Source organism: Acomys russatus, chromosome 28 (genome assembly GCF_903995435.1).
Source record: "Acomys russatus chromosome 28, mAcoRus1.1, whole genome shotgun sequence".
NCBI classification, from domain to species: domain Eukaryota; kingdom Metazoa; phylum Chordata; class Mammalia; order Rodentia; family Muridae; genus Acomys; species Acomys russatus.
The window spans coordinates 18,575,810-18,719,988 of record NC_067164.1 but is presented as its reverse complement, the minus strand read 5'-3'; the positions used below and the strand labels follow the sequence as shown (position 1 = coordinate 18,719,988).

General features: G+C 47.2%; 1 protein-coding gene and 1 pseudogene across 1 annotated transcript; one reads left to right on the top strand and one right to left on the bottom strand.

The window, feature by feature from the left end:
* Nucleotides 1-25,539: 25,539 nt before the first annotated feature.
* On the bottom strand, nucleotides 25,540-142,581 carry Shroom3 (shroom family member 3). Its single transcript, XM_051170884.1, has 10 exons — nucleotides 142,420-142,581; nucleotides 74,656-74,787; nucleotides 60,501-60,632; nucleotides 50,962-54,151; nucleotides 45,584-45,657; nucleotides 41,631-42,524; nucleotides 39,423-39,917; nucleotides 36,491-36,644; nucleotides 27,923-28,195; nucleotides 25,540-25,916 (listed from the first exon to the last, which is right to left on the bottom strand). The coding sequence occupies exons 1-10, from the start codon at nucleotides 142,494-142,496 to the stop codon at nucleotides 25,548-25,550; spliced, it is 5,790 nt and encodes a 1,929-aa protein (XP_051026841.1). The 5' UTR covers nucleotides 142,497-142,581; the 3' UTR covers nucleotides 25,540-25,547.
* On the top strand, nucleotides 117,508-118,470 carry LOC127211057 (synaptonemal complex protein 3-like; annotated as a pseudogene).
* Nucleotides 142,582-144,179: the final 1,598 nt, after the last annotated feature.

The following is a 144,179-nucleotide window of genomic DNA, read 5'->3' as shown; positions in this document are numbered from 1 at the left end:
TCACACAGCCCAAATAGTCACTGGTGCTCCACATGTTGTTTCCAAACAACACAAACACCACCACACTTTTATTAACTCAAAAACAGCTTTAAGTCACCCGATGAGGTGGTGGATACTTGTAATCCCAGCACTCAGGGAGACAGAGGCAGGTGGATCTCTGTAAGTTCGAGGCCAGCCTGGTCTAGAAAGTGAGTCCTGGACAGCCAAAGCTACACAAAGAAACCCTGTCTCGAAAAACCAAAAACGAGACCAAACAAACAAACAGCTTTAAAAGTGGTCAAATGTTGTGGGGGTGCAAAATCAGCCATGGCTGTAAGAGCAAAACAAGCCTACCTCTTCATCAGGGACCTGGCTAAGGTGGCATGCCGTCCTGGTTCTCTGTGGGAACTTACGAGATCTGAGCTAGGGGCGGTAGCCTTTACCTGAGACACCAACACTCAGGGGGGCTGAGTCAGGAAGATCAAGGGTTCAGAGGTAGCCTGGAGCACATAGTAAGACTTTCTCTCAAAACACAGACAGGGAAAGGGTATATGATGTATGGGTTCATATTTTTGAGCATAGGAAGGGGTTGACACCATGTGGTCATTCTGCCTTACCCCTCAATTTTGTTGAAAGCCAGATAAGAAACAAGATGTCATGAGGTTCTTCCTTCCTTCCTTCTCTTTTTTAAAAGATTTATTATTATTATTATTATTATTATTATTATTATTATTATTATTATTATTATTATTAATGCAGTGTTCTGCCTGCATGTACACTTGCACACCAGAAGAGGACATCAGATCCCATTTTAGATAGTTGTGAGCCACCATGTGGTTGCTGGGAATTGAACTGAGGACCTTTGGAAGAGCAGCCTGTGCTCTTAACCTCTGAGCCACCTCTCCAGCCCCCAGTCATGAGGTTCTTTAAGGGGCAGTGGACAGGAGAGGATCATAGCTGGACTTCCGACAACATCTCTGGTCAATAGTCCAATTACATTCCAAATGTGCATCAAGAAATAATTTTGCCCGTGTGACCTTGGTGACCTGCTGTTTTCTTCTTGTCTCTGTGACAGAACCCCAGACAGAGCAGCTTAAGGGAGAAAGACTTTGTTTGGGTTCACAGTTTGAAAAGGTGCAGTCCATGGTGGTGGAGAAAGCCATGGGGCTGAGGAAAAGATGGCTGGGCAGGCCAGGAAGCTAAGAGAGCTGGACAGGGCGCTGAGCTAGAACCCTCAAGGGCCAGCCCCTCGCAATCCACTTCCTCTAGCTATGTCCCACCTCCTTAAAGGCTCCACAGCCTCCCAAACAAATGCCACAAGCTGGAAACCAAGCACTCGAACATGACCGTCATTCAAATCATAGCAGGGCATTTTTTCAGTTAATTAGAATTATTAGTATTTATCTATGTGCTGTGTGTTTGTGGCGGGGAGATGCGTGCATGTTTCCTTGTGCTTATGAAGGCTGGAGGACATCCTCAGATGTCTTCCTCCAGAGTGACATCCACTTCCTTTGAGACAGGGTCTCTCATTGGCCTGGAGCTCATGGATTAGGCTAGACTGGATGACCAGAGAGCCCTGGGGACCCTCCTGTTTCTGCCTCGCCAGCATCAGGACTACTTAAGCTTTTAAAATGTAGATTCTGGGTCTTTATTTCAGGTCTTTCTGTTCCTGAGGCAGGCACTTTACTGACTGAGCAATCCACGTTTTTCAACTTTAAAAAAAAAAAAAATCAATTTCAGAAACTTAGCAAATGGTAGTGAGTGACCTGAGATGTCCTGGCCTTGAAAAGCTTCTGGTGTGTGGGCTCCTCACAAGGCAGTTCTTCCCTCTCTCCCTTGTAAGACAGTTGCAGGAGCAGGCCCTATATGGAGCCCAGGGGAGCAGTGCCATGATTAGACTGAGAAGACATTGGGTCAGATGGTTGGAGAGGCAGAGAGGGAACAGGGCCAGAAAAGGATGAAAGCAGAAGTGGGGTGGACACCTGAAGGCAGGCACATGAGAAAGGGAGGGGAGAGAGTTCTTTGGGGCCACAGAAAGAAATCTGGACTTTGATTTTTTTAAAAGATGTATTTATTTTATTTATTGCATATGAGTGCTTTATCTGCAGAAGAGGGTGTCAGATCACATTATAGATGGTTGTGAGCCACCGTGTGGTTGCTGGGAATTGAACTCAGGACCTTTGGAAGAGCAGATGGCACTCTTAACCACTGAGCCACCTCTCCAGCCCTGGACTTTGATTTAAATAGTCCACTTTGAGGGGGTGGGGGTGGGAGTCAGAAAATTAAAACGCACAAAAAACCAGGTTCTTGATGGCTAAAAATTTAAATCTGGCAAGCAGATTCCAAGGTGCCTTCTGCAGCGATTTAGAAGTACAGCAGGACTTGTGAGTGAGTGAGAACACATGGCTGTCTCTTACAGAAAATCCTGAAACCCAAGGCTTGCATCTGCCCCAGCCCTCCCTCAGCTCCTGTTGGCAGCCCTTTGAAACCCCAAAGCAGGCTTCCCACTACCCGACTGCTCTGCTTTGCCACAGTGGAGTGGGTCTCCTCTTCCCTGTGTTTATAGGGGTGGGGGTAGGGGACTGTTGGCCACTGACTCAGGAAGGCAGGAGGAGCAGAAGGTGAGGTGCCAGGGCTAGGAAGGCCAGGAACATGACGGAGAAAGACTAACTCAACTTCAGGGAGCTAGTTCAACTTTATTTGGGGAGAACAAAGGCTATATAGTCCTTGAGGAGTGGGGGAGGGGGCTCCCAGCATAGGTGTACATAATTGGTTGGAACTAGGCACTTCAAGGATGCTTGATTTGCACTTGGCAGCACCCTCCTATCATATGAAAGGGACCACAGTACCTAATGATCCTATAGGTGCAGGGAGGAGAGAGCTAGCAGGGATCTGTGTCAAGGGCCATATATCAAATGCCTAAAGATGCTCTCCAGATGAGGTCAGGCTGTGGAGAGGGAGTCCTTCATCTAGTGCCAAGGACTGCAACCCCAAACAGCAGGGTCCTTCCAAAACAGTGGGATGAAGCAGGATCTAACATCTCCCACTAGGTTCGCTGACCCAAGAAGCAAGGCCAGGAAGAATTGCTGACTGAGTTCTCCTTCCCTCCCAAGAAGCCCAGGGCACCACAGAGCTGCAGGGTCCTGGAGAGAGGGTGTGGCCTTTGTGCACAGTGCAAAATCAGCCTGGTGCTTGAAATGTCTCTTCAGACTGCCTGGCCTTGGGACTTCTCCAGGATGGGGGTGGGGTGGGGCGGTGGGGGTGGGAGGGAAGGCTGGATGCCCAGAGACTGTTGAGTGACAGCCCTGAGAAGAGCCACCCTGGGAAGCTGGGGGAGCCCCATGAACTCATCCCTTCAGGCAGGTTAAGTGAGCAGTAACCCTGTGACCCCAAAGGGACATCACAGCGGAAGACCACAGAGTGGCACAATATGTGATTGGGATGATTTCCTCTGAGTCTGAGGCACCCCAGTTGGTGTAAGAGAGGTGTGGGGGCTGGGGGCAGGGATCGCAGCGAATTCAGCAAATGCATCAGAAATTGCATTCCACAGACATTTAAAAAGGAGTGGTTTTGTTGCAGCTCGTGGGTATAATTACCAATAGTCTTTCTAAACTATTTTTGACTCTCACTGCCTAATTGCTTTGATTGGTTTTGGTTTCCTAGACATCTTTGTAACACCTAAGCATGTGTTCCTCGTGGCAGGAGGGAGCAGAACACTGGGCCTGCTGCAGTCTGAGTTCATGGAACAAACTGCATCCTTTTGATGTTTTATGTGTGAAGGAAGCCACATCGAAATGTGGATACAGTGTGGACTTCTAAGGTTTTCCTAAGTACCAAAGGCAGGAACCACGAAAGTCTAGTGGCTTGGGATGGGTTATGTTCTTGGCCAACCATCTTTTTTTGTTTTTATCTTTTGAAACAGGGTTTCTCTGTGTAGCCCTGGCTAGCCACGAACTCAGAGATACGCCTGCCTTTGCCTCCTGAGTGCTGCGGTTAAAGTTGGGTGCCACCACATCTGGCTTATTTTTAATTTTTAAAAATGTTTTTCCAGGGGCTGGAGAGATGGCTCAGAGGTTAAGGGCACCACTTGCTCTTCCCGAGGTCCTGAGTTCAATTCCCAGCAACCACATGGTGGCTCACAACCATCTACAGTGAGATCTGGTGCCCTCTTCTGTCATGCAGGGGTACATGCAGGCAAAACAATGCATACATAATAAATAAATATATATATATTTAAAAGTTTTTCCAAGTCAGGTCTTTCTTGTTATATATCCCTGGCTAGTCTAGTACTCATTTTGTAGCCCAGGCTGGCCAGCTGGCCTGGTACTCACTTTGTAGCCCAGGCTGACCACCAACCTGTGGCCATCTTTTTATCTCACCTTCCTGAAGCTGGGGATTACAATCATGTATCGCCACGCCCAGCTTTTGCCAACATTATTCATTATCTATGATTTTGTATGTATGTGTATGTGCCACAGCCCCTGGGTGAAGGTTAAAAGACAACTTTCAGGGTCAGGTCTCACCCTCCACCACGGGTCTTGAGGCTCAAACTCAGGTTGTACAGGCTTGGATGCAAGTGGCTGACCGAGCCATCTCAGCAGCCCCTGGCTGACTGCTGTTAAAGCGTTTTGGTTCTAGCTCATGGTAGAGAGATCGGAAAGTAGGGAGATGGTTTGTAAGAAACATCTTAGGGGCACTCAGAGGAAGGATAGCAGGCTACCAAGAAGAGACTTGATACCCTATGAGCATATACAGGGGGAGGAAGTCGCCCTCAGTCACAGTCATAAGGGAGGGGAGTAATGGGAAAATGGGAGGGAGAGAGGAATGGGAGGATACAAGGGATGGGATAACAATTGAAGTGTAATATGAATAAATTAATAAAATATATTAAAAAATAAATAAATTCACTTACAATAAAAAAAAAAAGAAAGAAAGAAAAGAAACATCTTAGGGCTTAGTAATCCTTCTTGCTTTCTGTACCCATGGCTGCCTCCTTGCCAGAACTATTTTTGTCCCTCCTCTCCTTATGTCCTCTTTCAACATGGCTCAGATTAGAGGCAGGCAGTGAGGCACGCGGGTAAAGTATCTAAACTGGGATTCCATAAGCACCCGGAATTTCCGGTACTTTTCTGGAGACCTCACTCGCTGTGGTTTAAGTAGACTTAGTTCTCTCAGCTGCAGGATTTGCACATGTATAGGAGAAAATGGAGGGAAGGTTTAAGAGGGCAACAAAGCTGAGAGCTTGAATGGTGGTTTTGCTCTTTCAGCTCCTGAGAGTGGGCTAATAGGCAGGAGAAGGGTTCAAAACCTGCAAGGATTGGCTGTAGGCTGTGGGAGGGGACCTGAGGAGACTAAAAAATGGAGGAGTCAAATGGCTTCGAGTAGACATCCAGAGCAGACCATCGCCATAGTTTGTCAGTGCCACCAACGTGATTCCCTTTGGTTGTCTCTAAGGGCATAGTCAGAGGACCCAGGTTCAGTCTAGCCAGCAGGGACCAGGCCAGCAGGCGGGGACTACGACGAGGCAAGTGTACTGGTTAGTTTTTGTCAACTTGACACAAACTGGAGTCACCTTGTGGTGGTTTGAATAAGAATGGTCCCCATAGGCTCATAATTGAATGCTTGGTCCACCAGGGAGTGGCGCTATTTCAGAGGGCTGGGAGGTGCGGGCTTGTTGGCGGAAGTGTGTCACCGGGGGTGGAGCTTTGAGGTTTCTTTCCAAGCCCCGAGCGTTTCTCTCTCCCCGCTGCCTGTAGATGCAGATGTAGAACTCTCCACGACTTCCCCAGCACCATGCCTGCCTGTGTACTTACATGTTCCTGCCAACGATTGAAAATGGACTCAAAGCTGGGCGGGGTGGCACACGCCTTTAATCCCAGCACTCTGGCCGAGGCTGGCGGATCGCTGTGAGTTCGAGGCCAGGCTGGTCTACAAAGCGAGTACAGGACAGCCAAGGCTAACTCAGAGAGACCCTGTCTCGAAAAAACAAAAACCAAAAACCAAACAACAACAACAAAAAAAAAGTAGACTAAACCTCTGACACTGTAAGCTGGCCCCAACTAAATGGTGTCTCTTCACAGCACCAGAACACTAAGACACGCCTGGAGAGGGGGAACCATCAAATCAGGAACTATCTCTACCAGATTGGCCTGTGATACGCAAGTCTGGGGAACATTTTCTCAATTGATGATTGATGTGGGAGGGTCCAGCTCACTGTGGGTGGTGCTACCCCTGGGCAGGTGGTCCTGGGTTGTGAAAGCAAGCAGGCTGACTTAAGCCCTAAGAGAGCAAGCCAGGAAGCAGCGTTCTTTTCCTGGTTTCTGCTTCAGCGCTTGCCCGCCCGCCCGCCCTCCCGACTGCAGGCTCCTGCCTCGAGTTCCTGGCTCTCTTCAATGACAGACAGCGACCTGTAAGCCAAACAGACCCTTTTCCTCCTCAGGTTGCTTTTGATCAGTGCTTACCACAGCGGCAGAGAAGCAGACGAGGACAGTACGTGACACACTCATAGGGCTGTGTGCCCCAAGCACATGTGCCTTTGGGAACGGAGTTACCAGGGTGGTGGCTACAAACGCAACCCCTTTTTAAACAGTCCTGGGGATGGGGTAGGGGGCAGAGGAGGTTCAGGGTGGCCGTCAGGTTTTCATGTTTATTATTGCTGTTAAGTTTTCGGAGGCTCTGGGCACCCAGAGGAGGGCAGAGCCAATTGTGTGTGTTGCTCATGGCTCTGTTACCCCCACCTGGGATAACTGAACAAGAGCTGTGACAGCCCCACTGCCTAGATGCTGCCCATAGGCACACACATGCTCTTTTCGCTTAGCGTGGGATGCATTCTGATAACCTCACTAGAAGCTGAAGATGTTATCAATAAAAAATGTAGTCCATTTATTTAGAAGCCAGGCACAGTGGTGCTCTCCTGGATGTCCTGACTATTTGGCTAGTCAGATCTTTTAGGGCTGGGAGTTCAGGGCAGTGTGGGCTGCACCTAACCTGCCGAACATACTTTAGTGTCATAGGGCACTGCCAAGTGCTGACTATTTCTCTTGTGTTTGTGTATGGCTGCCTCGGAGAGTGCTGCACTGTGTATTACCAGTCCAGGGAAAGGTGCAGCTTCTACTAAGTGCAAATTGTACCATCATAAAGCCAAGAAGAAGCCAATCAGGGACCATCGATCGTTGAATATACAAAATCACCTGCTCTTCAATCTAAGCTTGTGAGTTATTTGTGCCCATTTCACAGGTGGCCTAACTAAGGCACAGGATACTGGTAACTCGAGGTCTGAGTGGACTGTTTGGTTACAAACCTATGTTGTAAACAGATGAGGCATTTTGAAATGGGGGTGAAATGGGATAATGCAAGGGGAGGGAGTCTAAAGACTTCAGAGATGGGGAGTGTCTCACTTGGGACTTATGGGATTGTTAGGAACTCTGGGTGGGGCATAGGGTGCCTCTGCTTTTATTTGCATGTAGTTGAGAGCATGGCTTCCTTGGAGTCTGGCTGGTGTTTTGATCACCACGGCTCAAGGTGTGGGTGCAACCACCGGAGATTCTAGAAGTTTAGCTGTGTCAATCTTTTCCACTGGCCTCATGAAGCAGAGGCTGTGTGCGGACACAGAGGGGCCACGGTGGTCTATCTTTTTATAGAATCATATTTGGGAGTGGGCAGAGACAGGAATGCACACTGGGCAAGCACATGAAGAATGGATTTGATTAGGCACAGCTTGCCCAAGTGTGTTCAACTACTGCAGGATGGGTCAGCAGGTGAAGGCACTTGTAGCTAAGTCTGACCACCTGAGTTTGATTACCCAGGATTCAACAGTAGGTAGGAACTCACCCCTGCAAGTTGCCCTTTTGACTTCAGCGTGCACTCTCACACAGATAAGTACATGAGAAAACACACATTAAACACACGTATGTGATAGATGGATGGACATATATATAGATAGAGGTGGATAGATCATCACGGTGTCGAGTAGGGTAAAGCCATGTCAAGGACTCCGAGGCCTTTGAACCATGGGAAACTCGCAAAGCCATTGAGCCCAGGCTCAAGAGAAACACCAAAGCTTTCTTTGGGAGTCTGAATCCAAGTGTTTATGAATGATTAATGAGTCCGAGCAAAGACCAGGACTGCAGCCTCCTCCTCCCACCTGCCCACAAGGGAGACTGCTCATCTACAGAGACCTCTTCCCGGAGGAGCTAACCCCGCCCTCTGTGCTTTACATAAGAAACGTAAAGTGTTTCAGGTTGTGGCAGGCTAGGAAACTCCCACCTTGCTGTCTTTTTTTCGTTTACTCCCCACCCCCTAGACAGGGTTCCGGACTCAGTCCTGAGCATGGCAGCCAGTGTTTTTGGGTTTTAGGCATTGTTGTGGGGTTGACTCACAGTACTTTAACTTTCCCTTTCCTTGATGATTAACTGTGGTGAGCGCTCATTCTGTTGATGACTCCCCGTTTGCGTTTCTGCTTTCATGAAGTGTTTACTCAAAGGCCAATTTGAAAGACTGCCTGTGGCGCAAGCCTTTAATCCCAGCCCTAGGGAGGCAGAGGCAGGTGGATCGCTGTGTGTTCAAGGCCAGCCTGGTCTGCAAGGAGTCCAGGACAGCATCAGCCAAGGCTATACAAAGAAACGCTGTCTCAAAAAACAAACAAACAAACAAAAAACAAAACAAAAGACAAAAGGAAGAAAGACTCCTTGTCTCAACTGTTAGAGACAATTCTTGTTATATATGTAACATGAATGTTTTCTCCAATTGATGGTCTGTCTTGTCAGTATTTTAATGTTAGCTATGATGAGCAGAAGTTTTAAATTTTGGTGAAAGTTAATATTTGTTTTCTGTAGCCAGTTTATACAAGCCTTTCTCTTCCTGAGTCACAAACACATTTGCTCATGTTTCCCACTGGAGCACCATATGACTACAGCGTTTATGTTTGTATCTATGATTCATCCAAAATGACTTTGGTGGTGAATTAAGGACCAGATTTACTTCTTCTCCATATGGACATTGTTTTTATAGCTTTATTTATAAATCAAACCTTTCCTCCTGGTTAATTGCTTTTGATGCCCTTTTGGAAAGCAAGTGAGTATTTAAGTACCAGCTTATTTTTGAGTTCTTGTCTGTTTTATAAATCTATATCAAAAGCTTTGGGAACAGAGTATTTACTGCGTGAGTAATTGTTGGCGCTCTCAGATGAGATGGAAGCTGCAAAGCTGCTCTCTTGGGTCTAGGCCCTGTTCCTTTCACAGGGCGCGTGTGGTATCCAGCCCTGGTACCCACTGCTTCTTGGCCTTGACTCTCCACTTGTTGGTTCTCTTGTGATTGACAGGGAAGCCATGGGCAGACTTCTGAAGGTGGCACAATGTGGCATCTTAGCAGAGTGCATTCCAAATGCTGACAGTCCCTCGACATCCTGCTTCTGCAGTGAGAACAAGGGACAACAAAACCCATTTGTTGATCTTTAAACAGTAGGAAACTATGGGAGGGGCTTGCTAGGCCAGAGATAACCACTGAGCTATCCCCAGCCCTACATGGTCACTGAACTCATTCATTCACTGGGGGGGGGGGGGGGGGGGGGAAACACAGCATGTGTGTGCAATGGCATGTGTGTGCAATAGCATGTGTGTGGAGGTCAGAGAACAACTTGCAGCAGTTGGTTCTCTCTCTTACATGGTGGATTCTGGGGATTGACCCCGAGTGGTCAGGCCTGGCCATGATCAGTTTTACTCATGGATCAATCTTGCTGACTCTGTTCTGTTCTTTTGAGCTGGGGCCTTACTAAGTATCTCAGGCTGGCCTTGAACTGCAGTCCTCCTGCCTCAGACTCCCAGGTACTGGGATCACAGCCAGGTGCCACCAGGAGAGTTGCCTCCTTTGGTTGGTAAGCATAGTGTTATGTGTCATTTAGGTCAAGGTGGTTGGTCTAGTTCAAACCCTGTGTGTCCTTATTGAAATTTTGGCTGTTTTGTTTTTGGTCTAGTTTTTCTGTAAATTGGTGAAAGAGAAAGATTAAGATTATGGAATTTTGTTGCCCTTTTAAAAATTGTGCATGTTTTCAGTATTTAAATCAGTACATATACATGAGTTTCTGGTGAAGTAATACTTCCATCATTATGAAATATCTACTTTATGCTAATATTTTTAATCTGGAAGTTTATTTTTTCTAATATTATCATATTCCTTCCAGTGTTTTTTCCCCAAGACAGGGTTTTTCTGTGCAGCCTTGACTATCCCGAAGCTCACTCTATAGACCAAGCTGGCCTTAAACTCACAGAGATCCACCTGCCTCTGCCTCCCGAGTGCTGGGATTAAAGGCATGCGCCACCACCTGACATCTCTCCAGTCTTTTACTTGTTGACAGCATAGTTTATCTTTGCTCATTTAATTACTTTCAATCTATTAGCGTATACATGCGTATTTGAACACATCATTAAAAAAAACTAGAGTTAGGTCTTGCCTCTTAATTTATTCAGAAAAGCTATAATTAAAATGTAGTGCAATGAGATCAGGACTGTGGTTCTGTTGGCAGAGTGCTTGCCTAGCAGGCATGAAGCTCTGTTGTGAAGTCTGTACATATAGACCAGGCTTGGTGGCCCACACCTGTAATCCCAGCACTCAGCAGATGTCTAAAGACACTAAGGACAATGCTTAGCAACCAACCTGGGGCACGCCAGGCCCTGACTCAAATAAAATTTTTTAAGGCTATAGAGATGCCTCAGAAGTTAAAAAGCACTTGCAGCTCTTACAGAGGACCGAGATTCAATTCTCAGCACCCACATAGATGGTAGTTCAGGCATCTCTAGATCTGAGGGATCTGGCGCCCTCTCCTGGCCTCCTGGAAGCAGCACACTTCTATACATGTGGACAAGACACTGAGGCCAATACTTTTTTTTTTTCTAATTTAGAGTAGTTATTCATTTACAAGGTTAGATTTAGGACTGCTGTGTGGCTTCTGTCTGTCCCCTCTGTTTTCCATTCTCTAGTGTCACTTTTTTCTTTGGGATTGTTGAATGTAATTTTTTTCATTTGTGTACTGTATTTTTTACTTTTATAAATTTTCTTTTTAAAAAAATTTTTATTAATTTATTCTTGTTATATCTCAATGGTTATCCCATCCCTTGTATCCTCCCATTCTTCCCTCCCTCCCATTTTCCCCTTATTCCCCTCCCCTATGACTGTTCCTGAGGGGGATTTCCTCCCCCTGTATATGCTCATAGGGTATCAAGTCTCTTCTTGGTAGCCTGCTATCCTTCCTCTGAGTGCCACCAGGTCTCCCCATCCAGGGGACATGGTCAAATATGAGGCACCAGAGTTTGTGTGAAAGTCATACCCCAAGCCGGGCGTGGTGGCGCATGCCTTTAATCCCAGCACTCGGGAGGCAGAAGCAGGCGATCGCTGTAAGTTCGAGGCCAGCCTGGTCTACAAAGTAAGTTCAGGATGGCCAAGGCTACACAGAGAAACCCTGTCTCGAAAAACAAAACCAAGACAAAAAAAAAAAAAAAAAGAAAGAAAGAAAAAAGAAAGTCATACTCCACTCTCCACTCAACTGTGGAGAATGTTCTGTCCATTGGCAAGATCTGGGTAGGGGTTTAAAGTTTACCGCCTATATTGTCCTTGGCTGGTGCCTTAGTTTGAGCGGGACCCCTGGGCCCAAATCTGCCTATCATAATGTTCTACTTGTAGGTTTCTAGGACCCTCTGGATCCTTCTACTTTGCTATTCTCCCATGCTTCTCTCATCTAGAGTCCCAATAGGATGTCCTCCCCTCTGTCCCAGTTTCCTGGTAAGTGAAAGCTTTCATAATTGAGAAATGGGGCTTAGAACTAAACAGAGAATTCTCAACAGAGGAGTATCAAATGGCTGAGAAACACTTAAAGAAATGCTCAACCTCCTTAGTCATCAGGGAAATACAAATCAAAACAACTCTGAGATTCCATCTTACACCCATCAGAATGGCTAAGATCAAAAATTCAAGCGACACCACATGCTGGTAAGGACGTGGAGAGAGAGGAACACTCCTTCATTGCTGGTGGGAATGCAAACTAGTACAGCCACTTTGGAAATCTATCTGGTGCTATCTCAGAAAACTGGGAATAGGGCTTCCTCAAGACTCAGCTATTCCACTCCTTGGAATATACCCAGAAGATGCTCCAGCACACAAGAAGAAAATTTGCTCAACCATGTTCATAGCAGCCTTATTCATAATAGCCAGAACATGGAAACAGCCTAAGTGTCCCTCAGCAGAAGAATGGATAAAGAAACTGTGGCACATATACACTATGGAATACTACTCAGCTATTAAAAACAAGGAATTCCCGAAATTTGTGGATAAATGGATTGAGCTAGAAATGATCATAATGAGTGAGTTAACCCAGAAGCAGAAAGACTCAAATGGTATATACTCACTTATATCTGCAGACTTTTATAAATTTTCATGTTTCGCTTGCATCATTGTTTCTCTGGAGTTGTTTCTAGCTTTTCACCCATTTTGGGCTCTCATTCTGGCCCTTTGTCTTTGTTCCTTATAGAGCACACTTAAGGCAGCTGCCTTCAAGTTTTCTGGTGCTAATTCCAACTTCTGAGCTGCCCCCGAGTTAGCCTGTGCTAGTTGCTTTTCCTTTGAGATTGGAGTTCACATTCCTGCTGCTTCCTGGGCCAGGCAAGTTTGTAATTTGGTGCACATGAGAGTATTATAGCCTGGAGGTTTTGAGCTCTGCTGTGTATTTCTTGGGAGGTACTTCAGGAGAAACTGTGGGGTGCTTTTCTCAAGGTGGTGGAAATATCGTACAAGCCCATGAAGTTCTGGCTCCGTCACATCTCAACAGTCATTCCTTAGGCAACAGCTCAAAGCTCAGTTCAGTTATGATCTATATTTTCTATATTTTTCTAAAAGTTGTATTATTGTGTGTATGCATGATAGGTGTGGGAATTCATGCCATGGCTGTTGTGTGTAAGACAGAAGACAAGCCTGGCACGGTGGCGCACGCCTTTAATCCTAACACTCAGGAGGCAGAGGCAGGCGGATCTATGTGAGTTCGAGTCCAGCCTGGTTTACAAAGTGAGTCCAGGACAGCCAGGGCTACAGAGAGAACTCATATCTTCAAAAACAAACAAGCAGAAAGACAGAAGACAACTGTATGGAGTCAGTTTCTTTCTTCCATTTGGCCCGAGTTTGGGAACTGAGCTTTGGTTAACCAGGTTTGCATGGCATATGCTCTTCTGGCTGAGCCGTCTCATCAGCCCAGACATTTTGAGATGGCCTTCCCTGCAGAGTGCCCTGAAAATGCACTGTTTTGGGTTTAGTCAGAAATCTGGGCAGAGCTTATGATTCACTTCTTTAGCTGTCTGTCAGGCCTCCATGGTGTCTAACTGCCCTCTACTTCTTCAGGCAGGAGAATGATGGGTTTTCTGGCTGATTGTAAGCTGCCTCACAAGGTGCTGACTATATCCTGCCCCCAGGACACAAGTTGTTTTTTTGGTTTTCTCTTTTCTTTCTTTCTTCCTTCCTTTCTTTCTTTTATTTTTTATTTTTTTGGTTTTTCGAGACAGAGTCTCTCTTGATTGTCCTGGACTTGCTTTGTAGACCAGGCTGGCCTCAAACTCACAGTGATCCGCCTACCTCTGCCTCCCAAGTGCTGGAATTAAAGGCGTGTACCACTACCGCCCAGCCTCCTCTTCCTCCTCCTCCTCCTCCTTTAGATTTATTTATTTACTTATTATGCCTGCATGTACACCTGCGTGACAGAAGAGGGCATCAGATCACATTATAGATGGTTGTGAGCCACCGTGTGGTTGCTGGGAGTTGAACTCAGGACCTCTGGAAGAGCAGTCAGTGCTCTTAACCTCTGAGCCATCTCTCCAGCCCTTTTAGTTTTCTTTTTCAATTTCCTGTTTTCCTTTTTTTTTTTTTTTTTTTCGAGACAGGGTTTCTCTGTGTAGCCTTGGCCATTCTGGACTCACTTTGTAGACCAGGCTGGCCTCGAACTCACAGAGATCCGCCTGCCTCTGCCTCCCGAGTGCTGGGATTAAAGGCGTGCGCCACCACGCCCGGCTCCCTGTTTTGTTTTCATGTGTCTATACGTTTGCTTGCGTGTATGTCTGCGCACCACATGTATGTAGTGCCCATGGAGGCCAGAAGAGGGCGTTGGATCCTCTGGGATTGAAGTAAGGATGCTTGTGATTGGCTGTGGGGGTTCTAAGAACCAAAGCTACTGAAAGAGCAACCAGTGCGCTTAACTACAGAACTATGCCTCCAGCCCTAGGACACAAGCTTTTTCAGATCAAAAATACCACCTGAAATCCTTTGTCCTTCCTTGTTCTTTTCTCTTTCAAACGGTATGTGTTTGTTTTGCACAGAGTTTATAGTTGGTACCCTGGGAGGGAGGGAGTGAACACTCGCCCATGCTGTTACTGTGCCATGTTACTTCCCACACAGTTTTAACTGCACATGTGTTCATCTACCCACAGGAGACATTTTCCAAGTCTGGTCATATGCCTGAGCCAGTTAAAAGTGGTGTGTGGAACTTAGGCTGCGTGCTGTTGCTCTTTTTCTTTTTTCAGACATGGTCGTATGTAGCCCAGGCCAGTCTCCCGCCTTCTGTGAAGCTGAGGATGAAAATCCTTCTGCCTCCAACTCCTGTGTGCTGGGACAACAGACATGTGCCACCATGTTTGCTTTGCATGGTACTGAGGGACAGGGCCTCATGCTTGCTAGACAAGCCTCCTACCAAGTGAGCTATACCTCTCCTCTCTGAAGTCCACATCCTTTTTAAAAATTCTTTTGAGATTTTTATTTTATATGTATTAGTGTTTTAAGTGCAGGTATGTCTGTGTAATATCTCTCTGTATCTGTCTCTGTCTCTTTTTGTCTCTCTGTCTCTCTCTTCTGTCTGTCTGTCTGTCTCTCTCTCTCTCTGTGTGTGTGTGTGTGTATGTATGTGTGTGTGTTGCCCTCAGAGGCCAGAAGACATCATCAGATTCCCTGAGACTGGAGTTATAGATGGTTGTTATCTACCATGTGGGTGCTGGGAATTGAACCGGGTCCTCCGGAAGAGCAGCCAGTGTTCTTAAACATTGAGCTGCCTCTCCAGCTCCTGGGCTTCCCATTTTAAAAAGGAATTTGCTTTCTCTTTTTCTTCTCTTGCGTCTTTAGGCATAAGGGATGGCAGAGTGAGAGAAAGAACCACAAACCCCCACAGTATCCTGAAACAGAGGTACCCCTTCTCCTGAATGCCCACAGACATCTTGGTGGTTGTGAGAGACAACTTCCTGTCTTATTTCAGCTGATATGCTTTTTATTTGTTAGAAGAGCATAATAAAGTCCAATGAAATACTGTGAAGTCCACCTCCAGGCTCTCCAGTGAATAGATGGAGGAAAAAGCCCTCCCCGGGCCTGTGTGGAAAGGAAGAAGAATTGCTGCCAGGATTAGATTCATGAGCAAGGCTGTAATTACAAATGACAAACAAAAAAACCCCCCAAAAACCAAAACAACAACAACGACAAAAACAAAACAAAACAAAACAAAACAAATGACAAACAAGGGAAAACCCTTGTATTTATTGAATATGTGTTTTAAAGGAAGCCTCCATAAGAAAATAAAGATGCAGCTGGTCATGGTGGTGCATGGCTTTAATCCCAGCATTCAGGGAGGCAGCCTGAGTTCTGCCAGCCTGGTCTACAAAGTGAGTCTTGGACAGCCAGGGCTACACAGAGAAACCGTGTCTCGAAAAACCAAAACCAAACCCAAACCAAAACCAAAACCCCCAAAACAAGAAGAAAGAAAGAGGAAATGGACAAATGAGCCTTTTCCCCTAGGCTGGATGAAAAGTGAGTGGTCATAAGGAAGATGGTTGAGCTTAACGTCTAAGAAGGCTACAGTGGCGGGAGTTCAGCCAGGCCCGCTTGTCTGGGGTCTCCTCCATGTCCCTGCAGTTTCTTCTTCGTCGTCGTCGTCGTCTTCTTCTTCGTCTTCTTCTTCATCGCTTTCTTCTTCTTCTTTTTCTTCTTCTTCTTCTTCTTCTTCTTCTTCTTCTTCCTCTTCTTCCTCTTCCTCTTCTTCCCCTTCCTCTTCCTCTTCCTCCTCCTCCTCTCTCTGTAGACCAGGCTGGCCTTGAACTCACAGAGATCTGTCTATCTCTTCCTCCCTGAGTGCTGGGAGTACAGGCATGCACCGCCATGCCCAGTGTCTTTGCATCTTCTAAGGTCAGGACACTCCTTCCCTCTGGGTTTGAGGGCAGCATCTTTCTCATCGAAGGTGTCAGGGCTGAAGGAGGGGAGGACGCCCTTCTGAGGTCTTGTGATCTTCAGAGAAGGCAAGGGAAGTGAGGGAACTCTTGCACAGCTGTTTTCCCAGAGCCTTCAGGATGAAACATTTACTGTGCCAAGAAGCCAAGCCTTGGGTAAATGTTTTGAACACATCAAGTGGGATGACTACCTCCCAAAGATGCAGAAACTCTCTCATTCCAGAAAGTTCCCTTTTGTTCAATTCAGTAGGGAGCTTTCCACCCCACCATTTTTCTTTCTTTCTTTCAGTTTTTCTTTTTCTTTTTGAGAAGGGATTTTTCTTGGCTGTCCTGGACTGCTTTGTAGACAAAAGCTGGCCCCAAACTCATAAAGATCTGCCTGCCTCTGCCTCCCAAATGCTAGGAATAAAGGCATGCTCCACACCTTTCTTTTTATTTCTTCCTCCTCCTCTTCTTCTTCCTCTTCCTCTTCTCTTCCTCTTCTTCTTCCTCCTCTTCTTCCTCTTCCTCCTCTTCCTCTTCTTCTTCCTCTTCTTCCTCTTCCTCTTCCTCCTCTTCTTCTCTTCCTCCTCCTCCTCCTCCTCCTCCTCCTCCTCCTTCCTACTGTGGTTGGCTTTTACGAAGACTTTTGTCTGGTTTTCCGAGCATTAGAACTTAGGCCATCCTGCTTTAAACATATTTACATTAGCAAGGTCAAAATCCTCTAACACATAAACCCTTCTGCTAAGTGGTGATCCTATGATCAGAGTGTGGTTGCTGTGGCAGGTCATTGCCCCTGCCCAGCATCTTGCAAGGATAGCAGTGAGCTGGGAAAGAGACCAGAGTTCAAAGTACAGGTTCTACTGACTGCAAAAAGTCAAGCCATTAAGTTGGGAGCGCCGTGCATCCATTTCTCTGCGATAACTACCTAAAAGTGCAGTTGCTAAGTCATAAGGCAAATAACGTTTCATTTTTCTAACAAACTGCCAGGCAGTTCTTTTGACTGGCTCAGATGCTCACCTGCAACACAGAACCCCAGCCCCTCTGCCTACTCCCAAAGCTGATATTGGTTACTGCAGTACATAAAACAGGGTCTCACTGGGATTCAAATGTTTGCCTCCCTCATCACTCAAAGGGTGGCCCACCTTAACATACTTGGCTGCTCTTTGCTCCCTTTGAGAAATGGCTAGTTTGGTTTTTGTTTTGTTTTGTTGTTGTTGTTGTTTTGTCTGAGCTCTTAAAATTATTTTCTTTTCATTGCTGGTTTGTATCCATTAGTAACATAAAGTGCAGCTTTTGTGCATTTACTTGTGATGTACAGGACAGGGTTCAGCCCACTCTGCCCAGACAAAGCACCTTGGCATTTGAGGACAGAAGCAGGAGGCTCACTCTGGCTTTCTCTTGGCGTTCTCCCTTGAAGCAGGCCCTGCAACCGTGCTCTGACCCTCTTGTGAAGTACGTCACAGGGCAAGGTGACCTCAGACAGGCCCCCCCACCCCCCCACCTACCGTCCGCTTCAGCCTCCTGGGTTCTGGAATTACAAGCAGGAGCTGCCATACTTGGCTTTTTAAAAAATCTTTTCCATAACAGCAGATCTAGCCAGACTAACAAATTAGGAAATACCTCATTGTGATGTGAATTTCTGTTTTCACTCAGTGTGTGTGTGTGTGTGTGTGTGTGTGTGTGTGTGTATGTGTATGTGTGTGACTGTGTGGCTGTGTATTTGTGCTTTGTATATGTGTGTGAAGGTGCAAGTGTGTGCTGTATGTATGTATGTATGTATGTATGTGTGTGTGTGTGTGACTGTGTATGTATGCTTTGTATGTGTGTGTGCAGGTGTAAGTGTGCTCTGTGTGTGTGTGTGTGTGTGTGTGTGTGTACACCTAAGGTTGATGTTGGATGTCTTTCTCCAGTGTTCTTTAATTTAGTTACCAAGTTACCTTACTCCTTTTGGTAAACCTGTGTCTTGGCTGATGCGACTAGTCTATCTAGGCGGCTTGCCTGGTGAGAGAGGCCTGTCTCTGTTGAACGTCACACATGCTCAGTTTTTTTTTATTAAGATCTATTTATTTCTTATTTAATATAGTATTATGACTACATCTGTGCCTGTAGGCCAGAAAAGGACACCAGATCTCATTATAGATGGTTGTGAGCCACCAGGTGGTTGCTGGGAATTGAATTCAGGACCTTTGGAGGAATAGCCAGTGCTCTTAACCTCTGAGCTGTCTCTCCAGCCCCCTGTGCCCCCCCACCCCATACTCAGCTTTTATATGGGTGCTGGGATCTGAAATCCAGACCTTACGTTTGCACACAGACACTTTAATAACCAAGACATCTTGCTGGCCATATGCATATGCAATTTTAAAAGTCGAGCATTTTAATGTCTGTTGGCCATTTTTATGTCTTCTTTTGTGAAATGTCTATTCAAGGCCATCACCAGTTTTGAACAGAGCTGTTTGCTTTCTTGTAATTGAGTTAGTTGGGGCGTCCTTGTTTGTCTAGTATATGATCTGTAGCTCTCTTCTCCTAACCTTGGGTTGTCTCTTGGCTCTGACCATTTCGCATAGTGGGCAGCTTTGCAGCCCATACAGCCCATCGCCTAGTTCTGTTTCCATGGTTTGATTTGGAGTCTTGTCTAAGAAATCACTCCCGCACCTGTGCCATGGAGCTTCTCCTCTACCTTTTCCTAGTGGTTGGTTTTTGAGCTTTAGGTGTATGTTTTAAGTTTTCAGCCACTTCAAGTTGAGTCTCCTCTACCGCATGGGGTAAGGGTCGTCCAAGTGTGACGATCCAGCTCTCTCACCGGCAGTACTTATTGGCAACACTGACCCTCCCCATCTCTGTCATCTTTGGTCATTTGTGCTTTTCTGTTTGTATTTTGTGTCTTCTTCCTTTAGCCTGAAGAACTCAGTTTTGTTTCTTCCTTACGGAGGCCTCGTAGTGACACTGCATCTCGGCTTTTCTTACAGGAGCCCTTCTCTGTGTTGAACTAACATTTGCAAAGCGCCTATTTCTAATTTGCCTTTATTTTATTATTATTATTTTTTTTATTTTTGAGGGCTGTAATTTCAAATGTGTGTCACCATGCCTGGCTTACAATTTCCTTTTAAATACTATTACATCTTCAATAGTTAGCATTCAAAACAGGAAATGTACAGTAGGATGTGTGGGCAAGATTCAGGGAATAGGATTTGAAAAGAAACCAAAGTGGGGGGAAAATGGAAAAAAAAACAATTTGTTGTTCTCAACGTGAAAATAAATACCTTTTTAAGGGTTTTAACCATTCAAGGCAGGAATGAATGAATGCAAAATTTCTTGAGTTTTAAGTAATGACATGAAAACCTGGCCAGTGGTATGGAACACAAAAACAGCCAACAGCACAGGTCATGAAGAGCCTCCAGGCATACTATAGCAAGCTTCTAGACAGAAAATCACAGCCATCTGGAGGACAAATGAACAAGATGACTGGTATAGAAATGAAACAGAGAAAAGTGCACAGAGAGATACACGCACGCTTGCACGTGCAAGTGTGTACACACACACCTCAGTCAGGTGAGAGACAAAGAGCAACAGATACATAATTTAATACTTGAAATAGACCCCGGTCTAACTCTGTCGACTTAAGGACTTTGAATACCACAGATTATATCGGGTTCATCTGGAAGAAACAGACAGAAAATTGCTTTTTCTGTGTGACCCTCGTTCCTTCAAGAAACATGGTGTCTGCTTGATAATGCCTTTTTATATTCCTTATCATCTGGGAAAGGGCTCTTCTGGATTAACAGGTGCACAGCTGTGAGACGTCAGAAGATAATGCCAAGTAATACAGGGAACTATGCTTGTGCCTCTCAGCTTCAAATAGACGTCCTCACGACTCGCTCCTTCAGGTGAGCGCGATATCCGGCTTTCTCAGTAGAGGGCGCTAGAGCAGTGAGCTAGGAGGACTGCAGGTACTCCCGCTGATAAAATGGATCCACAGTCCAGTAAACCGGTGACAATGGGAGGCGTGGTTAAGCTGAACCATGTCTCACCTAACATCGAGCATCTAACTCAGCCTACCTTCATCATGCTCAGAACACTTAATTAGCCTGTCCTTGGGTAAAACCCGTCTAACACAACCCCTATTGTGAGCCTTCGTGTGGTTTATTGAATGCTATGCCAAAGGCAAGAAGCAGAATAGTTGTGTGACTACACTTTTGAACCATTATAAGGCCAGAAAAGTTATCAACTGTGAACTGCTTTGTAAGCTGGTGCTATCTGGGCCTCTGCCTACCAGGCCAGTGCAGTGGCTATGAGGACATTTGATGGAGTTCTCAGCTATATCCCATAATGTGGGCTTTTCCCCAGCCACCCTGTAGCATCAGCCTAATAGCTCGGCTTTGTGGCTGCTACCGGCCTGAGCTCTGAAAGATTCTTCTTGCCTGAAATCCAGTGAACTCCGCTGAGAAGCCTGCTTTTCCGTGGACTTTGTTGTCTGTGCTGGTGGCTGTATTTGTCTGCACTATGGTGGGTGGTTTCCTGCCCCTCCTGGGAAGTACTACAGGGGTCTAGCTCATGCAAATCACCTCCTAGGTCTGTCTTTCCTTGGGTAGTCTCAGTTCCCTCACCCTAAGATTTATTTATTTATATATTGGGTGCTCTCAGGCCAGAAGAGGGCATCGGATCTCACAGATGGTTATGAGCCGCCATGTGGTTGCTGGGAATTGAACTCAGACCCTCTCGAAGAGCAGCCAGTGCTCTTAGCCTTTGAGCCAGCTCTCCAGGCCCGGGCAGTCTCAGTTTCAGGGTGCTTACATACTTTCCTAGTATCCCATCGTCATCTATTCCCATTACTTAGTGTGCCCTTTTGCTACCTTTCATCTTTCAGCCAGTTGGTTTACACGGCATGCTGATGTCTCGATACACAGCTGCCTCCCATTTATAGGGAGGCATTTATAAAGCGCAGCACCAGTGAGTCAGTTTCTCACTGGGTTTTTTTTTCTGCTTTGTTTTGATTGTAGGGGGTAGGGTGGCCCTGAAACTGGGTTGGTCTCTCACTTCACAAAGGAAAACGCACACACCCTTCGTGGTGTGAGACTTGAGAGGAAGCAAGCATCCTAAGGTTTCCTGCTGAAGGGGTCAATGGTCATCCGTTCCCGTGGAGGCAGCACTTCAAACTACTGAGTGTGCGACAGTGAGGTTCCATCTGGCCCACAGTCTTTGTTTAAATGTAAAACAGCCCCCAGAGAAGGGAGGATGGAGAGCAGGGGGCCTTGTCATCACTCGGGCTTACCCCAGAGCAGAAGGCAGTAACAGTAACTTGACTAGTGAGGCTGACTGAGTCAATATGCCGTGGCTTTGGACTTCTGTGATTTTTACTTTTAAAATCTTTTAAAATCGGAGATTTCACAAGTTCATGGTAGCCTTGTGATCCTAACAATAGAAACTGTACAAGTGACCATAGCAGTGGCTCTTGCACACCAGAATAGCCAGAGACAGTATTAAAGCCCAGGTCCTAACCTAGCCTGGTGTCAGCAAGTGGCAGTTTTAAGGAGCATCCCAGGGGCTTCTGATGCAGGTGGTATCTTGACCATACTTTTGAGAAACTATGAGTTGGAATTAAATGAGTTCTTGTTTTTAAAAAGAAGTAAGATTTTATTTAAAATCAAATATATATATATTTCATACATCCCTTTATGGTATGATTTTTTTTTCTCTTTTGAGACAGGGTTTCTCTGTGTAGCCTTGGCTGTCCTGGACTCACTTTGTAGAGATCCGCCCGCCTCTGCCTCCCAGAGTGCTGGAATTACCAGTGTGTGACACTGTGCTGGGTGAAAATGGCTATCATTTTATCTGATGCTTCACTGGAGAGTTAAGGCAGTTGTATATTCTTTGCCACTGAATTCTGTGTGGCAAGTTCCTCATGTTCCCTGATTATTTTAGACCTGCTGGAAATGAAGTGTTTTCACAAGAGTCCCTTTTCTCTCTAGTAGTAAGATGAATAAACCTGTTTCTCCAAAAAAAGGGAAAAAAAAAAATCTGAATTAGCAAGCTAAAGCTAAGTCGTATGAAGGAAAGTAAAAGTAAAATTAGAGAGAAATGAATTTGGAAGCACAAGGATAAAAGCCTAGTGTTTTCCTAAGTACCCAGAAAAAACAAACCCAGTCATTTCATGAAAAGGTACTTCTGCTTGGACAGGGGCTCCCAAGGTCCCATTCCTAGCTGAGGAGCTGTTAGCTATTGATGGTGGCTAGAGGGGGGCGAGGGGTAGGAAAGAGTCATTTTTGAGGACGTGGCCAGTGGTAGGTTGCCCCACCCCCATGCACATGTGGGGAGCACTAATTGGATTCAGTGGATTGTAATTACAATGAAAAAATGACATGGAAGTTGTGAGAGGTTGACTTGAGAGGGTCCAGGAAGAGTTGGGGGTGGGGTGGGGTGGGGTGGGAGGATAAGATTAAAAGATCTATTAAGTACACTTGTAGCATTCATGGCATGTGTGTGCCTCCTCCCTCACTCTTTGGGGTGAAGCAGCTACCAGGGGAGGCTGAGTCACCAGCTTGTAGGGGCAGGCAGGACCTTCCCAGGTGACCTCCTGACTTGGTCACAGGAAACATTCTTTCCCGGGACTTCCCAGGTTTTGGGTGCATTCTCAGGTGGCTGCAATGCTGCCACACCCAATGTGAGCAGTGTCTCTCTGAAGTCACTCCCGTGAACGCTCGCTCAGTGATCCGTGTGTTCTGAAGCCCCGAGTGAAGGCGTGGCTGTGATCGCTCCTTCACTGTTCTCAGCAGAAGACCCTGATAGGGGAAGGAGGCCTCTACAGTAAATGGTTTTGGTTTGGTTTGGTTTTTAAACAGTGAGAAAAGAATGAGAGACGGGGAAGGATGAAAACACAGGTCTTTCTAGCTGGAGGCATTTAGTAGTTTCTTCAAAGCATTGGGGTCAAATCCAGTATCCATGAAGACCACATCCATGCAAGAATCAGATTTCAATGACCCGCTGGGTACCTCACTCATCAGGGGAAGGACAGTGACTGTAGCAACACAACAGATGCAATGCTTGTGTGTGTCTAAAGCTGTGGCATAACGTAGCGTCCCTTGTCACTTTACTGTGTAGTCACTTTGTCTTGCATGGCTAAATCAGAAAAGTCACCAAGAATGTGTGTTGATTGGCCCCAGTCACCCTGATGCGTTTGTACTTGAACGTGGCCAGAGGACAATCTTAGGCATCCTTTCTCAGGCCCCATCCACCCTGTGTTTTGGGGCAAGGGCTCTCACTGGCTTGGAACTAACCAAATGAGCTAGGCTGGCAGGCCATCCAGCAAGCAAGCCCCAGGGATGTGCTTGCCCCCGCCTCCGAACTGCTGAGTTACAAGCGCCCCCTCCTATGTCCTGTAGGTTTTATGTAGGTTTTGATGCCTGACCTTCTGCCTGCAAGGCAAGCACTTTTTCTTACGTTTATTTACTGCATGTGTGAGGGCGGAGAGCACCACAGCTTCTGTGCAGAGGTCGGGAGTTAATGCAGGAGCTGGTTTTGTTTCTACTGTGCAGATTCCAGGGGCAGAACTCAAGGCTGTCAGTCTTGGCAGCAAGCACCTTTACCTGCTGAACCAGCTCACTATCCTTGAATAATTTTAAGCACTGTTGTGTCCCTAGGAGCCCCAGAATTCCTCCAAGGCATTTTACCAAGAACATCTGTAGACATTTGCTGAGAAGGACAATTACTCAGAGGTGTCTGGACTGGCCCACACCTAACAAAATGTCAGTTGTGTGTTCTATGGTAAGTTCAAAATAACCTTGTAGCGCAGTGTGTGGCTGCCGACGCTCCCTGGCTGCCAAGTCCTGATGGCCCGACTGAATGAAGAGAAAGCACTTGAACATAACCCTGGGGAAGATGCTGGCCTGCCTGGATCGGTGCACTTGCACAGTGTATAAGCTCCACTGAACAAAGCAATAGCTTTGGCTGACTGCTGGCAAGAAACATTTGGGTGGCCTCTACATTAACAAGCAGAAACAGTTTGTGGTGTGTCGCCTGCCCACAACATGAGGCCAAGGCCTTCTCCAGGGGCTAGACACAGCCTGGCTCCTGGCCCATAATGCCATTCTCCTCCTGGTTTGAATAGACTCACACCTTGGGCCACAGAACCCCTTGTACGCTGTCATTAAAATAGGACAAATAGAAATCAGTTCTTGTAATCAGCAGGTTTGACATTAAGGAAAACCACCTTAAAAAAATATCTTAAAAATCCTGATTATGTAGCTTAGTAAGTGTATTTAGCTCAAGTCCTGTATGGGATGGCAGCATGAAATTGGTTTTGAAGTGTCTTAGACTCTGGACTGACTTACTTACAGGTTTGAGAACTGTCAATAAACTGGCGAAGATGACAGGCAGCCGAGAAGTCATCACTGACTGAGCCGCCAGAGGCGCCCTCCTGGGGAAAGTGTTTGATGAAGGATAAATGTGGTAAGATCTGAGCGCCATGGGAACTGGGAGCTCTCATCCAGTTCAGCACAAGTTTAGAATGGCCACTGGTCTTTATAAACATCGAAGGCTGGAGAGATGACTGGGTGGGTAAAAGTGCTTGTTGCACAAGCCTAAAGACCCAGGTTCGAGCCTCAGAACCCACATAAAGTTGTTGCCTAACGTCTACACACACACTATGGCACTGACACCCAGCAACACATCATAGACACACCAGCATGTCTATACACAAATACATACACACAAAATAGATTAAAAATCAGATGAGAACAGAAGAAGAGGCTCACAAAAATCTCCATATTCAATTTGACTATCTTTGGAATTCTTCATTAAGGTTTTCACAAAATACAAAGCTCAAACGTAACTGTCTACATCCACCACAAAATAGAATCAAATAAGTGGCTAGCACACGGACATAGTGATCTTTTTCATTTTTAAAAATATAAATAACAAAAATGTCCAACATTTTACAGTTTCCTTAGCGTGTGTCTTTTTAAGGCTTCGTGTTGCAGACTGGTCCTTCGACCCCTGTCATCACGGGGCGCTGCCCACCAGCGAGGAAGGCCGCTGTGGCTACATTCCTGAGGGTGGCACATGCTTATCAACGCCGCTCCAGCCCGTGGAAACCTGCACACCACATACCCATCGGGCTGCAGTGTCATTAGCTTCCCTTCTACTGCACAGTAAAGACAGAGCGTGGAAGGTTCCGGCAGCATGCAAGCTCCAAGAAGACCAACGTGAGAGGCAAGATGGGGATTCCTAGACACAATCTCTCTGTCTCCCTTTTAACCAGGAAGCCCCCAGTAACCCCCAGTTCCAACTGCAGTCTGCAGCGAAACACTTTCCAGGTTAAATAGTGTCGACAGTGGTGTCTTTCGGTTGGGGTCTTTCGGGTTAAAGGGGAGAGGTCAACGTTGGGAAGATGCCACTGATTGCAGAGCCGCCCCCAGGAGCCACAGGGCTGGTGAGGGCTGCGGGCAGGGAGATGGCCCCTGCCTTGGGCCTGAAGTCCGAGGGAAGTGACTCCAGCAGACACTTGACCTGCTCCTGGCCCAGCTTGATTTTGTCATCCAGCTTCCGCTGCTCGATGAGGAGTGTGGACTTCATCTTCACAAAGTGCTGGTAGTCCTGCAGCTGCTCGGCCGACAGGTAGCTGGCCAGGATATCCAGCACCACACGCTCCCGCCGGTCCAGGTTGTCCTTGAGCTCCCGAGCATCCTCGTGCTGCCCGGCCAGAACCTTCCTCTTCTCGGTCAGAGAACTCTGTGGGGGGGGGGGGGGGGGGGGGGGGGGGGAAACAAGCATTTGAGTCGGGAAGCATATGGGCCAGGATCCTGCATGCAAACCCGTGCTGCCCTCAACAGTGCTAAGGGTGTGTGTGTGCGCGCGCACATGCGCGTATTTAAGTTTATTATCCTTATGTCAAACATCGTGTGGTGGTTAAACGGCTGTGCTAACCTTACCTTTTCAGGCCTACACTTACAGAGTCCACCCTCAACGTCTCCAGGGTATGTTGTATCCCCTGGGGATGCGTTAGATCAATTCTCAGCTACCTTCTCCACCTACTGGTTAGAGCTGGAGAGATGGCGCAGTGGTTAGAGCGCCAGCTGTCCTTCCCCAATCACCTGGGTTGGAGTCCCAGCACCCACGTGGCAGTGACAATAACCTCTAGCTCCACTACCAGGACATCCCATGCCTGCTTCTGGCCTCTTCAGGCAATGTCCTCATGTGGTCACACACATATACACACAGGCAAAATACCCATATGTTATAAAAGAAAAATAAGTGAGCTTAAAAAGTGTTTTAACCCCCTGTAGGCAGGGCCCTGAAATCTGTGTTTTAACAGGACTTGCCAGTGATTCTTTAAAACAATAACAACTGTACAAGTTTTGAGGACCCCTCCATCCACAACAATGAAAATATATTTCTGATCTCTAAAGAAATCACCCCCCCTCCCCTCCCAGGTTTCTTCTTGGGCCTCTAACCACGAATAAAGTTCTACTGGACAAAGATGCTGATGACATGTTTCTTACAGCGGCTCCCCTCTTTGAAACTATTCCATAATAAGCCCTTTGTAAAAATTGTCAGTTAAGCTGTTTTTCAGACGTTGCAGGCCAAAATGACTGAGAAAATGTAAAGTGGAATTCAGTCATGAAGTCCAGGGACTGAGTACCCCTCAGTACAAATTACCTTATCTAGGATTATCTGATGCTCATGTGACTCCGCCTCAAATTCTGTAATCTAGCCTGTCCGATCTTTTTGAGACAGGCTCTCACTCACTATGTAGCCCTGGCTGGCCTGGAACTTGCCTTCTAGGCCATGCTGAACTTGAATTCAGCGATCTGCCTGCCTCCGTCTCCCCAAGGGATTAAAGGCGTATGCTACCACCATGCCCAGCTGGCTCCCAAGACTTCTTCTAATAATAACGCCTCGGAACAGTAGAAGGACAAAAAGGTGAATTCTGCCAACATCTCCTTCTCACAGGTTCTTTCCCCTGATCAGAAAAAGGCCCAATGCAGTCTGGAGCCCTGAATTAATGAGCAAGCCGCATCTGACTGACCCACCTTAGGAAAACCTGAGGCCACATGCTGAGCTCCGATTCTTAAGGGTATCAAATCCTCGCACATTTCTCATGAGTGTCTCAGACAAGACGCTGAGATTCTGAAGGCCTGGGGGCCATTCCTCTCCTACCCACTACCGGCCGCTGCATACCAACACGCTGGACTTGGCACCAACTGGGTCACCTTTCCTCTTCTCTACTGTTACTTTTCGTTTCTTAAAGAGCCCGACTGCTAATGCTGGTGCAACATGCTAAAGATTTGGGACACTGCACCCGGTGCATGCTGCACACTAAAACCCGGTGTCTGTCACATCGGTGCTGTCCTTCCAGGTGGAGGATAGCAGAGTCATGCCAAGGCACCCTCCATGGCCTGGGCCTTTCTTGCGGATTCCCTGGAGCTGCTCATCCCTGCTGTTCCATGGTTCTTGTCTTGCTTAGCAGTCTGTCTAGCGTGCTTGTCCATCTGTCTCTTAAGTGGCTAATACTATATTTTTACCTCTTTGAGGAGGCAAGGGAGGAGGAGGCAAGGGAGGAGGAGAAAGCCTTGGGTCCTGTGCATCTACTTTCCTGAGTGCTCTTTTAGCCCTCACGTCAGCATCGCATCTTGTACGGAAGATGCTCTCTCAGCTCCACAGTGACTGTCACCTGTGTCTAATGGCGCCTGCCTCTATGGACACGGGCTCAGAGGGCAACCCGCAAAGCCACATACCCTTTCTTCTTTACTTGCGTCTTCACCAAGGCCACTGAGGACGTTCTCCACGCGGGCCAGGCGTCCAGACAGGGACAGCAGCAGGTTGACAACCTTGTCCAAGTCCCCTATGAACATCTTGTACTTGTCAAACTCGTTGGGTTTGCAGAGCTTGCTGATCAGGGCTTCCACCTCTTCCCCCAGTGCGTTGTTCAACTTGATGTCCATGAGCAGACTCCCCTTTGCTTCCTGGAGGGTCTCGAGCTTGTGGGTGAGGCTTCCTATGAGCTCGGCCTGGAACAACAGGAGAGACGCATAGCGAAGATGAGCCGGAGCTGTGAGGTAAGGTGCACAGACACCTGCTAGCCCCACTTGGCCTTCAAGACTCAGCTAAAAGTGCCTTTGCTCTATGAGGACTGATGATTTAAATCAGAACTTTCTTTTTAACCTTTCCCTGAATATCTACAACTGCCATCCTTTGGTCCCGTTCAGTGTTCACCGGCCAACACCTAATTACACATAACCTTGTCGTACAGTTCTGTCTTTCTAACCGGGTTGTTAATCTCTCTCTCAAAGTCCTTTCATTCTTATTGGGTGCCATCCCACGAGCAAGAAGACAGGAGCAGGGCGAACATCTTTCACAAGCAGAAGCCACGAAAGGGGCATAAAGAGACTCGCCCATGGTCTGAGAGCCGAGCTGAGTAACAGCTGACCTGATACCGTGCACAATCACTATGTGCTCTATGCCATATGGGCAAGTCTGTCTTGTTCAGTTTCCCAGTAACAGATAACGGTTCTACCACATACAGCAGGGGAGGGTGAGAGTTGGTGAGGTGTCCACCTAAGGCACACACCCCACACTGATGCCAGAACTTTATTGGCAAGTCAGCCAGTTTTGCCTGGCTTTGTTTAACTAAATCTGGATCTAGTTGCCACGGCTATGTAATCTAAGCCCCTAATTATAAATTTCCATACTTACAAGGATATGTTTGTGTTGTGTCATTTTGTATGTGTTGCTGTTGTTTCTTACAATCTCTGGGGGGGGGGTCTTATTATATAGCCCAAGTTTGCTTGGAAGAGATTATGTAGACAACACTGGCTAGGAACGTACAGCAATTCTCCTGCCTCTGCCTGGTGAGTGCTGGGATTAGAGGCATGTAACACTATGCCCAGTCTTGGAGATGGGGAAGGCAAAGAGGAGGGAAAATCACTACGACTGTTCTGCTCTGGACCCCGTCATGGTCAGGGAAGCATCTGTACAACCTGCCACCTGAAAGCAAAAACTTCACTGGTTCTTTCTTTCTTTTCTTTTTTAAAGATGTATTTATTGGCCAGGCATGGTGGTGCATGCCTTTAATCCCAGCACTCGGGAGGCAGAGGCAGGTGGATCCCTGTGAGTTCAAGGACAGCCTGGTCTACAAAGCCAGGGCTACACAAAGAACCCTGTCTTGAAAAACAAAAACAAAGGATTTATTTATTATATATACAGTGCTCTGCCTGCATGTATGCCAGAAGAGGGCCCCAGATCTCATATAGATGGCTGTGAGCCATCATGTGGCTGCTGGGAATTGAACTCAGGGCCTTTGGAAGAGCAGCCAGTGCGCTTAACCATTGAGCCATCTCTCCAGCCCATTTAGCTGGTTCTTTGGTATCAGCAGGTTCACATATCCTTGAAATGTCCACACTCTGGCTTGAAAAGTGACATCCTGTTGTTTCAACTTTCCTAATCCCGATGGCTACAGGCAGCTAAACGGACACCTGCTGCCCTTCAGTGGAAAAGCTGTCCAGTGTTTAAGCATTTCACTTCTCAACCAAAGACTGAGCCCAGGGTAGCACCAGTGGGAGGGAATATTATTGAATTTAATTATTTAAATCAAATAAATTAGGTTAATTATTTAACTTAATTATTTAATTTTCTCTACTACCCCACCCCCAAAAGCACCTCTCACTGGCAGCCTCCATGGCAGCAGACACGACTACAAAATTGCCCGCTAGTGCTGAGCTCGGGTAAGTTCGTATGAAGAGAAGAGGGGCAGGCAGACGACACTGAGGTGGGAAACAGCACACACTGTCAGGTGGTCCAGGGCTTCCCTGCCAAATCCTATTACTGCACGAGGATGGCTGTTGTCACTGAGATGTCAGCCCTGGGGTTTTTAACCTTGTAGGTACAGCTGCCAGGATGGGCACTCTGAACCCTAACCCTAACCCTTAGCCAGGCATGACGGTAAACTCCTGGCACTTCGAGGAAGAAGGAACGGACGGCTATAAATTCAAGGCCTGGTCTGTATGGTGAGTTCCAGGACAGCCATGGTTACACACAGCAAGACCTTCTCTCAGAAAACCCAGGGTAGTCAAGATAGCCCAGCAGGTGGGGGTGCTTGTCACCAAGCAGAATACCCTGGACCCCCCTCCCCCATTCTTCTGCTAGGCTGCAAGGTATGCGGCTCTGGAGTCACGGTCCAAGTCTAGACCCTTCTGTCCTTCTGTCCAGACCAAGCTCTGGTTTCCTAAAGCACAGGTGCTGGGCAGAGCTGCAAGCACACAGCACGGAAGGCTGCACACACGCTGTATTTCATGGTACAGTGTACTGAGCCTGAACTACTGAGCAGGCACCTCAGTGACTCCTGCCTCACCATTACGTATGTGGATGGAATGCTTTAAAAAGAAAAATTCCACCAAATTTTTAATTATGGAGATTGGAGATTTGGGTTTGTGGATATTGGGGGTGGGGGTTCCTAAGCAACTGAAGGCAAAGGGAAATCTGGCTTGCTATAACTATTTCTTTGCCAGGAAGATCTTTGAACAAAAATCTGACTTCAATAGAATTCACTTAGGACAGGAAAAGGGAGAAGGGAAGAATTTTTAAAAATTCTTTACACATGTACCTGCTTGTCTCTGTGCACTGTGTGTATACAGGTGCCTTTGAAGGCAGATGGGAGAGTCGGCTCCCCAAGAGCTGGAGTTACTTCCGGGTGTGAGCCAGTCACGATGGGCACAGGGACCTGGACCCAGGTCCTCTGCAAGAGCATCAAGTGCTCTTAACCCCAGCCACCTCCTCAGCTTCACGAGAGAGAGATTTTTAATAACACACCAGTCTCTCGGGGGTGGGGGGCTACTTACCTTGTAAACCACTGCCATTTCCACACTTAGCTCCTCATCTTGACAGACCGTTAGCTCAGACTGCATGGGGTGCTATTTATAGGGGTGGTTCTTCTAAACATAGCCCAGCACATCCTCCCTCCCATCTCACCATCTGCACACGAGACATCCTGCTAGGCTTTTCCCTCCCTCGGCACTAGGTGAACACAGACTGAGTCAGAGACTGGCTCTGACGTGGTCACCATCAGGCAGCCCCCTGACCTGTGCCAGCACCTACCCACAGTAATGGGATAGCACCACCTGCCTAACGCTGGCAGTCATGTCTTCTTCACTGAGCTCTTGCTCCGTGCCAGGCAGAAGTAGTGTATCTAACTGAACTGCTGCTTCGACAGCCCGCTATCACCCCAGCTGCACTGGTAGGCACGGTGAGCTGGACGAAGGGTACGGAACACGCCCCAGCCCGTGCAGTGAGTGTGGCACAGCCAGGCTTAAACCTGGGTGTCTGGCTCCAGTTAATGCTTTAAAATGCCTCATAGGAACGTTACAAGGCTCAGATGAAATAAAGCCTGTACGTGCACACTGGAAAGCAAACCTATTCACACGCTGTGTGTTCTGTGTATCTTCTGAAGAAAGTCCAGCACCGTTTGAAGGAGATGCCCGGCCTCAAAGGCAGACCCAGCTTCCCCACGGCAGCGCTGCCTGCCTCTGGCTTTGAGGCTGGTGCCTGCAACACTCCCCGAAAAACATCATCACAGAAACAGTTGGATTCTGTTGGCTGTTTTCATCTCAAGAAAAATTCAGCACTCTTGGCCAAGAGGCCGGGGACAGAGCGGAAGTCAGGTGTCTGCCTAAACGTGGTGTACCATTTCTGCCTTACAGGCTTGTTTCTTTGTAAATACAAGTTCCAGGACACCGAGATTAACTGCTGTCTTCAACCAAGCTTTAGAGAAGTCGGGGCAGTTTCAGGTAGTAACGAGACCAAAGCTCCATCCCACCCCATGTGACCTGATGAAAGCGAGGCACGGTAGTGTCAAACATTCCAGCACACTTGCCGCCAAGAATCCTTGCCCATCTCTCCTCCAGGCTTGTGACTATAGAGTGTCACCATATCTATCTGATATGGTCCCCTGGTGTCAGTTAAGGTCTGGTAAGAAGAGGAGAGCAACTGATCTGTAAGGTCAACCATCTTCCCAGAAGCTGCCCCAGCTTTCCCATCAGTCTGTCGGCAGCCTGGAACTGGTGCCCCCAACTGCCCCCCTCCCGCAACTCTTTCACACAGCTCTTAAACTGCTCCCTGGATGTCATATCCTACTTATGCGTTATGGCTGCTCTTTTTCTCCCCCTCCCACCCAACTCTAGACACAGCTGCCAGAGGGACTTTTCTGACATGACATGCCAACCTGTGCTGCCTTCTGCTGAGCCCTGAGGGTGACCTCTGGTGTAGGGCTAGGATGTCACACCCCGCTGCAGCTTCCCTCTTCCTCCTGTTATAATTAAAGCCCGAGGTTCTAAAGGCATTGTGAGATGTCAGCTTTGGCAGCAGACCGAGAGCACTGCACACCAACAACCCACATGGGGAGCATTTTCTGTCCTCCCCCCCCCCAGAGCAAACTGAGAAAAGCTTGTTTGTAGAGCCTGAGAAGGAGGCTTAAGGGAGCTGATGCGAGGAACCTATATGTGTTCTCTCCCCCCCGCCCCAGCTTTGTCTCCAAAGTGGCTCCACCTAGGGAGACTCACCACATAATGGTGACACAGGCACCCCAGAAACCTTCCTGGGAGCTGGAGGAAGGAACCCTGTCATCTAGACTGTGGAGACCCTACTACACTGTGGAGACCCTACTACACTGTGGAGACCCTACTACAGTTCCTTTTCTTTAAGAAACTACAACTGCATCAGCTGCTAGAGGTGAGAACACTTTCTAGCCGGAGGACTAAGAAATGGGTCCCTGGGGGCTGGAGAGATGGCTCAGAGGTTAAGAGCACTGACTGCTCTTCCGGAGGTCCTAAGTTCAATTCCCAGCAACCGCATGGTGGCTCACAGCCACCTATAATGTGATCTGGTGCCCCCTTCTGCCTGCAGGTGTACATGCAGGCAGAACACTATACATAATAATAAATAAATAAATCTTAAGAATAGGGCCCCTGGGAGCCAAAGACTGTGGGAGACCACTGGAGAGAAGGGAGCTGGGCCATATGATGCCTAAACTCCGCACGGAGTCTCACCGTTAAGCTGCACATGTAGGGAGAAACATTAAGGGTATAGCAGAGGGTCTGAGAACTGCATTGTGCCAGAAATGCTGCTCAAGGCCCAAACCAAAGCCAGAGGGGCACAGTGGGGACAGATCGCATTACCTCACAAAGGCTCTCAAATGGCTGGGTGGTGATGGCGCACTCCTGTTCACTCCTGTAATCCCAGCACTTGGGAGGCAGAGGTAGGTGGATCTTTACAAGTTCGAGGCCAGACAGTTTTACAAATCAAGTTCCAGGACAGCCAGGTCTATTCCACAGAGAAACCCTGTCTGGAAAAACAACAGCAACAACAAAAGGTTCTGCAAATGGAAGGGTGTTGGAGCTACTACCCAAAGGTGAAACAGAACTTCTGGTCTGGGCCTACAGTTATGAGGCCTGACTCAATCAACCTTCTACAGAGGACTGTGGCAGGATCCAGGGGCTCAGCTCACAGCACAGAATAAAATACAGTTACTCACGATATAAAGGACCAGAGAAGCAAGTCACAGATGCTAGACATGAGATAACCCAGACAGCATGATCACAGTCTTTGAAATGTTTTTGTAAGCCTTCTTCATGGTAAGAGCAAACACTCTCGAAGATGTGGGCAATGAAGAAACTAAAAATGGAAAGTTTAGAACTGAAACTTAAGAAAGACAAAAAAATAGCAGAACTGAGATAGGAAAGTGAACCTCATCGAGGTCAGACCAACCAAAATTAACCAATCTGAAAGGAAAAAAGTAAACAGAGCCTCAGGGATTTGTGGAGCGGCAGGAAAAGCTGTACAACATTGTATCACGGGGCTCCTAAGACAGGACTGATTATGTGTGAGATAGCTGAAGCATAAAAATGTTTTTAAATATAGTGGTTGGAAATACCCCAGCGGTGGTAAAAGGTATCTATCCACAGACTGGAGAAGCTCAGTGCACACACACCACGTGCTGAACGAAGGGACGCAAGAAGCCTCCACGGAGGAAGATCACATGTAAACGCTTGGAAATAGCTTCTCAGTAGCAGCAAAATAAATAAATAAATAGATAGATAGATAGATAAATAAATAAATAAGAAGCGACAACACGTCTACACACACGATGAAAGAATGATAAACCCAGACTTCTTATCCAGTGGGAATCCGCCTTCAGGGACGACAATGTCCTGGAGACACACAGATGGAACCATGACACAGCAGATCTAGTCTGCAGGGAACGCTGAAGGAACTTTTCTCAGGACGAGAGGGAGAAAGGCCAGGGGTGGGGGGTGGGGGGACCTGGAACTCCACAAGTGAAGTTCTGCAGCAGAAATGGAAGGTAGCCAGCGGAGGAGAAGCACCTGCTGACAGGCCCGCCAGCCACAGCAGCGCTCGGAGAGCAGTGCAGAATAGTTTTGAATGCTGCTGCGGTTCGTTTCACCGCGCAAGGTGCCAATACAGGTAGTGGTGGAATTCTGCATAACAAAAGAATAGGGCCCCACACAAAGCCCTATGTCCACACGTGAGCCCTAGCTGCCTAGTGCTATTTCCTGTGAGGATGAGTGAACCCTCTAAGTAATAAAGAGCGATTAAAACATAAAAGGAGGAGCTGGAGAGAGGGCTCAGTGGTTAAGAGCACGTGTGCCTCTTGCAGAGGATCGGGGGTCCATTTCTAGGACCCACTTGATGACTCAACCACCTGCAGCTCCAGTTCCAGAGGATCTGACACCCCCTTCTGACCTACACGGGCACCATGCGGGCAAAGCACCAATACAAACAAATTAATAAATCTTAAAAAAAAAAAAAACAAAAAAACTGAAGGAGCCAGGTGGGGGTGGCGCACGCCTTTGATCTCAGCACTTGGGAGGCAGAGGCTGGTGGATTGCTATGAGTTTGAGGCCAGCCTGGTCTACAAAGCGACAGTCAAGGCTACACGGAGAAACCGTGCCTTGAAAAACAAAAACAAAAACAACAAACAAAAACTGAAGGAGAAAAAGTAAGATGTACTTTGCCTCTTTGCTGCTGTAACGCAGAGATGTCTGCATGCAGTACAACAGGACAAAGTAAAGCGTCCAGTTAGAGAAAGGATGGTGGAGATCTGGCACCTTCTCCATGGCAGAGGCAAGTCCTCTGACTTCTGACCACACTGCTGACCACAGGGACACACCAGGAGCCGGTCAACAAAGCAGGGATCTGAACGAGAAGCCTTGGGTTCCTGGAATGGCTGTTACAGCATGCACCCTGAGTCCACAGCACTGAAGCAGGTAGGAAAATAAAAAATCTTCTGATGGGGTGTCTCTAACGCTCTCCCTGCTTCGTGTGTGTGTGTGTGTGTGTGTGTGTGTGTGTGTGTGTGTGTGTGTTTGTCCGTGTCCTGGTTTCATCCCCCGCATTAGGAAGAGGGCCTGAGGCGCGTACTGTAGATAGAATCACACATTTGCAGGTTCCTCCTGGCGTCAATGCCGCACGGGGGCGCACTTCCCCTGTGAATGAAGCAAGCTGCACAGGCCCTTTCGCAGAAGGCATGCCTGGGATCTATGGAGGGCTGCAGGCAAAAGGGGGAGGACGTTCCACCCTGCAGACACAGCCCAGCCCAGACCTCCATGGCATGCGAGGGAGGCTGTGGCAACCGCGTGGTCATTTTAAGAACTTTGACATTTTAAATTTTCTGTAGGAGTACCAAGTGCTAAAGACTACATCTCAACCCCCCCCCCACTCCCCATCCCCCCACCCGTGCTTTAAAAGCTCTTCTCTAAGGAGCTGCAAGGGCTGGGGGGAGGGGGGAGGGGGAGGGGTGTGTGAGTCAGTCTTACCTTTTCCTAGCGTTGTCCTGACAGCTGCTTCTTTCCCTGAGCTAAGTTTTAAGGGTCTCTAGTTTGCCTCTTGACATAATCTACAACCAGCTGCTGAGAACAGTGTCAGAATTCCTGGGCTGCGTTGGGTCGGGAACAACCCCCCCCCCCCGCCCCGGGGCCAGTTCCAGCCGTGACACTCACCCTCTCTAAGCTTTCTTTCATCATTTGCAAAATGAGAATGACGGTGACTTCTTTTTTGTTTTGTTTTGTTTTGTTTTTCTAGACAGGGTTACCCTTGGCTGTCCTGGACTCGCTTTCTAGAATAGGCTGGCCTCGAACTCACAGCAATCTGCCTGCCTCTGCCTCCCAAGTGTTGGGATTAAAGGCGTGCGCGGCCACGGCCCCCCTCCTGCCCCCATCCCTCAGGAGCTGGTCACGTGTTCATTACAAGGCCCTCACTTCCTCTGGAGGAGAGCAGAACGGGCGCCCTCACTCTACCTTTTTCTCATTGACGTCCTCCTGCTCCTCCTCCTCCTCAGGCGTCATCTCCGGCATGTCTTTGATTTTGTTAAGCAGCTCCGCCTTGGCAGCAGACACACTGTAGTAGGCAGGGCAGCTCACTAGCGCGCCCACTGCTTCCTTGTCATCGCTCCTGAAACACACAGCACAAGGTCAGAGCAGCTTTTCACCATCTGGTCATTGAGAAGTGTGCAAAAAGTTGTACCTAATTTTTTTCCCCCAGAGATGATGACTAATGAACAGATCATTTACTGGTGAATGATTATGTGCTAGGCCCCCAAAAGCCAGATGGACCTAGGATGGAAGGCTCCCACAAAGACGATGCTGGAGATGGGTGTGGGAATCGGGCTACAAGCCATTTAGCTTCCCTTCTGATTCTTCTTTCATGATAAAGATTCTGACTCCTTATTTCACAGGGAGACTGTGTGGCGGCGACGGGAATGAACATCTGGCCAGGGTGCTGCACAATCCCAGACACAGGATGCAGACATAATCTCCTCCTTGCTCAGCCATAATTTTTCTTTCATTTTGTTTTTTGGAGACAGGGTTTCTCTGTGTAATAGCCCTGGCTGTCCTGGACTCACTTTGTAGACCAGGCTGGCCTCGAACTCACAGTGATTTGCCCGCCTCTGCCTCGTAAGTGCTGGGATTAAAGGTGTGCGTCACCACGCCCAGCCTCATAATCTTTCTGATGCTTGGATACATACATTACATCTTAAGCGAGCCTGATACTGGTATAAGTCAGTGGGATCTGGAGGTTGCTGGTTTGTTAACAGTGAACTAACACAAAACTTAGTCATTAGCCACATACGGAGGTTGAAGCAGGAGGACTAAGAATTTGCAACCAGCCAAGACTATGCCATCTCAAGGGGCGGGGGAGGCAAAGGGAGAAGAGAAAATTAAAGGAAAAGAAAGAAAAATCTACCTACTAGTAGATCATAGTGGGGGAAGGGTGGGACTCAGGGTTGTCCAAAGAAACCTAGGAATTGAGAACATGGCATCTCATGCTATTTATTTTACAATAATGGAGTTGTTTTCTTAGTCTGTTTCATTTTAGTGAGGAGCTGGGGTGGAACCCGGGCCCTCACAGGTGCTCAGCAAGTGTTCTACCAATGAAACGTCAACCTTGGCCCTCACAGGTGCTCAGCAAGTGTTCTACCAATGAGACAACAACCTTGGCAGGGATTAGAGTTCAGAGATGCCTGACACATGCATGATTCATGGATCTGGGGGAGAAATTTCACCTCTTTGATCATGTGGTATTACTTAACTCTGACCCTGTGGTTTTACTCAAGAATACAGAAACCCGCACACAGACATCTTCACTCATTTCCTTTAGGCAGAGTATCTGCGTGTAACCCAGTTGATGAGAAGATTGGAAAAAGCCTTCGGATACATGCGTTTCTGTGAGCTTCTATCCAGTGTTCCTGCCCAAATTAGGCTGCTCGGGAATCTAGCTAACCTCTTGGTGCTGCTACTTGTTGAGTCTTGCCACAACAGGACCATGCTTACTTTCGCCAGAAGAGGGCGCATGCCTCCCTTCTGAAACCCTCAAGAAGGGCTCAGCCATCAGGATCGGCTCACCGCCAAATTCAAGGGAGGGAATATAAATTCTCAAAGGTGGTGTTTTTCTAAGGATAAGCAGTGAAATGACTTTGGTCTCTGTGCAGCGAGTAGCCAGATAACAGCATGACCATTTACAGGCACCAGGGAGAGCTGCATAGCACTCCCCCCTGGGCTCTGATGGTGTCCGGTGGACTGCCCTGTACCCTGTACGGTGCAGGTCTTACTCTGAGTAAGTCACCGCACCTAAGGTAGCCTGGACGCCCCAAATCTGAACCGAAGAGACAGACAAGGCGACTGTGAGGCCCTGAACCAGAACAGCTCTGAGAACACAGGGCTCAGATCCCAAACACTGTACACAGCTCTTTTCTCCCTCCCACCCAGATAAAACAGAGTGCCTGCTGCTGGTTCAGTTGGGACTCAGCTGGAAGCTTCTAAGCTGCAAACCCGTATTTGGGTTTGTATTCTGTCTGGAAGCTACTTACTGCTGGGTCCCAGCCTGTCAATATGCGTGGTTTTCACTGGAAATTAAGAAGGAAACACAACCCACTCTAAATCTGGCTCCTAATCCTTTAGTGACATCAAGTGTGTAAGAAAACGTCAGAATACCTCAGGAAGGCCACGAGTAGGAAACACGCCGCTCAGTTCTCCCACCGTGGCAGAGGGCTGAGGAGCCTCCCAAGCAGAGGCTAAGCGGCCCAGGGCATTCAGGGCAGCAGGCCCCACTGGGACTTTAATTTTAGGTTGTGAGCAAATGTTCACCTCAGTGCCTCAGAGTGCACATCCTGCACAGTGACTATTCATTTCTCTACGCCCCTCTCCCTTTCATAAAGCCTTGTCCACTTTGCTCTTGTAGTCACCTCAGACATGCCTACATCTCCTTGCTCCCTTCTCAGCGCTAACCCTAGGGGAGGTCCCCGAAAGTGTGACTATGACAGGACAGGCAATCGCGCACTTGCTGGGTTAGGGACATTGTATAATTACTATGAGAGCAGGGAGTCAGGGTTCGAACCCTAGAGCGTCCATTCACACATTCTATGGCCTGGGTGGACCCAGGCATTAACTCTGGGCTCCTCTGTTTCAGGGGGAGCTGGCAGTTCTCTCAGAGGCGCCTGTGAAGAGGAGGTATAGTAATGCTCACACAAAGATGCGTGACACGTGGGAAGGGAGCAACGGGCACTAATGACAATGGTTCCTACTGCTCTGGCTTTTGCTGTTGGGCGTTTGTCCTACGTCCTACTCCTCAGAGTCCCTGCTCCAAGGCTGGGATGGAATGCCGTTCTTGGTTAGGGGTCTGAGGTAGTGGGAGCACATCAGAGACATACACAGGGTGCTACAGGGCACTTACGTCTTGGCTTCACATCCGGAATGTCTGGCGGTCATTTCTAAGGCTTTCTTCTTTATGCCGCTTTCCTTCCCCAGTTTAGAATCTCCGGGGAACAGACCCTCCATCAGATCCATTGTTGTCTTCATTCTGGAGTCTGGATCCAGAATGTCGGCCAGGGATTTGTCTTGGTGGATGATTTCCTTGGCAAGAGCCTCTGTCCGGATATCTTCTGAGGTCTTCTGGGGCCCGGCATGGATTTTCTTCCCTGGATCCTGAGTTCTGCCGACTGGCTCAGGGTCGAGGTTTCGGGCCTGGCAGGGAGAGGGCTGCTCGCCAAGAGCACTGGTAGGCAGAGGCTGAGCATTCTCGCTGCAGGGTGAGTTGGACTTGGCTTCCAAACCTTTGGCCAGGGTTTGGGGTGGTGTCGCAGGCATTCCCTGACTGCCTTCGTGATGGGCTGCTCCAGACGTGTGCCCTTTGCTTGTGGCTGTCACCCTGGGAAGTCTGCAGGAAGTGCTGAGGGAGGAAAAGAGAGATGGCTAAGGGAAGAGATGATGAGGCTGAAGATGAGGGCACAGGAGATGCGAGGGAGACACTCTCCTCAGGGCTATAGCTCCCCAAATCAGGAGTGGCATGAGGAGACACCTCTACGGTACTCTGTCTAGGTCACGGGGCTCTCAAGGGTCTTCCCCTGAGCCCAGGGCTGGTCCTTAGATACCTTTACTAGGAGTTCAGTTTTGACAAATGTTGCTGTTGTTCCCCAGGGCTTTCGGGAAGGCACAGGTGGGCAGAAAACTGCGGTGGTGAGTGACCTATCTTTGTTGGACTCAGAAGATGCTACCCCACAGAAGTTGTTTTTGGTTTTGAGACAGGGTCTCTCTACATAGCCCTGGCTATCCTGGAACTCAGAGATCCACCTGCCTCTGCCTCCTGGGTGCTGGGATTAAAGGCATGGACCACTATGCCCAGTCCCACAGAGTATTTTTCTTTCTTTCTCTTTAAAATTTTGTTTCTTTTCGGTTTTTGTTTTGTTTTGTTTTGTTTTGTTTTCCGAGACAGGGTTTCTCTGTGATGTCTTGGCTGCCCTAGACTCACTTTGTAGACCAGGCTGGCCTTGAACTCACAGCAATCTGCCTGCCTCTGCCTCCCTAGTGCTGGGATTAAAGGCATGTGCCATCACGCCTGGCTCTTTCTTTCTTTAAACATGTATTTATTTGTTATGTATATAGTGCACCAGATCTCTCTATAGATGGTTGTGAGTCACCATGTGGTTGTTGGGAATTGAACTCAGGACCTTTGGAGTGCTCTTAATCTCTGAGCTGTCTTTCCAGCCTAAGTTTTTTCTTTCTTTCTTTTTAAAGTAACAATTATTTTAATTTTATATACATTTATTTGGAGGAGTGCTGTGCCACAGTATGTGTGTGAGTCAGAGGATTGGTTCTCGCCTGCTACCACGTGGGTTCTGGGGATCAAGCTCAGGGCATCAGGGTTGAAGGCAAGCCACCTCACCGTCTGAGCCATCCTGCTGGACCCCGGACAGAGATCTGTTATGAGCAATCGTCATGAGCAAAGACTGTTGGGAAATGCTTGTTCCTCATTAGCCTGGCTTAACATCACCGGCTGTTAGCTCTGTCCTGGACCTCTGTGGACAGGTGACCCTCGAAGCTCAGCTTCCTCTTTGCGATGCTGCCTCGAGGCTGGGTGTATGTGCGTGCGTGTATGTATGTATGTAGCACAGCCTCCAACTAGGTAGGGAAACCTAATTTGGGGCTCAGTATCAGGAGACAAGAGGAGCTAGGCCTTGGCTCCTTAAATTCTCACTTCTCTGTAAGTCTCTGTATGGTTCCCCTTCAAAGCAAACAAATGAACAACCTCATAAGTTTAGCCTGTATAAAGAATCTCCCCTGGGGATGGCAAGATGGCTCAGAGGCTAAGAGCATTGTCTGTTCTTCCAAAGGTCCTGAGTTCAATTCCCATCAACCACATGGTGACTCACAGCCATCTATAATGAGATCTGGTGCCCTCTCCTGACATTCATACAAACATACAAACAGGTGGGCAGAATGTGTACTGTACAAATTAAAAAATAAAATAAAATAAAATAAAATATCAGGCTCGCCCATGGGCAACAGAGGGATGCCCGGGGACCCTGGCTGTGGACATGCATGCGTGAAGGATCACCACTTCCCGTCAGCCAGAGGCTTACCGCGGTGGCAGCTGCTCACTCACCTGCTGCCAGGTTCCATGTACGCCTCGCTGTCCAGCAGCGCCTCACACACGGCTTGGGGAGGAGGTGGCGGGAAGTCGTCTGAACCGTTTGCCAGGTTTTCCTCGCTCGGTGGAGGAGGCGGAGGTGGAGGCGGGGGAAGAGTCTCACACATGGAGCTTGAAGTAACCTTGGGGTGCGAGTCCTTCATGAACACTTCGTCCTCATAGTCCCCGCGGGGTGGCGGGGAGGTCTGTAGGGCGGACTCTGATATCCGGAGAGAGATCCTTCCTGGAGTGTCTGGGTCAGAAGTGCTGCATGAGCTTGGAAGACTCTGATGGCTTCTATAGTGCTTCCGGTTTGCGATCTCGGGCGACAAGGCGTCCTCAGAAAGGCCGTCCTCTCTGACTGCGTGGGCCCACTTCACCCAGGGTGGAGGGGGGCGCTGAGGCAGGGATGCCCTCTTCCACATCCCTTCTTCTAACCCGTGCTCCGGGCTGCTGACCTCATGGTATCTCGGGCTCGGGGGCTGGGTCAGGCTATGGCCGTTGTATCTGTGAGTCACTGCAGAGGCAGGGGACGGGAGAGGCTGTCGTCCGGTCTGACCGCTCCTTTCAGTCGGCTGACCAACGGCAAGCTGTGAACAGTAACTGGAGGGGACAGGTGATGGCTGAGCGGAGCTGAGTGGGGCCACAGAGGCAGCTCTGGCATCTGGGAAGTGGCCCTGAGTTCCTGCCGGAAGTGGCCTAGAGCAAGGCGTTCTAAGCTGCTTTGGATGGTGGTCTGGGGCTCCGGAACATTCAGTAGGAACTGAGGAACCCACAGTGGCGTTGAAGCCCAAGTCATTCCAGCAAGGGGTAGGATGGTGGAGGGGCAATGCCTGCTCTTTTTGGCCTCTGTCTGAGCAACTGAGAGACCTGGAAGAGGGAACAGATACCAGGATCGTAGAAAGGGCAAAAATTAAGCGGCAGAAACACAGATGAGGACCCTCACCCCAGAGAAGCCGAATACTCTTCCGGAAGTAAGGAAGTGCCCAAGGGCAGGGTCATACACCTCCCTCCCTCACAGCCCCACCCCTGCCTCCTGCCATGACACACATGTAAGGTGTCTTCTGAGGACACAAAGAAAAACAAGTAACTCATTCCTTCAGCTCCTTTTTGGATTACTTTGGGGATCAGCTCTGGGCTCTGGGTTTCGAGAAAGCCTGATGCCTCGTCTGCTTAGGCGTTTGTGTGGCTGCTGAGCTGAACGAACGTTCGATGTTATGCATTCTCTGTTCTCTAAGTCTCGTAGTGTTTCCACTTAAGACCAAAAAAAAAAAAAGGGGGGGGGGGGCTGGAGTGATAGCTCAGAGGTTAAGAGCACTAACTGCTCTTCCAGAAGTCCTGAGTTCAATTCCCAGCAACCACATGGTGGCTTACAACCATCTATAATGTGATCTGATGCCCTCTTCTGGCGTGCAGGTGTGCAGGCAGAGCACTGTACATAATAATAAAATAAATATAATATAATATAAAAAATAAAATAATATCAAATAAAAAAATAAATGAACAAATAGAGGGAGGTGTCACTAAGGAGCTAATTTAGTTACCTCTGCAGGGGACTGACTGTAAGTAAGTACCTACACGGTGCCTTAGGAAACCCAACAACCAACTCCTGATAGCTTTGCTACTGAAAGCAGAGAGAGAGGGACAGACAGACAGACAGACAGACAGACAGACAGACACACACACACACACACACACACACACACACACACACACACACACAGAGCGGGGAGGGAGGAGAGAGACGCAGAGAATAAAGGGTCTATAGTACTGCTAGCCTGGGCCGGTGATGTGACAGTTCACGTATGGATTAAAAAGACAAGGTCTGGCAATCCTGTGTCTGAATTCTGTTATCTGCAGTTCCCCAGCTGGCCTGGGAAGGGAACCTGGAGAGCAGATGAGACCTTTCACTCCACCGACTGGAGGCTTGGGATGGAGATGTGACTCTCTTCCCCCGTCCCCGCAGCAGCTCACCACGAAACCATTAAGCGGCATGTGGAGGGAGGGCCGCAGAGAAATCACAGCCATGTGCGTGCTCTTATTTTTGCTAGATGCAGAGGGCTGAGTGAAGAACCTCCCTCCGCATCACAGACTCCTTCACTGAGTCGGCTCTACATTATGGGCTATTCTGCTGAGTTCAGAGGCAAGGCCCCCTGGGGATGCTTTTTACTTCGAGGTCATGCATTTTGGCGTTCCCAGAGCCTAGCTCATGTTTGACGAAAGAAGGTGCTTCTCCTGGCCAGCTGCTCTCCGGGCTGGAGGACAGGAGCTATTTTAAACTCAGCATTTTAGCTGGATGTGCTAGGCACACCTGTGATGCCAGCACTATGAAGGCCGAGGCTGCCCTGAGAGCTCCAGAGAGACTTGGTCTATCTAGCAAATTCCTAGACTACAGGGTGAGAATCTTCCTCAGAACAAGCAAACAAAACCAACCAACCAAATAATACTCAGTGTGCTCTAGGAGCCAATTAGAATTTGCTGTTTTCATGACTCATTCAGGGGCCTGGATTTGCTTAATATATGTATGTCTAGAGGCTTTTAAAGGGAGCATCACTAAACACAAGATAATATGGCACCCAGTAAGGAGCCAGTCTAATGCTTAGATGATCTCCATATGGACACCAAATCCCTATGAAAGCCGGATTTAAGCTAAATGCTTCATTTGGTTCAGCGCCTTCTTAGTGACTGTTTTTCTGTTTTTCCGGGAACAGTTTTAGGGTAAAAACAAAACAAAGCAATCTTACTCAAGTCTCTCTTATTGTGGAGTGCTGACAGGTGCCCCAGGAATCCAAATGTTCAGTGAAAGACTGACTTCCATTTAAATTATGCGTGTATGTGTCCGGGTGTCGTGTATATGTGCATGTGAGTGAGTGCAGCTGCCTGACAAAGCCAGGGGCGGAGGTGGGGGATCTCCTGGAGCTGGAATTACAGGCAATTAATTTTGAGCTGCCCAGCTTGCTCTCTATACCAGGAGCCGCAGCCCCAGTAGCACTGCGCCCTCTTGCCCTCTTCAGCTCTGTCAATAAATAAAATCTGTGAACAACCTTCTCACACTTTGAAAAAGGCTTTTTTAAAATTGTGATTAAGAACCTTTACACAAAATTTTATCTTCAGCATCTGGTGGTGGTAGTGACCGGGTCAGGTGTTGCTCCATGATCCAGGCTGCCCTCTAGTGCTTAGCCTCCCAAGTGCTGGGAGTGGTCCAGGCACGCACCACTGCACACAGCATCCTATGTGTTCAAGTGCGCAGCTCCACCCTGTTATTTGTGTGATGTGGGTGTAGCTCCATCATAGCATCCTTGCTTGGTGTGCAAAAAGGCTCTGGTTTGCTTCTCAGCACTGGAGGGGAAAAAAGTGCTCCTTGTTGTGAATCAAATCTCTAGAATGTTTTACATTTGCAAAACTGAAGCCTACTTACATATCCATGCAAAAACTCTCCACTTCCCCAGTCTCCCGCCCCTGGGTACTTACCAGTCTACTTTGTATTCTAAGAGTTTGAATGCCTCATGAATGTAGACGCATACAGTATGAATCTTTTCGTCTTATTTTATTTAGTTAATATCTTCAAGGTTCATATTTGATAGGATTTCTTCTTTTTAAGGCTGGACAATAACCCCACTGTATTCGCCATGTTCTGTTTGTGCAGCATTCCCTGAGGGGGACTCGAGTCCTGGACCACTTCCGACTACTGTCAACAGTGACCAGCGCTGCATGCCTTTCTCAGACTCTGCTTTCGGTTCTTTGAGGTTTACACTCAGGAGTGCTACACTGGAGCATATCCTTGCTCCGTTTTCATTGCTTTCAGGAGCCTCCATGCTGTTTTCTAGACTGCCACCATTGTACATTCCCAGTGTGCAAGGTTCTGACTTCTCACCTTTGCCAACACTCGCTTTTTTTTTCCCCCTCGATTGCCACATATGCATACATACCTACAGCCAGGGCCAGCCAAGCAACATGGATCCTTCACAAAACCAAAGCCACTGTCTTCCCTCGGGAGCACATCCTTGAAGTACAAGAAAGGGGCAACATTACACAGGTGTTTAAATTCACCAGGAGGGTGCAGGTAGGGAGGAGAAGCAACAGCTGCATTCTGCAGACCTGCTATGGTCAGGCGCCATGGCGACATTCTTCAGGGCTTTCCCGTTTAGCACCCCCAAAGCCCCAGGAAGTACTACTAACTCTGGTGAGGAGAGAACCCCAAGATCAGAAGTGGCAGTCAACATCAGGACTTCCTTCGTTTCTGCAAGGTAGCTGCCCACACAAGAATGTTTGTCGAATGTTTGTCAAGTAAGAGAAATCTGGTAAGGCTAATACTGGAGATCACAGTCACTGGAATACTTAAGTGTGATGAAAAAGATATTCAACAGGTCAAGCTTTTGAAAAGGCAACGGGAAAAATTGAAATACGACAGGAAATGTTCTAATTCTGCAAACTTTCAGGTGTTCTGAAAAGGAATCTAGTTTGTGATCAGGGACAGTAAATTCTCCTAAGTCTCACCCTTATGTGTTATCAGTGACCCTGGGGGCCGTTTCAGGGTAGTTTTTGTTTTCACTATGGGTAGATATTAGTCTCCTGAAAGGGTTCATACTGTACCGCTGATGGTGTAAAATCTGTCCCATGCGATCTGGTCATGATGAAGAGGACACTGTTGCCACGGACGACAACATAATCAGTTTTCCATTATTTACAGTAATGGGACACAGGTAAGAATGAAAATTCATACATAATCTGGACCTAATTTTAGTAACTTATCCACTATTTACTCTTTCTAATGAGATAACTGCTTTTTACTTCCTTCTTCATGTTTTCACCTGGGTGGAAGAGGAACTAATAAGCAATAAAGACTCATATGTTGACGGCTGGGAAATAACAAGTGGACCAGTGCTCAGCTGGCCCCTAGAACGCACATAAATGCTGGTGGTCATGGGGGCCCGCCTGAAATCCTAGCACTCAGAAGCCAGAGACAGAGGGTCCCCTGAGCGAGGTGGCTAGCTAATTAAGATATACTAGTGAGCTGTGGGTTCAACTGAGAGACCCTGTCTTACTACCACCACCCCACAAAAAAAGAAAGGTTCTCAGTGTCAACCTCGGGCCTCCATACATGCACACACACATACGCGTGTCCCTGCAAACATATGCACGTGTAAACAGGACAGGACAGTCGAAGGCTGGGTGGAGATGTAGTTCAACGGTAGAATGTTTGCCTAGCACACGTGAGGCCCTAGATTCAATTCTCAGTTCTGTCTCTCCCCTCCACTGCTGCTCCCCAAAAGTCAAAAGTGATCACAGGCAGAAACAGCAAATGCCCAGACGTTATTAATTTCACCTTTTCCTCATTAGGTATAGCACTGTGTGGCAGACACCTTGCTAAGTTACCTTGCATAGGATGGCATTCCGTTGAAACATGCGTGCATGCATGCATGTGTAAGTACATGGGTACATATATGATCAAGTACGTGACTGCAGCTCGGAAACAGTGCCTACAGCTAAACCAACGAAGGGAGTAGGATTCAAGCCAGAATCTCTTCAAAGCCCAAGACCTTTCTGTGGAATTAATTTCTTTCTTTCTTAAAGATTTACTTACTTACTTATTATGTATACAGTGTTTGCCTGCATGTATGCCAGAAGAGGGCACCAGATCTCACTGTAGACGGTTGTGAGCCACCATGTGGCTGCTGGGAATTGAACTCAGGACCTTTAGAAGAGCAGCCAGTGCTCTTAACCACTGAGCCATCTCTCCCGCCCTTCTCTCTATGGAATTTCGATGGGCTAAATGCAGCTGGTGGATGCCACGTTTAATCACCTGAAGATGCACTGACTCACTGCAGGGAAGCCCCTGCTTTCAGGAACCCCACAGTTCTATAGGTCTTGCCCCACCGCCCTTTCCTGTTGACAAGAATGGGCCAGTTTTTTGCCAATAGTTAACTGGCCACAGCCTAGGACCCATCTGTGCTCCTGACACTTTAAATGTGTTGTCATGTCCATTTATATCCTTTGTATTTCAGTATGTAGATGGAGCTAACCTTTTGCATTCATGTGATCTGGCCCTGGAAATGATATTTGTGTGAGTATGCATTTAAAAAGGCGTGGGAGTTAAACTCCGTAATCAGCTATTGAGAGAATTTATCAAATTTCCTGTTAATCAAGATACCCCCTCCTCATCTCTACTCCCACCTTTCACTCCCAAATCACTGGGCCTTGGACATGCCAAGGCATTTTTGAACGGAAGGAAAATGTCTTCTCAACCTAGTAGAAACCCAAGGAGGATATTTCTCCTGTGTGTTTTCACTTTTAAAACTATTTGACTTTCTATAAACTGGTACATTAGAGCAACGTAGAAAAGAGCAGTGGTTGTAGGAGAAATACCAGGCATAGACATAAACTAACTAGGTAAGCATCCAACGTATTTTTGATAGTTATTTCAAAACCGACTTAAAGAGGTAGGAACATCCCTGTGAGTTCAACCAAACAAGCAAATGATCTGACCCAACCCTCAGCTCTGGCATACTTGACACCATAACCTGATGTACAGAAAATCCTAATCCTGACTCTCCTCCAGGGGTTCCAAGTTTAACCGCTCTATGACTAACAAAGTACAAAAACTGCAATAGGTGTCTATTTTAGGGTGTTGGAGTCCAGGATCGACTAAGATGAATTCGGAATCCACATGAAAGAAATTAGCTATTTACATGTAAGTATAACTGATAAACACTAAGATGAAGTCAGTTTACCACCTGTTATTTTCAGACGTAGGATGTTTAATTCTTGCCACCTTCTTTCTGCCCATGCCAGCCTCTGGTTATTCAAGGAAACAGCATGGTATAATGACTTAAGACCAGAGCAGGCTACAAGGTCTCAAACGTTATTCTCCACTACTTTGGGCAGATTGTGTACACTTTCTAGACACTAGTTACCTCCCCTTCACATAACAGTTACAGTACCAACCTCACTGTAGACAAAGAGTAATTTAGTCATTGGCACATAGCAAAAACTTGATTGGTGTTGGCTGTTTGCAATTTGACAATTCGCAGGAAATTGATTCTGGTAATTATGTTTTAAGTTGGAATGGCTGCTTACTGCCAGGTGCTACAAATGGCCTACTGGCTGTAGGTACCCACAGACTCAAGCCTACATCCAACATCACCGCGTGGGCCACTAATTTCCCCAGCAACGTACCAAGTGTCATGCCATCCCTAACATTCACTTGTTCTGCAACTACACTCTTCAAAAGAAGAAAGGGGGCGGGGGGGGGGGAGTGCGGAAATGGGTGCTGCCTGTTTTGGAGAGAATGCCAAGATAGTGAGGGAGAAGCGCTGTCAAGTTTTGGAGTAGCTCTCAGGCTATCTGTAGTTCATGGCGGCCTCCTGCAGTCACGATCTCAGGCCTCCAAGTTATCAGGCATTATAAACAGGGGAGCTGATTTTCATGATGACTTGTTTTAGGGAAATTGCCTGACAGAATTGAGGAGGCACTCCTAGCACAGTTCTTCCCCACATTGCCAGAAATGAACTCCATAAAATTTTCATTTTAACCCAGTCTGTACAAGGCTACTTACCTTGTTTTAGTTTCAATAAACTAAAACTGAAGCTAGGAAAAATTTTTCTTTATTAACTAAATCTCTACAAAAACCTTAGGTAACGGGAGAGTTCTTTAAATTTGAATTCCAAAAACTAAAAAGTTAAATATATAGTTCTAAAATTCATAATTCACCTTGACTCCATAACCCAAGTATTTATACAGTAGGAATAATTTTGCACACCCCACCCTCCTGCACACGCTGATTTTCTATTGCCAAGATATCACACTCTGAGGCCCCTTGTTTTGTTTTAACCACAAATAAGGTAAAAGATGAAGAGCAGGCATGAGGTTAACCCACGGGCATCTCTCTAGTCAGGCCAGGACTAGCTGCTGGGCGCAGAAGGCAGCTCAAGAATGTCTCCGAGCATGTGGGAAGCCGAATACTTCCTGACTGTTTCCTCTGGCTTCATAGTCCCTGACTAAATAACAAGTACGTGTGGCAATTTAAGTCCCCAGGAAAAGAGCACCTAAATGTCATCTGTGTTCAGTTACGTTTCCAAAAACTGTTTCTCACACAACGCAGAATCTTTTTGTTTTGTTTTGTTTTGTTTTTCGAGACAGGGTTTCTCTGTGCAGCCTTGGTTATCCTGGACTCGCTTTATAAACTAGGCTGGCCTCGAACTCACAGCGATCCGCCTACCTCTGCCTCCTAAAAGTTGAGATTAAAGGCGTGCGCCACCACACCCGGCCAATGCAGAGTCTTCATTTGGGATTGAAAGAAACCTCACCACTTTCCCAAAGCAAAACAAAAAGCCCACTCCAACTCTAGTTCCCCAGTGGCCAGCTTAGGAAATATCTAGGGAGCAAAGCAAAGAATTAGTCATCGAACCAATCCCCAAGACAGAGTGACGGCATTTAACAGGAGACTGGTCTTTTGCCTATGTTTTTCTTTTTTTTTCCTTTTTACCTTGAGACAGAGTCTTTCTACATAGCCCCGGCTATGTTAGAACTCACTATGTACATCAGGATGGCCTTGAACTCACAAAGATGGGCCTGGAATTTAAAGCAGACCACCCACCCACCCCCCCATTCTTAAAAGAAAAAACAACCAAAAAACATATTTACAGTACTGGGAGAGAAGAGGAAACTGCTTGGAGTTCTATGTAGTAAACTACTGCTGTACAAACTAGCCGAAGCATCTTGGACTAGTGATTTTAAGTGAGCCGCAGGGAAGAGAGCAGTACTGCAGGCTGTGGTTTGCCTCTGTGGGAGTTACTCTGGGGAGTGAGTAGTCCTAGATACCTCAGGGAGAAACCACCTGGGAGAAGACAGCATATTTCCCCTGGGAGACGGGATATCCCTAAAACCTTACACACACACACACACACACACACACACACACACACACACACACCACCACCACCACCACCACCACCACCAGACCTAGTGGCCAAGGTTTATTTCAACTAGTTGGAATTCTGAGAACGAAGGACTGAAAGTGAAAAGTTCAAGGCCAGCCTAGACAATTTAATGAGATCCGATGTCAAAAGAAAAATTAGAAGGGGCTGGGTATTTGCTTGGCATGTACAGAACCCCGTGTTCAACTGCCAGTACCCCAAACAACCATAAAACTATATCTTTGTATGGAAACCAGCTAAGGTTGGGAGGGAAAATTGCAGAAAACAAACAACAAACAAGGTTACTTTCCTATGTTTAAAGGGGGAAACACTGTACCAAGTATAGAGGTTAGGAGAGTACTAGGCCAGCTGGCTTGGTTGCACCCACCTACCTGGCCTTTCTTGTCTGAGGTGGGAGACGACCTGGACCTCACATGCACAGGGACTGCCAGGGTATCAGAGCGCTCCAGCAGATCCTCGGCCGACTTGGACTTCCCTGCCTTCGCGGCCACCATGCCCCAGGAGGGTGGCCCGCTAGGGGTCCTGTCTATTCTCTGGACACCCCTAGGTCCACCGGTGGCTCCGCTGGGCAGCTGCCTGGAGACCTGAGGGTCCCAGCGTCGTCGCTCCCCGACAAGGTGTCCGCTGGCGAAGGAGCTGCTGCGATCTCGGGGCACTTGCGGGGCATCTGCAGTGGACAGGTTGGGGTGCTCCTTGCGGGGCAGCGCCTCGGGCTCCCGCAGTGAGCTCAGGCTAGAGGCGGAGGCCAGGCTAGGTCCTTCATTGGCCGCGGGGCCGGCCTGGAGGTAGGCGCTTTGTGCCCGCTCGCGCAGCCCGGGCTCCTGGGGGCAGGCGGCGGAGGCTGGCCGCTTGCCGGTCTTGCGCTGGATGTAGTCGGCCAGGGCGCTCTGCTGGAACTGCTTCAGCTCGGGGCCCGACAGGCTGAGCGTGGAGCAGGCCTTGCTGTCGCGCTCGAAGATGCGGCGCCGGTCGGCCACGGTGCTCTCCGAGAAACGCAGCGGCGCGGGTCTCGGGGAATCGCAAGGCGCAGGTTCGGCCTCCTCTGAGACCCCCACTTCGTTCATTTTCTCCGGCTCAGAGTAGGAGCGTTTCTTCTGCTCGGGCGTGAGCCGCCGGCGTGCACCTCTGCGGGCAGCCTGGGGCGCAGGCTGGGTCCCTGCAGCTGGGGTCACGCTGTGTCGCTCCCGAGGGGTGTGCGGGGAGGACGAGGGAGCTGCGGCCTCGGGGCTCCGCATGCCCATGTGGGCAGAGGCGGGTCGCGGGCGCCAGGGCCTCGAAGTTGCGGGGGTGCCCGGCTCCAGGTCCCGGCGACGAAACGAGGTGGCCCCCAGGACGCGGGACTGGGCATCTTTGATGCTGTTTCTGTAGGCACGGCTGAAGGGCACGTCCAGCAGTGGCGACTCGGGGGTGCTGGGCCTGTCCTCGGACCACGAGGCTTCTCTCTCTGCCTCACTGAACAGCTGGAAGGTGCTCTGGCTGCGCAGTAGGCGGCCATCGGGCCTCGGGGGCTCGCTGCCTCGGACAGGAGGCGGCCCATGGCCATCCGCGGCAGCCCTCCACAGCTGCTGGCCGCACTGCTGCCAGGAAACCTCTTCTCCCTCGTTCTTGAGGTTCTGTTCCCCATTGCGCAGGTGCTCAGTGGACTCAGAGAAGTGGATGCTGCTGGGTTTTGGATCCTCAAAGTCACTGTTGGAAGTGCTGGGAGTCGGGCCAGTCCTACTGGACCTATAGTTAGGGCCGTAAGCGGAACTGCCCACACTCGGAAGTCTGTGGCGCCCTTGCTCTCGCTCTTCTATCTTGGAAACCTTCTCCAGCACAGAGCAGTGGGGTTTCCTGTACTGCAGGGCAGAGGCGCTGCTGGCACTGAGCCTCCTCTGGCCTGGACCGGATGTGTGCTGCAGCTGCGGGTCTGGTGGCTCTTCATACCTTGAGTCTGCACCATGCAAAGATGCTGCAACGTTCCTTCTCCCCTCGGGCCTTGGACAGGAAACAGACCTGTCCAGGCAGCCCCTGCTGTCGGGCCCTGCTTTCCTTCCAGGGTCCTCCACCTTGGTGCTGAGGGCATAGGTGGACCTGCCACCGGGATAAACCTCCTGGGCTTCTCCTCCTAGATCTATGCTGCTTTGTCTTTTTAGACTCTCTGGGATATTCTGGAGCGACGAGAAGGCCGACTTGGTCCTGCCAAAGTTGCCTGACAGGCTCTGGCCATGACCTTCCCTCTCCGGTTTCTGCCTGAGGTTGGCATTTTGATCTTCCTGCAAGTCTCCCTCCCAGGGCTGAGGGAGCCTGGAAGGCCTCCCGTCATCACCCACGCGCAAGGCCTGGGCCTGAGGGGCTGAGGCGCTGTGATGATTAGAACACAGTCTGCTGCCATGGGCGTTCTTTCTCTCTCCGGGATAAGGGCTGTTACCTTGGGGAGGTGTGACATGTCTCCTCAGGGAGGAATCCTCATTTTCAGGCACTGAAGAAAAATGGACTTTGTAGGGGACATATTTGGCCGTGGGTTCTGGCTTTCTCTCCACCTGGGTCACTGAGTCGTGTTCGAGGGGCTGACAGAAGGCGAACCCGGGCCTGCTAGCTTCACTTTGATTCCCATTCTCATCCAAGGCAGCCATCTTGTTACAGGCTCCCTGAGCAGCTGAGTAGCCACTCTCTTTGACCAGCGCAGGATAGACTGTACCATTACTACCTACAGAGGGCTGGGGCACCTGGGCAAAGCGAGGCTCTGCAGAAGGTACCGGATAGATGCCAGTGGGCAGCAGGGGTTGGCCAGGCTGCGTCTTCTGAGTATAATTATGCTTAGGTTTCACTGGGGGGCTGTTCTCTGGGCTGCTCTCTGGGACGGGATGCAGCTGCTCCTCCATGAATGGGGTTTTCAGGGGGCCTGAGGAGTTTGTCAGGGGCCGGCAGAACCTTTTCTGATCAAGGCTGGACCAGGAGCTGGGACGATCACGGTGCCGGAAGGCCGCAAAACTGTCACTCCGAGTGGGGGGCATGGGTGCGCCCACCTTGTGAGGCAGGTTGTCAGTGGCAGTCTCCAAGGGACTGGCGCACTCCTGCATCCAAGATGGGGATGGCGTTCCCTTGCCCCGAGGAACGCTGTGCCATTTAGCACAGCCCTGGCTACCTGCTGACGCGTGGCCATCCCTACCTTGAAGAAGCAAGGCCGAAGGGTTCACCTCGTACTCGGAAGATACTCCCCTCCGGGTATCATAGACGGTCTTGACATAGCGGATGTCTGCCTGCCTCATCCCTTCTAGGAGGCTGCCTCGGGCAGGAATTGTGTCCATGGAGCCTGACCGTTCTCGGCCCGAGCCACCAGGGGGTGGATACTCCAGGAGGCTAGAGCTGGTGGAAAAGGAGCTATACGCCGAGTCTCTTTTGTTATGGAGGTGGCCAAGCTGGTCGATGCTGCTCGTGGACTTGGCAGGAGAAAGAAGATGGCAGTGTGGGTATCCGGCGCTAGGCTCCAGGCTTTCCATGCTCCCTGGGGAGCTGCACTGGTCAGGGCTCCGCCTCAGATAAACATGGTCATAGTTGGAGAGGTCACTTGTAGAAGAGCTGGGAGAACAAGAGACAATGTAGTCAGTGCTCTGAGGAGCTAGCTACTTAGTGGGCTCACAGACACAGGACTCATCTTATAAATTCGCTCTTACGCAAGACGTTCCATTTTCGGAAGGGCGGGTAAAAAAGGGCCTTATTCGGGGCTTGTTCCGCTGTGTCGTCACTAGGATTAACTGCCCAATGCTCCGGCCTTACGTGCCTTTAATTAATCACCCAGGCTTACTATAAGAAAAGGGTGGCCTTGGGCACAGGCACCACGACTTGCTGTAATTGACATTTTTCACATGCCATCAAATGAAGGGGGCAGAGGGCTGGAGAAGAGAAGGGAAGAGTGACAGAGGAGAAAATTTTCTGTCTGTTGTAGAGACTTGTGGGATGGGGTGGGCAGGGGGGCGGGGCGGAAGCTTAGTAAGTGAACAGGCACGTGAAAGGCCGGGAGACTTGGGGAGCACACGCGTATGATTTTAGTTAATATCTTTCCTTTTTAAGGAATTGAAAGCTAGACTCTGGCAACCTTCCTGGAGTCTCAACACTAGTAGGGACAATTTGTTTGTGGGGAGAAGCTAAACACCAAGCTGAATGGAGAAATACATGGGCGTGGGGGTGGGCCAGGGGGGGGGGGTGGGGGTAGTTAGAGCCAGAAAAGGTTGATGAGAGGAAAGAGGGCAAAGGAGCCAGGAAAGAAGGTTCAGCCACAGGAGGTCCCTGAGGGTGAACTCCATCACCAAAGCTGTGTTCAGGAGAACAAGACCTTTGTATTTCTAAGCTCCTCTGGGTTAGGAAACGGGGAAGGAGTCTCAATACTGGCCCTTCGTACTCCAGAAAGCTGCTTAAAAAAAAAAAAGGTTTTGTTAGATAATCATAGTTTACTATGCATATGGGGGAAAGGCGGGGGATGGGAGGCCTGGAAAAATCTTTGTAGTTTCATTCAATTTTGCTATGAGCTTAAAACCACTCTTATAATTTACTATCAGGGGCTAGAGGGATGGCTCAGCAGTTAACAGCACCAGCTGTTCTTCAAAGGTCCAGGTTCGATTCCCAGCACTCACATGGTGGCTCACAAGTAACTGTGTATCTCAAATCTCAGGAGATCTGACTTCCTCTTCTGGCCTTGGCAGCCCTTAGGCATGTATGAGGTACAAAGACATACATGCAGACAAAACAACTATACATAGCAAATAATATATTATGAAATATATTTGGGCTAGGAGTATAGGTCAGTGGTAGAGCCTTTGCCTAGCATATGTAAGGCACCAAAAAGAAAAAAAGAAAAGAAACTATATACCTGTGGAGAAGCCATATTGGAATAAATAAAAATCAACCAACGATCTCCTTATGTTAAACATTGTGATTTACTATCCTCCCAAGAAAAGTAAACCAGCCTTACCTAGGCTTTTCATTTTTAGGTGAGTAGACATCAAGTGTACTTAAAATCATGCCATATATTTCTAGATCTCATATAAGTAAATGTAATGTCATAGTGGCCGAAAGTGTAATGTTTTATGCTAGACCGTCTCTGGAGACTGTGAAGAGGCTCAGAGAGCCATGTTCAGAGTGAAAACTAGAGATGGATGAATGGGACATCCTCGGTCAGCAAGAAGACCACACGCTCAGCATTTTGCCTCAACACAATCTGATTTTTCTCGTCAGAGAAAGTCAACTTACTGAGTGAAGCATCCCGCTTTGTGAAGGATAGGAAAATTTCAAGAGAGAAAGGGAGAAACAGTTTGTGAGCCTGCCAGCTCAGGGGAAAAAAATAAAAATAAAAATCGACCTGCTCTCCAGGGTGTGGTGTATGTCATGGCCAGGTCTCACTGAGCGTGCCTCCTGCTTTCCACTTTCCCACCGTTCCTCTAAAGTGAAGAGGCTTGTTGTAAAAGCATGGGGGTGGGGGTGGGACATGGGGGGAAGGTGGGGAGTGGGGGTGGGGCGTGAGGGTTGCAATCAAAGCCAGCCCCACCTGGCCAGCTGTAATTCCTTGAACTTCCTGCAGAGGGAACACTGGCAGGGGACGTGGAGGCCATGTGAGAGCTGCTTCCTTCCTTCACCAGCTCTAGGGGGGGGGGGAGGGCGATGACGACGACGACACTACTTAGTCCTGAGCACTGCTGAGAGGCCTTGCTGTCATTGACTGAAAGGGGAATTGGGATCTAACAGGAACATGCACACACACAGACAAAGCAACTGCAACAACAGGCGGCTGAAATACTACTAAGCAGGGAAAATGTCATCACCGATGTATCTGGAAACATAGACGGTGTCTAGAACAGGACCAGAGTGAGCGCACCAGAGCGAGCGGCTAGGGGCCTACTTCCTGTAGCAGACCTCAAGTGGACAGCAGCACAGGGGGACTTCCTGAGGCTACTCTCCTACCTGTGGGTGCTCTGTCCCTCCAAGCTCCTATCCCCCAGCTGCCTGCGGAATATGGGGCCCGACGTTGGCCTCTGGGAATAAGTCTTTTCAGTACTATCTGGAAATATTCATTTCTATTAGCTTTGATGCTCGTGATTCTAAGATGCATTAATGGACGTGGGGTGAGGAACAGTGAGAGATCCTCAGCCCTGCCACACAGGTTTGACACTAACACAGGCAGCCTTCCTAGCAAGGGGTGAATCCTCAGTGGGTCAAAGTTCTTACCATGGTCTGGCTACTCCTCCAACTCACTGTCTGCTGCTGTCTTTGCTCACTCAATCCAGGATCCTCCTGGGTCAAACACATCTCTACCCATCTCAGCCAGTGTCTCAGTCTGTGTGCTTGCTGCTCTAACATGTGGGGTGCCCTTTGCCTGGCTCTCTCCCTTCCCTTACTTGGTTCTCTATTTCAGAAGGCTCAGCTCTCCTTACTTCCTACCACACTGCTTTTAGTTTCTTCACAGGACTTAGTACCATTTAGTATCATAGCTTTGGCTATATGAAAGCACACATAACTAAACATTTGCTGATTCTGTGCCACATACAAATGTTCTCCTATGGTTCTCTATTTTGCTTACTTAAAAGTAATTTTCAGGAGCCAGGCACAGTGGCACTCGCCTTTAATCCCAGGTGGGCAGGTGAATCTCTATGAGTTCGAGGCCAGTTTGATCCATAAAGCTCCAGGACAGCCAAGGCTACACAGAGAAACCATGTCATGAAAAACTAAAATTTAAAAAATAGATAAATAATAAAAAAAAAGAAAGAAAGAAAAGTCATTTTTAGGGACTTAAGAGATGACTCAGCAGTTAAGAGCACTCGTTGCTCTTGCAGAGGACCTGGGTTCAGTCCCCAAACACCCACCCGGTGGCTGACAACCACAACACCAGTTCCAGACGATCTGGCAACCTCTTAAGACCTGAGTGTACCAGGAACACATGTGGTACACATGCGTGCATACAGACAAAACATTCATACTCACGAAATAAAATATTTCTCAAAAATTTAAAAAGTAATTTTTAAATGCCCGAAACATTGTGAAAAGCACGTATATACCAAAAAAAAAAAAAAAAAAAAAAAAAGTATATGAAAAATTTCCTGATCTGTATTCTTGGAACCCTAATTCCTAAAATGATCGAATCTGTTTGCAAAACACCAAGCTAAAGTTAAACAAGTCTGTTTACCACCAGACGTCTGGGTCTTCCATAAACTATTGTTCATCTGCTGCTCCCCAGGGGAAATTACACTAAGCCAACTTTTCTAAACTTATTTGACTCCAGAAAATTTCTGCCAAGGAACACTTGACAGACTTTCATTTCGTGGAGACTTTTTGAGAAACAGTATTACCAGGTGAGGCGTTTTACATGGTCTTTAGGGAGCATGCTCCACCACTGAGATCATCCAAGACATGGGGTGCCTGCATTTGCCAGGTGAGTGGATCTCTTGGTGAGACCTGGTGAGTGTTTTGACAGTGCTGCTTCAGCCTCTTTTCAGAGACATTGCATGGCCCCTCACAGCCTCTCTGATGCTGTAGAAACCACTGTGTGGTACTTCCATAAGATGGCAGAGAGGCAGTGCCAAGTGCCTGGCAGAAAGCGGCTAACATCACGCTTCAGGACTATTGCAAATCCAACTCGCTCACAAGAGTGTTAAAACCGCACTCTCTCTCACTGCCTCTGTCCCTCCTGCACCCTCCCCCCCCCCCCCCATCCCATCACGCTCCTGTTTTCATGAGAAAAGGATCCTGGAAGTTTAGACATGAAGTTGGGCTTGGGGAGCTAAATTCAAGCCATCTAGATCACTAGATGCCACTGTGAGCCTAGGGACACAGCAGCAGTTGCCACTACTTACGAGCAGATTGAGAGGGAGGGGACGCCCTGCGACAGAGCTGCAGAGGTGTGCCTGAGTTGAGGCAGAGGAGGACACATACACTTGCAGCATTCTGGGGTAATCTGAGCCTGCTTCTCTCACATGGTCACACAGTGCTTTAGTGACAGTAGCCATGCCAGCCTCAAAGGGGCAGGAGGCAGACATAGTACACACACAATTCAACCTTTAACACCCCCCTTCCTCCTGCCGCTGCCACCACTGCCACCACTACCACCACCACCACCGGAGGCTAGGGCAAAGGAGAGAACAGTGTGGCCCTCAGAATACTGTATTTTGATAACAACTTTCCCACTACTGTAGCCTATAGAGACCACCACAGCCACAGCAAGCAGGTGTCCCACACACTGACTAGAAAAGTCTGATTTCTGATATAGGGTCAGTATATTCCTTAGGTCACATTATGAATTCAGATTTAAGGCTTCCTAAGAAAGTGAGGGGCTGGGAGCTTCTGAAGGACCCCACCATCCACACACCTGCACTCATAACTGTGTTCTGCTTTGTGCTAACTTCTTTATCAGGCAGGCTTCGCTGGACCCCCAAATCCTCGGCCTGATTTTTACAATTGTCACATATGGTGTGTTTACTGTGTACTAGGAGTTGTGTACATTCCTTTATTTGATGCTCACAGTGACCCAATGCTAGGGGTCATCATTAATTCACATTAGAGGAAAGGAAGAGTGCTCAGGCTCGTGAGCAGGCAAGGGTTGAGAACAAAGCCATGGTCACACCTAGAACCTCCAGCACCTGCCACTCCTCCCACACGCTGTTAGGTGCCCACGCTTTATCTTGCAAAGCCCCAATACTTAACAGCCCTGTAAAGCGAGGGCTGAGTGCCTTCACAAGAGGGGTACTGTGAGGGGACTGCACGCACGGGATGGATGGCTCAGATGGTGTGAACTAGAGGACAACAAGGAAAGAAGTCTATAAGAAGGAAAGTAACTAGGCATCATGTCTTCCTGTGGCCTAATGCTTATTTTGATATGACAGAAGAGGTGTATCCTGTGGCTACCTCTGAGAGGTCTATGGTTTGCCTTTGAGCAAATTGTGATGCTTAAGGGCTCCAGCTGAGTGTTATCTTTCGCCAAAGTGCAGCCACCATCTGTGAAATGCTTCCAGACACTTCCTGGCGGCTCTCCTTAACCTGGTGTTTATGTAAATACCACTCCCTGCATCCTCTGAAGTGACGATCCCACATCCCTACCGTGGCCCTATCTCTGCACGACCCAAGTAATGCGACTATGTAGAGCCTGACTCCTCAGTATCAAACGGATGCTCCTTTGTGTGTGCAGTTGGTGGGGCAATCCCAACTTGGTTTTTTTCTTCAGTACGTCTCAGGGTTTGAGTTTGGATCCCCTTTTCCTGTGTTCCCTTTCGGCTGCCAAACTCACGGCGGCTCTGTTCACTCTTGAACAAAACCTTAGCCAGCACCAGAGTGACTAGGAGGCGGAAGTGTGACCCAGTAGCTACGTGCAAAAACCATGACACCTGGCTCAGGCCTGTCCTGGCTCACATACTGGTCAGCTGTCCACACTCAGACAGACTAGGTTTTGTGCACATGTCACTGAGAAACCCTTTACCTTAGCTGTTTCTACTGCGGGGCCAAGCTAGATAAACTGCTCTGATGGAAGGAGAAAAAAACAAACAAACAAACAAACAAACAAAAAACCCAAGCGAAACATTTAAGTATAGGAATATCATCAATTCAGCTGTAAATATCATTTTTTTGGCTAGTACAGACAGGATATTGAAGCACCCAGGAAAGCAATCTGTCAGATTTTTGAATATGGGATTATAATAGGTATTGAGAAATGTCGGACTGGAAATGAGTTCCATAAATATCTCAAATGGCCAACAAGGATCAAACTATTTCCAGCCTTCCCTCACCAATCCAGTTCAGGATGTGATGTAAGGATGAATCACCGACATGGTTAGCATTTTAAGAGGATGAAGGGAAAAAAAAAAGAGGATGAAGAAAAAGACATGGGGGGGTGGGGAGTACATGACCTTTGAAGGAGAGAGACCCTTGGGTGCCAGCCATGGCCACTCACCTGGAATGGTAGCTCTGGTGCCAGGGAGGTCCCACTGTGCCCTGGGATATCTGCATCATGCTGGCATCAGGCTGGTTCTCCCCACGTTTGGTGGTATGCCACGAGTGAGGGCGAGCGGCAGGCTCACTGCACCTGTGGAGACACAGGAGCAGGCCCCTTTAGCACCAGCAGCTTCCCAGCTGAGTCCCCTCATGAAGGGAGCTGGCTTGGGGACTCACGGATCATAAACGCAAGCATTGCTCGCTTCCCCCTGCTCACACAGGAACGTTGCAAAGTCAGCATAATTTTATTTAGGCCTCCTACCTGTCGGCATTTTATGACTTCTGAATTGCCTTGGTCTTCCTGAACCTCCAGATTAATAGAAAAGCAAAAACACCGAAAATGTCTTCCTATTTCCCAAGTGACTTTGAGTAGTGCATGGTAAAAAAGCTTCCTGGGGCTTTTCAAGTCGACTATCAGACCCCGGGTGGACAGTTCTGTGATTTCCCTGTCTTGGTAAGAACGGTATGGCAGTCAGAGGCTGCCCACGCTGACAAGGGAACGTTCTATGCCAGTCTAGAGAACAGAGTGTTCTCCGAAAGACTTTCTCATTCTTCAAGTCAGTGACTTCAACTTTTAAGCATCCTGCCCTTAAAACACAAAGATCTGAGGGAACCAAAGAGAAAACGTGGGTGTCCTTTAGACTGAACATGAATGAGTAAGTTCTCCAAAGAGGAGTCGGCGACCGAAGAAAGCCAGAGTCACGAGACAGCTGCTGTGTGGTATTTTTGGCAAGAGAGTGAGGTGATCATACAGGCATCTCATGCTGACAACTATGAGATTGCAGGGGATATTTCTGTAGTTTAGAAACACTTTGGGATGATACAGGCACTCACTTGGGAAGATGAAGATAATAGGTGTAACTTATCCCAAGCCCTCAAGCTTGCCCTTGAACCCTAAAATCCTAGCCATTTCTCCTCTATGAAAAATAAATTAGCAGCCAGGCAGTGGTGGTGGATCCCAGCACTTGGGAGGGAGCGATGGGTGGATTTCTGTGAGTTTGAGGCCAGCCTGGTCTACAGAGTGACAGCCAGGACAGCCAATGCTACACAGAGAAACCCTATCTCAAAAAAAAAAAAAAAAAAAAAGAGGGAAAAGAAAGGAAGGAAGGAAAATAAATTAGCTCCGTAATGTAAACGAAAAGCCAATGCCATGATGCCAGTGAACTTTGATTTATTAGGCATACCAGATGTCTTTATTTATCGTCAGGGTTTTATTGATGTGAAGAGACACCACAACCAAGGCAACTCTTACAAAGATAAAAACTTAGTTGGAGTTGGCCTACAGTTTCAGAGGTTTAGTCCATCGTGGCGGGAAGAGTGGCAGCATCCGGGTAGACATGGCGCTAGCAAAGGAGCCGCCAGGTCTACATCTTGCTCTGAAGGCGGCAGGAGACTGTGTGCCACACTGGGTGTGGCTTGAGCATAGGAGACCCCAGAGCCTGCCCCACAGTGACACACCTCCTCCAACAAGACCACACCTCCTTGTAGTGCCACTCCCTGTGGGCCAGGCATCACACATGAGTCTACAGGGGGCCATCCCTATACAAACCATCACACAAGAATATTGCTGGACCAAGCACCTGAAGACCACAGTGCTCGGCTAGACTTTGTTACCAATGGGCTCTGAAAGTCACTTCCTGTCCCTAAGCCTCTGCGCACCTAAAAACTGAAGAAGGTAAGCGGAGGCTCAACTCATCTCATTTTAATCTGACTTTTGAGGGTCTAAAATTATATAATATGGCTGGTCTGTAGTAAAATGTCAATAACTATTAACTACTGTTATGCTACAACTACCTTACTGTTAATGGATTGACAGAACAGAGCCAGGTGGCCAGTCTGTTAGATAGACCTACATAAAAGGAAGGGCAAACACCAGGAGGAAGAAGCTGAGGGTGGATGGGGGATGGTAGGGGAAGGGTTGACGACAGCCACTCTTCCAGCTCTGAGACTGTTTATGAAGCATTGAAAATCAATGATAATAAGAGAGGGTCAGCTAGATGGCTCAGCTGGCAAAGATCGCCATGCAAGCCTGACAGACAATCTGAGTTTGGTCCCTGGAACCCACATGAATGTGGAAAGAGAGCAGCAGCCTTTGGCTGAACCATATGTGCCCCTCCCCTATGGGGAGTATACTCAAACACCAATAACTTTTTTTTTTAATGTAAAAAGTAATTACACAGAGGCTCAGGAGTTAACTGTGGGCAAAGCAAACAGGGTGTGGCCACAGTGGCAAGACAGGGAGCTTCTACAGCTGTGACTGTGGCCTGAAACCAGAAGGGTAAACAGGCTAAATATTAGAACTTCCTGCCGGAAATCTACAGAATAACTGAAGAGCTAGAACCATTGAGGAAGATGAAGGAAGTCAAGCCACCCTCGAGGAACTGGGCTGAGGCTGCAGCCTGGCTTCTGGGGAACTTGATGTCCAAGGTCAGAGGACAAGGAAGAAGGACGTCTCCCATGGCTCTCCAACTCCACAAGAGCTGACTCGGCCTTGGGGCAGCGCAGAACCGAAAGGCTCGAGGGAGACAGGACCACAGGCAGGTTAGACAGACATGGGTGAGCTGGGATATGCTTGCTCTGTTCTTTGGTCGCTTGGTTTTGTTTTGTTTGGTTTGGTTTGGTTTTGAGACAGGGTTTCTCTGTGCAGCCTTGTCTATCTTAGACTCACTTTGTAGACCAGGCTGGCCTCGAACTCACCTGTCTCCTGAATGCCGGGATTAAAGGTGTGCGCCACCACACCCGGCGGCGGTCTCTTGTTTCTTAATCCTTCATCTGATTAGCACAGATAAAGGGAACTTGGGTTCTAATCTAGTTTATAAACCAAATAGCTGGTTTTGAGCTTTGGGTTTTTTAAGTTCATGTAAGTAAAAATGTTCACCTTGGCTTTTCTTCTGATTATAATATACAAAACACTACAGTACAGTACAACCCAACCCAACACTGATGGGACAGTGTCATGGTTTGAGTGTGCAATGTCCTCCTTGGGCTCATGTGTTTGAACACTTGGCCCCAGAGTATGGTGCTATTTTTGAGAGGCTGTGGGTCTAGATAGAGGAAGTGGGTTGTAAGGAACCGGTCTATAGGGCCCAGCCTCACTTCTCACCTAAGAGCTCTGTTCCTTGGCAAGTGCCAATCAACAAGCAGCTCACTCGCATGCTCACTGGTCTCCCTGCCAGGCCCTCCTCACCACGATGGGCTGTTACTTGCTCAACCCCATTAAATCTCTTCTGTAAGGCACTTTGTCACACTGATGAGAAGGGTGATCCACTTTGGCTCTGAGGTTTCAGATGGGAGCAATACTGGATACTGGATTAGAAACCGTTCAGAGTACACTTTGGCCCCTTAATGTCTACATTTTGCCTGTGTGCTGAAAACGTAGGAAAGGCTGACGAGAAAATAACAGACTGGCTGATTTGGCAGAAGGAGGCTTCAGTACAGCAGAGAGCTCGGGAGTAGCATGGTTACTACTGGCTGCTCTTAGCCGGGTTTATAGCCAGAACCAGGAACCTGGGGAATACAAGGCAGCAACGTGGGTGTTGGTCGGGAGCAGGAAAGAGGGAGCAGTAAGACTTAGAAAATATAGTTTGGCAAGAGAAAGAGCACGTGGCTTGTGGCTGCTGGTGCTGACACTGGGAGGTGGCAGGAGTAGTGTAGGTCTCCCGTTAGTGTAGGCACACCCAGAGAGACGCTCTTGTGTGTAGCCTGAATATGAAGTGTCATCCATAGGTTCATGTGTCTGAACACTTGGTTACTGGTGCTGTCTTGGGAAGGTTGTAGAACCTTCGGAAGGCAGAGCCTTGCTAGAGGATGTGGGTGGCTGAGGGAGGGCCTTAAGACTCTAGCTGGCCACACTCCCTATTCACACTGAGCTTCCTGCCTGTACCTACAACGCGGCCAGCCTCCTGCACCTGCATCCGTCCTTTCCTGCCTCTTGCCATGCCTTCCTCATCATGATGCAGCGTACTCTTCTGATACAGTAAGCCAAAATTACCTTTCTCCATTAAGTTGCTTTCGGTGGAGTGTCAGAGGAACAGGAAGTAACTGAGGAGCTACTCTTCCTCATTTCCCCTCTGGGCACGAGGTGAGCAGCTGAGCGCGCAACACCAATGTCACTTCCTGCCCTGCCGCAACCAGCCCCAAAGCAGCAAGGACTGAAATGTTCTCAGCTGAGAACTGAAATAATCCATCTTGTTTATTTATTATAGACAGTTTATTTATTATATTCATCTTACTGCATATGCAGCCCAGACTGGCCTGAAGTAGCAAGCCTGCCGCCCTGGGCACAGAGCACTGAGATTACAGGAATGTGTCCGCATGCCTGTCAGAAGCCAGCTCTTTATAATCTCATTTTTTCCAGCATCTGTTATAGTGATTTAAAAACAAAAAAACAAAAACCCGAACAGTATAGCTATGCAAGATTTTGTCAGATAAAAGCCTGTGGGAAATGGAAAGGAAGGATATCCAGGCAGAAGAAATAGTGTGACCAAGATGGAGAAACACAAAACATGGCACGAAATGGCATAAGCAACACCATCAGCTGGTAAGATGACAAATAGGGAGACAGGTACCAGATGGAGGTAAAGAGAGGTAGAGCCTGATCAGAAGTGTTGGCTTCATGTTACGCCACAATAAAAAGATGGGGGGCTGGAGAGATGGCTTAGAGGTTAAGAGCACTGTCTACTCTTCCAGAGGTTCTAAGTTCAATTCCCAGCAACCACATGGTGGCTCCCAACCACCTGTAAGGGGATCTGATGCCCTCTTCTGGCCTCTAGGTATATGTGCAGGCAGAGCACTGTATTTGTAATAATAAATAAATAAATATTTCTTAAAATTTGACACATATAAGCCAGGTGTGGTGGCACACACCTTTAATCCCAGCACTAGGGTGGATCTCTGTGAGTTCGAGGCCAGCCTGGTCTACAAAGTGAGCCCAGGGCAACCAAGGCTACACAGAGAAACTCTATCTCAAAACAAAAAAACAAACAAAAACCAACCAAAATTTATTCTTAAAAAATCATAATAAAACAAACAAACAAAAAACAGTTCATCAAAACCAAGTTTTAAAATAACTGGAACCCAAATAAAAAGAACAGTCCAGGTTTGGTGGCAGAGCAGCTGAAAAACAGGAAACTTCTAGAACCCCAGTTCCCATCCCTACCTACCAATATTTCCATAATAAATTTTACAACAGGGAGGAGTTTCGCCACCACCGCAGCCAGCTAACAGAGAACTTACCATTAGAAGGACAGTAAGAGTGATCTCTATTCACTTTCATAGGACAGGATGCCAGAAAAAACCTGAAAAACCAGCCCTGTGGTTGTTGGCATCAAGGGCATATTCTGAATGTGCGCACTTCAGATTTTCTCTCACCGTTTATGTGGCATAGCAATGACTAGCAATCATCATGAAAACCAATGTGCAAGTCAGCCAGAGCCCTAGGACTTCACCCAGGCAGTTCCGGTCACTTGTTCTTTTCCACGGCATACTGCCTGAGCCAAGGCATACCTGGAGGCAGGCACTGGGTTAAATGTAAGCGACAGAACTTTAAAATCACAATTACACACGGGTAAAAGCAGGATGCAGAAGTCTGCGAGAAAGGGAAGTGGCCACTCTCAACTAGGCTGGAGTACAGCCATTCTCAGACGGCCACTGCAGTCACCACTTCCTTCCATGGACAAAGATGACCACCGCTGCCTGGCTAACTGGGGCATTTTCACGCATCTGTCATCATACCTTGTTTAAGGAGAGGGCCTGATCTTCTCCTTTAAAATTGAGAAGATACTCAGAAGTTCGTGCTCTCTCTCTCTCTCTCTCTCTCTCTCTCTCTCTCTCTCTCTCTCTCTCTCTCTCTCTCTCTCTCTCCTTTCCTTGTTTTAAGAGGTGGGGGGGGGATGGGTGGGGGAGGGACTTCCCACACACGCTGAAGAAAGAACCCCCAAACCTGTGGACATCTTAATAGAACCCTTTAATGCTTAAGAGCAAGGAGTTGGAGGTGGAGGAGGAGGTGTGGGGGGAGGGGGAAGGGTGGAGGTGAAGAAGCCAGGTACCAAGACCAAAAGCAGACCTGAGCATCCAGGGACCGAGATCCACAGAAGGTGTAGTGCCCATGTCATGGGACGCTTACAGTAGAACAAGAAAAGGGAAATCCAGGAACCTTTGGAATTATGACTGAGAGAAAGCTTCACCCAAACACCCCTCAGGGCATGAACTACACAAGTCCAGGAGGCTCAGTGACATTTCCACAGTACAGAAGACCAAATGAAGAAACAAGAAGGCCCATCACAGCCAACCCTGAATCCATAACTCACAGAGGTAACCCTACCACAAATAAATAAAAAAGAGAGGTATGGAGATAGGAAGGGGGCTTTAAGGCGAGGAGATAGGATGATGGAAGAGAACATGGTTAAAATACATTATACAGCCAGGCGTGGTGGCGCACGCCTTTAATCCCAGCACTTGGGAGGCAGAGGCAGGTGGATCGCTGTGAGTTCGAGGCCAGCCTGGTCTACAGAGCAAGTCCAGGACAGCCAGGGCTACACAGAGAGACCCTGCCTCGAAACCCTCCCCCCCCCAAATATATTATATGTACCTTGAAATGTACGTAAATGAATAAAGTAACGGTAAAAGCTTAAAGGACAGAATTCACCCATGGAAAAGCGAAGGTAAGAAAGACACACAACATCCCCTCAGAAGCTACGTAAGCAAGAAGGGAGCAGAGTGATGTGTCAACTGCTGAGAGGGAAGGCAGTGGTAGGGGGGACTGTGAGCAAAGTATGATGAGAGATATGCATGAAAATGCCCTAATTAGCCAGGTGGTGGCGGTGCACGCCTTTAATTCCAGCACGTGGGAGGCAGTGGCAGGCTGACATCTGTGAGTTTGAGGCCAGTCTGATCTACAGAGTGAGTTCCAGGGCAGCCAGGGCTATACAGAAAAACCCTGTCTCAAAAAAAAAAAAAAAAAAAAAAAAAAAAAAAAAAAAAAAAAAAAAAAAGAAAAGAAAAAGAAAAGGAAAAAAGAAGGAAGTAAAGAAAGAAAGCACCCTAAATAATACCACTATCTTGTATGTTCAGTAAAAGAATTATAAAAAAAAAATTGTAAACAAATAGGCAAACTAAGAAAAAAACAGAGTGCAGAGAAAAACTTACCAGCCTAGAGCTCTGTACTATGTGGACCGTCTTCAGAAGTGAAGGAGAAGGCAGGCACAGTGGCACGCTCCTATAATCCCAGCACTTGGGAGATGGAGGCAGGAGACGGAGGCATTATGGCTATCCTCTGGCTACAGAGAGAGTTTGAGGTCAAGGCCAGCCTGGGTTACGTGAGACTTCGTGAAGGAGAAGGCAGGTATGGGGGTACTGACCTCGGGGGAGCTGCCTGTGAGGGGCCATCCTGCACTGCACAGTAAGCAAGAAATACTTTCAGATAGGCAAAACTCGTCATCAGAAAAGACGGAGCTAGAGCAGGGCCTTGATCTACAGCAGAGCGTCAAGGAGTGAGGAGAAGCAAAAGGAAACTTCCTTTAGTTTACACACAGATTGGGAATGCTTGGAGCAGTGGGCGGGCTTGGCACCTCGTCCTCTGGCCCCGCCCCTCCTCCCAGGAGCGCAGTTCTCAAAGTCCCTGGGAGCTGCACTTGCTGATTTGAATGAGATAAAGGAGTGGTCAGAACCTGGCGTGGTGGCACACACCTTTAATCCCAGCACTCCGGAGGCAGAGGCAGGCAGATCGCTGTGAGTTCGAGGCCAGCCTGGTCCACAAAATGAGTCTAGGACAGCCAAGGCTACACAGAGGAACCCTGTCTCGAAAGACCAAACAAACAAACAAAAAAGGGATAGTCTGGGTAGATAAGCCAAGAGAAAGTGGGTAGCCCGAAGACAGTAAACAGAGGCTGGAAATCCCTACACAGAAGCACTAACGTTACACCGGACTGTGTAGGGTGTTGGATGAGGGTGAGACAAGTAGCCGAAACTTAACACGTAGTTGCTTATTTTTCTTTTAAAAACAGATATTCTTGGGAAGCTAAAAAAAAGAAAAAAAAATCTAGGATAATTATGGCGCGCGTCTGAGGCCAGCAGGGACTACATAGTGAGTTCCAGGTCAACTTGGGCCACAGACTGAGAACTTATCTCAGGAAAACATCACCACCAACAACCAACAAACAAGCAGAAAGAGCCTGCCAAACAAGGAACAGCAAAGAGACAAGAAAAGCAAACAAAAACCCAGATACAACACACTATCAAAAGGACATCAGAAAAAGGACCGTGAGTTAGATCCCGAGTCTCTGTTCCAACCGCGTGCACTTACCATGTGGCAAACAGAACCATCCCTCAGAGCAAACCCCTGGCTAATCTGGTACCACATTGGCTGGCTTGCTCTACCCAGGGTGGTGGGGCACCCCTGATTCCCTTCTTGAGCAGGTGAGCCTGCAGTTAAAAGGCTGGAACCGCCAGTGCTCACAGCAGGTGGGAGGAGCCCCACTTCTCAAGTCACCTATGCAAATGGACCGATTAAATTTCAATTCCTGCTCGGAGGGGGAAGATGGAGGAGAAGGAGGAGGAGGAGAAGAAGAAGAAGAAGGAGAAGAAGAAGAAGAAGAAAGAGTGGTCCTTGGTATTTTTCCTTGCATCCTGGACAGCGGCACACTGTTTTGAAATGCTGTGGGCAGGAGGGGAAAGGAGGGCAAGGAAAATCTCTGCTGGAGGATGCATCAAAAGTGAAAGCAGGAAGCCTCCTCCCCGTGCCAGAGTGCTCACTACCTCGGCATTTGAAGCATCAGCTCTGGTGCCCGCTCATTAGGGCCTGAGACATTATCTGGAGGGCAGCAGGCAGGAGGCAGCTGGGGACAGGACTCCCTGCAAAGAGAAACAGGAAGGGCCAGAAACAGGGCACTGGAGTTCAGAAGGTGCCATTCCTTCACCTTGATTTACCTCACAGGGCAGCGGCTGTTTGATGGAGACAGTTATTCTAATGGTGGAAAAGGACGGAGAGGGAGGCACTGGAGTGGAAAATCCTCGGCTGTAAGCGAGAGTAACTGGTCTTTGTTACTGGCTCATTACCAGCCACCCTGAGGCAACGCTGCACAGACAATTTAGGGAGATATTTCTGTCAAGACAGGTGAGGCCATGAGGATTCGCTCTTCCTCACACTGGAAATAACAGCAGAGGCAGGGGGATCAAAAGTTCTTGTTGGCTTAGGATGCATACTAAGACCATACTTCAAACAAACCAGTGCTAAGCACTGTCCTTCTGTCTCTCCACAACAGGAGTCTCATGATGCGGCTTGGGGTTGCCTTGAACTCAAAATCCCCAGGCCTCAGCCATCAAAGTGCTAGGATTACTGCTGTGCTGAAGGGGGGGTGGGGGTGGGGGGAGGCTGGACTGCTACATGGAGAAGGAGCGAGACAGAGTTCTGCACTCTTGCATCTGGTCCATGAGGCGACCCCAGAAGTTTCCAGTTTTCAAAATTACAGTCCAGGCCTCAGTGCCGTATTCACTGCTAACCCCCTGCATCAGCACTTGTTTGGTAAGACAAAGAATGATAAATATATCATTCTTTGCTTTCTGTACCAGGGAGAACAAAATAATGGCACTTCACCCCTTTGTATGTTTCAGAGTAGAATTTAGACCAGGGCCTTATGGCCAAGACTGAGACATTCTGAAACAACAACATAAATAACAGAGGGTGGGATTATCACCCATGAAATAAAATACATACGAAGTCCTCACTGACACAAATCAACCACCAGAAAAATCAGATGGGAGAGGGAAAAAAACAAACAAAACAAAACAGTATTTCCCTACAGAAGAATTCCAATGAATAAATGTAGAAGGAATGAAAGAAATATGGGATAGCTTCTAGAACATTCAACAGACTTTAAAGCTAGCAAGAAGTCTGAAGAGAAACAGGGCAGTGCATATGTTATCATTAATAATGAGATGGTACACAACAGACATGAATATGGAGAGATTTATTGTAGAAAGGAGAGAGGGAAGAGGGAGGGACACCCCAGGGGACAGAGAAAGAGAGAGAGAGAAGGTGGGGGGGAGAGAGCCAGAGAGAGCGTGAGAGAGCGCCAGTCAGTTACTGCGCTATATCTGGTGCTTCCGGCACACACCTGGTGGCGGGCAGCAGATGATGACATCAGAGGTTTACCAAGCAACCTCGAGGCAGGCAGCTTATATGCCAACAGCATACAGCCTGAATGTTACTCTCGATGTAATTATGAATCGCAAAGGGACAAACAGTGCCCCTCACAGTGGAAGAACATGGGGACTTCACCATAACCACGTAACCAAAGTTGCCACCAGCCCGTAATGAAACATTAACATAATGTGAGCCCCGATGCCAGGTGCTAAGAGAGACACACATCATTTGAATGGCGCTGCCAAAAAATGGCTAAGCCTCAACTTCATCGTAAGGAAACGCCAGATACCTCCAAATCAAAGGCATTCTGCAAAGTACCTGGCCACCTCCTTTAACAATATCAAAGTCACTGCTGTATGTAGGAGGTGGCGTCATGGGCAGCGTTTGACAAGCGTCCATGATATCCAAGGTTTAATCTTCTTCAATAAGGGCAGAATGGCAACAATCTGGCAACCACAGACCACAGTGCACAGGCAGAGAGATGTGAAAACTGTAAGACAGCACATTCCTAAACAGAAAAGGCGAGTTGGGGGACAAGGGCAATCTTCATAAGGGCTGCTATTCCTAAAGTCTTAAATGTCTTAGTATCAACAATCGCTAGGGCCAGCTTCTTACTGTACTAACATTAGGGAAAGCTGGGTAGCAGGTGTGTGGGAAATTACTAGCACAACTTTACAAGTCTAAAATGATTTCGAAATAAGTAAGAGCTAAAGCAATTAGAGGTTAAGATGGGAATATAGCTGGCTGAGAGCCACTCCTTTTTTTTTTTTTTTTTTTGCTTTCCGAGGGTTCTGCTTGTGTAGCCTTGGCTGTCCTGGACTCCCTTTGTAGACCAGGCTGGCCTTGAACTCATGGAGATCAATTCAGTCTGGCTGGATTTGCAATCACCTGGAAGACCCAGCTCTGGGCATACCTGCGAGGATGTTCCCAGAGTTAAGAAGGGAAGACCTGGGTTGGAGAGGTGGCTCAGCGGTTAAGAGCACTGTCTGCTCTTCCAAGAGGTCCTGAGTTCAATTCCCAGCAACCACATGGTAGCTCACAACCATCTATACTGGGATCTGATGGCCTCGTTTGGCCTGCAGGTGCACATACAGATAGAGCACTCATACATAGAAAAAAATCTTTAAAAAGGAGGAGGAGGATGAAGAGGAGGAGGAGGGAAGACCGACTCTGAATAATGGGCTACACCAAACTGAGTGGGATTCGGAACTGATTTTAAAGATGGAACAGAGGAGAAGGAGAGCTGAGCAGGGACATTCACTTCTCTCGGCTGCTCCCACTCCTGCTGCTGCGCCTCTGCTGCTGCCATAGCAGCTGCCACAGCTACAGCAGCCTTCACTGCCACCTCCCCACCACAGGGGACTGGATCGTCAAACTGTGAAGCACAACAAGCTTCTCCTCCATAAAGGTGACCTTGGAGGACAGGGAAGAATTAGGAAGTAGCTGACCACAAAGTCTTATAACTAAAGGTTATGGAGACAAAGCACACACACACACACACACACACACACACACACACACACACACACACACACACACACACACATAAACTTCCAAGCGCACAGTAAAACCCCACCTGAACAGCTGGTGACACATGCAACACCCAACCAAGCTCGAGACCGTTTCTGTTTAAGGCGGATGCTTCAGTGCCTCAGGCTGGACTCGAGCTCTCTGAGGCTGAGAATGCCTCTGAACTTCTGACCCTCCTGCCTCCGCCTCCTCGGTGCTGGGATGAGAAACACCCTACCAAACGAGCTCTGTCCGCCCCCACCCAAAGCTCATGAGTTCTAAGGAGGAAATTATCTGTCCACCTGGCCCTGTCCATTCTCCCTCCACGGGGACAGCACTGCTGACTGTGCTGATGCGACAACTCTGACTAGATTTCTATTTGTTTGCTTGCTTGTTTGAGGAAGGAGCTTGCTATGTTGCCAACTTGGTCTTGAACTCCTGGACCTGACATATGCTCTCATTTTATTTATTTTATTTTATTTTATTTTATTGGTTTTTCGAGACAGGGTTTCTCTGTGGTCTTGGCTGTCCTGGACTCGCTTTGTAGACCAGGCTGGCCTCAAACTCACAGCCATCCGCCTGCCTCTGCCTCCCAAGTGCTGGGATTAAAGGCGTGCGCTACCATGCCCGGCTGCATGCTCTCATTTTTAGACTCCCCAAGGAGCTAAGATTACAGGCAGGTGCGCAGAGCGGTGCCCAGCATCCCTGGCCAGCTTTAAAGATTGTTGGCTCTTTAAATGCATCTACCAGGCAGATTTCCTTAAGTTCATCTATCTCGTTCAACTTTTCAAGGATTGCTTTACAAAATATTTCCTGTGTTTATGTCTTCGTGTGTGTGTGTGTGTGTGTGTGTGTGTGTGTGTGTGTGTGTATGTGAGAGTGTGAGAGAGAGAGAGAGAGAGAGAGAGAGAGAGAGAGAGAGAGAGAGAGAGAGCGCACACAAGCAAAATGTATGAATGTGGAGGCCAGAGAAGAACATAAATTGTTGTTCTGCCTTTTTGTGAAGACATTCTCCAACATAGCTCAGTGGGCATGAAACTCACAGATATCCAATCTCTATCCCCCTGCCTACTGGGATTAAAGGCACATACCCTATACCCAGCCTGAATTCCTACTCTTTTTAAAAAAAGGATATTTATTTCTTTATTATATGCGAGTGCTCTGACCATGTACACCTGCATGCCAGATCTCATTATAGATGGTTCTGAGCCACCATGTGGTAGCTGGGAATTGAACTCAGGACCTCTTCTTTTTGCTCTCCCAGTGTTGGCCAAGAGTCCTACCAATATCCCTACGTGGCCCACAGCAGTGTCCCTGGAAATTGTCCTTGTCCTTTCCCATGCCCGGATCTGCTCTTTGTTCTGTCTCCCCACTTGTCTGTCTCATCGCTTGTCCTGCAGCACCTACTCCGTTCAGGATCTGGAACATTCTCTCACCAGGTCAGAACAGCCGTCCGAATGAATGACAACTTCCTGACCACAAGGTTCTGCCAGTGCCTCAAGATTCACCTACACGGTCCAGCAAATCACATGGTTTGGAGTCTCTGCACCGTGAAGACACAAGGTGACCAGACGGAGCAGCGATGGCCTTAGAACTGCCTCTGCCTGTTCCGGAAGCGAGCCTGCTTGATGGTTCTGAGGAGCTCAGCCTGTGCTCACCCTATCCCTGCCCACCAGACAGCTGGCTTCTCTGCTCTCTGGCATGTTCAAACTACTTTTGAGTATCTTTTTTTTTTTTTTTTTTTTGGTTTTTTGAGACAGGGTCTCTCTGTATAGTCTTGGCTGTCCTCGACTCACTTTGTAGACCATGCTGTCCTCGAACTCCCAGTGATCCAACTGCTCCCAGCCTCCCAAGTGCTGGGATTAAAGGCGTGCGCCACCAACGCCTGGCTTTTGAGTATCTTTCTTAAAATGGAATATAATAAAGAATCTTGATATAAGCATCAAATACAACTGCTGTTTCAGTACATAAAACATAACAGATACTTCAATGGTTATATTTGTATCGTATTCATGGAAAATCCAAACAAGCAAATCTACATTGGCAGATCCAATCTCTCTGTCTCTAAAACAGGTTCTCACTATGTAAACCCAGGCTGGCCTAGAACTTGCTATGTAGACCAGGCTAGCCTTCAACTCATAGTGAGATTCACCTGCCTCTGCCTTCTGAGTACTGGACTTAAAAGTATGCCACTATAACAGTCCAAAATTCACATTTCTAATGTCTAATAGCACAGCGACAGAACACTTGCCGTTATGTTTCAAGACTGTGAGTTCAAACCCAAGGCCTAAAACAAACAAGATTGTCATCCTTCTCAACGTCAACCTATGTGACGCCCTTGTTGAGCCCGTTCCCCCTCCTACCAGCCTGTGTCTTTGGCCATCTTTGCTCCCCAAGGCCCTCTCCCGAGGGTGGGCCAGGCTTCCCTTCCACAGTGCCCAGTGTTGCCCTCCATGCCTCCTACCTCTGCTTTAGGCGAAGTTTCACTCCTCCCGACCACGTCGCTTTCCGGTGCTGGGGACCGCAGTTGAGCAGCTCTGAGCTAAGGGAGTTAGAGGCACCAGGATCTGCGTGGCCCGGGTCTGCACACACATCTCTGTCAAAAGCCAGAAAACAAACAGCTGAGTATGATGGGCTTTAGAGCGGGGAGCACAAATGAACCTCATTGGGAAATACACAATTGAGGACTGGAGCCAGAACCAACAGCTGAGCTAACGCAGGAGTCACACCCAGTCTGTATGGCCAAGCTCTCTGTCCTAAGGAGCAAACTTACAGAGGTCTTCTACCCTGCCTGCCTATGTTTCTGTGGCTAGTTAATGCTATTTATTTCTCTGAAAGATGCATTGGTTGTTTCTTCTTTCTTTTTTGGTTTTTCAAGACAGAGTTTCTCTGTGCTAGCCTTGGCTGTCCTGGACTCACTTTGTAGACCAGGCTGGCCTCGTACTCACAGAGGTCTCCTGCCTCTGCCTCCCGAGTGCTGGGATTAAAGGTGTGTGCCACCACGCCCGGCTGTTGTTTCTTATGTTTTGCAGTCCTGGGACTTTGGATGCAGTTCCGCCATAAGACACTTACCCAGCATGCATGAGGCCCCGGAAGTGCAGTCCTATAGGTTGAACCCAGGGTTCTGTGCATGCTGGACAAAGGCTGTACCCCTCAGCCACATTAACTGTTAGGGCTCGGCAATGACAGACAGCTGAAAGCTGGACTTGCCGAGCCAAACCATCGCACTGTTTCCCTGGAGCCAAGTCCTGGTTTCACTTCTCAGATGTGAGGGGCGTAAGCATCAAGTGCAGTACCCCTGCTCTGCTCAGTGGGCGGCAACTCAGGAGGAACACGGTTCAGACTGGTCAGAGTCTACCATGTTGGAAGGCAAGCCTTTTGTTCACTCATTCCAATCCAGCGCCCTAACCACTGGCCCAACCTCACCCCCATAACTCCTCTCCTCCACACTCCCACCGAGTCTGAGGAAAAAAATGAAGCCCCGCATTTCCGATGCCTTCTGCTAGGGAAAAGGCATTATTACTCCTCAGGAGAGGGTTGGGTCTAGGATTCCCAAACACCCTTGAAGTAGCCTCTTTATCACACTGGCCCCTGACTCAAACTCTAAAGTGGTTTTGAGGTATATAAATGTGAATGTGTGTGTGTGTGTGTGTGTGTGTGTGTGCGCCACAACACACCCATAGCCAAACGACAACCCCAGTGAGTTGGTTCTTTGCTTCCCTCTGGCTGCCATGGTCTCTCGTTTCTACTGTGCTGTGTGTTCCAGGGTACCTAGCTTGGTTGTCAGAGCTGTGCAGCAAGTGAGCTCTCTCACCTGCTGAGCCATCTTGACAACCCGATCCCCCCCAAGTCCATCCCCCCCCACCAGTGGACTTTGTATTTGCAGTTTGTCTTCAAGGGTTTTTCTAAGCATCTGATCGAGATCCAAGGGCTGGACCTATGAGAGGCGAGGAGAGGCCAGGCGCGCCGCCTCTGCATATGCCTTGGCCAAAAGGGGAGGATTACCAAGCAGCTGTCAAGATTAAGCCTGTCCATCTGGCCTCCTATTTCCTAGAACACAGAATGAAGTCAAAGAACATTCCTTCTCAAACCCGAAGACAAATTAAAAAAAAAAAAGAGCTTTTTAATACAAGGGTACTGGAGAGGTGCTCAAGGACTCTGCTGGGGTTTTCTGCTCTTAAGGCGCAGTGTTTCTCTTTACCTTAGCCGTGGCCTGGATAGGTTCTGAAGGTGTCTCCTAAGGACTCATGGCCTCTGTAGAGAGGCCAGACATTTAGGAGTCTGTATCACAAGGGCGAGGGGGTGGGGTGGGGGGGACAAGGGGGGGTGCGGGGGGGGGCCGGTGAGGCAGGAGCATTCATAGTCCTGCCCGTGTTAAAGTGGGCTGTTGTACAGACGGACTTGGCCCTTGACTCCATGCCTACCTTTCTGTATTGCAAGGTGGCCTTTTACTGCTGATCTACACACCCAGCCTTGATACCATCCCACAGGATATGGCGAAGCCTTGAGGGCTCTTGCCAGAGCCCAAACCAGGAAACCTGCCCCAACTTGGGACTTTGAGCCTCTAGAACTGTAGGCTTACTAAAACTCTTCTCTTTATCAAGCTAGTCTGCCTTAAAGTAACGCCAAACTGGACTCTATGCTTAGTTGTATCTGTGCGACCCCACCTCCTATATTCCTCAATATAATTCTAAACTTGGAAGTTTAAGGCTTCATGGAGGTTATGTCAGTTATGACACTGATGGCGCCGAGCCAGGAAAGTGTGGGCCTCAGGCTCCTCAGCTGCAGGGAAGGCAGAATAAGGGACCGTGCACAAGGGCTAAACCCACAGCGCAGGAGGCTGAGTCCTGACCAGCTTGGGTGACGCTGCCCTGCTACACGTGCGCTCTTTCGTCCAGAAAGCGGACGCAATGGAGCTGCTCTTTGCATAGGGTTGTTGAGACGCTGCTGGAACACAAGGAAAATATTTAGAACAGAAGCCCAGGGCACATTAAACACTGAGCAATGTAGCTGTTAATATCATACCTGTCTTGGAGAGTCACTCCAGATAACGTATATCAACTGTCTGGCATACTGCCCACGCATGCTGTGTGCGTAATAACCCTTCTGTTTTCATTTTTGTTCACAAATATCTGTATTTTGGAGCTTCTTCGGTGGTCACACAAAACAGCTGCAACTAAAAAAGCCTGATTTATGTGGTGAGGGAGATAGGACGAGCCTTGGCCAGTGCAAGTTAAAAGGCCAAAACCTTTCGCACCTCACTTAGCAAACCTTGCAGGAAGGCTAGGTGTGGTAGCTCAGGCTTTTAATCCCAGCACTCGGGAGACAGAGGCAGGTGGACTGCTGTGAGTTCGAGCCCAGCCTGGTCTACAAAGTGAGTCCAGGACAGGCAAGGCTACACAGAGAAACCCTGTCTCGGAAAAACCAAATACACACATGCGCGCAAGCCTTACAGGACCCGAGCAGCACCGGTCAGGCAGACAATTAGCTTAAGACGAGGTGCAAAGCAGACTCAAAGAAACTCCTCCATTCAACACCCTGATGCAAGGATTTTATGAATGCAGAAAGCAAGAAAATACCTCCCCAACAGCCAGTGAGCTGGAGAAGAGCTTGCTGCTGGGCCTGATGGCCTGAGTTCCATTTCCAGGACACAGATGGTGGGAGCAGAGACCCGACTTCTGCAAACCATCCTATGTTTTCCCCCTCACAAGTAAACACAATTAAAAAAAAAAAAAAGCAGAGTAAACCAAAAACACCACCCTTCAGGACCACCCACTGGCACCATCCACTCTACCACAAAGGACTGGACTTTTCCTTTCCAGATCTCCCCCCCTAAACCTTATGTCCTCTATTGGAGAAAAACATCCATAGCCAGGCCTTCCAGAAAGCCTTTGTGGCGCTTAATAACTTCCTCATTTTTTACTTAAACCGCAATTGTTGGCTCTGTCCTCTCTGTACAGTGGCTGAGACGCTAAGCTCAGGTCCTTTTGTTTTCCCTGGACACAACTAGAAACAGAGAGCCACAGGCTGTGGGTGTCACAGGCTCTGGCTGGCCAGGAAGACTAGCCAATGAGAGAAAGACACAAGCACAGGACACTAGTGATCATCTTATCTTTTAAGGGTTTTTCAGTGGGCAGAGACCACTATGTTCTATTGAAAAGGAATGCCACAGTGGCTGTGGACGGAAGGCAGCTGCAGAATACTAGATGCTGTCAATTCAGCATTGCAGAATTATCTCTTTGCCTTCCTAGGTCTTATCTATACAGAGAACCATGTACCTGCATAGTAAGCCTCCGTCTGGACATTAAACTCAGGCTGTCTCCAGAAGGCAGGGCTCCCCACCCACCGCAGACTGCTCTGCTGACTGCTCTCACAACAGTAATTGACAGGGGCAGGCGCTTTGATCTCCTCCAGCAAGTCCTAATGGGGTACCACACGCCTCAGGCAGACTGTCCCAGGTCTTCCCTACGAAAGGACGTACATATGCTTTTCCATATGTTGTGAGTTGCCACCAAAAACTCCTTATGAAAGAGATTGTGAGGGAGGTCATTTTTCCCCCCAAGACTCATTTTCCAGGACCCACTGGGACACGGAAGTTGTGTATCTTGGTTCAGACCACACACGGGATTATATTCACTAGGGACTAAAATCCCAGACAAGCACTCACTCTTCTTTCTTTCTTTCAATTCGGCAGTTTCAAAAACTTTTGCTTATGCCACAAACTTCACAGATAAGAATGGTGGTGACAGGTCCACTAATTTAAAGTTACCAGAAGGAATTATTTTTTACTTAAAATACCCTGTAGAAGCCCCTGGAATCAGCAAAAGCGCTTCGAGGGAAAAACCCTGAAATGAACCACGTGGCTGTGCAGCCTCACGGGGCTAAGGCCAATTCCCCATTGGCTGGCATACACTCCCTCCATCCTTAGGCTTCAGCATTGACATCACTTCCGGCTGGACACCTTTCCTGACACAGCAGGGGTGAAGCAGGTTGAGTCCACTTCCCCTGCCCCTACCTCCTTGCACACAAGCACATCAAGGTGGGGGGCCTCCTCTTGTGGGTCCCTAAGATGAGCAGCCCACCGTGAAGCCTGGTACAATCGACCGGTATTGGTTGAGGGAATGGAGTAAAGTACCGTTACATGTTGAGCAAATCCACGGCCCGGCTCAGGAGTTAGAGCGACAGCATCGGTGAGGTGCCTCTGGGGGCTGTTTTTATGTTGTCTCTTCACTACTCTCTGGTCTTGGTATCCCAACCACGGCTGATGAACTAGGAATTAAGCCAAGCTAGGAAGGGTGAGCTGGGCTAAAAACGATTGTGACCTTCACCTACAGTGAGCTGTCGTAACATCGTTCTTCCTCATACTTAACACACAAGATATCCAGGTCAGCCACCTCCCTCTCTCTTTCTGTCTCCTAGGATGGGTACATTCTGCCCCCTTTGTATTCCCAACTCCTGAACACATGATGGCTGCTTTACTGTGTGGGGTTTTCATAGTGTCGTCCATTAGCCGCCTTCTGGACTGAGTTTAGGCTAAGACAAGAAGCCAAGGCCCCAGATCGTTCTGTTCCTGAGGCTCGTTTGAACACTGTAAAAACTACAGAAGAACAGTGGGAGCTGAAGCAGAAGACACGGAGACACGAGCCTATTAAAACAGCCTCTGAGTTCCTGGCTCGCACTGAGTTTAGGTTTTCTGTTTTGTCCTTAAAAGGGAAGAACCCTGGATACAAACCTTTACAACCCAAGGAAGGGCTCCATTTGCCTGCTGAGACCAGCCACTTCCTCCCCCGTCCACTGCCGCCCCATCTAATCCAGTGTCTCCGTAGCAGCCATCACAAGTGGTAGACGGAGCAGACAGTGCCCTCTCCTGATTTCTATTGCACTGTAACAAAGTGTTCCTTACTTCAGGCTCAAGGAACCAACTAGGCTGACTCCTGGCCATCCTTCAGCCTTTCCAACTTCGTCTCAGAAGCTTCTTCAAACCCACCAAGCTCTTTGCCACATTTTCCATCTGCTTGGGACAATCTCCTGGTTTCTTGCCTGGCTATTCCTTAGCCTTCAGGTTCCAGGTCAAAACATCACCCTTCACGGGCTGCCTTATCTGCTGTAAACAGTCTCCTACTTGGCACCTAACCTTTCCCCTCATTTGCGCCTATCGCTGCACAGAAGTGCTCACTCGTAGTACACACCATCTGCCTTGGCAAGCAGTGTGTTCGGCAAGGCAAGCCTCCCATCTGGCTTTTGTTCTTTTGAACCAACGCCACCTGAGGTGAGGTCAGCGTGGTAAAAGGCGGGTTGGATGCCCTTCTTGATGCATTTTGTGTGAGCCTTCCCAAATGAGGCTCTGTGCCTTAAACTCTCCATCACGTGTTAGGAAAAGGCAGGCTCTTCCTCTTTTCTTGTCACTGTCTACTTAGGCCGTGAGCCCTAGCTTTTGGTGCAGCCTTTCTTGGTGCAGCACTGACGGAAACTGGCCAAGACCTTTGCCACATGGCTGGCATGCTTTGGTGTACTGCTGTTGTCTGCTTGGAAGCAGCCAGAAGGCTTTTAGTAATTAAGTGGGCAGTGTATGTTTGTACAGGGCTAAGTCTGTCCTCAGAGCACAGAGGCGTTCCTTTGGGCTTATGCTGGGTGTATATGCATACTTGTCTCTTGACCATTTGCCTGACTTAAAAAAAAAAAAAACAAAAACAAAAACAAAAAAAAACACATTCTTCGTTTTCCAAGTCATGTTTTGATCTTCCTTCTGCTCCACGTCTTCCATGTCTCTCTGGCTGGTTATTTGCCCTTTGTCTTGGGCTAGCAAGTTCTTAGGGTCATTGTAATCCGTTCCCCAGCACTCCCCGCCTTCACCTTCCAGTCTCTGGGATGCTGACAGAGCCTGGACTCTTTGGTGCCTGGGGATGGTTTAAGAACTCCTGGCCTTCACGGACTTGTTCTTAAACAAAACATAGCTACTCTTCAATTTCTGGCTGCTGACCATGTGACCGTGGGTCAAAGGTTCCCCAGATATTGTCAACGCACTGCCCTTTCTCCAAAGGCTCCCTTGCTCTTATTGCTGACCCTTGGCTGCTTATCTATTTGAGGCTTAACCTTCCAGGTCACTGTCTCTTCATTACTTGACTTTTTTGCTTTTCTAATCATTCTTTGCGATCAGTCTGCATGGCCTCTGACTGTATGCTGGCCGTAGCCTCTCTGGTACTGTTAATCACAGGCATAGCACCGACAAGCTCTTAAAACCTCCTTGTCTTTCTGCTCATATGCCTCGTTCCCATGGCTTGGTTGGTGACAAGAGGGCCACACATAATCCCTCAGCCTTGGCTTGATGGTCTCTGCACATCTCAGGCCTGTGCCCACTTGCACCTGCTCTGTCTGCCTTCCCTTACTGCCCTGAAAGCATTTCAAATGGACCCATGCCTATAATCTGTATCACCAGCACTTAATATATTCTTTCTAAGTCTATAAGCTTTTCTATTTCTAGATGCCAGCCTTGTATAAAGATGGGAAAGGGATATAGTGTGTGTGTGTGTGTGTGTGTGTGTGTGTGTGTGTGTGTGTGTGTGTGTGTGAGTGTGTGTGTGCTCTGATATCAGAAGGCAACTGTGGGCATCCATTATCTCTTTCTACCATGTGGGTCCCAGGATTTGAACTCAGGTCATCAAACTTGGCAACATGCACCTTTATCCACTGAGCCATCTCTCCAGCCCTCGACTCCAATCTTTCTCCTCAGCAAGCCCTCTGGCACACCAAGCCTTAAGTAAAGACTTAAACCACCGTGGGCCCTGCTCAGGGGCTTACAGTTAAGTTGTTAAGATCCCTGCTAGGCTCTGAAAGCTCGAGCTTCAAATGCTCAGAGCCTAGGACTTGAATCAATCCTGACAAGTGTCGGGGTCTCACATGAGGATGGACAATGGGGGTGTTCCAGAGCCAGGTGCTGGAGTTCTCAATCTGACTCAATCGCCTTGGTCTCTAACCTTGGGCAGGACATTTTGTGTCTCACTTTGCTCCACTACAAAACAGGAATGATAATAGCCACTGAACTAAAATACAATTATAAGTAGATTGACAGGTAGAAAGCACTTTAAATAATGCCTGTCAAAATGTTAACTTCTTGAGATTTATGTGTATCAGGCACATGGTGTGTTAGCTTTCTGTCATTACATCTGAGGCAATAAATCTTTTTTTTTTTAAAGGCTTTATTTTGGCTCACTGCTTTGGACTAAGGTTGCTTGGCCCTGCTCTTTGGGTCCTACTGTAGCAAGCCATGGCAGGAGCAAGTGGCAGTGCTTAAGGGTAGGAAGGGAGAGGAAGGGGCTGTGGTTCCACTACATCCTTCAAGGGTATGGCCGCAGAGGGCTTCAGACCTCTTACTGGATTTTACTTCTTCAGGCTTCCACAACCCACCCCCCCGCCAGCACTCCATGGGGAACACTGACTTTAGGAGCACCAATGACCACTGAAAATAATTGGACATCAATCGGGGTTTCTGGGAAACTAGTGTCCTTGGGGGAAGTGATGTCTCCTGAGAAAACTCAATGAGTATCTTCTCCAACCTTCACTCTTCACTGGTCACGGGCAACACATTCACATCTCTGCAGCAGGCTGTAAATCCTTACACTAGTGCCGGGCACAGCTCAGGAAGCACATTCCCGAAACTTCTACTGGGCCCTCAAAAAATCCTAAAAGACACGTACAGCGGGAATTATTTATCTCCGTTTAAGAACATCATACAGAGCTCAGGAGGCAGAGGCAGGCGGATGGCTGTGAGTTCGAGGCCAGCCTGGTCTACAAAGCGAGTCTAGGACAGCCAAGGCTACACAGAGAAACCCTGTCTTGAAAAACAAACAAACAAACAAAAAAGAACATCATACAGGGGCAGATATTTGCTCAAGGTTAGTTGTATAGCTGGCACAGCAGTGTCCTTAGACAGGGCTAAGGGCAATTTTCATGCATTTAGTCTCTGAATCTCTCTTGGCTTAGGCTGCCATTGAACACCACACCCCTAAAAGTTCTGTGTAAAGAGTGGCAAACATTTAATACCCAAAGCTTCTCTGCAGAGAATGCAGAGGAGAAAAGGGAATGTTACTGAGATCCAAATGAGACTCCTCTCTCCCAAGGCCTGGAACAGTAATAGGGCCAGCATGAGATGGGCTGGCTCCCCCACTCCTACCCATAATATCCAGGTTGCATTCCTGCCTTTAGAATACTTCCTAACAATAGGAACTAGGTGCACTGCTGAAAATAATTAAACACATATTAAGATAGCTGGTTCTAATCCCAGCCCGCGGGAGGCAGAGGCAGGCGAATCCCTGTGAGTTCGAGGCCAGCCTGGTCTACAAAGCAAGTCCAGGACAGCCAAGATAACATAGAGAACCCCTGTCTCGAAAAACAAAAACAGCCAGGCGTGGTGGCGCACACCTTTAATCCCAGCACCAAACCAAACCAGGAACCAAACAAACCAAAACCAAAACAAAAACCAAAAGATAGCTGGTTCATTCTGAGACCCAGAGCCAGGCCACTTTTATACCCAGCCCAAGCATCCATTCAACTAATAGTCACTAAGAGCCAACCATGGAACATACTTGCGCTGAAGGCAAACAGATATGACTCCTCTGTGCAAATAAGTGTTCAATTATACATTTATAAACCCGATGGGTACTGTGGAAACAGGGTACAGGAGTCTTTGATCAAGCCCCTTCCTCTTCATCCATCCCTGGCTATGTATCTGCTTGCTTCTACTGGTCCTATGGAAAGCAGCTATTGCAGAGGCTGTAATTACTTTATGGAGTACTTTGAGCCAAGCTGGGCACTATCCCTCATCTTGGAGTATTCCCAATTGCTCAAGACAAGACATCGAAAACAAAGACAAAGAGAAGCAAAGGCTGTTGTCTAAGCCCTGACAGAAAAAGAATTCTTGCGGATGGCAAGGTCTATGTATGCTCTTAACGGCCACGTAAGAGTCTTGAACCTATTTGGGGGTTCTCTTCCTAGAGGTAACACCCAGTAAATATTTATCTAATAAGAACTCGCTTTCAGGGCCAGGAAGATGCCTCAGTGATGCCTGTAGTGCAAGCGTGAGGCTCTGAGTTCAGATCCCCAGCACTCATGGATAAGCTAACGTGCTACACCGCCCATCTGCAGTGCCAGGGTGGGAAGGCAGAGACAGTGGGTCCCTGGAGTTCAGCGGGCCACCAACAGTGCCCGTCTATGACGGAAACTGGGAAAGGGGCATATGTGACAAATTCTGATAAAAACAATGTCTGAGGCACAGCGTCAACTAGTGCTGAGCACTGTACATGCCCCTGGGGTCCAAGGCTCTGAGCTGGAATTGTGAGTTTCTGAGGCCCCGGTCTCTGTGAAAGACACATAGATCTGGAGCCGCAAGACATGTATTCTGGTTTGGGCTCTGCTCATTCCTGGCCATTGTTCTAGGAGCCTCAGAACTTTCTGTTTCCAAAAGAAAGAAAAGAAGGGGGTGGGGCACATCTACCTGTGCCATGACAGCTGCTAGAGCAGCCAGCTGATCAGCCCGGTCCACATAAGACAGACGGATGTGGGCATTCGCCATGGAGGCTGAAGACACTGGGGTCATGATGGACTCCGGCTCCTTAAAAAAGAGAAACTAGGAATGCCTAATGCACTTGGAGAGATACAAATAACCCCAAAGTGATAGGGGGTGCTTCGCAGCAAAGGACTGCTAACATCCTGCACTGTACATGGGCCCCTTGGAAGTGACTAGCACAGTGGAGAGAAGGAAACAGTCAAAGTCAAGGATACAGACTTAGCTCAGAGGAGTTAAATTTAGAGGCCGCCCGGGGCCTTAGGAATGATGAACAAGTGGGTACCCCTTCAGGACCATGTAGGGAGCTCACGAGTAGGGGCACAGGTTTTCTGTCAAGTCCTTCCCACTCAAGCTGTGAGTGAGATCCCTCTTCTCCGGCAGGAGAGCAAGGTGGAAGGACCAGGGCTCTGCAAGGGTCTCAGTGCAGTTTGCAGGAGCCAAGCTTTCCTTGTCCCACCCACATCCCAGCCGTAGACGTTTCTGAAGGAGTGGGGCGGACATTAAAATTATAAGTAGAGGACCTGAAGAGAAGATGGCTCGGAGCTTGAGAGAGCTGACTGCTCTTGTACAGGACCTGGTTTGATTCCCAGCACCTCCGTGGTAGCTCGTAACTGTCTGTAACTCTAGCTCCAAGGGGGCCGATGCTCTTTGACACACACTCAGGCACATACACACACTCAGGCACACACACACTCAGGCACACACACACTCAGGGACACACACACACCCTCAGGTACACACACACATAACACACACAATACAATATGATAAAAACTTTTAAACGTAAATGAAGGTTGTCAATCATGGAGAGGAAACAGACCCCTGGCTATAAACTCAGCACCAGCCGAGGAATCACGGCAAACCTGAGCTCACCAGCTCGTCTGAGATGGCGCCTAATCCTCACTTTGCGCAGGAGGATTACCGGGTTTTGGGAAGCCGCTCGCTTAGAAGCACTGTTTCTAAGCCCACGCCGAATGCATCTGTTTCCAAGATTCTTTCTGCTTCTGCAGGCTGTTTCTACTTGTCCCCATTTTTTTTACTCTTCTTTTCATTATTATGAATAATATAGCATGGGCTAAGATGCTCTCTGCCTGATCTTGAGTGTCTCTGTGCGCTGAAATTTCCGGGTCCAATGACATACACAGATTGCACAGCCTAATCTGAAAGTCAAAACTGTTCTCAAAACCAAAATTTCCTGACTACAGAGATCCACCCGCCATTGCCGCCTATGTGCCAGGGTTAAAGATGTGTGCCACCATGTCCAGCCCCTAAGTCATTCCTAGTGAGGGACATATGGCCCACATAACACACAGCAGGCCTCAGTTTGGCATGGCATTCTCAAAATACCATTTGAAAATATTATAGCTAACACCCGTGTGCTACTTTATGCTTTACAAAGCATTTTTACCTAGCAAATTTATTCTTTGCAACAATCTAGGGAGTGTTACAGGCTGCTGAAACACAGGGCATTTAACATATTTAGGGTCACAAAGAAATGGTAAAATAGAGACCTAAGTTCCAACAAGTCTCCACAGATGCCTTAACTACACTCTCCCTCCGGGCCACTGCCCAGGGGCTTCCTTAAGTATCTACAGGTTAGAAAGTTCTCAAGAAAACTGTCTTATCCTAGATCAGCAGTTTTCAACCTGTGGGTCATGACCCCTTTTGGGGTCAAATGACCCTTTCACAGGGCTCATATATTAGATATCACATATTATATTGCAATTCGTAACAGGAGCAAAACTACAGTTATGCAGTAGCAATGAAATGATTTTATGGTTGGGAGTCAGCCTGGCCATGAGGAACCGTGTTACAGGCTCACAGCATTAGGAGGGGTGAGAACCACTGCTCGGGAAAAGCCCGACGACTCCTCTGGCAGAGCTAATGTGGAGCGGTCTCCTTCCCTTCCCAGCTTAACCTCTAATATGACAAGGGAGTGAAAGCTTCATTGTTCGGAGAGAGCTTAGGGACAAACTCTGAGCTGGTTCTGTTCCCGTCTGTGACCGCCAGTTGCCACACTCTCCTGGGTTTCCAGGGCCTGCCTGGTGTTCCAGGCTGGAGGCAACACCTGCCTTTGCCACTAGTTCCTGGTCTTGGCAGTGTCAACCAAAAACAGAGTTTGTGGGTACAAAAGTCCACAGGAAAGCAGGCAGGGAAGTCAGGGATCATTAGAATGGCTGGGCAGAACAGTGCCTTCCACACACTAGGCATCGGCACACGGAAGGAGTTGCCTTAGACTAAGGGCAGACAGGTCAGTAACAGTCCAGCCAGGCCAGGCTGGGGCAGGAAATACCCTGGGAGCTGTCCATCAGCCCACGGATCTCCTCCCACTGCAACCCTGGCATGTCAGGCCTGGGAAAAGTACAGAATCCAGGACAAAGGAGGGGTACTGGACTGTGACCCCACTTCACCAATCCAGCTGTGGATCATTGGCCTCCGCCCCAGCTGGACCTGGCTCCCTAGGGGAGGACAGCCTCCTCACACCACACATTCCAGCTGCTACTGGTGAAGACGTAACCATGGGAACTAACACAAAGGGCTGAATGTTAGAGGCAAAGACTGGAGGCGATGGTAAAGAGGCTGAGAGGGACTCTGGTCTAGCATTCTCCTAACCACAGCCTACTATAGTGAGACCAAGGCTCAGTCAGAGCTTGCCCGCCCACAGTTAAGCTGCCTGGCACAAGGCCTCAAGGGTGTCTGGGCAGCCAGACTGTCTTCAACATTTCTTTTTCTCCTTTCAGTGTCCTAAACTGAACTTGCCAATGGCCCATTGACACAATACAGCTTATTTGGAGGGCCAGAGATGACACACAGTGCCACTCCTGACAGTACAGCGCTGCAGAGTACACTTGGCAAGGGGCTCGTCCCTGCCCACTCTGCAGGCTGGTGGGGTCGGCAAGGACTTCTCCTGTAGCTGAAGTGCTCCTGGGATTCCAGATGTCCAGGGTACTCTGTTATGAAGGAGACACAGGAACTCCAAGAACTAGCTCAACAATCAGGCTGAGGTGGGGGCAGGGGCTGGGGTGGAGGGGAAAGGGAGTCACATCCTGTGCTGCCTGGTTTTTGTCCCTGGGAAGAGGGAACCTCCACTGAGGAGTTACCTCCATCAGACGCCATCAGATTGGCCTGTGGGCATGCCTGTGGGGGAACATTCCTGACGGATGATTGGTGTGGGAGGCGCCTATTATGGGAGGTGCAAGCCATTGAGAGCAAGCCGAGAAGCAGCCTTCCTCCACGGTTCCTGCCCTGACTTCATCCATGATAGACCATGATCAAGACTTCTAAGGCAAACAAGCCCTTTCCTTCCCAAGTTGGTTTTGGTCAGTGTTTTATCACAGCGAGAGAAGGAACCAGGCAAGGTATGTCTATACAGTGTTTACTTCCATCTTCCCCTTAGTCTTCATCAGCAGGGGTTTTCAGCCTCCTACTAGGATTTATTTTTATTTGATGGTTTAGGTCAAGGTTCTTGACAATCTGGAAGCTGAGGAAATGCCAATGGAAATAAGTAATTTACAAAAATATTCTGTGTGAGAAACACACGTCTTGCCTTCCCAATCTTCTGGAGGATGAAAACTATTTCGGTCTCTAATGTCCATCCCCCCACAGATGTCACAAAGCCTAGGTCAAATCCCTGCAATTCTAGTTCATCAGCTGATGGACTGAGTTACTGCTATTTACTTGGAGTTCCTCCTGCTAAGGTGCAGGGACAGTGTCAGTGTTTCTCACAGATGGCCCCCAGGGGCCGAAGAAAGAACTCGCCTCTCCAACTCCAACGATACCTCTTTCCCCAACAACAGGGCAGTCAATCCTTTAGCCATTTAAGATGCACTCAGAGCCAGGTAATGGTGGAGCACAGCTGTAGTCCCAGCGACAGAGAGGGTGACTCCAGGTGTGTGGAAGGAGTCCCTGAGTCATCAGGAGGTATCCTTGCTCAGATTCAAACCCAGGCCGTTGTTTTCACAGTCTGTGACCTTTCTACTACACCCAGCTGCCTTTATGTAAGACTGTGGTGTTGCTATTTTTAGTAAGGAATAATAAAAAAAAGAAAACCAGAATGAGATCCAATGTTTGAAGAAATAGCACCAATGAAAGACAAACCAGGATCTGAACTCTTCACTTTAAGCTGGAGGCTTTGGAAACAAAACACAATACACAGAAAAACCAGACTCTCCAAAGACAAGGATTCTGAGAAATGGCCCGACTGAACTGTGTCCCTGATCACAATCAGGCAGGCTGCCCACCCATCCATCACTGCATTCTTGGAGGCACGTCTGAGAAATGCTTACTAAATGAATTAAGCCAACCCAACAACAAAAGGCCTCTTTGGAGTTTGACAAAGCAGATGACATCTTTCCAAAATACTTGAGTTAACAAAATAATGGAAACTTACTAGGTTAACTATTGTCCTTCCTTCAAAATATTTTTCCACTGAAAATTCAAGTTAAGTCAGTTCTACCCACCCCCCCCCAACCCTCTTTTTCCCCCTCTGTGTAGCCCTGTCTGTCCTGGAACTTGCTCTTTAGACCAGGCTGGCCTCGAACTCACAGAGACCCACCTGCCTCTGCCTCTCAAGTGCTGGGTTTAAAGGCGTCCACCACTACCTCCAGGCTAGTCATTTAAATATACATATCTCTAGAGAGATCATGGAAGATTTCTATACTTAGTCGGGCTTCCCAGAAGATGCTTTTGATCAGAAGGAATCCACCTTGAAACACTATCACGAAATCAGTCCTCAAAACCGGGGTTTGCATAACAGACACTTCCTTTCTTTGATGTAGCTTTTTTTTTTTTTTAGAAATGTTTTTTAAGATTTATTTTTATTTTTTTAAAAGATTTATTTACTATGTATACAGTGTTCTGCCTACATGAACCCTTGCACACAAGAAGAGGACACCAGATCTCATTATAGATGGTTGTAAGGCACTGTGTGGTTGCTGGGATTTGAACTTAGGACCTTTGGAGAAGCAGCCAGTGCTCTTAACCTCTGAGCCATCTCTCCAGCCCTCTTTGATGTAGCTTTAAAGACAAGCCCTTGTGATTTTTAATTTTTTTTTTTTTTTTAATTAAGCTGTGCAGTGGTGGCACACATCTTTAATCCCAGCACTCAAGAGGCAGAGGCAGAGGCAGGTGGATCTCTGAGTTCAAGGCCAGCTTGGTCTACAGAGTGAGTTCCAGGACAGCCAGGGCTACATAGAGAAACCCTGTCTCAGAAGAAGAAAAAAAAGAAAGAAAGAAAACAACCATATAATGTGTTTTTATCAACTCCAAACCATCCAATTTCATGTTCTTTTTCTCTCTCAAAACAAAAACAAAACCAGAAAGGGGAAAAAAAAAATCCAAACAAGACAAAACAAAAAAGCCACCAAAACAAAAACAAAAAACCAAAATCCAAAAAAAGCACAGAGTTTGTTTTGTTTTGGACAACTCCTGGGCATGGGGAATGCCCTAATGTGTGGTTGATATAACCAGTAACACCTCAAAACTAATTTTCTCTTTGCCAACAGGCATCAATTCCAAATAGCACCTTGGTCAGGGGTGGACCCCTGTGATCTTCTCTCAGGAAGGTAAGAACTTTACAGTGAAAGTCGCAAGAGGCACAAGAAGAGACCTCCAGTACAATGAAGAGACGCGTGATGCCACGGGAGCAGCAGTTAATGCTGTCACAAACCTTCTTGGCCCTAAGGAAAATGAAGCAGCTTAAACAACAAGCTCAGCCACTCACACCGTAAATCATATTCGCCACAGTGCACGGGAATACCAGCAAGGTACCGAGCCCGGACCAAGCTAAACACTTTGAATCCTTATCCAGCTCAGTCCTCCCACGACCTAAGATGGGCAGGGATAGTCCACCGTCCCCACATCTCATAACTTGCCAAGGTAAGGTTACCCAGATCTAAAAGCAGAAGTAGAGAGAGGGACTGCCTCTGTGTCACCCCAGAACAGGAGTTCCCCTCTTAGTTTTAGCTAATGCTGTGTCCAGTTCAGCAGGGTTCAGTAACTGCAAACACCTATGTGACTCTGAGCACAGAACACAAAACACTCCCACCACCACAGAAAGATGTTTTTCTCTTGCCAGTCCCTTTCCTGAGCAACCATTGGGGTTCTACTGTCATTGATTAGGCTATAAATTGAATGGTTAGGATTAGTGACATGGCTCATGGGAAGAGTGCTTGTCTGGTATGTAAAACACCCAAGCTTTAATCCACAGTACAGTAAGAAAATAAATAGTTATGTTTTTGTTTTTTTTTTTTTTAAATCTGACTTCTTTTAAGCCAAAGCTTCTGAGATTCATCAAGGTTTGCATACCGGAAGCTCATTTCTGTTGACCCCTTAATAGTATTCCATTGTATGGGCATGCCACAGTCTGTTTATCCACTTCGTCTGTGAATGAACGGGGATTTCCAGTTTGTGTCTATTTGGTTTGTTGTGACAATCATGAATAAAGTTGCTATGGATTCTCTAAACAAATCTTTTTTTTTTTTTAATAGACATTTGTTTTCATCTATCTTGGATAAATACCTGGGCATGAATATGTTGGGTCACAACAAACTCATGTTCTTAACCCCTGAACTCTACTCCATAGAACTGTAACTTATTAACATGTTTTATTTTTTATATATGATGAGTCCCCTGAAGGCAGGGAACCCATCCCCAGTTTCTAGGATGCCTCCCACATGGTAAATGTTTGCTAAGTAAATAAATGACCAGTGTTCTTTTTCTCATTTGGTGTTATGATAGCCTAAGAAAACTATTTTAGGGCAAGCAAAGAAAAAACCAACAACAAACCAAAGGCTGGGGGTGGGGGTGCTCCTTTAAGAGAGGGGAAACACTGTCTGGTCATAGACTTAACTCTGAGCTCCTTTTTGCCTTGATCCGCTCCTAGAATGTGAGCCCCTGTGACCTTCCAGGAAGAAAAGTGGCAGCTCCTGGTCAAGTGATACTCAGGAAAGGGAGGAAGATGTCACTGAGGCTGAGGTCACACGGTGGTTAGAATTACACACTTCTATCAAACAGGCAGGCAGGGGGGAAGAGCAAGGCACGAAACTCTACCTTCTGGAAGGAACCGACAAAGCCAAAACACCGCTGGGGTCCGCCAACACCCATTCCATTTTGGTTAATGTACCATGTGCTGCAAGTGAGCGTGCAAAGCAGAAATAAAATTTGAGAAGGGAGAACAGCGGTGTTCTAAAATCTTAACTACAAAGAAATGATGTTTCTGAACTGATTTGAACATTACATAGTACGTCCCGGTAACAAAAGACCGCACCGTACCCCGTAAATGTGTACTATTTTTACACGTCAGTTAAGAAACTGGTGACTTAAAAAACTGTAACTAGATGTAACTCATATCAAGAGTTACAGGGAGTGTGAGGCCAGCGGTGTGCATCTGTAGTTCCTCCCAGCTATGGGGTTAGCCGAGGAAAGAGTCCAGGATCTGAGGCCAGCACAGATAGCAGTGATGGGAGAGAGGAGCGAAGGGGGAGTAGGAAAAAGTGAGGAGAATAGGGACATTTTCAGGCTTGTCATCCTTAAGATGCTTACCGCTTGAGACGACACCACCCTTTGTGCATTTAAAGAAAACGTTTCTTTCCCATAAATCAATTACTTTGCTTGAAATCACAGAATTGCCACTGTGCTCAACCTACAACCTCCCAGAATAGAACCAAACCATTGGTAGATTTTTTTTTTTTTCTGTACACCACAAGAAAGGACCTGGTAAGTCATTGCGCTAATCTAAAATCATTCTCAGAAAAAAAATACCTTTGTTGCACAGAGCAGGGCTTTACCTCAGCTAGGCTCAGGTATTTCTGGTCATCTTGGTGGTGTCCTTTGTTCCCAGGTCATTGCAAATGGGAATTTGTTTAGAATCCTTCCACTCTGGGAGACATGACACCCCCCCACCCACCCCCACCCCCGTCTTATTCAGGCAGCACACACTGAAACCATCCTAGGCAGATGGCTGTTTATCCTGTTCTTAAAGTCTCCAGGGAAGTAGATTCTCCACAGCATCCCCTGGTAACCTTCTCCAGGGTTTTATCAAGGGCTTGGTAAGGAAGTTCTGATGTGGAGGAAACCAATAAAAATATCAACTTTATGAGCCTAGCTACAAGCGCTGGAAAGGGATGTGTGTTTGGCGTTTTCACTGCAGCGGTGAAGGGACGTGTTTTCAAAACAAGACTAGACAAACAGAAGCCATTTGCCACGGGCAGATGTGGAAAGTTGATTCAAGAGAGACTGTCACAATAAACAAACTCCATTTCAACCAGAGAGCCATGTGGATGTATAGCATTTGAAGCAAATGTGTTTTACTTCCTTGTCAACTCCTACTTTTTGTTTCTAAGTGCGATTAGGAACCAGGTAAACTACAGCTCTTAAGTTCCCAATTGATTAGGTGGCTATGAAAAACCAGGTCTTAGGAAACGAATCTACATTTTTATGTTTCCTTTTTTTTTTTTCCCTTCTCTTCTATATATCCTTTCCCACAACAATCATATAATATTTTTAAAGTCAGGAAAAAGAAAACTTTAAAGAACGAAAGATTTACACGACCTAGAGAGAAGCCAAAGCATAGGGAAAAGGTACTTTTTTTCAAAAGAACAACTGAAATTAATTGAAACCTAGGCCAGCTTCTGGTGAAATTACTTGGAGAAAAGGTTAGCCATCCTTCAAAGCTGTTTTCCATTGGGAACATAATTCCACTAGCCTTTAGAAACTAATAAATGCGTGGAACACCACGCACCACGAGAGCTCACAGTAGTCTCTCCAAGGAATTACATGTATGTGACGCCCTAGCGGAAAGCAAAGTGTCATGCGTCTATGCACACAACTCCACGGCAACACTAGTGATCGGATGGATGGGGGCTGGGGGGATAATGCCAAAGGCTTAGAGAAAGAGAGGAATACACCCCACCCCCACGGCGAGGAAGTTTTAGGTCTCTCCGGCAACACAGAGCAAAGCAAATGTCAGCTGCAATTTCATTTTCAAGCTACCTGACAGCGGAACACACTCCTGGAAATCATTGCCTTGGATCTGCAGCCGGTGGGGGAGGGGCACGCGCGCCCCCTCAAAGTACTTTAGGGCCTCTCCCTCTAAGGGACCAATCCAGTAACATTAAGAAAGGCAAGGCAGTCTAAACTCCGCAGGGATCCTGGTGGGAAGTAATTCATCAAAATTAAAATATTTCACAGATCATTTCTTCTGAAGCGGTTTCACGCTGTCAGTCACCAGCAATCCTGTTGGAGTGGCAGGCGTGCGACCCTCGCCCCCACCCCCCACCCGACCCTCGCCCCCGGTGAGAAAGAGCAGGCCTAGAGTGTCAGGAGTCCCTGGGAGCGCGCCACCTGCCCTCCTCAGGCTGGCCAGGCGCCCCGGGAGACTTTCTCCAGGCTGGGCTTCTGGAAGTCTCCCGCCCGCCCCTGCCCGAGCCCATGCGCCCCGCACTCACCATCGCCTCCCCGCCCCGTGGGACCCCGTGCCGCCGCCAAGTTCAAACCTCGCGGCCATGGCGCGCGGAGCATCGGCGGCGGCTGCGCGCGCTCAGCAACCGGCAGCGGCCGCGCCCTACGCCCGGGCGCGCGGCTCCCGCTCCGAATGCGGCGGCGGCGGCGGCGGCGGCCGCGGATCCCCCAAGGCGCGCGGCTCCGTCCGGACGAGTGCAGCACCGCCCGCCACGCCTCCCGGTTGGTCGGGGCCGCGCGCACGGGACCGCGCTCCGCCGCGCGCCGCCACCAGGTAATCCCCTAGGAAGCGTCGGCGATTGGCCTGAGCTCAGCGCTGGATTTGCATGTCAATGGCACCGAGGGCGCCCGGAGGCTGGAAGACCCGGAGTGCCCGTGGTCCTCGTGGTGTTACAGAGAAGGGACCCACGCGCACACCCGCCCCCGTCTCCTTGTCACTTCGCACCCTGCAGTGTCTTCATTGCACACGCCACAAACCAGTAGTAACTAACCCACGGGAGCCCGCGCCCGCTGTCTAGGGGCCATCCAGTTAGTAATTGACCAAATGAAGCATGATGAAGCAAGGTAAAAAGTTCACAGCTTTTTAAAAAGCTCGCATTACAAGGAAAATAACCATGCTTCCCCCCCCGCCCCCTTCAGTGGGCTCTCTTTTTAGCGGGTCAACCAGACAGACTGAGGTTGTCGGTGATGGGGTCCAGCTGTTAACCCACCCCGCCCAAGCCCCTTTTAGTTTCCTTGAATATCATTTCAGACCAAGGTAAGGTTATTTCAGCCATATGTTCAAGAGAAGTTTGCTTCCGGTTTCCACATTTTGGGCTTTTAAATGTTTCCATCGGTTCTGCACCTATAGCGCGGTTGCTCAGTTAAGCTTAAGGAAAACCTGGTGTTTTCAGTTTCATCTTTCTTCAAACAAAGGCTCTCCCAGCCTCTTTCAATGGAAGCTGAGAACCACCCCGTCCCCGCAGAGAGTACTTTTAATTGCTTTCACATGTCTCCTCCAGCGATTATAACAGTACAGTCTGAAATTGGCTTTATTCTGACTCAAGCAGAACCCCTACTATTCAATTTCCGGGTTCCGCATCTATAGCTATACATGCACATAGACACCTAGGTGGCAGGCAGCTGGGCTACCGCCAGCTGCTACCATTTGCCTATCTATATACTTGGTGAACTGTTTGCTGAGTCCTTGGGAGCTGCAGGAGCATTAGCAGCGACAGACCTCTATGAAGCCACGGACAGCCTGCCCCCACTCCAAAGGTATTATCTCTGTTAAAATAGTATTTTCTTTTACATGTGGCATCACAAGCAATTACTACCACATGGTCGCAGGTTAATCCACGCTGTTGCTAGGCATCGGAGGCAAGGCAGCTGATGTTGCTGTTTTGAGTTCTAGTGGCCTAGGGGAATCAATCCAGTGTTACAAAGGGAGCTCTAGGAACTCCTAACAGTTTACAGAGCCTGTTGCTTAGGTGCTGCCATGTTGGGGAGGTGGTTAGGCTATGTCCTCTTTTTTTTTTTTTCTTTTTTCTTTTTCTTTTTCCTTTCAAGACAGGGTCTCTCTGTGTGGCCCAGGCTGACCTCAAACTCAGATCCACCTTCCTCTGCCTCCCCAGCGCTGTGATTAAAGACCACAACCGGTTCAGGGGAACTTTCCTAAGGTTGGAACAGAAGCCTCTACACCTGCATGAAACATCACTTTAAATCCACAACTCAAAACACACTTTGGGTCCAGATCTGACCACCCATACAGCCTGTATTGTATGTAATTCATTTTCATGACCAAAGAGGTCCCTGGGCTTCCATTATACCCCGGGGTCCTAGAGCAATACTTTTTCTTACGTCTGCGATTTAAAGACATCAGGTATTTTTAGAGACGGAAGGAAAGCAACCTGTTTCGTGGGACCCGAGGTGAAACATGAAGTGATGAAACCCTAGCCACAGTACAGAAGTTTATTAGTGTCCCTACATACTCTGAGGGCCGGTTCTCTGACCAGGAGCTTTCACTTCTGCAGTGGTCTCCCCTGCCCTGAGAGCAAAGCAAGCAAGGGAGCACAAGTCAGCGCGTGCCGTGTGTACGTGGCTAAAGTCCAAGTCTCTCACTAAGGATGTTCTCTGCGAAGTCACACTGGCTTTAGCGCCTGTATTAAACCTGCCTTTAGCAAGTATGTTTTAAATTATAATTCAAGGCCTTTTATTGAGAAAAGATGAATGAAAGAAACCCACAATTTTACAAAGTTACAATATTTTAAGATGAAATAATGGGGGGGCGGGGGAGACAGCCTGCTCTACAAAAAGCTAGTATGAAAACTGCTATGTGTACAGTTTTTCTCGAAGCAATGATTCCTTTAATATATTAATGGAGATAAAATTCATGTGCACTGAAATGTAAAACTAAGCCAGGTGCACTGATGTACGCTTGTGATCCCAGCATTCAGGGAAGCAGAGGCAGGTGGATCTCTGTGAGTTCGAGACCAGCCTGGTCTACAAATTGAATCCAGGACAGCCAAGGCTACACAGAGAAACCCTGTCTCGAAAAACCAAAAAAAGAAGGAGGAGAAGGAGGAGGATGTAAAACTAAACAAAAAGGGGAACACACTTTTGCACTCTCCCCTCCTCAAAGCCTTTGATACTAGAGTAGACCAAAAAGACCTGAGAACCTGGGCTGGCTCCCTAGAGATGCTGAGGGGGACAGGCACTGTGAGTAAGGTGTAGGTGCTTGGCTGCCGGGGTAGCCACTATGTGCACTGACAGGTCAAGTCAGCTCAGACATTTCTACTTATAAAACCCAACTTTCAGGGTGAGGCAAATAAGACAGCCTTTAACAAACTACAGAAGATTACATCAAGCCACAGTAGGCTATGTGAGGGTCCAGTGAGATGGCTTAATGGGCAAAATCATCCCTTTGCAGGTCCGACAGCCTGAGTTCAGTCCCCAAAGGTGGAAGGCTCAAGGCAGGCATGGTGGCACATGCCTGTAAATCCCAGCGTTCAGAAAGGCAGAGGCAGGTGGACCTCTGTGAATTCGAGGCCAGCGTGGTCTACAAAACAAACAAACAAACAAACAAACAAACAAACAAACAAAAAATAAAAAACAAAAGCAAAAAAAGAAAGAGAGAAAGAAAGAAAGAAGGCTCTAGTCCCTAGTGTGAATGAAGTTTATTTTCCCATTACAATTGTTAGGTTCTTATGAGAAAGGACAAACTTAAGCCGGGCAGTGGTGGCACACACCTTTAATCCCAGCACTCAACGTTCAGAAATCCCAGCTTTCAGAAAGGCAGAGGCAGGCAGATCACTGTGAGTTCGAGGCCAGCCTGATCTACAAAGCGAGTCCAGGACAGTCAAGGCTACACAGAGTGACCCTGTCTTGTAAAAACAAAAAATCAAAACCAACAACAACAATAAAAAAGAAAGAAAGAAAGGACAAACTTGTGAAAATAAATATCTTTATCAAACAAAAAAGATTACTGGCATATGTCCCTAAATTCTAGATTCAGCACCATTCTATGAATTAATTCATGTTAATCTAACACATTTAATTAATTATATGTTTAAAGACTAGATACAGAACCATACACAATATTTATTGATTTTTTTTTTCTAATTACAATAGTATACTTTTCTTTTAAGTGTTTATGGGTGTTTTGCCTGCATGTCTACCTCTACACCATTTGTATGTCTCGTGCCCAATGAACCCAGAAGAGGGGGTTGGATCCCCTAAACTGGAGTCACAGACAGTTGTTAGCTGTCACATGGAAGCCTGGAATTGAGCCTAGGTCCTTTGGAAAAGCCGCGGATGCTCTGAACTACTGAGCCAATCCCTGAGCCCCAATACTTACAAAATAGATGTTGTGCCTTTAAAATAGTAAACCGAGTTCTACTTATAAATAGGCTGTCAATCGTTCTTAGAAACTCAAAGTGCCTTTTTTTCCAAATAAAAGTTATTATGTGAGAATTGTATGTGTGCGTGCTTTTTCCGCACACATGCACACAGCAGGTCCTTCTCTCCCCACAGCTGTACAATAAATTCCTTGGTTCCTCCGCATGCTGTTCTGAGTATTTACACTTTTGAAAAACAATACCCATGTCTGTTGAATATTCTAGGAACTAAGAGTTAATGTCAACAGCATAAACCCAGGAAAGAAAATCAAAATATGAATTTACTGCTTCTTAGAGAAAACTTGAGGAAGATGGAAAACAGGCTGCTTTCTAAAGTGTTTGGGTTTCATGGGAGCATTATCCAACTTTTGGTATAATAGTCACTCTAGTAAATAGGTTTTGTTTTTTGGTTTTGGTTTTGTTTTTTGTTTTTTGTTTTTTCTTTGAGAGACAGCACGACATGAAAACCAGACAACTTATCCCAGTGAGTAAAATGTTAAAATGGAAAGCCATGAAACTCATCTAAGAAGGCTAGTTGTATAGGTAGTAAATGTAAGGGAGAGACAATCATATTTTACAATTTCCCAGAGTCCGTTTGTCTTTTCCCCCCTCCTCTTAGCCCCGCTAGCACTGCCCTTTCCCCTAAATAATGCTCAAACTGAGAGCCTCTGAGCCCACTCCTTCTTTAATTCTTTTCCCTTACTTAAGGCATCTTCAACCCTTAGCCAGCTAAATCCTGTTTACAAAGGGCCCTCCAGGTGTTCAGTTCTATGGAGCCCCGGGAACAAGGGCCCACATAAAAGCCTTTATGTAACCCTGGCTGTTACCCAGAAAGCTATGCAGGCTCTTGCAGAGGTCAGAACCCGAAGAAAAGAGGGAGAAAGGACTAGGTAGGCAAGGCTCATTCATCACTTCCTGCCGTGGTGGCCCCTTGCAGCGAGCACAGTTAGCCTGAGCAGAGCTGGGACCCTGGGTAAATCCCATACTGCTTTAAACAGAATCATAGGCTTAGGAAAGCACGAGACAGTGACACTGGAAGAAGGGATAACGTAAGCCGTGAGGGACAGTTTCAGGCAAGGATGGTCCTTGTCCTCATAGAAATGACAGGTCATTGTCAACATCATACAGGCTGTTAATAAGTAACAGTCGCCCAGGCTCAGCGTCTTTAGTTTCTAAGGAGACAAGAATTGACAGCATTCTTTCTGGGATACCTTGGTTCAGAGATTTGAAGTTTATCTTAGAAAACTGAAAGCAACCTGAATATTCATGTGAAAATATAAATTAACAGGTAAATATAAATATAACACACAAAAAAAGGAAGAGGTTGAAGGCTAGGGATGGACACAATTCAGCTGGTAGAGGGCTTGTCCGGTATGCATGAAGTCAGGGATATGATCCCCAGCAACCTGGGTGGTGACGTGTCTATAATCCTAGCCCTCAGTGGGTGGAGGGAATAGAACCAGAAATTCAAGGTCATCTTCAGCTGTATTACAAGTTCAAGCCTATGGGCTGGAGAGATGGCTCAAAGGTACAGAGCACTGACTGCTCTATCAAAGTTCCTAAATTCTATTCCCAGCAACCACATGGTGGCTCACAACCCTCTACAGTGAGATCTGCTTCCCTCTTTTGGTGTGTAGGTACACATGCAAGCAGAACACTGTATACACAATAATAAATAATCTTAAAAAAAAAAGTTCGAGCCCAGCCTAGGATACATGAAATCCTATCTTAAAAAAATTTTAAGTGGTATAGTATAAAAGTGCGCATGTGTACGCACACACACACACACACACACAGAGAGAGAGAGAGAGAGAGAGAGAGAGAGAGAGAGAGAGAGAGAGAAACAGAGACAGACAGAGACAGAGACAGAGACAGAGACGGACAGGTCTCCATCTCAGCCTAACACCTCCAAACTTCATTGACATGCATAGGTGAAATATATATTTGTTTATGCAGAATTCTGAAAGTTTTAGGTTTTATATTTATTCCGCTGGCACCCTGGATGACAATGTCTAGAAAGCAAATAAAAGTCCAGTAGGACAGTGGCTGATAACAGCTGTCAGCAATCTGCTCACTGCTCATAGATCCTATCTTACCATTTCTGTGTCGCCAACCATATCACACACCACTAGACACAAGAAGTTGACAGTCTAAGGACAGTTGAGTTTTAGATATGAGTTAAATACTCAAATTTTCATTTCTGCTTCTATTTTAGTTGACCGAATATGACTTAGGAAGTTTCAGAACAGGTTACGATGAGGAATTTTCACATTCATCCTCATTCTTTCACCTTGGCTACTTCAATTCCACATCTGCCTACAAAGTACCTGCTATGTGGCCAGTCTTGGGGTATCAGATGGCTCCCTGCTCAGGGGACAAACTCCGGTCTCTAAAGAAAGTTCTTCAAAGCCACCTCCGCGCCCTCCCCAACCCCAACCCCGCCAAGATGAGTAAGTGGAGCGATTAAGAACATGGAGTGCGCCGACTGGCGTGGTGGCGCATGCCTTTAATCCCAGCACTCGGGGAGGCAGAGGCAGGGGGATCGCTGTGAGTTTAAGGCCAGCCTGGTCTACAAAGCGAGTCCAGGACAGCCAAGGCTATAGAGAGAGTCCCTCCCTGTCTCGAAAAACAAAACAAACAAACCAAAAAATTTGGGGTTACCACAATATGAGGAACTGTATTAAAGGGTCTCAGCTTCAGGAAAGTTGAGAACCACTGCTCTAGTCAGAGGCATTTTTTTTTTCCTCCCACAACAGAGATTTCAACATTTTAGAACTCAAGTAGAAGGACAAAGAAAGCCTCAGGGACCAGAGAGACACTAAAAGAGTTCTGGGTCCTGGCTGGAGGCTCTGGTGACCAGGAGAGGAAGTCAAGGACACAGGCACCTGGGACACTTGGAGAGAGCTTGCTCTGTTTGTGCGAGGTTTCTGTGAAAGCCAAATGGGGAGTCCCAATCAGTAGGTGGCTGGCAGCAGACACGGCTGTCCCAGCTGGGAGCATGCTCAGAGAAGACTGCAACCCAGAGACTAGGAGTATACCCTCACACTCTCCCTCCAACACACACATACACACACACACACACACACACACACACACACACACACACACACACACACACCCGGGGTGGGAAGGTGAGAAAGAGAGAGACAGAAACATTTGGACTTTGTCCAGGCTCCTTTCAACACAGCTTCTAGGGCCTAGAGGAGATCCTGAGTTGGCTGCTACTAAGTTTCTGTCTCTTCCCTAAATGAGATCTCCCAGGGCAAAATGCTCAGCTCTCTCTCCTGCTAGGTCAGTGGCATGATTTGTACCCAGCAAACAATCCAAGGGCTCCCCCGGTGCATCTGGTATCCACGAGTTTCAAAACCACAGCTATGATCCCTCTGCCTTACATGCTGTGTGCGGGCATTACGTTGGAGAGAGTGTTTGTGTCAGGGCAGTGTCACAGGGCTGGTAAGAGAGGTCCTAAGGCATGGCGAGCAAGAGGGAAGAAGCCCAGTCTGATGGCCCCAGAGCCTCAAACAGCACGAGCCAATGGGATAGATAAAATAACTCGACTAGGGAAAGACCAGAGAGGCAGCTGGTGGATAGAGATGACCCGTAAGGCCATCAGTGAGATTTATATCATTTGTTGTAGGTGACAATAAAGTCACTAAGACCTTTGTCCCGGTCATGGCCTGTGTGTTGCAGGAGTCCTGCTGCTGCATACGGGGTGGGGGGTGGGGGTGGGGGGGTGGAGGGTGGGGTGACAGGCTGAACAGTGAAGATGGCTGGGCTCACTGAAGATGGCCTTAGGTGTTAGCCACCAAGGTAGAATTGCATCCCAGCAGAGCCGGCTCAGAGTGGCACAGACTCCAGAAATGGCACAGACGATTTGAGCCACGGGTGCAGCCCCTTCTGTGTGACCTTCGGCTCACACAGAGCATCCTGTGTGAGCATCCTGGCTCAGCTGTGAAACAGGAGTTTAACAATGAACCTGAACTGCATGGCTGCTGGTGTCTTAGATCTGATGTGTCATGGGAAGGCACCTGAAGCAGTAGACGCATGTCAATCTTAGCTCCAGTTTGTGCTTAATATCATTGAGGTGTTTTTTTTTTTTTTTTTCGAGACAGGGTTTCTCTGTGTAGCCTTGGCCATCCTGGACTCACTTTGTAGACCAGGCTGGCCTCGAACTCACAGCGATCCGCCTGCCTCTGCCTCCCGAGTGCTGGGATTAAAGGTGTGCGCCACCACGCCCGGCTCCATCATTGAGTTTTTATGGGGAGAGAAAGACGATTGTGTTGAATTATTTTACTCCGGCTCATGGTATTCATGTCAACGTTCCTATTTCAGGAGCGAAAGGAAACCCACCTCGTGACGTCTCTAGCCAGAGTTAGACTTCTACCTGCAGTTCTGACAACTGAATCTCACCGGCTAGAACTGATCCTACCAGTTTGTGCTGGCGAAAAAGTTGGTTTTCCTTTTCAACCTTGAAGCTCTGGGTAGAGTTGGGGAGAGCCACTCAGAGCTGCCACCTCCCACGAGAGGCAGCAGCCTTCGGGAGGAAGGTGAAGTGTGCTTGGGACGTGAAGGGCACTGACTCTGAAGAGGCATGTGATCTAGGTGGCAATGTGTGCTGCTGGCCCAGGGCCTTGCAAGGTAAAACTCCATCAGTGACAGGTCCTTAACAGTGTGGGTTCACCTGGAGTGCGTTCAAGTCCTGCTACGGCCTTATCGGCAGAGTGCGCGCGCTGGAGAGCGGAAAGGCGGAGTGTGTAGGGCTGGACAGGACTGAGCCGGATGGTAGTCAGTCTCTGCCAGTGAGGAATTTTAACTGATGATGCCTAGAACACTTGAAGACTATAAAACATATATTTATATTTATAACCATTGTTGGGGACTGTAAATCTTTAATTTTGTTTCCCCCAGAAAAAATATTCATGTCTCTTAGGACGTAGATAGTAATCCAGATAGATTTGGGAGGAAACACACTGATTTAGAGGTAGGGTCACTATAACTGCTTTCATTGGTTTTCGATCTGTCTTTTTTTTTTTTTTTTTTTAAGATTTATTTACTATGTATACAATGCTTCGCCTGCATGTGCCCACCAGATCTCATTATAGATGGTTGTGAGCCACCATGTGGTTGTTGGAAATTAAACTCAGGACCTCTGGAAGAGGAGACAGTACTCTTTGTTTGGTTGGTTTGGTTTTTTGTTTTGTTTTTGTTTTTTGAGACAAGGTTTCTCTGTGTAGCCTTGACTTGATCCACCTTCCTCTGTCTCCCAAGTGCTGGGATTAAAGGCATACACCACCACCACCCGGCCGAGACAGTACCTCTGAGCCATCTCTCCAGCCCCCTCAAGATCTGTCTTTTAATGGTCATGGTTGTGATTTGGTATATTTTTGAGGACAGGCCTCTCTTGCCTCCTGCCCCTCTGACAGTCTCAAACCGTCTATAGCTATCCAAGCCCCTGTGTAAAATGCAGAATCTTTGTCTATAGCCACCTCCACACACCGTCCTGCAGGCATCCTCGCCTCCAGAGTCCCCATAATCAGCACCTATTCTGACGATGCATGGTGTAAGTCACCCTTGTCCTGTGTCGGCTGTGGAATGATGAGAAAGCGTGTGCGGAGGATGCAGTTGCGACACCACGGGCCTAGGATGCAGTTGCGACATCATGGGCCTAACTCCAGTTGGCTTTCTGTTCTGTGTCCCTGTGTGAGCACCTGTCTGATGCCTAGGTGGGGAGACAACTCAAGAGATGAGCTGGGAAAGAGAGAGAGAGAGAGAGAGAGAGAGAGAGAGAGAGAGAGAGAGAGAGAGAGAGAGAGAGAGAGAGAGAGAGAGAGAGAGAGAAACACCTAAACACCTGGGCCAGGAGGCGATCTGGAGCGGAGACCATCAGCTTGCCTTGTGGGCAGTAGGGGCAAGGTTTAGAGCCAGGCTGAAGTGTCCGAGTCTAATCTCCTTTGATAGATAAGAAGAAAGCGGAGGCAGGCGATTCTCTGGAAGGTTGGCATGAGGAATAACAAGATGACCTATACATATATCTTCCCTAATGACTGAAGGATCATGTTTCCCACTGCCGGCAGACCCATGACTCACTGCTTCCCCTGACTCATCAAAGACACCAACAATTACTTCAGAACTAAACAAAATAACAGCAGTGAACCAGTTACTGTCTAAAAGGAACTTGGTCAGAGATTTAGCGTTTCATATCTTTCCCTCCCGGCAGCCTTTTAAAAGAGACCTGGTGTTACTTTCCTCAGCGTCAGGACACATGGCCTATTATGCATTCTTCTTTACCACCATGTGCCAAGTCTTCGCTACATAGAAATACATAAGCTTAAAGGCCACGGCCAGCAACATTGCCGTTCAAGGTCAGTGTTTTAAGAATACCCACTGCTGCACTTGACGCTTACGCCCCTCACTTCTGAGAAGTGAAACCAGGACTTGGCTTCAGGGAAACAGTGCAATGGTTTGGGTCGGCGAGTCCAGCTTTCAGCTGTCTGTCATTGCCGAGCCCTAACTGTTAATGTGGCCGAGGTGTGGCTGAGTGGTACAGCCTTTGTCCAGCATGCACAGAGCCCTGGGTTCAACCTATAGGACTGCACTTCTGGGGCCTCATGCATGCTGGGTAAGTGTCTTATGGCAGAACTGCATCCAAAGTCCCAGGACTGCAGAACAAGAAACAACAGCTGGGTGTGGTGGCGCACGCCTTTAATCCCAGCACTTGGGAGGCAAAAGCAGGTAGATCTCTGTGAGTTCGAGGCCAGCCTGGTCTACAAAGTGAGTCTAGAACAGCCAAGGCTACACAGAGAAACCCTGTCTTGAAAAACAAACAAACAAACAAACAAAAAAGAATACCCCCATAGTGAAGAAAAGTAACTTCAAGAGAGAAATTTTTATTGAAAAGGAAGGTTTTGCGCGTGGGGGGGGGGTAAAGGAATTGGGACTTTAGAGATGCAAGTGACATTGATGACTGAGCACAACTGAGGTGTGAAGTGGAATACATACTTGATTTCTTAAAAGGGGCTCGATCAGGTTTTTACCACCTACCTTTATTTGTAAACTCTAATAGTTACGCCTGAAAGTAAAAAAGTTTCCACCAGCAGGCTGGCAGCCTCATTGGTCTTAGAGGGCTAGCCTCTTGGGCTTTAAAAAGCAAAACAGAAGAACTGGCTGTGGTAGCGGATTCCGCAGTCTCCCTTTCTTTACTGACCTTAAGAAGCCAAGGCTCCGCCCCTTATTCTTTCAACACCTGCAGACAATGAACCTCGAAAAGCAATACTAGCCGGCCCTGACTCTTCCCCAGTCATGTCCCAGGTCCCCTTTCATCTGCCTCACTTCACAGGTTTTAAGTTTATACTTTCATATGCAGATTCCTGCCTGAGGAAAATCTGCCTTTACTTTCTAGCTTATTTGTTTTTAAGCTTTCTCCTTGTAGGTGTCCAGGAAGCTGTTCCACTTCCAAGCCGGATGTTGGTGTTATTCCACATACCTCAAGGCGCTTGCCTAGAGACCAGAAGATAAAATAGAGAGGATTTTTTTTTTTCCAGTTCTTGTAGCCAGCACATTTGGGAGGCATCCAAAGTGTGCTTATGTTGGCTGAAGTCACAAAGGTCACAGACAGCTTGAGCAGATCTAACTAGATCTTGGGGTTTGTTGTTGTTGTTGTTGGTTTTGTTTTGTTTTTTGACAGGGTTTTTCTATGTAGCCTTGGCTGTCGTGGAGTAGCTTTGTGGACCAGGCTAGCCTTGAACTCACAGCAATCTGCCTGCCTCTGCCTTCTGAGCGCTGGAATTAAAGGTGTATGCCACCGTGCCCGGCCTAACTGGGTCTTGACTGGCATTGCCTCAAGGGAGAAAACAGGCTGATAACAGACTTGCTCAGAAAGAGCTGAGCGACAGCCTAAGGATTCCACACCGCACGGGCTTCCTAGACTTGACTTCCAGGCTGTACAATAACATCTAAGGTAGCGACCACCAGGAGCGAACAAAGGCTTGAAGTAACTTGGAGTTACTGCATCCGTGAAGAGGGGAGAACAGGATGCTGGGTCCAAGCCCAGGCTTTTCCCACCCCGGCCTGGGTAATGGGAAGACTCAAGAGATGCTCTAAGTGAGATTATGTCAACGAATGGACAGAGTGTGTGCATCTCCCAGGAGGAGGAGGAAGGTGGACAAAGACCGAAGCTATTGTGCGCATCAAAGGGAAAACTACGCATAAATATAGAGATTTGTAAGTTATACATCTTAAACAGCATGTGTCCTCCCAAGTGAAGGGCACTTTGCCTGGTTCCATCTACTTCCTGCAGATACAGATGACAGCTTTCAAGCACCTTTAATGACTCAGAAGGTTACAAGCTGCTGCCAGCCATCCCTGGTCCTTCCATTTTTGTTCCTGACTCCTATTTTCCTTTGTCTGGGACTCCGTCTTTCCCTTAACCCCACTATGAAACTTCTAGCCGGTCCCCTGGGATGTGCACGTATTCCTTTTTCAAAGGCACTTACACTCGTCCCTTCTTCTGAATGTTCAGAAAGGCAGCAATCACCTACTGCAGATCTTAGCACGGTTTACCTTCAGTAAACATAGATACAATTCAAAAGTCTCCTGGGGCTCAGAGATGGCTCAGCCTGCAAAGACACTTGTGGCGGGGAGAGGGGGACTAGCAAGATGGCTCTTCTTGCAGAGGACCCAGGTTCAGTTCCCAACGCCCACATGGCAGCTCACACCTGTCTGTAACTCCAGTTCCAGGGGATCTGGCACCCTCACACGGACATATATGCAGGCAGAACACCAATGTGCATAAATGTAAATCTTTAAAAAAAAACCAACAACCACTTGTGGCTCTTGGAGAGGACCCAGTTTTGGTTTTCAGCACCCACATGATGGTCACAACTATTGGAAAGACCAGTTCTAGAGGATTCGACACTCTCTTCTGGCCTCCATAAGCAGTGCATACACATGGTGCTGACAAAATAGCAAAATACCCATACTTACACACACACACACACACACACACACACACACACACACACACACACATGCGCACATACACATATACACACGCATACACACACAGGCATATACACACACATACACACACACACGAATGTGCGCTTGCACACACACACATATACACACGTGCACATACACATATACACATAGGCATATATACACACATACACACACATGCACACACATACACACATATACACACATATACACATGCATACACACACACATACACACACATGCACACACATACACACGTGAATACACACACACACTCTAAAAGTAAGGGAGTCCACCCTCACTCATCTCTGATGCTCTGTAGAGCACAGCACATGTTGATACAATTGAATTAAGGTTCCTATAGGTTAGGTTGGGAATATAGCTCAATAAGACAACAATTACCTAGCAAGCCCTGGGTTTGATTCCCAGCACTGGAAAGCAAAACAAAACAAAGATGCAAAGCACTAACTCTCTGTTAGAAGCCAGTCCGAGGCTACATTAGAGAGATCTACTTCCCACATCACCAAGCCCAGGCCCACTGTCTCTCTTCGTCGGCCCAGGTCGCTCTCCTTGTACTGTATTCTTGAAGGAGCTCTGTTTTTTGTTTGTTGTTGTTGTTGTTGTTGTTTTGTTTTTTGTTTTCTTTTTGAGGTCTGTCCATTTTTTTTTTTCCCTCTTGAATTGTGAACTAAGATTCTGGCGCTCACCATCAACTGCAGTGATTCACATACAGCTACCCTGTATTCCCAGTCAGACCAAGGGGGTTATTTATTATTCGTGTTGCTAAGAACAACTTTCACATTTTGAGCAGGGTCTCTGAGTGATCTTTACCTTTCCTGTCCAATCTTTTCAACATCTGGGGGGAGGGTCACCACAGCATGCATGTAGAGGGTCAGAGGAAATGTGGGGGGACTCTCTTTCTGCCATGCAAGTCCTAGAAATTCAGCTTCAGTCATCAGTGCCTTTATCTGATGGGCCATCTTATTGATCCTAATCCCTTCTCAACATTTAAGAATTCCAGGGTCCTCTAGTGATGTTCCTCAGCCTGCAGCCTGCGCCCGCATCTCTGCTCTACTGCGGTATGCCCTCATAGCCTTGATGCCTGCACAGTGAGACCCTTCACAGGTGGGGTCATGTGTGCTCACTTAGCTAGAATCGAAAGCACCAACAAATGTTCCATTGGAGTTCTAAAACTACCAGCTTCGCCAGAGAAACAATGCTTCAAAACCTGCCTATGATGGAAATTCCACATTATTAATTATCAGCTGAGAACCTGTCTCTTATCCATATAGCAACTGCCAGACTATCTTTTTTTTTTTTTTAAACCCAGCACAAGATTACCACTTTTCTAAAATGGACACGTCTCAGTCTTTGCTAAGCAAGCTTTGTGCTTCACCCCCCCCCCCCCCCGCTTCCCGCCTGCACCCACCAAGTTTATCTGGTCTATATTCATACTTGTGTCTGAAGACCCCTCGTCATCGGTTGACAGTCACATTTGTGTCTGAGGAAGCGCTGGTCTCTTTCTCATGTGTAGGAATGAAAGACATGACAGGCCTTGAAGCTTCCCAGAAGGAACTGGCTGAGCCAGTAATTTACAGCCTTGGTTTCCTTATTAACTGACTGCCAGACTTCAGGAAACTGGAGCCAACCCAAGTGAGGCCCTCGGCGGCTGGCGTGAGCCACAGCCCAGAGACCAGTGTGAAACAGTTGCTGAGAGCAGGGGACAGAGGGGAGGGGAGGGGTGGGGGTGGGGGGGAGGCCTTGGAGGAGGAGGGGTAGGGTGGGTATGGAAGGAAATGTGTCTGGAATTCTCAGAGCTACTTAGGCAAATAGGCTCGCTCTGCTTCCATAAAGTTAGCAGACACTTCCACACAATGCCATGTTAAAGAGAGACTAGGAGGCTGCTATAATCCTCAGCCTTCCTCAGTATTTGAAAATATGTAGGAGATAAAAAAAAAAAAAAAAAAAAACCAAAAAACCAAAAAACCCAGTAACCTAGAGAAAAATAGTAAGTAATCAATGTTACTGGTAACAAGTACCTCTTCCTACACATACACAGTCACCTATCCACACCCCTACACACACACACACACACACACACACACACACACACACACCCTACTACACACATACACACTCACTCAACCACCTTCAATCCCCCCACTCCCCATCTAAACACAAAATACACACACACACATACACACACACACACACACACACACACACACACACACACACACACACAATCAAAATAAATCTTAAAAACACACAGCCTCCCAATAAGGGTAAGTACATATTTTTTAATGTATTACTTTAGGTCCTGCCTTCTGTCCTTCCTTTTGTTTCGTTTTGATGTTGAGTCAGCGCCTCTCTATATAGCCCAGGCTAGCCTCAAACTCATGATCCTCCCACTGTAGCCTCCCAAGTCCTAGGATCATAGGTTTGCAATTTTGATTTATTATTATTTTGTGGTTGGGTTTTGTTTGTTTGTTTGTTTGTTTCTCTGTGTAGCCCAGGGTGTCCTAGAACTCAGAGATCTGCCTGCCTCTGCCTCCCAAGCACAGGAAACCAAAGGTGTGCGCCATCACACCTAGCCACAGGTATGCGATTTTAAACTTGCTTTTAAACAGTAGTCAAACCTGCCCGGCTCTGGCTATGCCTCTTTGGATATCCACTTATCTTCCAGGCATGTGTGATTGCGTACTCTGCCAGAGCACTGTGCTATTCAATCTTGTCCAGCAGAGTGAAAGAAGGCCTTTTCACCTGGACCTGAATGATACCTGATGGTTTATTCTGAGATTGAGGGGAGACAGCTAAGTGACCCACACAAGGAAAGACATTATGGATAAAGAAGGGCACGAGGGAGCTGGTAGCTAAGGGCACAGACAGAGTCTGGGCACAAAGGCCTGGCAGGCCCTGAATGTGAAGTTCCTACCAGGTCCTAGCTAGAAGTTCGAAATTTACCCAGCAGGCACCTGGAGGCCATTGGAAGTCTTCAAGCAGAGGTCAAGGATTACTTTGTAGAGAGGCCACTGGTGGAGACACATAAGGCCAGGGATGGGAGAGGCAGTTGGGCCACGCCTTCTGATTGCAGCCTGGAGGTGAAGGTGGCTTTGTGCTTGGAATGCAAGCTCCATAGGCCAGCTATCTCTCACCTGGTGTCTACTTTTGTTGCTTATGTGTGGTGGCTTCTACACTTGGCTTGTGACTAGGCCTCCAGCAATAGGTGCCTGGCACACAGGCACCTCTCAAATGTTTGCTGAACAAACAAGAACAGTCAAATTGGCTGAGCTCAGCTGAGGCCAGGAGATTACAGGATTGCTGTAGAAGAAGAGAAAAAGGTAAGCAGGTACAAAGGCCAGGGCCTGCCAGTCTGCTTAAACCTTCTTTATATTCTCTTGATTGATTTAAACAGCCATACCCCTTGGCATTCCTGTCCCTAAGGCTTCTGTATATTTCAGTGTGAAGCATCAAAAATCTTTTCTAGGTAAAATGTTCTTAAAAGTACATGAATAGAAAAAAAGAAAAAAGTACATGATGGGGCCTGGAGAGATAGCTCAGAGGTTAAGAGCACTTGCTGTCCTTCCAAAGGTCCTGAGTTCGATTCCCAGCAACCACCTTGTGGCTCACAACCATCTATAATGAGATCTAGTGACCCCTTCTGGTCCACAGTTGTATACATAATAAATAAATAAATAAGTCTTAGTGAAATGGTAATTTAAACTGGGCATGGTGGCACATGCCTTTAATCCCAGCACTAGAGAGACAGAGGCAGGCAGATCGCTGTGAATTCGAGGCCAGCCTGGTATCTTTCCTTATGTGGTCCAGGACAGCCAAGGCTACACATAGAAAACCTGTCTTGAAAAAATCCAAAGAAGAAAAAGAAAGGAAAAGAGAGAGAGAGAGAGAAAAGTACATAAATCTATGTATTTTTGTTGTTCCTGTTGTTGTAAATTTATAGCATTTTGCAGCCATCATCATATTCCAGTTTTAGGATATCTTTATCACCCTGAAAGTTCTTTCATCCCCTTTCCCACCTCTACCTCCAGCCCCACGCTATCAGTGAGCCTCTTTTCAGCCTTATGGATGTGTCTTTTCTCGGTATTTCAAATAAACAGAGTCATACAATATCGACTTTTAACTGCCTGGCTTTCAGTAAGTGTGTCTTTGCGATCCATCCGTGTTGTAGCAAGTGTCAATAGCTTGTTCCTTTTAATTGTTGGATAATGTCCCATTGTATAGAAGTGCAACATTGGATGTATTTATTTACCAGCTGATATATGGCTTGACTGTCCCCATCCTTTGTCTGTTGTGAATAATGCAGCCTTTTACATTTATGTGATTGTCTGTGAGTGGTCAGGCAGAGAAAGCCTCTTAAATTTCATTGAGAACAGTAGAAAGGGTCAAAGAAGATGCCCAGATTTTTAGCTTGGACAACAGGACAGAGGAAGAGCAGCTGTGACAGGAAAGATGACGTTGCCTGACACAAATCATCCGTGACATGGGGTGGGCACAGCCAGCAGTACTATCGTGGTCTTGGACCCTTCTGTTAGCTTCCTCAAAACACCTGACCAACTTCTGCCATTATTTTGAGCAGCCGATTCCATGCTATGATTCCTTCCTTGGGCCTAATCACAGCAATCCGCTGTAGCACAGAAGACCACAGAAGAAAGTCATAAAATTTCCCATTAGGTGCTTGTTTTGGTTTGCGTAACAATTATAACGTCCGCCACATACACAGCATTTCCAGTTCACAAACTGTGGTGAGGTATAAATAACACAGAGCACCTGAGCCACAGTTCGGTGACAAAGTATATTCACAGGGCTTTCCCCCTGTCATGATCGTCCCGCCACATAATTCTTTTTATTTTGCAACTCTCCGCCCATTAAGCAACCCTTAAACCCTTCCGTGCCCATCCCCCACCAACTGCCAGTCTACTGTCTCTTCCTTTGAACCTCACGCCTTTGGGCACCATGTATAAATGGAATCATATAGCATTTGTCTGCGTGAGGTTGGTGTATTTACTAAAAACCCTCAACGTTCATTCCCACTGCAGCCTGCAAGATGATTTCCTTCCTTTTCAGGGCTGACTAATAGGCCGCTCGCTGGACACATTTTATAAGTGGATGGGGTCTGGCAAGATAGCTGTGCTAGTTAGTGATTTGTTTTGTTTTGTTTTGTTTCCAGCTTGACACAAGCTAGGGTCATCTGGGAAGAGGGAACCCCAACTGAGAAAAATGCCTCTATCAGATTGGCCTGTAGGCAACTCTGTAGGGCGTTTTCCTGATTAACGATTGATGTGAGAGGGCCCAGCATACTGTGGGCTGTGCCATTCCAGCCCACACCCCAGGCAGGTAGTCTTAGGGTGTATAAGAAAGCAGGCAGAGCAAGCCATGAGGATAAAGGCAGTGAGCAGAACTTCCCCTCAGCCTCTGCCTCAGCTCCTGCCCCTGCTCCCTCCAGACTATGACCTGGCCTGGTGTGGTGGTGCACACCTTTAATCCCAGCACTCAGGAGGCAGAGGCAGGCGGGGCCGGGGGGTGGGGTGTCACTGTGAGTTCAAGGCCAGCCTGGTCTACAAAGTGAGTCCAGGACAGCCAAGGCTACACAGAGAAACCTTGACTCAGGAACAAACAAACAGACAAACAAACAAACAACAACAAAAATAAAAACAGACTACGACCTGGGTGTTATAAGATGAAAATTACTTTTTCCTGCCCAAGGTTGTTTTTAACTCATGGTGTTTGCTGACAGCCTGAGTTCAATACCTGGGATTCACATGGCAGAAAGACAACTGACTGCTGAAAGCTGTGCTCTGACCTCCATGTGTGCACTGTGATGTACAAGTGTGTTCATGCACACATATCTACACACACAAACAAATATAGTAAAATTAAAGAATTGATGGAGTTAAATATAGCCAAGGGACTTTATGAAATCCATCACTATACCAATCAAAACCATAAAATGAAGAGTTGACAGTCTTTCTTCAATTCAAGCAAGCTGAAAACACATGACCTGTCTTTATGATAGGCATAAATATACAGCTACATTGAGTGAGCCCAGAACTTTCTGTAGCTTTAAGAACACTAGGGACCATGGGACCCTTGGATGCTACACGCACGACGTTTGTTGAAAGCCTGTGGAAGTATCCCTTTAAATCACCGAATACCTCAGCTCAGACATTCCCTCGGAAAAATCTTTTCGTTCCCATAATGCAGAGGGTTAGTCACGCCATGACCTGGTTCTGTTTGGTTTTGTGATAAAACATGTCTAGCTGGAACTTCATCATGCGGTTCAAGTTTTCTGCACCATGCAGGGTCAGGCAGGTCAGAGCTGATACCATGGAATTTCAGTATTTATCAGAGAATGAAGGGACAACCTGGGGTCAGGCTGTCACACCTGACGGCAGAGAGAAAGGCTACAGCAGTAAGGGTCAGGGAGATGTTTTGAGTTTTGTGTTACAAAGAAGAATGTAAGGTCCTTACATCTCCAAACAAAACAAAGCAAAACAACAACAACAAAATTCCTGCTCCTTTTCACAAACGGATAAAACAGACGGTTTTTGGAAAAATACCAGAACGGGGCAACGTAGCCATTTTATCAGACTGATAACACATGGCAGGAATTAAGATAATAAACCCAGCAAGCTTCAATAGCCATAAACATCAGTAAACAGAGCTGAACTTTTGCAGTTGCAGGACAAAGCAGGAAGTCCATAGAGCAGCCTGAGCGGCTCAGGGCTCCAGGGCCAGCAGTGTACAGTTGCTGTACCTTCCTCCAAGTGCCTGGCTCTCCCGACAAGACCACACATCGGTCCAGGGTGCTCCAGGAATGCTACAGCTTCCGGGTGCACCTTCCCAGATGCCACACCTATAACTGGTATGGAAGGTGGGTCAAGAAATTAAACACAAGCTATCAAAGGTGGGGAGATAGGACATTGAACCGAAACTCCCTGGGTGCTGGCCTGGTCACAATGGCTGAGTGTGGTGTGAATAAGCACCTCTCGAGTGAAGCTGCTGCCAAGTTGAAGTGATCCCTCTTAGTCATGGCCCAGGGCAGAAGGCTGCTAAAGTGCAAGAACACATGTAGTCCTGTACCATTATGTGGGGGCAATAAATTTATCCCGCCTAATTTTGAATGGCATTGGCAACTATAGTAACCAAATAACAACTGTAAAAGCCTAAAGCCTGCTTAACGTAGGGACACTGGTCAATGGTTTTCAGTTTGGGGTCGGTTGAGCTATCTAGCAGCCTTTAAAAACCAAGACTCGGCCAAGGCCAGGGCTGGGGTCCTGGGAAGCCTGTATTGAGGGTGTATATAGCTAGAGGGTTTTTGCTTGCTCACTTGGTTTGGTTTGGTTTTTTAGTACACACGGAGTTTCTGCTTTGCGGGGTAAGATACGGAGATCTAGTCGTAATGCATAACACCATAAATGTGCTTCGCAGGTGACAAGGCTGGGGGTGAAACCCAAGGAATGTCCTACCATCGGACTGCATTCTCAACCCCACAAAGATACTTGATAATACTGAGTTGTCCCTCTAAAATTGGTTGGCTAGTAGCTAATGTTATGTGTGTCTATTCATGTGTTTGGGTTTTGTTTTTTTGTTTTTTTTTTTTAACCGCAAACAAACAAGAACAAAAGCATGGATCCCAGAGGCACAGCGCTGACTCTGAAACAACTGAATTATAGCTGCAGGGAATAGATTCCAGGCCTCACCATCATCATTAATGATTTAATAACAGCACAGACATTATTATCTTGGAAAGCTCTGCTCACCTCCTCAAATAGAAATGGAAGAATCGGACTGTCTTGGGCGGGAGAGGAAGACAGAAGGCTACAAGCACTGGCTGCTCTTACAGAGAACCTAGGTTTGATTCTCAGCTCCCACGTGGTGGCAGCTCACAGCCACCTGTAACTCCACTTCCAGGGAATACCATGTCTTCTGGCCTCTGCAGGCACCAGGCCTATGGTACACTTCCATTTATGCAGGCAAGACAGCCATACACATAAAACAAAAATCAAATCAATAAAGTATGTTAAAATAAAAATAAGGTTATTGGATTGAAAATCATAGCTGTTCATCGACTATGCATCCTGGCTACACAAACTGAAAAAAGTCACCCAAAACAACTACACAGTGGTAGTCCTGGCTATCCTGGAGCTATCTAGATCAGGCCAGCCTTGAACTCACAGAGATCCTCCTGCCTCTGCCTCCCTAGTGCTGGGAGTAAAAGTATGTGCCACCCTGCCTGGCTTCATTTGATTTTTTTTATTTTTGGTTTTTTTCTTTAAGACAGGGTTTCTCTGCGTAGCCTTGGCTGTCCTGGACTTGCTTTGTAGATCAAGCTGGCCTGGAACTCACAGAGATCCACCTGCCTCTGCCTCCCAAGTGCTGGGGTTAAAGGCGTGCGCCACTACATCTGGCTCCATTTGATTTTTTATAAACCTTTTTATAGGTGGTCCTTTTTTACAGTAAAATTCATATGAGTATATAAGTGTCTGTGGTGTGTGCAGTGTGTGGATGCACATGTACACACGTGTGTGTTATATGCACACCAGTGCAGAGGGCAAAGGAGCCTGTCCCTCTGAGGCAAGGCCTCTCACTAAACCTGGAAATAAGCTGGCAGACCCCGAGCCCCAGTGAACTTCCTGTTTCTGCTCCACCCACCTCCCCAGTGCTGGGATTATGAGCATATACATAGCTATGTTCAGCTTTCTACGTGAGTTCTAGTGATTGGAGCTTGGCTCTTCCTTCCTGCCCAGCAAGCACTCTTACCAGCTGAGGACCTCCCTAGTGGTAAGGTTTTTTTAATGGGTAGTTTATGGTCTACAAATTGGCACTGTTATTTACTGAGCCATACTTCTATTTTCAGGTGTTAAATTGCTTAAGATCAATTTCTCAGTGCTATGGGCATTTTTATTCTTTTTAAAAATTAGCCTAGAAAGTAATTTGTTTTATTATGGCAAGTTCATATATATTGTTTTCTTGCCATTCCTATTTCTCCTGCTCCTGCGGTCTCCTGCTGGCCCTCTTCAGCCTTCCGGTGGTTGCCTCTGATGCTTTCATGTCATGTGTATTCTGTTACCCTCTTTTGAACCCCTCTCTCCAGTTCCCCCTTAAGACCTCCTTTTTTTTCTTTATAGTTTATTTAGTTTTAATTTGTGTATGTTGGTGTGGGGGTGTCAGATCTTGGAGTTACAGACAGTTGTGAGCTGCCATGTGGGTGCTGGGAATTGAACCCAGGTCCTTTGAAAAAGCAGGCAGTGCTCTTAACCACTGAGCCATCTCTCCAGCTCCTCCAGTTCCTGAGGATACGATATCCTCTTCTGGCCACCACAGCACCAGACACACAGACATAAAGGCAGGCAAAACATTAAAAAAAAAAAAAAAAAAATCAGTTTTAAAAAACCTAATAAAAAAAAAGTAATTCAACTAAAAACAATAATTCTAAGCCAGGCATGGTGGCACACACCTGTAACCCTGGCATCTGGAAGGTGGGAGCAGGAGGTGCACCACTGCAAAGGCAGCATAAGCTGAACCTGCCCCCGCCCCCCACCACCCCCGCAAAAAAAAAGTGACTATTGACCTGAAGGATGTCTTTAAGACGAGAGCCTGGCTTGGTGGCACACGTCTTTAATCCCAGCACTCGGGAGGCAGACCAGGACAGCTAAGAATACACAGAGAAACCCTGTCTCAAAAACCCAAAAAAAGAAAGAAATAAGGAAAAGAAAATAGAAGAAGAAGAAGAAGAAGAAGAAGAAGAAGAAGAAGAAGAAGAAGAAGAGAAAGATAGCCTAGAGATGGGAGAATCTCTGTGAGTTCTATGTCAGTCTAGTCTGCTTAGTAAATTTGTTTTTGTTTTTGTTTTTTTAAGATTTTATTTATTTTATGATGAGTGCTGCTCTCCCTGTGTGTCTGCCTACATTCCAGAAGAGGGCATCAGATCCCAGTGTAGATGGTTGTGAGCCACCATGTGGTTACATGGAATTGAACTCAGGTCCTCTGGAAGAGCAGACAGTGCTCTTAACCACCGAGCCATCTCTCCAACCCCTGCATAGTAAGTTCTAGGCCAGTTGGTGCTACACAGTGAGACCGTCTCTAAAAAAAAAAAAAAGTGAAGAGCGTGGAGACAGAACAGGAGGGAAGGAAGGAAAGGAAAGTAAACAGGAAAAGGAGATCCACAAAACTCAAAACTAATAAAAACCAGGGCTGGAGAGATGGCTCAGAGGTTAAGAGCACTAACTGTTCTTCCAAAGATCCTGAGTTCAATTCCCAGCAACCACATGGTGGTTCATAACCATCTATAATGAGATCTGGTACCCTCTTCTGGCTTGCAGAACACTGTATACATAATAAATAAATAAATAAATAAATCTTAAAAAAAAAAAAAAAAAAAAAAAAAAAACCCAAACTAGTAATGCTTCGCGGCTCCGGAGACGAGAAGGACTCCTCTCTGGAGGAGCTGAAAAAACGTCTAAAGATGGTGGCTGGTGGAAGAAAGCATTCTGGGAAATCTGAGAAGCCACCATTAGTGGATCAGCCTCAGAAAGCCTTTGACTTTGAGAAAGAAGATAAAGATCAGTCTTGTTCAGAGGAGGATGTTGTTGATGAAAAGACTCCAGTAATTGATAAACACGGAAAGAAAAGATCTTCTGCAGAAACAATTGAAGATGTGGGAGGTGAAGTATAGAATATGCTGGAAAAATTTGGAGCTGACATCAACAAAGCTCTTCTTGCTAAGAGAAAGAGAATAGAAATGTATACCAAAGCTTCTTTCAAAGCCAGTAACCAGAAAGTTGAGCAAATTTGGAAAACACAACAAGAGGAAATACAGAAGCTTAACAGTGAATATTCTCAGCAATTTATGAGTGTGTTACAGCAGTGGGAACTGGATATGCAGAAATTTGAGGAACAAGGAGAAAAACTAACTGATCTTTTTCGACAACAACAAAAGATTTTTTCAGCAGTCTAGAATTGTTCAGAGCCAGAGACTGAAAGCAATCAAACAGTTACATGAGAAGTTCATAAAGAATTTGGAGGACGTGGAGAGAAATAATGACAATCTATTTACTGGCACACAAAGCGAACTTTAAAAAGAAATGGCTATGTTGCAAAAAAAAGGTTATGATGGAAACTCAGCAGCAAGAGATGGCAAATGTTCGAAAGTCTCTTCAATCCATGTTATTCTGATGAGTCTTTGAAGAAAGAACTTGAACCTGTGTAATATGATACAATTAAAACATTAAGAGGCATGCCTTTAGAAGTCATATACTATAACATCTGTAATAATTAGCTAGGTGGAAGATTTCTGCTCTGTAAACTTAAATAAACCTAAACAGCTGTATAAAATAGCAGCTATTCCAGTGTATCGAGCTTTCAGCTCTTTTGTTGCAATAGTGAGTTCTCTCTACTATTGTGTCAATAAAGAATTAAAAAAAAAAAAAAACAAACCAAACTAATAAAAACCTACAGTGCCTGGTGAGGAACTATAGCCAAGAGCCTGCGCTCTAGCATGGCTTGGGCAGGTCTGTGACTTTTTTATGTTGTTGTTATTATTATTATTATTATTATTAATTAAGGCTTACAAAAAAATGTCACAAAGGCCAGGCCTGTGGTTCTGTAGTTTTCTAGTAGGAGGTACAGAGCCCTTAGGTCCTGCAAAAGTCATACATAGAACAGAGACTCCTAAAACCTTATCAGCTGATGAGGGCCTGCAACAACCCACTGCTGATAAAAGATAAACTTTCCTAGGCGGGTGTGGTGGCGCACGCCTTTAATCCCAGCACTCAGAGGCAGGTGGATCACTGTGAGTTTGAGGCCAGCTTGGTCTACAAAGTGAGTCTAGGACAGCCAAGGCTACACAGAGAAACCCTGTCTCGAAAAATCAAAACCAATTCAAAAACTTTCCTTAGAATAGATTTAGCCAGTTGACCATTTTTTCTTTGGAACTAGGGAAGAAAATATAATCTATGTGTGACTGTCAGTGTTTTCTAGATTGCCAGAGACTTATAGGTTGACTTAAGTTAACAACTCATGGTAAGTGGTAAATTAGGGACAGACTTTGCAATGCAAGGTCTCTGGTAAGTAACAGTCTGTGCTCCAGTCAAGAATCCAGAAACATGGCTTCAAACATTAACTTCTCTGACCCTCACATGATCTAAGACCTCAGAACTTTTCAACTTTAAATTCTGTTATCCTGGTTACCAAGTTAAAGCACTAGCACTAGAGCCAGACATGACAGCTCGCATCTGTACTTTTAGAGCTCAGAAAACAGAGGCAGGAGAATCACTGCAGTTTGAACCAGGCGTGGTTTACACAGGGAACTCTAGGCCAGCCAAGGATATGAAGGAAGACGCACCCCAAAACCTGTCTCTCACACACACACAAAATTAACTACCATTTCTGTTACCAGTTATAAGAAGCACAAGGAAATGACATAAATCATGTTGGTTAAATCACTTAAACGTATATACATTTTCTAGTCATAGCTAATTAATTGTTTTTGTGTTTGGAGACAGGGTTTCTCTGTTATACAGAGCCCTAGCTGTCCTGGACTCACTTTGTAGACCTGGCTGGCCTCAAACTCACAGAGAGCCGCCTGCCTCTGCCTCCCGTGCTGGGATTAAAGGCATGCGCCACCGCGCCCAGCTAAACCTTTCATTTTCTAGCTTGCTGCTTGAGTCAATGAGATTATAAGCAGGAAGGGGTTGGGTGTATCTTACAGGCTCAGGGGCAATGGTGACAACTGGTAAAAAGATGGAGGCTTTAGCTGATAGCTGTAAGAAAAGGAATCAACCAACAATTTGAGTGGGTTTGGCAGCAGATTCTACTCTAGGCTTTCCAGATAAGAACCCAGTTCAATTTACACTTATTTCAACTTTGTGAGAGCCTGGGCAGGAAACCCAGCTGAAACCTGAGTGATCACTAACCTAGAGGTGCTCTCAAAGGCCCTGTCTGTGGCAGAATTCTCAGTAATTAAAAAAAAAAAAAAAAAACTAATGCAGGCCAGGTGTGGTGGTGCACACCTTTAATCTCAGCACTTGGGAGGTAGAGGCAGGCAGATCTCTGTGAGTTCCAGGCCAGTCTGGTCTACAAAGTAAGTCCAGGACAGTCACAGCTACACAGAGAAACCCTGTCTCAGAAAAAACAAAAAAACAAAAAACGAAAACAAAACAAAAGAAAAGAAAAATAAAAAAACGAATACAACTGCCAACAATTGGGAAGGACATGGAAAATGAAAGCTGGATTGTAAGATGATTTAACCACTTCAGGAAATGGGATAGAAGTTTCTTATAAAATCAAGCCCTATGGTTCAGTATTTACTCAAGAGAAATGAAACTATGTGTCCACAAAAGACTTGTTTGCTAATGTGCACAGCAGTTTGGACACAGGTCACATGCTCATCAACCGGAATTAAGAACAATTGAGCTATGGACACAATATGATTGACAGTCAAAAATAATGAGGGGTAGAAAAGACACAAGACAGTGTGGTGGTATATTTCATTAAATAAAGTTCTAGAGAGGCAGAGGGTGTGGCTGGGATGCCAGAGTGCTTGCCTAGTATCCACCAAGACCAGTTCAATTCCCAGAACCACACAGACCACACAAGGTGGCACACACATATCCTCCCAGCACTTAGAGGAGGTAAGGGGGGCGGGGGGAGGAAGTAAGAGGCAGGAGGGGCGAGGGAAGAAGAAGCTGTTCTTCTAGACTAGATGTATTTCCCGGGTGAGATGAATGAGAACACGAGGTGCCTCAGGGGAGCCATCTGGGATGATAAAAAATGGCCTCTATCTTGTCAGTGATCCAGGTTATACAGGTGGGTATATTTACCGCCAGGACTAAAATACACCACATCTCGGGTTGTAAATTATCTGTCAATAAAAAATATTTTAAAAAATAAACTGGAAAAGGAATTCGGCTCCATATATTTACAACCTCTCACGTGGAAAGCATACACTTTATGGCTAGCTTTGAACTTAATCTTTTCATACACTGTAGGAGGATTCCCAAAGCCCATATAGCTTCTCAGGGTTTATCATGTTTCTACTCGGCTGTTTATGTAAAGATCCTAAACACAGCCAAGAAGAGCAGGTTAAACTCTAGTTATCTGTCGCAGACGTTTCTGGTTTTTGTTTGTTTGGTTTTTCAAGATAGAGTTTCTCTATGTAATCCTGGCTGTTCTGGAACTCACTCTGTAGACCAGGCTGGCCTTGAACTCAGAGACTTGGCTACTTCTGCCTCCATTAAAGGCCTGTGCCACCACTGCCCAGTTTCACAGTAGTTTCTAAAACAAAACAAACCACCACTATGACCCATGAGCTATTATTATTATTATTATTATTATTATTATTATTATTTTGGTTTTTCGAGACAGGGTCTCTCTGTGTAGCTTTGACTGTCCTGGACTCACTTTTGTAGACCAGGCTGGCCTTGAACTCACAGCGATCTGCCTGCCTCTGCCTCCCAAATGCTGGAATTAATGGCGTGCGCCACCACCCTGGCGACCCATGAGATTTTAAATGTGGGCTCACTTCCCAAAAGGAGCCCAAATAGCTGTACGGCAGGAAGGAAATAATTCCTAGTTTTGATACTTGGCCAAGCATCTCGGGCCACCTATTAGACACTGTCCTCAGAAAGCTCTAAATATACACAGGAAGGAAGCTGTGCATGGGACTCTCTCAGTTGAGTTCACGTGGGTATGTAGTCACCAGGGAGAGCAGCAGGGGCTGCGGGATGGGTTGTGGGTGTCTACAATGAAAGTGAGACACCTGCATAAGAAGGCACGCCCAGGACAACTCTCCTGTGAGGTGGCCAGCACAGGAGGAAGGGACTGTGACTGAGCCGCCTCCTCAGATGAGTCACTTTTTGTTGTTGTTTAATCGGAAGGATTATCCCAAAAAAAGCCTTAATAGCTGAGTCAGTAATGGGCCTGGCTCCATGCTTCACGACTACTTACAAATTGTTAGTTGTTGCAAATTCTCTAACTGTTCCCAAAAAAGGTTTATCAGGAAATGACGCAATGTGAATTTGAATCCTTGGGTCCTGTTTCCATGTATAAGTGTGATGTGTCTGATGTGTCAGGGTTTCCACATGCCTGGTTTTGAAATGAAGAGATGTTTGATAATTTGGCTTTAAGTTGAGCTGGGACTATTGACTTGGTTTTTCATCCCAGGGTGTCCATGTCTAGCTATTACTTGTTTTGTTTTGTTTTTGTTTTGTTTTGTTTTTCCCTTCTTCTTCAAGACAAGATTTCTCTGTGTAGCTGTAGCTGTCCTGGAACTCACTCTGTAGACCAGGCTAGCCTCGAACTCATAGAGATCTGCCTGCCTCTGTCTCCCGAGTGCTGGGATCTTAACACACACACACACACACATACACACACACACACACACACACACACACACACACACCATGCTGAGGAGGAACAGGAAAGGTGTTCTGTACCTTCCTGTAGGAACAGCACTTGTTAAAAGTCACTGCTCAGCTCTCTAGCCCTCTTTGGACCAGAGGTCTTGTCTTGTTGGTTTTTAATCTTTTCTTTAAAAAAAAAAATTTTTTTTTTAAACTATGTATGTGTATATGTCTACCCTGTGTGTCTGGATGCCTATCGAGACCAAAGGGTATTGAGTCCTCCAGAGCTGGAGCTACTGGCAGTTTTGAGCTTCCTGGCATGCATGCTGGGAACTGAACTTGAGTTCTCTGAATGCACTGTTAAGTGCTGAGGCATCTCTCCAGCGTCACCTTGCTGTCTTGAGCAACCTGATACTTAGTAGGTAAAAAGAAATAATTTTAGTCTCTTGTCTCTTCTGATCTGGTTTCTATGGAGATAGAAACAAGTACCATACTTTACTGCCTACCTAAAAGAGCAAGTCAGCTACTCACTCGCTTCTGGCTCATCTCCAACCATGGAGTCTTCCCTTCGATTTCGTCATCAAGTCTTCTCCCCAGGGCACCTCTAGAAATGATACCCAAGTGTCTGCGATGACTGGGTTCCTTCCATCTGGGACAGTGGGCATACGTTATTGAGCTCTGTAGTTCGGTGTTCCATTTCCTGTCCTTAGTCTGATGGATGCTAAACTCTCACAACAATTTTTATAGGGTTGTGGAGATTTATTGTAAGCTGTATGGAAAAGCCATTGGTAGCCATAAAAGCAAGGATTGGCATCAACTTTACCACTGTGGAAAGATCCAGAAGAGAAGAGAATTGCCAATGGCCACCTGCAACCCAGTGAAGGGTTTGGCATTCATAGAATGGGTGAACTCCCACACAACCAGAGAGACAGCACAGGGGGCACTGGTCCTAGTGACACAGCACTGGGGATGGGTCCTGAAACCAGCCCAGTCTGCTGGGGACAAGAGACTGTCCTGGCCACTAGTTTAACTTCCTAAACTTCCTTGTTACCTGTGGAACTCCCACGTACTCTCCATACCTCTGTATCCAAAAGCCCAATAGTCAAGCAGCTTTGTTCTCTAATTAGTAAACAGGCCAATGGATGTCACTGTTGTACTGCTGAAAAAGTACCCAAACTCCAATGGGACTTTCAGCAGCTGCACACTCAAGCCTTGTTACTTTAAGAGAACAGAGCATGCTCTGGACCAAATGCAAGTGGCTGAAAATGGACAGTAACTGAGAATCCATATCCAGGGCAGGCAAAAGCAAAGAGTCATGAACACAGTGAATAGCTGCATATGAGCATACATGTTACTTATCAGAAGAAGGGAATCAAACCAGGCCCAATGACTTCAAATATTGTTTCTTCCACACAGCATGATTGTGTCTCACAGACGGAGCTCAAAATTTATTTTTAAAGTATATATGTATTATGTTTGTATTGATACTGGGGAGTGAACCCTCTCAAGGCTCTACATAAACAGCCCAACGTAAACACATACTTCTAGCTGAACGTGGGCGGGGGTGGGGGCGGCGGTGAGGGCCACATGCCTTTACATTCAGCACTCAGGAAACAGAGGCAAATGAGTCTCTGAGAGTTGGAGGCCAGCCTGAGTGACTTACACAGTGAGACTGTGAGTTCGAGGCCAGCCTGGTCTACAAAGTGAGTCCAGGGCAGCCAAGGCTACACAGAGAAACCCTGTCTCAAAAAAACAAAACAAAACAAGACAAAACAGAAAAAGAGACTCTATCTTTAAAAAAAGAGAAACCAGGTGTGAGAAACCTGGGAGAATGAGGAAATAGAAGGATCCAGAGGGTCCTGGAAAACTACAGGCGGGTCTGGGCCCTGGGGTCCTCCTCAAACTATGGCACCAGCCAAGGAAAATATAGGCAGTAAACTTCGAACCCCTACCCAGACTAGCCGATAGACAGGGCATTCTCCACCGTTAAGTGGAGAAGGAGATCTGACTTTCACACAAACTCTGGTGCCTCATATTTGACCATGTCCCTTGGATGGGGATGCCTGATGGCACTCAGAGGAAAGATAATAGGTCACCAAGAAGAGACTCGATACCCTATGAGCATATACAGGGGGAGGAGGTGCCCCTCAGTCACAGACATAGGGGAGGGGAATGGGGGGGGGAAGCAGGAGGGAGGGAGGAATGGGAGGATACAAGGAATGGGCTAACAACTGAGATATAATTTGAATAAATTAATAATAAAAAAGGGAAAAAATGGATAGTCTCATATAAAAAAAATTTTAAAAATTAAAAAAGAGAAACCAACAAGGAAGGAAGGAAGGAGGGAAGGAGGGAAGGAAGGCAGAAAGCAAGCAAGCAACAAGCAAACCTCTGTTCTCCCCCAGCAGGACTATCAGAGGAATAAATGTCCCCATAGGCATGCATGTATCATGAACCAAGAACTACTTCATTTGTTTGTTTGTCAACTTGGCACAAGCTTGGATCGTCTGAGAAGAAGGAATCTCAAATGAAAAAAATAGTTCAATCAGATTGGCCTGTAGGCAAGTCTATGGTGCATTTTCTTGATTAATGATTGACTTGCTAGGGCCCAGCCCAGCCAACGTGGGCAGTTGGCACCCTTGAGCAAGCTGTGGAGAGCAGGCCAGTAAACAGTGTTCTTCCATGGCGTCTGCTTCAGTTCCCACCACCAGATTCCTGCCTTGAGTTCCCTTCATGATGGGCTGTGATTGACATGTGGAAATCCTAATAAACCCTTTCTTCTCCAAACAGCTTTTGGTCATGGTCTTCATGGTAGCCATCGAAAACAATTGAAGACGAGGGGACACTGAGGCCCGAGCAAGAACAAATGCTTTCCATTGTACAGCAGTGAGTGCGTAGTGTCAAGGCCCCATCTGCCCCGAGACTACATCAGGTGTGCTTAGAGTAGTCTAGCAGACACACCCTCGTCCTGCAGATGTCCTCCAAGGAGTCTTAGCAGTCTTTGTCAGCCTACTCTGTGTCTGTCACTGGTCATGCTATGGTGAACACAGGTCCTTTCTACTCCCAAAGATACCGTGAGAGCTTTCAACAGACTGTCATAGCCCCACAGACTGAGACGGACTCTTAGCAAGCGCTGCTATGCAACTAGTGAGTCATCAGAAAGAGCCAGGAGGAAGCAACTCAAGCCGATCTGGTCTGTATGATATTGCTGAGAGTAATGCCAGTTTCGCCGGGAGAGACATCTAGCACCCAGGCACAAGTGAAAAAATATTCAAGCTCCCTGCAGTTAAAGTTCAGATAAGATCTTTTGTAAAGGTTTTATTAATTTATTTATTTTAAGATTTATTTAAAAAAAAAAAAAAAAAAAAGAATTATTGCTGGGCGGTGGTGGCGCTCGCCTTTAATCCCAGCACCCGCAAGGCAGAGGCAGGTGGATGGCTGTGAGTTCAATGCCAGCCTGCTCTACAAAGCAAGTCCAGAACAGCCAAGGCTAACACAGAGAGACCCTGTCTTGAAAAACCAAAAAAACAGAACAAAACAAAAAAATTGAACTGAGTATGAGCAATATGATTAAGCAAGCCACTGCCCAGTCATAGTTTCTAAGGAGGAACTCAGCAGCAAGCCCTGCCTTGGGGATGGTGAGAGGACTCTAGTACCACAGATACACCAGAAATATTCCATGGCTTCCCCGTGGCTGGAAGCCAAGCAGAGTAGCAGGGATGGGAGAAGAGGGACTGCTGACAAGCCTTCTGGTACATTTACTCTTCCAGATCAAGTCCTGTCCAGCTCTGTAGGGCGAGCGTCTCAGCAGCATGGTCCATGTGAGCTGAGAGTCATGGGTACAAAGTGGCCTCAAAAGATGTAACAGCTGACAAGACTGAGCAGCTGTGGGGAACTGGAGAGCTCTGAACCTTCTCTCCAGACCTAGAACTTTCTCTTCCTAACAGTGTGAAGAAAGGCGATCCTCAGCCATAAACACTGGCGACACTCCCTAGCAATTCTTACAGTTCCTTTGAGCTGTCCCAGGTCAAGGGCTATAATCATGCCTCAATTTTCTGCCTACTAGCCCTGTCACTGCCGCTGTCAGGCAGGCTTAACTGGTCATTTGGGACACTTTCTAAAGATATATGTCAATCTTGCAGCTTGGTAGCTTGATTTTTCTAGGAGCTTTGAAGTCAGGATTTGGAGAAGGAAAAGGTTAAAGAGCAAATCCTAGAGGGGACGTCACAAAGGGACCCATGCAAATCTTAGCCACACCCACAAGTTCCTACCCTGAGCCCAGTAATGTCTTCTCCTTTTTCCTTCCCATGGCCCTTTCTGGGTCTAGTCATATTACTATCTTTGGACAACAGGACTGCACGTCGGCTTGTTGGCCTAAGATGTAATGTCGAGGCTAAAATATTGTATAAATTACTGAATCATTTGGCAAGTGTTCAGTACAACTGTGCCCTGGGCTCTGCCTCTAAAGACACAATGCACAGTGGGGCCTCAAGCCTTCACTTGCCGAAGCTACAGCTCACATGGGCGGTATTTACATATAATGCTTGGCAAGTTATTTGCTCTCCCTGATGTAGAACACAGGAAAAAAAGATATGGAAATATACTGGCATCGTCTTCCTGAAATCGTGTCTCCCTTCTGAAACTACGGAGCACCTGCCAAGCATAAAAGCCAACCACAGCCACGTCTCCTTGCCTTTCTGACTGGACTCATCCTCTCTCCAGATTTTGCCACACTCAGCCAAAGTGGCGCATAGCAGAGTGGCTGAAGTCAGGTGATCAAGTTCTCAAGACCCACGTCCTCTGCCCGTTGCATGGTAACCTTTCTCCGCTGACCCTCTGTTTTCTTTCTTTTTTTTTTTTTTGTTTTTTGTTTTTTTTGTTTTTCAAGACAGGGTTTCTCTGTGTAGCCTTGGCCATCCTGGACTCACTTTGTAGACCAGGCTGGCCTCAAACTCACAGCGATCTGCCTGCCTCTGCCTCCTGAGTGCTGGGATTAAAAGTGTGCGCCACCAAACCTGGCTTCTTTCTTTTTTTTTCTTTTTTTAAAAAAGATTTATTTATTATTTATACAGTATTCTGCCTGCATGTACACCTGCACTCCAGAAGAGGGCACTAGATCACATTATAGATGGTTGTGAGCCACCATGTGGTTGCTGGGAATTGAACTCAGGACCTTCGGAAGAACAGCCAGTGCTCTTAACCTCTGAGCCATCTCTCCAGTCGACCCTCCGTTTTTTTATCCATGAAGTGGCAATAAGTTAATATGCTACCATAAGCAACAGCTACCCTTACTGGGCATTTCTCACAGGCAACACAATGACAGTGGCAACTGAAACTAAGCAGGACAGGCACTCACCATTAACCTTTGCTCTTTCTCATCTCCTGTAGCACAAGTCACAATGTCATGCCTTTTTTTAGTCTACAAAATTTCTCCTCTCTCTCTCTCTTCCTTCCTTTTTAAAAAATATTTATTTATTTTACGTATATGAGTACACTGTCTTTATGCACACCAGAAGAGGACATCAGATCATATTACAGATGGTTGTGAGCCACAATGTGGTTGCTGGGAATTGAACTCAGGATCTCCAGAAGAGCAATCAGTGCTCTTAACCACTGAGCCGTCTCTCCAGCTCCCCCTGCTTTTTAAAAAAATATTTATTTATTTATTATTATGTATAAGTGCTCTGCCTGCATGTACACCTGCACTCTAGAAGAGGGCATCAGATCACATTGTAGATGGTTGTGAGCCACCATGTGGTTGCTGGGAATTGAACTCAGGACCTCTGGAAGAGCAGACAGTGCTCTTAACCTCTGAGCCATCTCTCCAGCCCTTCTCTCTTTCTTTTGTCACTCTACTTGAAGTTCCTCATTATCCCCTGGCCTCTTAGATGGCCTCCCTGCTTTGTCCCCTGTGTTCCTTACACATACTCTTTCCATATTCATCCATGCAATTTTTTTTTAAGATTTATTTATTATTTATACAGTATTCTGCCTGCATGTGCGCCTGCCTGCCACAAAAAGGCACCAAATCGCCTTACAGATGGTTGTGAGGCACCATGTAGTTTCTGGGAATTGAACTCGGGACCTTTGGAAGAGCAACCAGTGCTATTCACCTCTTAGCCATCGCTCCAGCCCTGAAGCAATGGGTTTTAATAAAAACAATCACACTCCCACTTGAACCCCTCCAGCGGCTTCTCACTGTCTAGAACAATGGTTCTCAGCCTGTGGGTTGCAACCCCTTTGGCAAACCTCTATCTCCAAAACGATTTACGTTACAATGCATGACAATAGCAAAATTATAGTTATGAAGTAGCAATGAAAATGATTTTATGGTCAGGGGTCACCACAACATGAGGGACTGTATTAAAGGGTCCAGGTGCTAGGACAGTTGAGAACCACTGGTCTAGAATAAAGCCAAGAGTGGCACACAAAGTGTTCTGTGTCTTTCTCCCAACTTTCCCCCATGAAACCCTTCATATGCCCAACAACTCCCTGCCCTTGACCACACACATACACAAACAAAACAACAACAACAACAAAACACATCTCTAGTAGCTCTGCATGTCTCTTTCATCGTATTCACCTCGCTGATAGGTAACGTGTTTATTTATACGTTTTCTTCTCTGCTAGACTCGTCCCTTTCAATAAAAACCATGGCTTTCTCGTTCTTGTACCTCCACCGCCCAGTACAAGTCATGGCACAGGGTCAATAAATAAATAAAAACAGGAATGAGTCGGGCGTGGTGGCGCATGCCTTTAATCCCAGCCCTCGGGAGGCAGAGGCAGAGGCAGGCGGATTGCTGTGAGTTCGAGGCCAGCCTGGTCTACAAAGTGAGTCCAGGATGGCCAAGCCTACACAGAGAAACCCTGTCTCGAAAAACCAAAACCAAAACCAAAAACAAAAACAAAAACAAAAACAGAAAAACAGAAAAACCAGAAATGCAGATAGTAGGACCCTGGCTTGTGCTTCCTCACACATGATATCCCATCACAGACATTCATGTGTCTGTAACAGTGGCTTGCAGCCAGGGGCAATTTGATTCTAAATGACATTCTGCATGTATCTGGAGACAGCCAGTTTGTCACAGTTGGGGGTGATATCAATTGGCTAGAAATCAGGGACACTCCTAAGTAGCTTAAAAAAAAAAAAAAAAAAAAAATGCCCGGGGCAGGCCCTGTTTCCACACAACAAAGATCTACCTAGCCTAAGATATTAGTGATAGCCACATGGAAAATTTCACACTAGGCCAGTGTGGTGTCCCACACCCTTAGTCCTAGCACTCAGCAGGCAGAGACAGATGGCTGTCTTTAAGTTCAAGGCTAAGGTAGTTTAGAGACTGAACTTTAAGATAGCCAGGGCTACACAGGGAGACCCTGTTTCAATACAACCCACTAAAATTCAGTTCTAAAACAGAGCCTGGCACATGGAAAAGCCACAGATCGAGTTCCTAAGCCTCACAGCTCAGTGGCACAGGGGTAGAAATGACAGCCGGACTAAAGAGACACCAGACAGTATGGTAATGTTTTAAAGTTTGTTGAACTGCTTTGAAGAGTATTAGCTCTTTACCCAGCATCAGACTCAAGGGGGTTCAGCCATATTTTATAAGCAATACTTGAAATAAAAGCTCTACTTAGCAGCACTTGGGAGGCAGAGGCAGGTAGATATCTGTGAGCTTGAGACCAGCCTGGTCTACAAAGTGAGTCCAGGACAGCTAAGACTACACAGAGAAACTCTGACTTGAAAAACCAAAAATAAATAAATAAATAAACAAACAAAAAACAAACACATACACACAAACTACTTAGAATTAGAGGTATGATGCTCTGCTCTCTCCTCCAACTTCCTCGTGTGTGTGTGTGTGTGTGTGTGTGTGTGTGTGTGTGTGTGTGTGTGTGTGTACACCCCCCCCCAAATATTTTGCTCCATGCTTGCTTCCCAGTACAGCCTTCTAGAATGCCTGGACCTGGACCACTGGGTCAAGAAATTAGCTTAGCGGTTGATATTGTTGAATATGCAAAGAAAAATTCAAATGTGTTTCATGTTTTGAGTGAATTCACAGCCTAGTATATACCTCTCTTCAGGAAGGCCTGACCTCCTGGGATCATAGGAAAGCACAAAGATTAAAGCTGGCAAGCTGCTGGGCAAATGTTATTGGTCATGTGACACAGCACAGGTAAGCAGAGCCTGTGGCTGGGAAGCTGGTTGACCCACTTTTCAAGGACCTCACAGTCGCAGCAGGACAATGTCACCTTGAAGACATGTCTGTATTCAGCTACTGTCATCTACGCATGTTCAGCCTCTCAATGTCAGAATCAGGACGTGAGCCCCGCCTCCACTCCGGCCTCATGACCCTCTATCTGAACCTTGCAGCAGATTTATGGTCAGTGACTCTGGTTGGCTTTAGCTTTTTCCCTGATAACCTTCTTATCCATCTAACTGTCTTTAGCTTCAGAGTCATCTTTCTTGTCTGTTTTCTGCTTACCCATCTCAAATTATTAAAGCATCAAATGCTAGCGCGGGAGGAATTTGTCTTTGTTTAACATACACAGGCACAGAAGTGGCCATGTACATTTTCATCTTAGTACTGTCAATTCATACCAGGATTTCCAGGCTGGCATGTGGCATTCTGAGGCCCGTTGGGTAACTCAAGAGTCCTAGTACAAATAGGAGCGACCAAGATGGATGCTGCAAAACATTTTTTCTTTCTTTCTTTCTTTCTTTCTTTCTTTCTTTCTTTCTTTCTTTCTTTCTTTCTCTCTTTCTCCTCTATGTTATCTTTGCTGTTCTGGACTTGCTTTGTAGGCCAGGCTGGCCTCAAACTCACATTGATTTCCCTGCCTCTGCCTCCTGTGTGCTGGGATTAAAGGCATGTACCACCATGCCCGGCTCTTTTTTTTGCTTTTCGAGAAAAGGTCTCTCTGTGTAGCCTTGGCTGTCCTGGACTCGCTTTGTAGACTAGGCTGGTCTCGAACTCATAGTGATCTGCCTGCCTCTGCCTCCCGAGTACTGGGATTAAAGGCGTGCGCCACCACTGCCTGGCTGCAAAACATTTTCAAGCAGGCAATAATGGCATTGGCCACCTCTACAACCATAACAAAGCAGGTGTTTGGGGACAGAGAACGGGATGTGTAAAGCTCCCTTTGCCACTGCTTGGTTTGTTAGGTGGATACTCAGTGTTCCAGAGCTGAGGCTTATGGTAGAAAATCGCTCTCGGGCTGCCCCACTTTTAAACTGACCTTGAGGGGGTCCAAGGGAATGTATAGAGAAGAGCTTTCTGTGCTGGTCCTCTATGGCATGGACAGCTAATGTGTTCATAGACTGAGCTGAAAACACAGCTCCACCTTTTAGGTTTCTCCACTCCTTGTCAGCGAGCCTACTCAAGGTGTTTCTGGTGGCACCCATGTGCGCAGGAAGCAAGGCCAGGAGTTCTAGGCCGACTGTTGCATTGTGGGATGGTCCTATTACCTAAAAGTTGGTACCACTACTCACTCGCCCCCACTCCTGCAAAGTAGTGAAGCCCTGACTCCCACTGCATCCATATTTGGAGAAAAGAGTCTCTAATAATTCCAAGGTGCTAGGAGAATAGCCTTAACACACATAGACCTGAGTTTGAGCCTCAGAAACCGTTTTGTTTTTTTTTTTTAAAGATTTATTTATTTATTACATATACAATGTTCTGCTTGCATGTACACCTGCACACCAGAAGAAGGCACCAGATCTAATTATAGATGGCTGTGAGCCACCATGTGGTTGCTGGGAATTGAACTCAGGACCTTCGGAAGAGCAGACAGTACTCTTAACCACTGAGCCATCTCTCCAGCCCAAAACCTGTTTTAAAAATGTCAAAAGCCTGCTGGTTGGAGGCATTATGAGCCCAGAGCTGGGGGAACACAGACAGGTGGATTTGGGGTACTCAGTGGCCCAGCAGCCTGACCTACTCACTTACCAATTTCCTGGCAAGTGAGAGACTGCCAAAAAGAAAAAGAAATATGAATGGCACCTGAAAAATGACCCCTGATGTTGGCCTCCATGTGCACGTGCCTACACATGTATGTGTGTACATGTGTGTGGACACACACAGAAGCCCTGATCAGAAGGATTGGCGTCCTTACAAGAAGAGACGTGTAGGCGGAGCCTGTAGCTTATTGGACGAGTACCTGCCAGCAGGCACTGACTCTCCAGCAAGAACAAATAAATATAAATGCATGAATGAAGTCCCCCAAGCGCATCTACCTAGGAAAAGTCACATGAATCCATAAGTGAGAACCAGCCATCTGCAAGCTAGGAAGATAGTCTTTACCAGAAACCAACTCCTGCAGGGTCTTTCCCGTTTCTGGAACAAGATACAGATAGATGCCTCTTGTTCGAGCCACAAGGTCTGTGCCCATGCAGACAAATACAGATGGCTGTAACAAAGTACACTAAGGAGTGTTCAGCTGGCCAAGGTGATGATTACAGTCACAGTGACCGCCCAACAACTGCTGCTGTGTGTATCATCGGCTGTCCCACGCACACAGGTCTCTCTTCATTGCTGACTTTCTAAATGTCTTTGTTGGGCTGGGTGTGGTGGCGCCTGCCTTTAATCCCAGCAGTTGGGAGGCAGAGGCAGGGGGATTTCTGTGAGTTCGAGGCCAGCCTGGTCTACAAAGCGAGTCCAGGACAGCCAAGGCTACACAGAGAAACCCTGTCTCAAAAAACCAAAAAAACCTCAAAAAACAAAACAAAACAAAAAAACCCAAAAACAAAAACAACAACAACAATAATAATGTCTTTGTCTAATTGCGTTCTGTTGTTGTTTGCTTTGTTTTAGGATAGTAGCTCAAGTTTATGTAGCACATGCCTCCCAGTAAATTCAAAGGATTTTGCTCAAAAATCTCTCACTGGCATTGACTGAGGCCCAGAGATCTGGACAAATGACTGATCCTACTGACTGGCTCTGCTTTTGAGAGAGAGAGAGTGAGTTTGTGTGTGTGTGTGCAGCTCTTTGATTTGGGAAATCTTTTTAAAACTGACTTTGTTCTTTTTAACCCTCAACTTTCCTGGCATCATGGGCTTTGTCTGAGGGAGGTTTCAGCTTCCTTTTATCCCTCAGAGTCTAGATTCCAGCCCCTCAAAGGAGCGCCTTGTAATTTACCAAGAAAAGGTCACCTGCACTAAGAAGAAATCATATCACACATTTACAAAGTCGGCATGGGTCTTGGAGATCAGAAGGGGTGGCTGAGAAGGGTACATTAATTTTCCCTGGTGAAATGTTTAAGTAGCTGGTGGCATGTGATTATATTTCCAACATAATTACTGTATAATTACATATACCCACTCTTATGCAACACATTCCTTGCTATAATTAGCTGGCCTTTATTTCAAATTCACTTGCCTTTAAGATTTTGTCCTTTTTTTTTTTTTTTAATTTAGATTCAGTGAATGCCTAACACTGATCCCCTTCCATATAACAATCTTCTGGAATGTCTTCTCTATAGATGACCTGCTCATATACGCACTTTTTAGAAAATGACACGAGTTGGGGGTTGGGGCTGGAGACGTAACTCAGCTAGCAGCATGTTTGCCACACGTGCATAAGGCTCTTGGTTCAATTCATAGAACTACATAAAGTTATAAGACTGGGTGTGGTAGGGGCACACCTGTAATCCAGTATGTGGGAGACACAAGTAAAAGGATTAGAAGTTCAAGGTCTGCCGGGCAGTGGTGGCGCACGCCTTTAATCCCAGCACTCGGGAGGCAGAGGCAGGTGGTTCGCTGTGAGTTCGAGGCCAGCCTGGTCTACAAAGTGAGTCTAGGACAGCCAAGGCTACACAGAGAAACCTTGTCTCGAAAAACTATTTTAAAAAAAAAGAAGAAGAAGAAGTTGAAGATCGTACATGGCAAGTTTGAAGCTAACCTGGACTACACGAGCCTTCACCTTAAAAAAATAAAAATATGAGTGTGCCAGTGCATTCCCTGTCTTTGTACAACCCCCTGACACACACGGCTATTAAGGGCACTGTCAAATCTGCTATACACAGACACAGTTCTAGCTGAAGAAAGCTTTGGAGACTCTCCCATCTGCATCAGTTCACTGTCACTTCTAGAACAACAAAGCTAACGTGGGTCTGGAGTGTGAGCCACATCCTGTGGTGAAGGAAGATGTACTGAGCCCTTGCAAGGCGAGAGGCACAAATTCACAGAAACACAACCGCCTCAAAGGCGAGAAAGGAAAGCAAGGGCTGTGGTCCATTTCAAAGAGCCACAGGCATAAAGCCCATGCCACAGTGTCACTGGCATAAAGATCACGCCACAGTGTCACCGGCATAAGTCCCATGCCACAGTGTCATCAGCATAAAGCCCACGCCACGGTGTTTCATGCCTTTGTCTTTTAGACACACCCTGGCATTTGGCACACCAGTGTCATTACTCAGTACTTAGGAAATCTTAAACAGTATTTTTATACAATTCCTATATTACAGATGAGATGAATAGATAAACACAATTATCAAAAAGTATGCTGAGGGGTATAAGATGCCATAATACGCCAAGTGAAAAAACCCATGACCACCTCTCTTTTCCCTGAGTTATAGCTGGCAAGGAGGGAAAAGACTGTTTTTCAAACCAAACTTTTCAGGAAAAGTCCTTTGGTTTTCCTTCTTTTAAAGAACTGGTTGAAACCGGGTTAGTGTACTTGACAGAAAGACACCAAGCAGAACAAGGGAAGTGCCTGTCCTCATCTGTCCCTGAGTTAAGATGCCATCGTCTGAGACTGTAGTCAATGAAGACAGATCTTAATGGTGGGGACCCTAGTTCACGTGTGACAAACAAGAAGATGGTTCTTAACAGCCCAGGGCCCCGTGATGTGTAGGGAGAAATGGATGAGAGACGCCAACTTGGAAAAGCCAAGGCTTGGCAGGAAACGATGGCTGTCCGCAAAGCTTGGAAGATGATAAAGTGAAAACAACTTGGGGTTTGGTTCAGGATGAAAGGATTGGCATTTTAGAAGAGCAGGTTATTACAAAGGAGAACGTTGCTGCAACCCAGCATCGTCTGAGAATAAAGCAGAATGCTTCTGGACGTTTGCTGGGAATCAAAGCCAGCTTTCTTGGAAGAGCAGCAAGAGTTCTTAGCTTCCGAGCCATGTCTCTGGCACCACTAATTTATTTATTTGCTTTGGTTTTGGTTTATCGAAACAGGGTTTCTCTATGTAGCCTTGGCTGTCCTAGACTCGTTTTGTAGACCAGGCTGGCCTTGAATTCACATAGATCCACCTGCCTCTGCCACCCTGCCCACTGATCTTTTTTTAAAAAAGATATTTATTTAGTTCATAGTTTGGGGAGCTGTAAGCATAAGATCAGGTGGCCCCACATCAGGTGGCTTCAGAGGAAGCACGAAGAGCTGCGTCCCATCATGGCTGATGGCATCATGGTCCGGACAAGAGGGAGAGATTACAAGGAAACAGAGGAAACCCAAAAATGTAGAGACAGGGCCGGTCTTTCAAGTTTGTTACCAGTCACCTCCACAGGGCCCCAAGAAAACCAACTTGTTTTTAAGGGCACATAGCTAGTGACCCATCCACTTTCCATAAGACTCCATCTCTCAAAGGTCCCAACACCACCCAATCCCATCCCATTGAGAAGGACCACGTCTTCAAATAAACTCATGAGGGATATGCCATATTCAATCATATCAGGGAACAGCTATTAACCTGCAGGACCTATTGTTAGCCCTGGGTAGATTGTGTCAGGAATGAGTTGAACTGAAGAATGCCAGGTTGGTGATTGGAGAACAGAGTTCTTTTTTTGTGTGTGGTTTTGTTGTTTATTTGTTTGCTTTGTTTTTTTCCGAGACAGGGTTTCTCCCTGTAGCCTTGGCTGTACTGTAGACCAGGCCAGGGGAAATCTCTTGGTTTGGAAGAGATCCATACTTGATGTGAAAAGTAGCAAGAATACAAAAAGTGCATTTCGTATTTCAGGAAGAATAATTTGATGCAACAGAACTCGGTATAATGAAATAATGCAAAGCTTTGTGGTTTTAGGGATTGAGCAGCGTGGGGCTGCATGCCTTTGTGTAGTCTCTCTTAGCATATGGCTAAGGATGGGGCTCATTCAAATGAAGCCTTGTCCTAAGCCAGGGTAGCCCGCTTAGACAACAACCCCCCAAAGTTCCCCTATGACTGTTTTTACCAAGGCTCAGCTATTTCAGGCTCTTTGGAGACTGCTGTGTGGGTTTGTTTTTTTTTTAACGGTTCTGGTTTTTTGTTTGTTTGTTTGTTTTTAAAGATTCCTTTATTTACTATGTATACAATATCCTGCCTGCAGGCCAGAAGCAGACACCGGATCACATTATAGATGGTTGTGAGCCAGGTTGCTGGGAATTGAACTCATGACCTTTGGAAGAGCAGTCGGTGCTCTTAACCTCTGAGCCATCTCTCCAGCCCCTGCTGTGTGGGTTTTGCTGGGTGTGGATAGATGCAGCCTTTCTGTGGCCATCCTATTGCCCAGTTAGAATGCAAACAACACATGGACCAAGGACCACCATTCACTGCTCTCAGCAGCAACTGACTGATGCTAACTGAGGGTTGGGGGGCGGTCTTCTGGGGATGCTGATGGACAGTGGATCAAAGCCCAGGCTTGTGGTTTGAGATGGGAGCTACAGAAAGCAGCAGCAGCAAGGGTGGCTCAGACAACACCTCCCCTAGCACATATTCAGATGTTAGTATTTGTGAAGTGTGCCATACAGAGAACCAATCGAGTTTTATTGACTTGTGCTCTACAATTGACCTCCGTACGTTGCTATGGAAACCACTGCATTTTAAACAGTTTAAGGAAGAGACTTGTATAAGCAATAGAGGCAGTCTGCTTCTAAATACACAGGCTCTCTAGAGTCAATGAAGCAGGGGCAAATTCGGGCTTTCTAATTCCTAGTTCTGCTGCCCTAAGCAAGTAGGTTACTTAGCTTCTCCGGGCCTCAGTTTTGCCATCTGTAAGATGGGGCTAGGAATACTTGCTGACTAACCGAGTAAGTACTAGATAAACTCTAAGCTTCTATTATTTACGCAGAAACCAAACACCCGGTCCCACTGAAGCTGGCTTCTCCTTGAGTCATATCTAAGACACAAAAGGAAACAAGAGTAGCATTGAGGTAAGAATCTGGGTCACACCAGATCTATTGCTCTGATGATCAGTAAAGAGCAGGGATCTAGACAAGGCACCAGTCACAGTGAACATAAGACAAAGCTGTGCATAGTATCACGGAAGGAGGTCTTAAGAGTTCAACCAAAGCTTCTGGTACAGAATGACGTCATCATCCTTGGGAAAGGGTTATCACAACATAAATGCTGAGAACACACTGAGCTCTACAGAAGAGAAGAGCCTGAAAAGTTTCTACTTCAAAACATACAATGACTTAGGGGACCAGGGGATTAAATGGGACACAGATTCTCTCTACCCATTATGTCCGCAAATTTTTAATTTTACACTGAGTATTACTCTTTTTCCTTTTCTTAAATCAATGTTTAAAAGACAAAAAAAAAAAAAGAATTGGAGCTGGGGAAATGGGTCAGCTGGTAAAGACTTGAGCTCAGGTCCCCGGCACCCACGTAAAAAACCTGGCTGCGTTGGCACACACCTATAATGTTAGTTCTGGGGAGGCAGAGATAGGAGGATCCCTAGGGCTCAGCCCAGCTAAATCCGTGAGCTGCACGTTAAGTAAAAGATCTTGGAGCGATTAAGGAAGGTCCCTGATGTGGGCTTCTGTTCACAAGCACACACACACACACACACACACACACACACACACACACACACACACAGACTTCTCCCCACCCCCACCCCCGGCCCCCACATACACGTACACAGATACAGGCAAAGGAAAAGCATATTACCCTGTTAGATTTTAAATTCCAGTGAGTGCTGAGCTCCTTAACTTGAGGAGGCAATTAATAACGATGACAGATAGGCTGGTTATGGAAATGCCTCTCTGATCTCCTTCCTAAGTGGCGATAACACCCATCACTTTTAGAATCGCTTTCATCATATCATAAATCTTCCCACAAACCTATTTAAGTGAGTATCTGTGGCCAAGACTTGGACCCGCACAGCCTTACATCCTGTTTAAATCCAGCTCTAGATCTTAGGGGACTTCTCTGATCCAGGGCAATTGACTATATCTCTCTGTGCCCCAGTTGATTTATCTGTCAAATGGGAGTGATGGGAGGACTTCAAAGGGGAGCCATGAGGATGACTCGAGATGCTACACATGAAATGCTTAGAACAGTGACTGCCAAATAATGAACACCGAGTAAGTGCTTAGCTGTGGTGATTTCCCGTCTCGTTGGGAGAGAAAATTCTAGATACAAATGGTACCTTAATCACAACCTCCCCAGCTGGGAACCCCGCCACATGGGGCATAGAATGTTGCCCCGCATTCCTTCCAGGCTGGTGGTCTCTGGCACAGCATGCTCCAACCCATCTCTCCTGGCACACCGATGGACTCACTTCTTTTGAACTTTCCTTTTATCTCTTTATGGCTCGATTGAAACAGCTTCAATGGTTTCCTTCTGCCAAGAGTTTACGTCTCTAGCATCTTTGTCTGTCTGCGCTCCGGCCACGTTTCCTACACAAGATGAGTACTGGAGGCGCGGGACTCCGCTAGAGCCACATGGTCTGCTCGCTGTCCCCCAGATTCCACGAGCGCATCCCCAACTCTGAGATGCTGTCTCCAGCAACTGACCAGGCACCCTTCATTCCATCCCCCTCAGAACACTGTTCTCAGGAAGGCTGACCACCCAGATCCACTTTGTAGGAAATCATCTCTGCTTTGGATTCCTGTAGCGTCTCATACCTTAGGCCTGGCTCTCATTTGACACTCAGCCATAAGCGTCATCCTTGCTCAGTGTGTGTGTTTGTGTGTGTGTGTGTGTGTGTGTGTGTGTGTGTGTGTGTGTGTGTGTGTATAAAACCATTGGTAAGTCAAGCTGAGGATGCAGTGCAGTGGTAGAGTCTTTGCCTAGCATGTCTAAGGCCCTGGGTTTGATTCCCAGGCCTAGTGTTAATAACAAGAAGGCGCCATGGAAATAGGTCAGAGGGACAGTTCTTTTTTTTTTTTTTTTTTTTTTTTTAAAGATTTATTTATTTATTTATAATGTATACATTGCTCTGGCATCAGATCCCATTATAGATGGTTGTAAGCCACCAACCATGTGGTTGCCAGGAATTGAACTCAGGACCTTTGGAAGAGCAATCAGTGCCCTTAACCTCTGAGCCATCTCTCCAGGCCTCTGGAGGGACAGTTCTTGTACAGAGAATTCAAGGCCCTAAGTTTACCCTTAGCACCACAAAGATAAGAAATGGTAGAAAGTAAGCCAGATGAAGTGGTTCATGCACAAACTCAGCGTGTTTGTGACCGGCAGAGGTAGGAGCATCACTAAGTGTTTAAGGCCAGTCTGGTCTACATAGCAAGTTCTAGGCCAGTCAGTGCGCCAAGGCAAGACCTTGTCTAAAAAAAAATAAAAGGTAAAAAATGAGAAGAGTGAGTAAGAGTAAGAATAATTGCTAGGCCATGGCTGGCCATATGTGCTCTGTTGGAGACATGCAAGGCATACTGGTGGCCCAGAGACAGAAACAATTACAAAGAAATGGACCAACATTGCAAGCACAAACGGCTAGACTCACCTTCCCTCTCCTAGGCAAATTCACCCTGACTCTGGCTGATCAAAAATGCAGAACTGGATCTGAAGTATGTTGAGATCCTGTCCTACTTAAGCTCTCAAAATGACCGGCTCTGACCGGTTTTTCCCTCCCCCCGCCCCCAGCCCTGGCCTCTCCTGGGAGTATATTTCCACCTTCCTTTCTACCTAGTTCACCTCTCTCTGCCTATTTGTTTAAAATGTGGACCAACTGGTCAGGTACAGTAATCCAATTCTGCATTTGGTTAGAGGCCAATACATTGAGAGCATTCACTAAGTAATGGTGTCCGGTGTGCCTTTGCTAGAGTCCAGCTGCTTGCTGCCTGAGACAAGGCTGGGATCTCAGGAGGCAAGCCTAAGAGACAAGGGATGAAGGGTGGAAAAGCAATGGAATGAGTAAGCGGAGGCAGATTTGTTCTGACTGCCTGGCCCAGAAATTATACACCTGCTGTTGGTCTGCTTGGGCAAAGCCGGAGACATGCAAATGCTTCTCCCATGAGTTGGCGAGGGTGTGCCTTCTACCTGACAGATTTTCTCTGATTCTATCTGGGTAAAAGTGCATGGGAGCTTCCTCCCTATGGGCACACAGGCCCATCCGTGTTCACTTGCCATCATTAAGGGAATTCTTCTTCGTGTGAGTGGCTAGTCCTGGGAGGAGCAAGGCAGGTGTCTTCTGGATTGTAGGAGCTGCTCCAAGGGAGGAAGAGCAAGGAGAACCTCTTTAAGACAAACTCCCATGGACAATGAACACTCATGGGATCCTAAGCCTGCCCAGGCTATCCATTCTACCGTGCAGCACCCAATGAGGACCCAAAGATGAATGCCCCGGGACCTAGCTCATAGGAGAGACTCAATAGAGATTTATTCAGCCAGTGTCTTAAATTCAGGCTGTAGTTTTCATTGACAACCTTCTCTCATGCAGGAGACTCTGTATTATCTAACATGGTGAAGGAGACATTATGGCCTCAATAAGCAGCATATTCCAACGTATTCCTCTGCTGCTGGATATAGAGCCCCTAAGTTCTTTTTCCTTCGTCTCTCTTACCCATTCACCACATACATGGAACCCTCTGGTTTGACCCGCTTACTTCTCCAGGCCTCTGGATGGTAGCTGGAGCAACACTGGGCAGTTGTGAGCTAGCCTGCGCTCAGCCCTTCTATGCTGCATTTTCTCAGGCAGGAACAGGCTGGCCAAAAGTCTGGGGCACTGGCTCCAGTTCCAGCTGATCACTGGCTTTGGGGTGGGGAGGGGTGTTGGGGGGGCGGTCAGGGGGGAGGGGACATGGATGTCTGGCATATCACCTGTTCTCTGTAGAATGGCCATGGTGCCGACCGGCCCAGACACGGAGCGAAGGCAGTGAGCGCACAGCTAGAACGCATAGTACACCCAAGAACAATGCAATGCTCCCAGGAGCAATCCTGAATTTTTATGGTCCTTCCAGAAGCCTCATAGTTTCTGGCTTCTCTGCCTCTGTGGTTTTGGCACTTTGCTTCTGGAGGTCTGAACAATGAGCGTGACTAGTCTCCTCAGACACAGATTCAACTGAGAAAGGAGCTGGCACAAGTAGGAACTCTGGCTGCAGCTGGTGGCCAGTCAGACACAGCCAGCAAACAAGGGGAGATCACCTGGTAGGAGCACTTCTGAGGTAGGGTTTCTGGAAGTGTCACTCAGAGTTGATTCAGCTAAGCTCTAAGTGTGAAAAGAATTCCACTGCCAAACAAGAAATGAATCCTCATGCTTAAAAGTGCACAATCTTTTTAGATTACAGTCATGAGAAAAACCACGCGCACACACCAAAGTGCCAGTGAAGTAGTACTTTCCCCCATTGGAGTATGTAAAACAAATTCTTTGAGCGACAACTGTAGGACTCTCACTAGAATAAAATTCCCCTTTATGGGGTCAGTTGACAAAGGTGTGAGCAGTATAACACAAGAGAGAGAGAGGCTAGACCCCAAATCAAATGAGATCACCATGAACAGAATGGGAAACAGTGATGTCAGTTCCTAAAATGCATAGCCAAAAATGAGTGATCTTCAAACACGAGAAAGGACAAGCAGACATTGTTTCTTTCAAAGCAGAAACTTCCAGAAACAAGACTCCTTTAGAGAAAAGACCCTCACACCTAACATTAGCCCAGAGATGACGAGAAGATACATACGGTCAGTTTTATACTGTGTGCCAAGCCAAGACTTTCCATTTGTCCCACAGAGGACGCAGGGAGGTGAGAGTTGGCCCTTTCCCAGGGCCCTCACAAGGATACTGGCTAAACAGGAAACCAGGCCCACAAAGCCCTCACTTACAACTTCTGTTGCTTTCTTGAGCGTTGGGTCCCAAACCTGGGAAGCACAAGTGCCAGGCAGCCCTTGCTCCTCACCATGTCTGGAACGCTGCCGCTGCAATCTCAGTATGAAAGCACATCCAGGGGAAAAGAGGAAGAGCTGCTTACTCACCGCACACTCAGAGCTGGCACCGGTTATAAAAACAACACAACTCCCCCGGGGAGGTGCACCTCCCTGCCAGCCACCTTGCCTCATCACCAATTTGCAGCAATAGAGCTGGCTGGCTGGGATGAAAGGAAATGGCCAACAGGCAAGAGACCCCCCGAGCTTGCCTCAGAGAGTCATTTCGGCTTGGACACTGGAGCTTGTCTCCTGTAGAGAAGTGAGTTGAGGCAGCTTATCAGGGTACTCAGTAAAAGGCTACCCATAGACTACTACTGGGGGGGGGTGGCTTAGACTGTTCCTCTGGAAAAAACAGCCAGCCGCCTGGGCTGGTGTGTGTGTGTGTGCGTGTGTGCGTGTGCGTGTGTGTGTGCGCGCGCGCGCGTGCGCGTGCACGTGCACACCAGCCACAGGAGGGAGTGGTTAAGATTGTTTCTGGAACTCACCCCCATCCCCACCCCACTATGATCTGACCGCTCAAGGACCCTGCTTTCCAAATGCACGTGGATAATGCGATTCTCTCTTCCCTCCACATTTTTAAACATTTAAAAAACTTTACTATTGTTATTGCTGCTGCTGTTGTGTTTGATGTAACACATGTGCCATAGTCATGTATGTGGAGGTCAGAGGGCAACTTTCAAGACTAACTTCTCTCCTTCCATTGCGATAGACAAGGATCGAACTCAGGTCATCAGATTTGCACAGTGCCTTTTTACCCTCCACAGTCACTTCACTGGGCCCATTTAACATCCTTTGCAAATATAAGCATAAAATACCAAACACGTTCCTTTGAGTATTTTCATATATTTCGTGTCATTTTAAAAAACTGAACTGCACAGAAGCAGAGATCCAAGGTGTTCCATTTGTCTCTGCTAACAGGCTGGGCTGAGGTAACCTCCTCTGCCAGGCATCCTCGTCGGTATCCCAGTGGCTCCACCTTACCATGCCCCCCCCCAATTCCATGAAGGGTTGGGTGGCGGTGTCTACTCCCCTGAGCCATCCAGATGCCATTCGTGGCAGAGACTAATAGTCACTAAATGCTGCCAGAGCTGGCCTCATGACCTGGGAGGGAAAGATATTCTCAGGAGAGGCTGTGAGCCCAGACTCTCGCATCCTCCCTTTCAGGGCTTCTCCCAGGCTTTGGTTCCTAATACTTAAGACTTAAATGCCAGGGTGTTTCCCCAATGCAGTCCACTGAGCCAGCCAGGCTGATGATAGCCCTGAAACTTCCAAAGCTTGTATTCCTCCTTAAAGCAGACACAATTTTTCACTCTCTGTAGATTTTGTTTTTTCTTCCCTTCTGAGAAGACTGGCCCCAAATTTGTTAAGTGGCAAAGGATGACTTTGAACTTTGATCTTTCCTGCTTCCATGGGCCGGGTGCCAAGATGACAGACATGTGGTACCATGCTCAGTTCCTGTGGTCCTGGGATTCAGACCCAGGGACTCATGGTGTCAGGCAAGCCTTCTGCCAAGTGAGCTACATCCCCAGTTCACATCTGTAGACTTTTCTAACTTGGTGGTTTGTTTCTCCATTAGCAAGTCTGTCACTGCCAAGTGGAACCAGAGGCTGTGAGGTACCTCCCAACTTCTAGGGATCCCAAGCATAATCCTTCTAAAC

Bases quoted from the DNA above. Each gene is read 5' to 3' on its own strand.
- Shroom3 (XM_051170884.1), bottom strand. From the start codon at position 142,496: ATGGTGAGGAGCAAGGGCTGCCTGGCACTTGTGCTTCCCAGGTTTGGG. The intron at 45,658-50,961 runs GTAGGTGGGTGC...TTGTACTTCAAG, and splicing joins CCTCAGACAAGAAAGGCCAG to GATGTGCTCCCGAGGGAAGA. The intron at 39,918-41,630 runs GTGAGTGAGCAG...TTCCTCCCTCAG, and splicing joins TACATGGAACCTGGCAGCAG to CACTTCCTGCAGACTTCCCA.